The sequence below is a fragment of the Canis lupus genome, chromosome 10 (assembly GCF_011100685.1).
Source record: "Canis lupus familiaris isolate Mischka breed German Shepherd chromosome 10, alternate assembly UU_Cfam_GSD_1.0, whole genome shotgun sequence".
Lineage (NCBI taxonomy): Eukaryota > Metazoa > Chordata > Mammalia > Carnivora > Canidae > Canis > Canis lupus.
The window spans coordinates 4,376,551-4,520,729 of record NC_049231.1 but is presented as its reverse complement, the minus strand read 5'-3'; the positions used below and the strand labels follow the sequence as shown (position 1 = coordinate 4,520,729).

Below are 144,179 nucleotides of genomic sequence, written 5' to 3'. Positions count from 1 at the left end.
ATTTATTTAACACTTATAACACTTATAGTGTATCAAAAATGATATATGGTATTAAGAATTCAAAAAAATTAACCAACCATATTATCTATTTTTAAAGAACTCAGATTATAAAATGGCATTCAGGGAAAATACTATTTGCATTAGGATATGATAATTAATATGTTGTAGATGTATTCAAGGTAGTGGGGTTTAAGTACGAGCTTGATAGACCTTCCAAATATTTGATCTCCCGTCTCAATTTTCTCATCTGTAAAATGAATTGTCTGATTATGTCAAATGACTATCCCAGTTCTAAATATTATATAAATATTAATGGCTCATAAATTAGTATCATACACTTATTTAAAACAAAAACATTATTTTACAACTATTTCCATTTATCCTTTCAAAATTGTGGGAGGATGTTTGTTTTGTTCAATTTCTGTATTAATTTTGGCATAAAGCTACAGGTGGAACAGATTATCTACCATGTATTTATTTTTACCATAGGTAAAAAAATATCAATATTCACTATAGTAGAGAGATTGTATTTATGTTCTCATTTATTTTCCAGGTCAAAATATCTGCCTCTTGTGAATATTACTGCTTTGTTATGTAGGATTACAATAAGATGTCAATCTGTGAAATTTGGCAGTACATGAAATCACTGTGGGGAATCTCATAGATTAAAGAGCACCCTTTGTTTAATATCTTTGTTCCTTCAACAGAGCAGTAGGACTAATTGGCAAGCTGAGTCATTCACAAAAGCCAGGCGTTTTTTCAGTATAATAGCAGGAGGTATCAGATAAATTATAACCTATATCTCTGAAATTTTCAAATCAGTAGCCAAGAAAACTCTGACAGCTATTTAATTTTAGTGTCCATTCTCAATTACACCCCTAGCAACTGGAAAAAAAAAAAAAAGGCTTTGCCATTTTGAATCAATTTTGATCTGGTTGTAGATTTTAATTTTTTTTAAGATTTTATTTATTTATTCATGAAAGACAGAGAGAGAGGCAGAGACATAGGCAGAAGGAGTAGCAGGCTCCTTGCAGGAGCCTAATGTGGGACTCGATCCCGTAACTCCAGGATCAGGCCCTGGGCTGAAGGCAGGCGCTAAAACGCTGAGCCACCCAGATATCCCCTGGTTGTAGATTTTAAAAAGTGAAATGTTTACTAAGATATTATCATGATAATAATTTTCCATTATTTTTTTTCTTGGTAGAGTGCCCTTAAAGATAGTAAATTCAATTAATAGTTTAAACTATGACTTCTTAAGAAAGGTCATTTCACTGATTGGTTATTAGGGTATTTTGGGGTTTTTTTTTGACATGGACGACAATAATGCATATCTTTATCTCTGGTATAATCACTAAAATACGGCTAAATGCGTGTCGCTTATAAATTGGAAGTAGAAAAAAGAAAATGGTAATATTTGTATGATCTAAAAATCATCAAGACAAGGAAAAAGATGATGCAACTTGAAAAACATGAAACAAATAGAAAATGAATAGTAAGATGGTAGATCTAAAAAAAATCTATATCATTAATTATATCAAATCAAAAAGAAAAATGTATCAAGTAAAAGTTAATGATTGCCAGAATCAGATAAAAAGTTATCCCAATTTCAATAGCTTAGTCAGATACTTCTGTAAGAGTACTCAGAATAACGTAAAGCAGTATGTGTGTAAATATTAATCTAAAGAAACTGGTGTATTTATATTATACAAAGTCAATTTTAAGTAAAGAATCTTTAGTGCAAAAAAGAGGAACACTTCATAAAAAGAAAAAAGGTTAGTTATTACAACACAAAAGGATCATAAATTCTCTTGGTATATCACCCAGAGTTAGTCCAGAGTTGTGGCTGTTGATTCCCACCATGATATATAGCAGTAAAGGACAACGTATACGAATAAGGCTGGGGGCGGTGGGGGGGTGTGGGTTCAAGGCTGGAGGAACTAGTTGTAGGTCTGAGCCCACACATGCATTCAGAGTCCTGGCTTTTGGTGTGTACTCACTCCTGTGGCTGCTGCATGGACTTTCCACTGGCATGTGCCTGATGGTGGCATCTGAGATGAGCCACTGGGCATGGAGGGGGGAAGGCTAGCCCCAAGAGTGCATATGGTGGTGGGGATCTGCTGCAGGGGATCTACACTGGCACTTGGTGCTTGCACAGCACAGAGGACTCTGCTGGGTCCCGGTATTAGTCCTGGGCTCTACAGTGGGGGACGGAGAGTAAGGGAATTATGTGCAGGAGGAAGCAGGGAGGGTCTCAAGCAGTTGGGCTCTACTAATGGGGATACCTGAGAAACCCATGAAATTTGCAGAGGATCCACAGCAACTATGCTGGTCCTTGGCTTCTTCAGTGGCAAAAGTTGTTGAGGTCATCTGCAAAGCAGGTCTGGCAACCACTTTCACTCCTACTGTGTAGCTGATACTGATAATCCCTGCCTTTCTTCCTTGTTCTAAGCCATTTCAATACATCTCAGCTTTTCTGGTCTCTGGGTGAGGTAAAGCTGAACTGTCTTCCTGTGGTGCCCCAAAAGGCTGGGAAAGCTGGTAACTTACGCTTCCCTGTCATTTCTGGTGAAGGGAATTACTTCTAGCTGGAGTTTCCTGTTGGTGCTTAGCTATGCTGGTTTTGGATGATGCAGGCAAAATGAAGCTGTCCTTCCTTCCCTATGGGTGTAGTTATTATCAAGTTTGTGTTCCACTGTGCAACTGAGGTTTCTTAAGTGGACTCCAGACCTCTCCCAGAGAGCTGTTTTGTTCACAAACAGAAGTATAGTTCTTGATCTTTTGTGGGGGAAGGAGGTTGGGGCCTCCTACTCTGCCAACTGGGTGATGACACTCCTACTATTAATTCTAATTAAAGATTTTCTTAAATGGGAAGGTTACCAAATGTTCAAGAATCAAAACATACTGTCAGAAAATACTGTCATGTGATTTACTTTTCCTCTCCAATATTTCACTGCACAAAAAAAGGATTGAATTTGAAGATATAAGGGGAAAAAAGTTTGTTACCCAGCTAAACAATGAAAAGTTTACAATTTAAACTTTTCATAATATAGACCAATGATAATTTTGCACATTTTTTCTAACATGACTCAATATATAGAAGATTGTAATATAACTGATAGTATTTTATGATGGAGAGCTGCAAAACTAACATTTCTAAAGAACACTTTGCTATTGATAAATTTAGAGATGCTTTCAAATTTATACAGCACCTATCAGAATTCAAATTTAGTAATAGTGAGTTGACACGAGTTAGTGTTACTTAACACGGACACAGTTTTGAAACTGGTACAGTTTGCCTTAAAGCCAATTCAAGTAATCTAAAATATTAACTAGTTTAGGTTTTATAAAAGCAAATTTTAAAGAAAAATTATTTTTACGCTCTATTCAATTTCTGGTCAACATTTAGATATGTTTGGAAATACTTCAGTATGTGAATTTACTTTTTCAATCATAAATTACATTAAATCTAAACACAGATAATTTTTTTCTAATTTAAATATAGCTTCTGAATTGATAGGTATTCTAAGTTTCAAATACATCCAATTTCTAAGTATAAAAAGTAAAATATCTAATTGTTTTTATATTGATTATAAATTGAAATGCCCACATTTTGAATTAATTATTTTAAATAAAATATGTTATTAAAATTAATTTCACTTGTACTTTTTTTAGTTTTGTTAATTAAACTACAAAAAACTCAAATACCTATGGTTTCACTATATTTCTACTGAACACCACTGCTCTAGATTATTTTGTCTGGTTCATAAAACAATGAGGAGTGTCTCTGAAACATTCTGATCCATGTATATATTTTGAAAACATACTATATTCCCCATGATAGCCTATATCACACTGCCAACATGCTAATTCACAAGTTATTCATTTCACCAATGAAACTTCATTTCTAGCATTCATTTTGCTTATCATCAAAAGACAGGTGCTGAACGAGATCAGTATGGCTAAAATATGGGTGGGAATTATTGATAGCAACTACCTTTGTGCTAGATGCATTCATAGCACATTTCATAGGAAGACCATAGCTTCTGAATTGAAGCTTCCTATGAAGCTTCCTATGAAATGCTAGCTGACAACCCCTGGAATCAGAATTTATGACTAGCACAACTCAGGATCCTCAAGTATAGTTTGAAGTAACACACATGCGCATATATTACTGTTTCTACAGAAATATTTTAAGTAATCTATAGATATAACTACTACAGCCCCACTTAAAACCCTGGAATTTATTGTGGTAAGTACCAGCAATAAAATTATATGTGTGCTTATAACAGTTTAAACAATGTGAACCACTACCTAAATGTACCAAGGTATGGAACAGTTTAAAACAGAATTTTTAAGCCAGATGGTTTAAAACAGAATATTTCCACCACACTTCTCTCTAGAAGGGATGTCACGATACTAATAAGAATACTTAAATTCTCTTTAATTATGCCAATATAAATATGTAAATAAATTTATTTGTTGCACAGCATGCTTATATTACTTTTATGATGATATAGTACTAAAACTTCACATGCAAATATTTTAAAAGAAATTTCTAAATGGTCAAAAATACATCCATTGATTTTGGGTTTCTTAGGTTCCTCATGTTTTCTTCCCCATTTACTAAATATGTGATCTTTTACATCTCTGTTGATTTTATTTAATTTTTTAACTCATGATTCTGAGATCAAGATCTGAACTAAAATCAAGAGTCTAACACCTACCTAACTGAGCCACCCAATTACTCCTGTTGATTTTACTCTTAAAATTGATAATTAGGGCAGCCCCGATAGCCTGGCGGTTTGGTACCACCTTCAGCCCGGGGCATGATCCTGAAGACCTGGGATGGAGTCCCACATCTGGCTCCCTGCATGGAGCCTGCTTCTCCCTCTGCCTGTGTCTCTGCCTCTCTCTCTCTCTCTGTGTGTCTGTCATGAATAAATAAATAAAATCTTTAAAAAATTGATAATTAAAAAATATATATTTTGATGAACTTTTTATTTTAGAATACTTTTAGTTTTACAAAAAAAATCCAAAATTAGTACAAAGAGTTCCTATATTTCCTATATTCAGTTTTCTCTAATATTAGTATGGTACATTAATTATAATTAATGAACCAATGCTAACACATTATAATTAGCTAAAGTCTATACTTTCTTCAGATTTTATTTTTTTTAAGATTTTATTTTATTTTTAAGAAAAAACAAAGGCTTTTTCATGTAACCGAAGGCTACGATGGTTTCTTAGAATTTCCTTGTTTTTCATGACCTTAAAAGTTTTCAGAAGTACTGGCCAGATATTTTGCAGAATGCCATTCTCCTGGGATTCATCTGATGTTTCCTCATGATTAGACTGAGATTATGTGCGTTGGAGGAAGATGAGAGAAGTACAGTAGAAATCTCAATACATCACATCAAGACTATCTGCTAACAATGCAACTTTTCACTGATAATACTTACCTTTATCACATAGGAAATCCATGCCAGGTTTTTGCACTATACATTTTGCCAGGTTTCTCCACTGTAAAGTTACTTTTTTTTCTTTCTTTCCTTACTTTAACCCTTTGAAATAAATTCGCTAAAAGCAGACTACACTTAATGAATGGGGAATTATGCTCTGATACTTTAAAGAGGGTAGCACATCTACATAGTTTACTTAAATTCTTCTGTATAAAAGGTATTTTTAAGAAGAAAGTATATTTCCTCAACTAGACTGTAAGTTCCTTGAGTTCATTATATGAAGACCTTATCCTAGTGCTAGCATGGTCTATATAAAACGTTGACCAATTAATATTTATAAAATGAGAAATGAGAAAGCTACCAGCCTTTGAGGATGATAAAAGCAGACTCTTCTCTCATGATAATAGAAAAATAGTACTATATGATTCCTCCTCTATAATATCTGAATCATAAAAATCTATGGTTGTCAAGAATTAATTTCCTTCTAGACTTTCCAATGTACTATCTTCAGGCAAAGCTTTTAGAAGGGTAGACAAAAATCACGGTGGCTGGTTTTTTTCTTTTTTTTATTCTAGACACTGTTCAAAAATCTAAGAAGTATATGCTTCTTTCAACATTTTGCTAAAGAGTCAGTTTACTTGACAAAAAGACTAACATAGGGCACTGAGTGAGCATAAGACACAAAAATACACTTTCCCATGGGTTTAATAAATGTACATTTCCTCTTCTACAATAAAGGCTACAGAGAAGTGATAGACAATAAATTCTGCAATGTAGAAAGATTTCCTAATTTTTATATACTTGCCCTAGAATTAATAGACTCAAGGTTTTTTCAATAGTTTCACTTTACTTAAATAAACTTTAAGGGACGCCCGGGTGGCTCAGCGGTTTAGCACCTGCTTTCAGCCCAGGGCATGATCCTGGGGACCCGGGATCCAATCCCACATCGGGCTCCCTGCATGCAGCCTGCTTCTCCCTCTGCCTGTGTCTCTGCCTGTGTGTGTGTGTGTGTGTGTGTGTGTGTGTCTCATGAATAAATAAAATCTTTAAAAAATGAATTTTAATAGGTAATCAAAGGATGAATACTTGATAAATTATAATAATCTTTAAAGAATTTATAGTTAGATTTTCTCTTTTGAGATTTTCATTCTACCAGGTTTTCCAAAAAGACAGACACTTGGCCTAACTCTAAATCATGAGCAAGGGAGTGAGCTGACATGGAGTAACTAAAAAATAAAGTGGCCAAATTGGGATGTGCAAAGATGTTAAGTGTTGCTTTTCATAAAAACGTTTTGTTATGACTAATAAACTATTCTATAGAGCTACAGAAAAAAAAAACTCAGATACTTCATTCACTCTTCTTTACTGGTTAAATCACAAAATGTCTCCTTATTAATCATATCTTGCTTAACATTTACAAATTCTTTATTTTTTTATAATCTCTAATATATTTTAAACCATAGTAAAACTAAATTAAAACCTAGGTAAATTAGTACCATGTAACAATTAACTAGATTATTACTATTATTATAAATGACTATATCTAAAATCAGTTGCTTTGATAGGAGGGAAAAAAAGAAAATTAAAAAAAAACAGCAGCATTTTATTTAATCTTTTATTGAATACTGGTCTTTGTGGATCAGACTTTCATTTCTTTTGGCCTTGTGCAGATCTCCCCTGCATTAAAGATTCTCATTGATTTCAAAGGAACTGAACTGCAAGGTAGGGAGTAAAATGAAAAACTGAACCTGTCTAATTTTTCTGCTTTTGTCAGATATTTACTTTCTACATTTGTTCTTCTCTTTGTCAGGACATCTCCAAAGGAAACACATTATGCCAGGAGGTCCTTTCTTGCTTGACCTCTCAAATGCATGATTTTCCAAGGGGAGTAATTTGTGCTAGGAGTAACTAAAGGTAGATCTCAAGAACTTTAAGTTTCAAATAACATTTTATATTTCACACTCACCTACAGTGGTAAATGACCAGATCAGCTCGAAGAAATAAAGGAAGCATTGTCTGCATGCTCATTCCACTCAATTCTTTCAGAAATCATTTCTTCCAAGCCAGAGTTCTCATTTGTCAGATTTCTTCACTGATACACATGTGGTAAGAAAGTGTTTTTGCAGTTTTAATATACTGCATGTGTGTATCTGCCATCTTATTATTTATACTGTCTTATCTCCCTCCTTCTGTCTACAGATATTTCAAAAACAGACCTTAGCTATCCGTGCCTCAGAAGAGAAGTCCTTCAGCTGATTGGTGATTTACAAAAAAAACTTGAGAAGAATGTTTGAAAAGCAACAAACACAGCAACCTATAGGAGGAGAACTAAACATAAAAATCTCTGGAAGGTGCCTCTTTGTCTAAATCATAGTCAGTAAACTATAGTCACAGGATGAATCCAGCCTAACATCTGCTTTTGTACAGTTCATGTGCTAAGATGTAGATCTATGGATATATATAGTTATAAAACATATATATAAATATATCATATTTATATATATTAAATATATATAATATATATATTTAAATGGTTGAAAAATTGAATATTTTTGACACATAAAAATTATATTAAATTCAGGTTTCACTGTCTAAAGACAAAGTTTTATTGAAATGTAGCCATGTGTATTCCTTTATATGGTGTCTATGGTTGCTTTTGCACTTCAAGGCTGCTTATGCAATAGAGACTGTATGGCTGGCAAAGCCAAAAATATTTACTAACTGTACCTTTACAGAAAGTGAGCCTCTGGTATAAACCCTTAACATTCACTCTCTCTTTTAATTGTGCCAAATATATTCTCAATCCACTATCATGTATCATGAAAATGTGTTTGGTAGGCATTGGGGCTCTGCCCTGCCTATATACTAAAGTCAAAGTAAAACAAAATACTTATCTTCATTGTTCGTATGTTATTGTATATCTAGGAAGGAAGGCCAATGAGACAACTGGATATGGAGATATGAGAATTCTAAAACCATAAAGAGTGAGAATAAAGAAAGAAAAAAACAGAATTCTGGGAGGTGACAAAATATGTTTCTTTTACTTCACACTAAGTGCTGTTCTAAATGTTTTCTGTAACTGTTGATTCATTGAACAGTTATGACAACCTATGACATATTTACTAATACTGGCTTATTTTATAAATGGAGAAACCTAAGTAGAGAATACAGCATGTCCATATCACACAACTAAGACTTGGCAAAGGAGTCGAATTCAGGAAGTCTAGTCTTGACCATTTGTCACTTTGCCTAATTAAGGAGAAAACCTAGAATGACCATTTATAGTTGTATCATCTTTAAGAGTTAGGTATACTTTCTAAATACTATGTTTAAGACTTATATAAAGATGGGAACTTAAAAAAAATCAAAAAAAGTAATTAAAGCAAACTTGTGGAGTTGAAAGAAAATGAGGAATTTCTAAGAAGGCAATTAAAGCACATAAAGCATTTGGTCCCAGGCCATGTCAAAATCATACATACTCAATATAATTACCATTTTCTTCATAAATTTTATCAGCATCAGTGACATCATATTTTAAAGACATATATTTATGGAAATGCAAAGGAAGAGATAGTTTATAGTCTGGAGACTATAAACAGAGAGGAAAAGATCAAAGACATAGAAGAGAACCCATGTCTACTTGGTGAGAAGGATGCACAATCAATTAATTAATTATGGTAGCACATTTACAAAGTACTATGGAATAGAATAATAAAGAAGATCTTATTTTTTCCTTTAAAGAGCAGAGAACATGTCTCAAAGTTGAAACTGAAGTGTACTGAAGTCTGGATAAATGTTTGCAGTTTGGGGAAAAGATTGGAAAGAATAATCTAGGCAGAAAGAAACTCATTTCCTATTTTCCTAATTCCAAATGGAAGAGGACAATAGTATGTGTTTAAAATTGAGGAACAGTCTGATATCCGCATCATATGGCTAGTGATCAGACAACTGAAAAGAGGTGCTGAGATGATGCCTAAAATATAGGTAGGTACAGATTTTGAAGGATCAATGCCAGGCTTAGTGACTTGGAATTTATGTAGGCTTTGTGGAGGAATTACAGAAATTTTGTCAGGAGAGTGGCGCTATCAAATTTTTCATCATAAAGAACATTTTGTTGGTGATAAGGAGGATGAATTGCAGAATGCTGGTTCCATAGGGAGAGATGTCAGCAGAAATGCCATCTCAATATTATGAAGAAAGTAGTAATAAAACATCTATGGTGTAGTGTTAGAAAAAAGGAAATGGTGATATCTCAGAAGATACTTAGAATCTATTTGGACTGGACATGGTGTTCCAATCCTTCTCTCCTAGGGTAGAGCCAGGGACAGATGCCTTTTTGCCCTAAAGAACATCCAGATGGTTTGGAAAGGGCTTAGGATAAGTGAATACTGAAGAAAATATTCCTAATTTTAAGGTTAGAACTAGGGAAACAATCGGAAGTTGTACCAGAAATAGAAGCCAATAAGGAGGTAAGAGAGGGATGTAAATGTGAAATATCTGAACCAAAATGATCAACATTTCATAAAAATATATGGAAATACTTAATAAATATGAATATTTATAAAGAAAACAATTTCTGGAACAATACAAATTCCTAATCAAAATGTATTTATCTTCGTAATTTTTCTTCGATAAATACTGAGCAGGGGGTTGGAACTAGTATTACAGACACTGAATAATTAGTTACACAGTGGATTGACTATAATTAAACTAAACTCTCTTTGGACCCAGAATGAATCCAACATTTCATTTCATTATAAGCTATTCACTCATTTCATTTGCCCTATTTTAAGAGGTCATCTGCAGTAGTGATTGGTCTTCCCATTGTGAGGACTGTGGAAAGCTGGATTGAAAGGGTGTTAAGGAGCTGATCCTGATAATCATACAACCAGCCAAATGACAATTCTTCTAAAACACTATACCATAAAAAATTCTGGTCATTATTTAAGAGAGTAGGAACAAGGTTATTGGTCTTTTATACTTGCCCATTTAAACATCTTTGTTTCATGAATTCCTAACAACTATGAAGCCAAATGGCAGATACATACATACATTTCTAAACAAAATAGTTAGAATATAACTGAGTTTGACTCTATAAGCCTATACTAATTTAGTCTACTTTGAAGGGAATATTGTATGTAAGCACTCTGTGTTCATATATACCAAGATGGCAGGAAAAAAAAGATAATAATTCGGTGAATTAGTCTATAGAATCTGAACAGGGCTTGAAAGCATACAACTGGATCATATGTAGACTGAAGACCTGTAAAATATGTTTCATACTGAACTATATTTTCTCCATATATGCAATAGCTTTTTGCACTGTAATAAAAAGCACATGATGTAAAGTTAATCATTTAAAGAGTTAAATTCAGTGGCATTTAGCATATTCACTATGTTATGCAACCTTCACCACTCTCATTAAGATATTTTTTCACTCCAAAAAGAAACTTATAGCTATTAAAAAGTTACTCCTTATTCTCCTGTCCCCAGCATCCGACAACTCCTAATTTGTTTTTGCCTTATGATATTTGTCTATTTAATGTATTTCATGTAAGTTAAATTATATAATACATGAACTTTCATGACTGCCTTCTTTTGTCATGATGTTTTCAAAGTTTCTTCATGTTGTACATATATCAATAATTCATTCATTTTTGTGGTTTAATAATATTCTATAATATGGGCATGCCATCTATTGTTGATCCATTCATCAGCTGACGGAATCTGGGTTGATTCCATCTTTTGGCTACTGTAAATAGTGTTGCTATGAACATTCTTGTAAACATTTTCATTGAACACGCGTTTTCATGGATTTGGGTTTATATTTAGTAGTAGAATTGATGGGTGATATGAAAAGCGTATGTTTAACTTATAGAGGAACTGACAAACTATTTTCCAAAGGGGCTACACCATTTTAAATTCCCACCAGATACGTACAAGCGTTCCAATTTCTCTACATTCTCAGCAGCACTTGAAACTTCTCTTGGTCAAGAGGTTTTTGATCACTTATGCAATCTCAAGTTCCTCTAACAGGCATATAATTTATAAGAAATTATAATAAATAAATAAATAAATAATAAATAAATAAATAAATTTATAATAAATTACTATCATAGAAAGAGATAAATAAAAACCATTTAATAAGAAATCACTCATATGCATTGAGGATTGTTATTTTTCTTGGAGATCTCAATTCTTATTATGAATTACATTAACTATTCCATTATGAAATATACCCAGACTGTCCTCTCTAACTCCAGGAAAAATATTTCTCCAGAGTCTTATCCCTTCTGGGAAAGATATTTCTCCTATGCTAGGCCCTCTCACTTTCCAATCTCACCTAAGGAAGGGAAGAAAAAAGAAAGTTAAGAAGCATTTGCCAAGGGCATGGTGCATACAGTGAGGCCCTTGAAACAGGTGATATTTAATCAAAAGATTAGAGAACACTTCTCTCTCTACACACCTTATCACCACATCAACAGAATTCTGGTATAAAGAGTGGGCTGCAGCTAAAAGGCTTCAAGATTACATCTGCAGAGGGGTTATTAGGAAATCCCAAGGTCAAAAGGGAAGACAAAGAGACATTAGAAGAATTTCAAGCCTCCAGCAGCTACAAAAACCACAAAAAATAAACACAGCCCAAATCCTGGCCTGATTAACATAAAACCTCAAACTAAATGCCTCTTTACCTCAGTTCCTACTACCTTATACATCTTGTCCAGATTTCGAAATAATCTACTTTTTTCTCCTCTTGCCAGAGCTTGTACAAGGGGATCTTTATTGGTTTTTGCCACTGAACCTTGGTGAAATTACCATTAATTACGTGAGGGGGAAAAACACATGTGGCACAGAGTACCAGCTTGAAACCAGCATTTTGGTGAAAACTTTTAGAAATGGGTAACTCTATACTGGATATAAATATAAAAATGCTTTATTAAAAATGAAAAAAAGTAAGTAAAAATGGAAAAATCCTGAGCACTAGTCATCTCACATACAGCAGAAAAGTTTCACCATCATATTAAGAAAACTGTATTTATGATTAAGATCTTACAATATTCTTTACTTGAATTGGGAGTTGTTAATCTCAAACTGAATATCATTTACTTTGAAAATCTATTAGAAAAACGATGTTTCACTAATTTTTGAATCCTGGGACACCTGGGTGGCTCAGCGGTTGACCATCTGCCTTCGGCTCAGGGCGTGATCCTGGAGACCCGGGATCGAGTCCCACATCGGGCTCCCGGTGCATGGAGCCTGCTTCTCCCTCTGCCTTGTCTCTGCCTCTCTCTCTCTGTCTCTCATGAATAAATAAATAAGATCTTAAAAAAATAATTTGTGAAATCCTAATAACTGATACTGAACGCTTCTAACACAAACACACACCCCAAAAACATTGCATTTATAATAGAGTCTGAAAAGACCTAAAACTCATTGAATATATATGCTTAATATTCACATTTGAATATATATTATATGTAATATAATATGGAGATAGAGATATTTATAACATACACATTAGAATATATATATTCATTATTGTACAAATTCACTCTCCTCTATTTTGGAGGTGGGAAGGTGGCTAGGTGATATGAATATGAAATGGGATTACAAAAAGAGACAGAACTCTATTGTCTTCATTTTATATTCAGTAATGAGTGCTGAACAAAACCAGCAGGAACCAGCACCCTCAAACAACACAGATGGTTTTTATGTGATTTTGCTATGGTTTAGTTAGACAAGAACTTATGTGTATTATTGTGTTTTCTGTCTTCAGGGTGTTTAATGTGAACCATTTCCTCATTGTTAAATTAAATAAACAAAGTGAGAAACTGATATAGGCAAAACCATCTCAAAATTCTTTGGCAAGATAAGGTACATGATGATCTCATCATGGATTTTGCAACTCGAACAGATAGCAGTGTAAATCTGAGTGCCATTAAACCTGAATTTTAAAGAAATATCCATATTATATATCCTTTGGTGCTAATGCACTGTATAAATTCACAATCCTCCTTAATGGCTTCTGCATTTCTCATTTCCGTTACACAGTGGGGTAGTATTATTTTTGCAATTCTATTCTGAAATGGAACTTTGGATACAAGAAAAAATATACGTGTATTTATAATTTGCATTTTTGCTGTTATTTAAAATAGACATGTAATAGTTAAGCTATTTTCTTGAGGCAAAAAAAAAAAAAAAAGAATTGCTCTATTTCTATAGTTCTTCAAATGTAAGTCATGTCCAACCCAAAAGGATCAGCTGAAATTCTACTTTACTTGGTAGATACTAATTCAAATGTCCTATTTTTTTTTTTACTCCAAACTTAAAACTTACTAAACTCTTATAAGTATATAGAGAGTTGTCTTGATTTTTATCCACATTCTCATGATAATGGGTCCTACATTTCTAGCTACCACTGCAGTCTACCAAAATGAAACTGTTATTACCCAAAGTAAATCAAAAAGAAAAATTATGTGTGTGCATGTGCATGTGCGTGTGTGGCTAGAGAGCCTCTATGATTCAGTCAGTATAGATCAGTGTCCTTGGGTAAAGCCAGACAGAAAAGGATTAGGAGTAAGTTTTTAGAAGAAAACAAAGAATATCCTTCAAACAATGTTTGTTGATGTTGCCACAGTGACATACAGAGCCAACTGATCAGGCTACTGACTTCCAAGCTGCAGTCAAAAAGCTTCCTATCATGTGTGGATCAAAAAATATTTCTTTGTGCTTCTAAAATAGGAGCACTTTAAGGAAAATTTTCTTCTTATGTATTTCTATGGCCTCTGTTGGAATCTGCCATTCTCTAAATGAGAACAGCACTGGAGTGAGAGTATATTATATACAGAAACAAAAACAAAACACACTTTCCTAAAATTTTCTTCATCTGTCATGTAAATAGATCCTATGGGCTTTCTAGATAGCCCAACAATGATCTTAAATTCTTACACTGATATTCTGCTACATATAGTTTTAAGGGAAAGATTTTATTTTTTTTAAGATTTTATTTATTTATTCATGAGAGACACAGAGAGAGAGGGAGGCAGAGACACAGGCAGAGGGAGAAGCAGGCTCCATGCAGGGAGCCCAATGTGGGACTCGATCCCAGGTCTTCAGGATCAGGCCCTGGGCTGAAGGCGGCGCTAAACCACTGAGCCACCTGGGCTGCCCCTAAGGGAAAGATTTTAATTCACATAAATGTAAAGGAAGCAAACATGTCTATTACATAAGAATTTCAAATTAGTTCAGCTGTCTTCCCTAATGCACACACACACACACACAAAGTATGACATGGAAGTTTAGGTTGGGCTTGAAATCTATTTTATTTTCACATAATTTCTCAAATACTATAATATTTTTAATTGAAATCAAATGCAATGCACTATACTCTACCTTGTACTTAATATTACACATGATATCAAATGACTGTCATTCGATTTAACTGGGATGTTTGAATTTAAGCACCATGGATCCGAATAGGAATCAGCTATATTTACTTCCTCCAGTATACTAAGGAAAATATCTCTTCTTTTTGAATGACACCAGATAATTTTAATCTTTTTATCTATACTCCTTTCTGAAAGCCCTGAAAAATAAACATTCCCAAACAAATCAGTAGCAGATGTTTTCCTTCCACACTTCCAACTGGTGAGGCTGTTCAATTCTGGAAATAATATAGCTTCATACATTTTTTTTTCTTCATTGGCCAATGGTCTCTTTCTATCGTTGAACTGGAATCCATTCTTTTCTGTAGGTCCTATTCATGTCTCTAATGCCAAAGAGTGAATGGTTTATAATAAGCAAGGGCAAGGGTGTTATTCTACAGCTGTTCCAACTTATTAGAAGCACCATGCATGTAAGACAAAAATACCAACATTGGACAATACATTTGCCTTCCCACAACCCCTGATCCATTAATACCAATCAGCTATTGTGGAGATTCTACTACTGTAAGCAATCTGTTCTAATCATGGGCATTCTGTTCCCTAACAGGAATGCTATGTCCATTCCCTCCAGCAACTGGTTATATGCTACTCACTCTAGTTATTTTTTATGCTGCAATCTCCTGAAAATATTGTTTGGTTAAAATAGGAAAATGAACAGATATTTAAATTGTTGATGCTTGTTCACAGTTGCATCATGGATGAGAAATAAAATCAATACACTATTATATAGGAGCATCTAGTAAAAAGATACTAGAGGTGTGTACACAAACATGAATCAACTACCAAAAGATTACTTGAGACATGGGAAATATTGCCTCATAATTACAGGATAGTTTATGCTGAATCATGATAAATTGAAAATAAAAGAAATAAATGATATACTTTTTCAGAGGAGAGAAAATTCCATTTTTTTTAACCCCAGAAGGAGGGAGATATAGTAGGGTAAAAGGACAAAAAACAAATTGCTCACCATGTACATAAAAGTTGTTCTGACTTCGGGATTCTGGGTGGCGCAGCGGTTTGGCGCCTGCCTTTGGCCCAGGGCGCGATCCTGGAGACCCGGGATCGAATCCCACGTCGGGCTCCCAGTGCATGGAGCCTGCTTCTCCCTCTGCCTGTGTCTCTGCCGCTCTCTCTCTCTCTCTCTCTCTCTCTGTGACTATCATAAATAAATAAAAATCAAAAAAAATAAAAAAAAGTTGTTTTGACTTCAATAGCACATTTTAAAATTACGATTTCCCACAGACTCTAGAAAACATGCTGCATGATGGATTGCTTTGTATTTATGCACTGATATACAAATGTATTATTATAATTATTGTGATTACTGAAGAAGTTAAAGGGCTAGTGGAGATTCAAGGACTGGGTCAGTCTTCATAGGTCTCCTGTGTTTCTCCATGTCTCACAGCAAAATATTCTGTCTTTCATCATCTCTTTAAGAATGTTTATACATAGTGAAAGGGAATAGAAGGGAAGGGAGAAGAAATGGGTAGGAAATATCAGAAAGGGAGACAAAACATAAAGACTCCTAACCCTGGGAAACGAACTAGGGGTGGGAGGAGGGCGGGGGTGGGGGTGAATGGGTGACGGGCACTGAGGGGGGCACTTGACGGGATGAGCACTGGGTGTTATTCTATATGTTGGCAAATTGAACACCAATAAAAAATAAATTTATCATTAAAAAAAAAGAATGTTTATACAGCAAACATCATTGGGAGACAGAGATGGTGTCTCCCTCCAAACCAAGAACAGGCTACTTACCGCACAGTGTAATACAGACAATGTTTCCCCTCTAGACTAAAGCTTATTTCACATTTTAATTCCTGGGTTCCTTAAGCTTAATGTTCCTCTTCGATAAGGAAACACATTATGTATAGCACACAGGTATCACACAGGTCCTTTCTAGGTCGTGCTGTATGAAGTGGAATTTAGAGAATCAATACAAGATTTCTGATATTCTGGCTACTGTCATATCTGTAAATAATAAACTTGACTTTATCTTTGATCCAAGAGTCTTGCATCTTTCATCAGCATTTTATGAAAATGTGGCAGACTGGGCAGCTTCTAAACAGGGTAACATCTCAGAACTTCATGGTTTTTGACAGTCAAGTCCAGAAGGAGACAAGGCATACCATTAGGGTTACAAAGAGGAGGTATAGTAGTATCACATTTGGGATTTGGGGGGCATCATGGAGATATTATTAGCCTCCTCGGATGGGCAAGCTATGTCTAGTAGATATTCCAATTTCATACATGACCATGTTGAGACTCAGAAAGATTAAGGAGACATATTTAAGGCTTTGTTTATTTTTCACATGAAGGAGGCAAGGTGTGGCCTCAGTTCAGTTAGATGTCAATTACCCTGTGCTTTGCCACTATTGAACACTCCTCCCTATAAGACGAGTAAGGGTGGAGGGCAGCACTGGCTGATTCAGAAGCCTTTCTGCCAAATTCAAGGCAGCATCCCAGTGGCAAAGCAGCTGTATCCCAGCCTCACAAGTATATTCAATATCAATGTTTGCAATGTCCTGCATGTGGACATGACTCCTTCTCAAAACAAACAAACAAATAAACACCTATGTATCAAGGAGTAAAATACCCACTACAGTATTGCAGGTTAAATAATGCGGCTCATGAGCACACATAAACAACTTTCTAGAGATTCCCTAAAATACTTCTATAAGGGTCTGACCTTTCTATAATTATTGAAAAGACAAAAAGCAGAGACAGTCTCTTCAACAAATGCTGCTGATAAAATTGGACAGCCAGGGGCAGCCCCGGGGGCTCAGTGGTTTGGCGCCGCCTTCGCCTAGGGTGTGATCCTGGGAACCCCAGATCGAGTCCCACGGAGGGCTCCCTGCATGGAGCCTGTTTCTCCCTCTGCCTGTGTCTCTGCCTTGCTCTCTCTCTCTCTCTGTATCTGTCATGAATAAATAAATAAAATCTAAAAAAAAAAAAACTGGACAGCCACATACAGAAGAATGAACTGGACCACTTTCTTATATCATACACAAAAATAAATTCAAAATGGATGGAAGATCTAAATGTGAGACAGGAATCCATCAAAATCCTAGAGTAGAACACAGGCAGCAACCTCCTTGGCCTCAGCCATAGCAACTTATTAGACACATCTCCTGAGCCAAGTAAAACAAAAGCAAAAATGAACCACTGGGATTTCATCAGGATAAAATCTCTTTTGCACAACAACAACAAAAACAGTCGACAAAACTAAAAGGCAACCTATAGAATGGAAGAACAGGTTTGCAAATGACATACCAGATAAAGAGCTAGGATCCAAAATCTATAAAGAACTTATCAAACTCAAAACTCAAAAGATAAAAAATCCAGTCAACAAATGGGCAGAAGACACGAATGGACATTTTCCTAAAGAAAGGAATAGACGCATGAAAAAATGGTCAACATTACTCGGTGTCAGGGAAATACAAATGAAAACCAATGAGATACCACTTCACACCAGTCAGAATGGCTAAAGTTAACAGGTCAGGAAATGACAGATGTCGGTGAGGATGCAGAGAAAGGGGAATCCTCTTACGCTGTTGGTGGGAATGCAAACTCTGGAAATGTACTCATTCCAGAAAACAGTATGGAGGGTCCTCAAAAAGTTAAAAGTAGAACTACCTTATGACTCAACAATTGCACTACCAGGTATTTATCCAAAAGATTAAAAAAATAGCGATTTGAAGGGGCACATGAACCTCAGTGTTTATAGCAGCAATATCCACAACGGCCAAAATATGGGAAGAGCCCAGATGCCCAGCAGATAAAAGAATAAAGAAAACGTGGGATAGATAGATAGATAGATAGATAGATAGATAGATAGATAGATGGCTGAATTTATTATTCGGCCATCAAAAAAATGAAATCTTGCCATTTGCAATGATGTGGATGGAACTAGAGGGTACAATGCTAAGTGAAATAAGTCAGAGAAAGACAAATACCACATGATTTAACACGTACGAGGAATTTAAAAAACAAAACAGATGAATGTAGGGAAAGGGAAAGAAAAATAAGATAAACAGAGAGGGAGATAAGTCATGAGACTCTATAGGAAAAAAAATAAAATAAGATAAAAAGAGAGACTGAAGCAGACCATAATAGACTCTTAAATATAAGAAATAAACTGAGGGATGTCTGGGGGGAGGATGGTGAGGGTGGGGTAACCCAGTGATGGGCATCAAGAGGGTATTTATGTAATGAGCACTGGGTGTTATATGCAACTGATGACTCACTAGATTCTACCCCTGAAACTAAAAATACACTATATGTAACTAAATTGAATTTAAAGATTAAAAAAAAGAAAAGAAAAAGCAGAGACAGACTCTCACTACTCTTATTATGACTGTAGTTTTATTGTTCAGTTCTAGGGTTAGAGAAATAAGGAGTCACATATCTGGTTTTTCCTGTCTTCTCCAGTTGATTATAAGCTTTTAAGTATGAGGTCAATGTCTTTTTCATTTCTATTTTCCCAGACCTTATTTCGGTGATTGTCACAAAACAGCTGCTAAATAAATGTTTAATGAATTAATGAGTTAGTGATGAATGATACATGAAATACATTAAAATTGAAAAAGTAAAGTATGAGAGAGAATATGAGCAATGGAAAGGGATATACTGACAGTATACGTGTTAAACAGAAAATTAGAAGTAGTTGTTTTCTATAACCCCTAAGCTTAATAAGCTTACTATAACCCTAGAATTAAAGTTAAAAATCTTAATTTTAATAATATTTAATTATTGTTTAAACGATTCAGTAATAATTTTATTACTACTTGATTATCAATAAACATTGATTAATTATAATAATATTTTTTAAATATTCAACTTTTGGTTGAGAGAAAATACAAAATGATAAAAGCCAAGGCAGAAAAGAAGTATTAAGTGACTAGATTTTCTTGATTTATGAGTCACTAATCAGGTTTTGCAATGCAAGAGATATTCCTAGTAATACAATTACATTAGATACATCAAATTATTTATTCATCCATTTATTTATTTACTTATTCGATTAGCATGTCTTTCAACAAACATAGATTGGGCAGCTACTCTGTGCTACGAGCTTCTATGAAGGGGCTATGCTATGGGACTATAGAAGTCTTCAATTATCCCAAAGTTGAGTAGAAAAGACACAAAAACAAACAGTAATAATAGCATATCGAGGGCAATGAACAGGATATGGATAAAGGAGAGAAGTAGCACAAGTACATTCTGGTGGATCAGGAAAGGCTTCTGGATGAATTGATAATACTGAAGATGCACTGTCCTCACAACAGAAAAGGTCTGTCTTAAGTTGACTTGATTTGTCCATCTAAACAGGTTTTTTTTTTTACCTAAGTATCTTCAGTTCTCCACTAGGGACTCCTTTCACAAATCATTACAATCCCTTTAATGCCTCCTCATCCTCCAGTCAGAGCATGTCCAGATCTATTTTATTTTTGTAATTCTTACAAATGTGTATGTGGTAGGAGGGGACAGGATGTAGTAAGTAGTATAACTGTCATAAAAATAAAGAAAAATGCTATAAGGTTTAATTATTTGTTTAAATTTGAACATCTGCTAAACCTAAGGTATTCGTTTCTCTTAAAAATGGTGCATATAAATTCTGTATGACAGATTAGACCATTGTTCTTCAAACTAATCTTTGAACGTTTATAGACAATTATCAAATGTGTTTGAAAAGTCAAAGCTGAGAATAATGGGTGGAGAGAGCTGATAAATTCTGGCCTCCTCATCTTCTTTGACCCGAGTGCTCATCACATTTTAAGATAACTTTTTAAGATTTCATAAAAATAAATATTCAATGATATCCAAAGCTTGAAACCCACTTTAGTCTTTATAGAGGAACCTCTTTCATTATTACACATCACTGAAAATATTTCTCATCCTAACATTTTGTACCTTTGAGCAAGGAATATGGACTTTTTTTTTTTTTGGACTTTTTAATAAACTTTGTTAACTACTTTTGAGTAACTAAGTAGTGACCATAATGGGAGGATTGTGTAGATTATGAGTATGTGTGTAGATTATGAGTAATGCTTTAATAATTCCCATGTTTGTTTTGGTTGAATGCAAATTCTTCTGTAACTTGCTGACATTTTATCTTTCCACATGCTACACACCAGTTGTAACAGCAAGTAGACCCAATTTAATTCAACTCATTCAATTCAATTCTGACCAAGTGGTATAACTTGACACTTGGTTCAGAAAGAATGAAATGCACGATGACACACATTTTCTAACTTGTGAAATCTCAGAGAAATAGCAAGTCATGGTATTCAACAACTATAGGGGAAAATATTTAGTTTTCTTACCTGTAGCCAATGTTTTATTATTAATGTCCTTTTAACTTTTTATTCAATAAAATTGAATACTGAAAATATACACCACTGAATAGCAAAAGAAAACAGCAACAAAGTAAAAAGACAACTTACAGAATGGAAATAAATATTTTCAAATTATATATCTTATAAGGGTTAATACCCAAAATAGATTTTTTAAAAATCTTATACTACTAAATAGTAAAAAAACAAATAACCTAATTAAAAAATGGACAAAGGAACTGAACAGACATTTCTCCAAAGAGGATACGAGAGGCCAGTGTAGTTTACTCATTGGGAAAAGAAAACCAAAGTTATTTTTATTTTGTAAAACATTGTTTAGGTTGAAACTTTGACTTTTCCATTCTTAGTTGGTATGTGATATTATTCCAGTTTGGGAATCACAAGATTTCTTAATATAATAGAATAAATTTTCCCCCTGAAGATGAAAGGTTCTTATTGGCTAAAGGAGTATATATTGGAAAGATCAAGAAAATCTATCATTTCTAAGATGTTCTCATTGAAAATATTTTAAAAGCTCTATGCGATTTTATTTTGGAAGCAATAGTAAAACAATTTACACTTGTTCATGCACACCAGGCTTATTAGTTGTATAGTTCCTGCTTTATTACAGAAGTTGAATATTTTAAAGATCGGGTTTGTTTTTCAGAGACAGTATTACAGTAAATGTTGCTATTCTTTGAAACACAATATATAACTTTAGCACCTTAATGACTCCTCACAGAGTCAGTCCAAGAAGACTGCTCTACGCATCAACTTTCCTCCAAAACTACTGCCTTAACACCATGGAACACTGTTTAAGTAGATTTTAAAGATAAAAAAATAAAATAAAATGAGGCCTTTAACCAATCATCATTAATTCACATCATGTTAAAGATAAAAAAAATAAAATAAAATGAGGCCTTTAACCAATCATCATTAATTCACATCAAAAATTTCCAAATAATTGCTAAATCTGTAATTTTTAAACACGCTATTACATTTTACCTGAGCTAAAACTGTTTTTAAATATTAGTTTTGGATTTTTATCTGTTCAATTTTAAGATAATACTCAAAAGCTCTTCGAAGCCAATATCTTCCATTTTTTACTTCTTTCTAGGCAAATTGATCAGTGGTGTTCTGAGGATTGGCTGTGTGCCCAGTTTCCACAAATGCCAAAGACTTCTGTGCACCAAGTTAATTAAAATTGACTGCTTGTTTTAGGCAGAAGAAACAGGCCGAATGCCGGATGGTTCTAAAGAGTGATTGAAAAATTTAAGCAAACAGAATAACCTGCCTTCAAGCTAAAGAATAAAAATAGTTTATTATGTTGCCTTTGCTTAAAAAAAAAAAAAAAGGCCTTTAAAAATGCTTACTTTATTTGAATAAATGTGAAATACATACCTGAATCAAATTGAAAATGTTATACTAGTCATAAAAAAATAACGAAAAATATGCAAGCCACCACTTTTCACAAAAATTATTTTTTGTTGACCAATGTTTTAAGAGATTTGCTTAGATTACAGATATATGCTAAATTCCTTTACCACTGTCTATAAAAAAAGGTATATTTTCCAATACTGTGCACATAGATGTAATCAACTAACATCTAACTGCTGGACCTAAAGAAAACTATAGCAAAAACATTTTTTTAATACAGTGAATTGAACTGGTATTTGGAGATGGAATTACCTTTTAAATAACAATCTATCTAAACCCTCATGGAATTCCTCTACATTTTATTGCATTAAAGAAGTTATCAACTTAAATATTTAATATATAGTGTTAATGTGGCATAATGAGCTAAAACTTGACTCTTTAACCATACCATGGTAACTAAATTTTTAGGCGGGAAATGGAACGCTGTTATGTGTACTGAGAGCCTTTTAACTGGCAGAAATGCTTACCAGATACAGTATATTTAATGTATACTATTGTTTTATTTCTCATCTTAACACTATGCAATAGGTATGTATATATGTATTTTATGGATAAAGAAACAGAAACAAGAGAGGGACAGAAACTTTCTAAATGTAAGAAAACCATTAGGATTAATTAATTTGGATTAATTAATACTATTTTAACTGTTTCATTTATTCTTTTTTTAAATAATAAATTTATTTTTTATGGTGTTCTATTTGCCAACATATAGAATAACACCCAGTGTTCATCTCGTCAAATGCCCCCCTCAGTGCCCGCCACCCAGTCACCCCCACCCCCCGCCCTCCTCCCCTTCCACCACTCCTAATTCATTTCCAAGAGTTAAGAGTCTTCATGTTCTCTCTCCCTTTCTAATATTTCCTACCCATATCTTCTCCCTTCCCCTCTATTCCCTTTCACTATTATTTATATTCCCCACATGAATGAGAACATATAATGTTTGTCCTTCTCCAACTGACTTACTTCACTCAGCATAATACCCTCCAGTTCCATCCACGTTGAAGCAAATGGTGGGTATTTGTCATTTCTAATGGCTGAGTAATATTCCATTGTATACATAAACCACATCTTCTTTATCCACTCATCTTTCCATGGACACCGAGGCTCCTTCCACAGTTTGGTTATTGTGGCCATTGCTGCTAGAAACATCGGGGGGCAGGTGTCCCGGCATTTCACTGCATCTGTATCTTTGGGGTAAATCCCCAACAGTGCAATTGCTGGGTCGTAGGGCAGGTATATTTTTGACTCTTTGAGGAACCTCCACACAGTTTTCCAGAGTGGCTGCACCAGTTCACATTCCCACCAACAGTGTAAGAGGGTTCCCTTTCCTCCGCATCCTCTCCAACATTTGTGGTTTCCTGCCTTGTTAATTTTCCCCATTCTCACTGGTGTGAGGTGGTATCTCATTGTGGTTTTGATTTGTATTTCCCTGATGGCCAGTGATGCGGAGCATTGCCATGTCTATGTCTTCCTCTGTGAGATTTCTCTTCATGTCTTTTGCCCATTTCATGATTGGACTGTTTGTTTCTTCGCTGTTGAGTTTAAGAAGTTCTTTATAGATCTTGGATACTAGTCTATACAATACTTTCAAAGCTGCCACCCTCTACTTACAGTACTTTATATAAAGAAGCCTGAGACATAGATGTCATTCTAGTTGTACGCCTTGCCTTTACCCACTTCTATCACCAAGACGTTTCCATACCCCACACTAAAATAAGTATTTATTTCCTTCCCTTCCTCTGTACCCTACAATCACTGCTCATTTTAATATATCATTTCTCCCTGACATATTGCTATAGCTCTACTCATCAACATACATCCACTCTAATCACTTACAGTCCCTAATTTACACGGAACTAAGTTAAAACTAAATTTTGATCATATCATTTTTCCTGATTAAGCAGGAAAGTATTCGGTGAGTTTCCATTGATCTAGGATAAATTCTAAACTTTTTGAGGTGATATTCTATCTTTGTATATTATGGTTCTTTCCTACATTTCCAATGTAGCCTTCTGTCCCTCTCACACACCAGTAAGCGCCTTGTATTACAATAGCCTTTCCTAACAGACTTCCACCTTCCTATAACTATTATTCTCTTTCATAACTCAATGGCTTTTAACAGCGATTTTCCACTGTGTTAAATACCTTCCTCTATGTCCACCTAGAAACGTAATCCAATTATCAAACTCATTAATCACGCTCTTTGAAACATCATCTTCAGTACTACTAGGCAGTTTGTCATTTTTTGTCATGCTTCCTCTTTATCACAATTGTAATGTGATTTTTAACTGATGGCATTAGTCAAGTGACAGGTACATAGTCGGTGCTCAATAAATATTATACAGTCAATGACTAAAGAAAAAATGAATCAATGCACTTTTTAATGATAATGGATGACAACTCTATGAATATAATGTATGTATCAAACTTTTTGAGGCTTTAAAATCTCTCAGTCCATGAGCACATATAGTTCCAGTTTTAGGACTGAGAATAATCCTGCCATTGGTGTAGTCAACATTCTATCTTAATATCTCCTATTCAAAGATTATCTGCAGCATTATGTTATTGGAGGAAATATTTTACCTAGACACTGATAAAAGAATGGATATATCCTTCAAAGTCTGAGGGGTGGAAAAGAACTTAGAAAATTTCAAATTCAAACACTTTATGCTAATATGAGAATGCATAAAAATATGCTAGATCATTCTTACCTGAATTAAATTTGAGCTTACTCATATTAAAAGACTGAACTTCCCCATCCATGAAAATACAACCACCTGCACATTGATTTAAAGTATTTCTTATGAAAACTCTTCCACCAGCAACAATAAGAGTAGGAGGTTCGGACCCCCACATTATTCCCATTAACACTATCCTTCTCCCAGATGCTAAAGCACCCATGATGAGTAGGATGAGCCCATACACTATCTTCATCCCTTACTTCCACTACGAGGCTAAAAATGCTACCTTCTAAAAAGGGAGAAGTACCTCGCTGACCATTTCTGAGGTTATATTAGGAAATTGTGAATCTTCTTTTTCTGAATGGGACGTCAGATAAATTCTATCATGTCTTACATATTTTTATCTCATTCACAACCAGAAAACCAAGTCTCCCTGATACTCCATCACTTTTCTTCTTTTTAGCCTCTGCATATTGATACTCTGCTTAATCTCATGGTCATAGTGGATCTCATGAATCCTTCCCAAGATGCCTCTTGCAACTCATACACTACCAATCAGAAGCAATAGCATCTAAGCCCTTAGGCTCCTTTCTGAATATTTCCTTCTTTTCTGAATATTTCCTTCACTTCCTCATGTTTATGGAAACTGTGGCTACCCTTCAATGACACTGCACATCTTGAAACCCTCCCTGTAGTGGCTCCCACCTAGTTTGAATCACATGCCCTCATATTTTATTATTTTCTATTTTTCCTTGTTTTGGTTATCTATACATCCTTTTGGAGCATTTTTATAACTGCTTTAAAATATTTGTCTACTACTTCCACAAATTTTCTTCTGATTATGCATTATAATGTCCTGTTTGTATACGCCTGGTAGTTTTTGGTTGGAAGCATGCTGTTGTGAGTTTTACATTGGGGGTGATGCATTCCGTTCTGGCATTCAGTTAAGGTACATGGGATCTTATTTTTTTTGATAACTTATTTCCTAAGATTTGTTATGGTGAATTCAAAGCAGTGTTTAGAGCTAATTAAAACTACCGGTAAGACAGCATTGTTCTGAGTATTGTTTCCCATGTCCCATTTATTTACAATGTCTTTCTGACTCATGAGAACAGTCTATAACAAGATACCTGTGAGCCCCCAGAAGTGGTCTACTTACTACATACAGGTGAGTTTGTGTTCTTTCCCCAGCTTTGTGTAGTTTCCTCACATGCACGTGGCTATCAGTACTCAACCTAAGACTCAAGAGGAACTCCCTATACATCTCCAGAACTTGCTCTGTAGCAAACTCTTTTCTCTCAATTATAGCCATCTGTCAGCCCCAGAATACTGATCTTTGTCTACATGATTCAGCAGGACCAAATAGCTGTAATTGTGCCTACCTTTATTGTGTTAGGACCCAAAAATGGTCTCCAGGTAATAAATTGATACAGTCCTGGAACTAATTTGTTTCCTTTCCCAAAGAGATTATACTCCTATATTATATGTTATCTAATTTTAAAAGCCTTGGTTCTCTACATGTATTTTGTAGACATGGGTTTTCTAGTTGTACATCTAGTCCCTGTTACTTAGTCTTGCCTAGGAGCAGAAGTCTCCATAAGTGTGTTGGTTTTTCATTTTCATACTCTTGAGGTATTCATATTTTGGTTTTGTTATTAATTTGTATTATGTCCAGAGTATATAGAACTTTATTTTACATATCTTTCAATAATAAGACATGCTTTTAAGGGCTAATGTGGAGTCAGTTTTATTAAGTATCTCATGTGAGCTTGACATGGATAAGTACTCTTTAAATGCAGGAAGTAATATTCAGTATTTGTCTATTTTAAGTAGTTCATTAAGAGTATCTCTTAACACATTTTCAATTCTTTGGGGAAAAAAACCTTATGCCTTTGTTTGATTTATATATTGCTATGAAATGTGGTATTTCTTCACATAATATAAAATATCCCTTATTATTTCATCAGTTTCCTGATATATTATGATGCTATATGATAAAGTATTTAACAGTTGAAATTTGTAAAATGTTTTGAATCAAAAACCAATTTAAAAATCTCTGCTTTTAAAATGGTCAGCCTGCACCATTTAATACAGTAATTGATAAAGGAATATTTCTAAGATGTTATTGGCTACTTTCCATTTAAGTTTAGTTCTCTTTCTCCTTTTTTCAACTTTTAAACTATTTCTTCCTTTTTCTCTATACCTCTCGGAATTTATCAGATTTATTTTGTCTCTTTTTTTTTCAAGATTATTTATTTACTTGAGAGAGAGAGAGAGAGAGCACAAGCAGAGGGGAGGAGCAGAGGGAGAGGGACAAGAAGACTCCCCGCTGAGCAGGGGGCCAAATGAAGGGCTCTAACCCAGGACTCTGAGATCATGACGAGCTAAAGGCAGGTGCCCAACTTACTGAGCCACCTATGGACCCTTATTCTTTCATTTCTTAACTTTAATATGTTTAAATGCATACTTATAAAGTCTAAAAAAGCTAAATAAATATTTCTACCTACATCCAGAACAATGTAAATATTTTAGATTGCTTTAATTCCAATTAATCTCTGCCTATCTCATTCATTATAATTGTTCAATATTTTGTACATTTATTTTTAATTTCCACAGTAAGACAATGCTATTAATGTGTTATGAATTCAAAGTTCATTTCAATATAGCATGTTTAACAATTTATTTGCTACCATCCCCTCTTGCATGTCACTAATTCCTTCAGGGATCATATTTCTTCTTTCCCGATTATGTTTCTTCAGTTATAGGTCTATGGATGGAAAATATGTTTGTCTGAATATGGTTTCATTTTGCTTTCATGCTAGAAAGGAAACTTTTCTGATAAGATGACTCTTCACAATAAACGTTCTACTTTTTTTCAGGCTTCTATATTTGCTATTGATAAATCTGGCATTACTATATTAGATAATCTGAAATTTGCTCATTTTTCTGTCTGGATAATTCTAAACTTCCCTTGGTAACTGTTTTGTAATCTAATTGGAACACATCTAGATTTTTTTTTCTTAATTTGGTCCACATTTCGCTTAGCATCCTAAATCTTATTCAGACTTTTTTATCAATTCTGAAAAATTCTCACTTTCTACTTCTTTATTTCCTGACACCTTTTCTTTAAGCTTTTCTTTCTGGAATTCTGTTTACATGAAACCAGAACTTTTTCCATGTCCCTTCAATGGTCATTTCTTTAAACTTTTTGTCACTATATGGAAATCCAAGTAATTTTTTCAGTTCTATTAAATAGTTATTTCAGCTACAGCTAATTTGGTATTTTATTGAATATGCTATTTTATTAAAATCTATTTTATTAAATCTATTTATTGATATTTTAATTGAACTCAATATTTTCCATTTCTAGAAGTTCTCATCTATTCTTTCCAAAATATTTTATGGTATATATTTTAATTATTCATATTTTGATTAAATTATACAGACACACATACCATTTTATCATATTCATATTTTGTAATGATATTTCCATTATCTGAAGTTCTTGTACATTTATATTTTGCTGCTAGAATTTTGTTTGTTTGATCCTTCCTATCATCTTCCATGATTGCTTATTTCCTTGTGTGCTTTAAGTTATATTATTAATTCATAGTCAGCAGGGTTTAGCTGTTAGAATTTTGGTTTTAAATTGTTTTTCAAGAAGATTTAAATTGCTCTTCCTTGGGGAACTATACATACAAGAAAATATTTTGTTAATTTCCGTTTTAATTTTTAACATCCTTTTTTTGAGCTTGATTTCCTTGCATCTATAAGCAATATAAATCCAAATGAAAATATCTGAAGAAAGCAGAACTTTTCTTATAAATTCCCATAAGAATTTTTAGGAGAGGCTATCTTCCTTTGCCAATGGTCAGATTTTATATTTTATTTTTACGAAGTTGTGGCTTTTTAAGAGTTGCATTTAAAAAAAAAAAGTTGCATTTTTATGTAGGAGTCCTAGTTCTAGCTCCCCAATTGATGTAGATCCATACTTGATTTTCCAAAAAAATAAGTTGGTGCCAACCCCTCAAGTAAAATAAAGTAGAAACAGAAAAATCAGTGCTAGTGGAAGCTGAATCTATTATTGTCTTAGAGACAATTACAGATTTTTATAATCTAGGAATCTAGATTAGGTAGCATCTTCTTGTCAACTGAAACTTCAATCTTTTCTATTGGTGGGACTGCTGTTATTTTCAGTGTTTAGGCAGTTTCCAGCAATTGGTGCCCGTCTGCTCTAAGGAGACAGTCTCTCTCCAGGTTCTTAAAGCTCCTCAAAGGCAGACTGCTATTGCTGATTTCTCCATGGTATGCGCTCGTGGTGGGGAAGTGAAATATCTAGGTTCTTTCTCAGCTTCAGTTTTAAGCAGGATCTGTGCATCTGAACCTTTTAGACTCTCTTACATCCAGGGACTGACTCTTGGATAGGAGAATGTTTTCCACTCCCTCTCAATAGTAGTGCATCTTTTCCTTGCAGGATCCTGGGTTCAAGAGGATTATCTGGTTATCTTATCTTCCTGATAAACTGTATCTTCTTAGAAGATTTTTGCTTCTGTATCTTCTTAGAAGCAGTGGGTTTGAAGTGAGATTTTTTTCCTACCCCACCACTAGAGACAGAGTATTTTCTTCTGTCCTCTCTCTGGAGTGAATCTTCCCCTGGGCCTGAGAGGTAGAAATCTGTCTGCTCTTCTTCTAACAGTTTAGGGATTCTTTTTGTACATGAGAAGAATCCAGAAAACGGGGCTAAGTTTTTTCCCTCACTCGGTCATTGCAGCCATTCCCATCCACACACCTGCTCCACTATAGTAGGCTCTCTCTGGTCTCTTGTCCTGCCTCCAATTTTTCTCAGAAGTACCTAGTGCTGGCTGGTGGAAATGAAAGTGAGTAGAACCTCTACAAGAACCTGGACTGGGACACCTGGAACCACAGGCTCAGTGGTTGACCATCTGCCTTCATGCTCAGGGCTTGATCCCGGGGTCCTAGGAGAGAGTCCTGCATTGGTCTCCACATAGGGAGCCTGTTTCTCCCTCTTCCTGCATCTGCCTCTGTTTCTATATCTGCCATGAATAAATAAATAAAATCTTAAAAAAAAGAAAAAAAAAAGAACCTGGACTATATGTGGTTTTCACAGTTTGGAATAAAACCCTTTTGTATTGAACTTACTGTTTTTAAAAATGCTTATTTTTAATGGGTAATTCTAGATAGGCTTTCTTTAAACAAATACAACAAATCTGCATGTGACTCATTAGCATTTATCATTAATAAACATTACAAAATATATTTCTTTGAAAAAATTGTCCCTTTTACAATGGAGGCAAATTTAAAATTCTTTCTTGAAATCTTTTGTATCCATCTCTTTCTTCAGGATGTTCAACCAGAGATGAGCCACAAGTCCAGCTGCAAATGCATTTAAATATAAATGTTACGTTCAGAACCACAACATGCCAGACTTGAAAAGGAACTCAAATAATATCTAGTTCAGCATTTTCACTTTTATAAATTAGGAAGATATGGCCTAGATAAGGTAAATTCTCTTTATACATACAAAAAACTAATTAATAGTATAGCATAAACTGTAACTGGCATTTCCTGTTTAGAACTCTTTAGAACTCTTTCAACAACTCCATGATAACTCTTCTATTAGAATGTTAGTATGTAATAAGTGCAGATTGTGTCAAGATAGGCACTTTTTTTCCCCAGTATGGATTTAAAGCAGAACTTTACGTGGACTTTACTTAAATTCCCATTTAACTTATTGGGAAATGACTATAAAGTCATATCAACCAAATACTGTATATCAAAAAGAAAATTTTCTGATTGCTTTCCATTATCCTTTATATTTTATTCAACGTTGTTGAATTTAAGGGCTTGCATAAAAATATGATTGATTATTTCTCAAAGTCATTAAAAGTCAACATAGAAATATCATGTCAAATTTTGATTTTCACTAGTATCATAGATTCCAATAAAATCAGCCTCATAACTCCTCCAAAGGAAAAAAGAAAAGAATAGGAAATAGATGTTAAAAAGTAAAGCAAAAAAAACAAAAATTTAATAGCTTATTATAAAATATATTTTCCTATGCTTGCTGCATTGGTTCTTGGTTTGATTCTTATAATAATCCTGTCACAGAGACTAGAGGAATTGAGAGAATAATACACTAAGGATTAAGACTCACAGTATAGTAACTCATCAGCACATACATTTCTCTGGGCTATACCAGCTTTGACACAACATTAATACCATGTGGTTCTGCCTCCATGAGCTTTTTGCTGGAATCACATTTCCATTCTGCTCTGGTTCAAAGAGCCCAGAAAATTGAGACTACTCAGAACTAAATATCTTTTTTTTCTGTTTGTCAGATATCTGGCTTTCAGATTACCGGGGACTGTGAACCAATCTAGGCTTTGCTGCCCCCATTATGCTATTCCTGACCTTGGGGTAAAGCTTTCCCACTCAAAAGCTTTATCTTCCATGGGTGGGGTGAAGTGAGAGAAGCTAGTGAAGCCTGTGTCCCAGAAAACCAAGCTGCCAAGAGGGCTGTTGTTTTGACAAAATGTCCTCTGTATTCCTGCTGGAGGAATAAAATTCACTTATTCTAAATCTCTTTAACTTAGTCACATATATAAACTGAAATAAGGACACAAAACCAAAGCACTGAGAAGAGTAAAAGAGTTCTACTTAGGATGAGAATATACAGAACTAGTCTTCATATTTTCTCTAGGAATAAAATCTTTTAGTATCAGATTTTCCTCCCTCACAATGCATGAGGAGATTTGCGGATGCAAAGTCCTTTCTTCCCTTAGATTAAGACTTAACTTTATCCTGGATAGTCAGAGAAGTATGTGGAATTCAGGAAATCATTTTAGAAGGAAATATTCTTCAAGGAATGTGACACTGACTCTTTACAGTGTTTCTCACCACTGCCTTCTAGCCATGACAGCAAGAAAACTTTATTTCACCGCACATATAATATCAGAAGAAGACAGAGGAACGAATTAGGAATAACGATTATTATACCTAATTATCTTATTTCTTCATATGGCCCATTCAGAGAAGGAAAAAACTTATTATGTGCCTCAATTGTTCTGTTTTTCTTTTTGGTAAAAAAAGCTTTGAAATGCTAAGTAACGAAAGCCATGTTTTATCTAGGTGTCTTTGGTATTAGCAAGATGCCTATTATTACATTTTTATAATAATACATTTTATCACGTAATACTTCTTTTTTTTAAGCATTTGTTTTTTGTTTTTTGTTTTTAATTTTTATTTATTTATGATAGTCACAGAGAGAGCGAGAGAGAGAGAGGGGCAGAGACACAGGCAGAGGGAGAAGCAGGCTCCATGCACCGGGAGCCTGACGTGGGATTCGATCCCGGGTCTCCAGGATCGCGCCCTGGGCCAAAGGCAGGCGCCAAATCGCTGTGCCACCCAGGGATCCCACATTTTATCACGTAATACTTCTTACTCTATGCAAGCGTATAATACCTTCAGTGATATTAAGTAAAACCTTCTCCGTACCAAGATAATACAGTTTGTGTAACACAATGAAACCTAAAGAATGCTTTTAAAAGCCTCATATCAACATCTTCTTATGCACATGCAGTTGTTCATTCTGATTGCTCACTATCATCTCAGTGACTTTCCAGAACGGGTGCTCAATACATTTTTATTGGAATTATCTTCAGTAAAGCCCATCTCACATACAACTATGTCCTTCCTGCTGCTTTGCTGCTAGGAAATCATCTTCTTTGCCAAGCTCTGCCAGTCTCCCACTGGCTTTTTCTGTTTCCCATAGAATTATGAGAAGTGTCAGTTCTCAGAGGTTAGGTGGCCCAATCTCCCCCTCCCTATTCACTTACTTCTCTTTAGCAAAAATCCAAGCAGTCCTAGGCTTCTACTCATTTCCATGAGTCTGAAACTCCTTGCAGCAAAATCTCAGAGACAGGTGTCTTCATAACCATAGGCCATCATGCCTCAGAAACTAATTATCATACCTAAATTCCACTTCTGGTGTTTTATTTTTTTCCTACATTAGAATTGGAGTATGATTTAGTAACAGGGAGTCCAAAGTGATGAATATTATTTTATGTAATGCTTGTCATTCTGTATTATTTTAATATCCATTTAATGGGTTTAATTATTTAATTAGATTGAATTGTTTAATTGCTCAACATGTCTATTTTTAGACCCTATAATTTAGGCTCTAGTATCTGGATAGCAATAATTAAATTTTAGTTAGTATTAGCTTCTGTCTTTTTCTTACATGGGCTTTTATTCTTATACAATAAATCATATAAATACTTATACAATGTGGATTCTTAATTGAAAAATAACAAAAACTCTGTTTAGTCTTTATCGTTAGCCATTTAAAAACATAGAACACTCTTGTATGTTCCTATCTTATAGAAGAATAGAGAGAACCATCCAAATACTCTCCAGGGGGGAGAACTTAGGTTTATAGTTGCATAATCTCATTAATCAAGGTGTTCCCAGTGGTGAAATTAAAAATCACTCACTTGGTCTGAACATAGAAGATAAAACTTCTTTTATCTCTTGAGATTTGGAGATTTTACAAAAGAGGTGATATTTGAGCTGGATTTAAATTCCAAACAATACAAAAGGGGAACTTCTATGAACAAATATACAGTGTTTATGATATTTTGGGAGAAATCATTTAGAGGTACTATGTGGAAGTAGCCTAGTTTATAATAATAGAAGATAAGGCTGAAAAAATATTTTAGCCCCAGGTACTGAAGAATCACAAAAATAAAAAAGGAATTTTAATAGTAAAATGATAATAAATCTATATTTCACAATTTTTTTTCCTTTTTTTTCCTTTTTTTTTTTTTTTGCTATTTAGAAGAAAGAGTGAGGGAGGAGGACACAACATTTAGGGAGATTATTTAAGAGGGTACTGTATTATAATGGTACAAAAAGAAAGAAAACAATAATTGCAGAGGTAATTAAAAGAGAAGCCAATTCAGGAAAATGTGTTTCTTGTAAGTGATAGGTTTCCAAGATCTGCTAATTAATTAAAAAGACAGAATAATGGAAATGAGACATTGAAATATCTAATTTGTGTTTTTTAAAGATAGTGATATCATTAATGAAGATAATAATAGAAATAGGAGCACTAGTAGTAGAAATAGTAATTAAATACTATACCACAGAGACTAAATGATGTCACCACCATTTACTAAGTGACACTGATGTTATATAACACTGAGGTTTGATTTCTTTGTCTTTAATCAGGATAAGACTATCTGGCATATATTTCAAATGAAATAAAATATCTGCATTTTAGAAAGTGGGAAACAATTTCAAGATAAAATAGAGTTAAGTAAATATAGTACAAGTTCAAGTAAATATAGAGTCAAGGTACAATTTTTTAATTATCCTATCTACAAGTAGAAGGGAAGGGCACTGGGTGGGGAGGAATCACAGTGATAGATGAATGGAACAACAACCATGATGATGATGACCACAAAGATGAGGACAATGACGATGATAACAATAACAATTTTTGAGTGCTTGCTATGAATAAGATATTGTTCTAAGTATTTTACATGTATTAATTCCTTTATGACCATGAAGATGTAGATAAGTCATATATTTTGAGATGAAATAACCTTGAATTATAGAGGTTGTTCCTAAATGTGCGCTTATGAGAGATAGCAGAAGAGAAGGCCATGAGAAGACAAAGACAGATTCAATTGATGCAGTCACAGAAATATGGATAGCCACCAGAAGCTGGAAGAGGCAAGAAGGATTCTTTCCTAGAGACTCCAAAGGGAATAGGGCCCTTACCTTGATTTCAGAATTCTGGCCCCAGAACTATGACAGAACAATCTCTGTTGTTTCGAGCCACCCAGTTTGTGGTTATTTGTTAGGAACCCCTTCGAAACTAATATACCAATTATCAATGTATTGCTCCAACCTTCCTTATCTGTTCTGTGAAAATTGAGAGGGGCCCTTTAAATGTTTCTCCTTTGCCGTTAGCACCATATTATTCTTTGACAGTAGATGGCACTGGAGGGACACTCTAAGAAGAAGGGGATTCTCTTCCTGGTTCTGTTGTTTTATTTTAAATTATCTTGTTTCTCTCCCTTCCTTCTCCCTTCCACTTGCTCTTACTGCATGCCTACCGGTGATTTGAGTGGAGCTCTCCCACAATGAATTTCAGGTGTACCCAAGATACCTCCTAGGGTGGATTTCCCTGGCATCCTAGAGAGGTTTTTTGGTTTTTTGTTTGTTTGTTTGTTTTTCATTTGCTGGTTCCAGGTGCAGTTCTCCACTCCCTAGCTTCTGCCCAGAGAATGTGGATCGATTCTGGCCTGGGACCACCAAGAGAACTCCTTCACAGCCCATCTGCCTATAACCACACGTTTTCTAATGAGATCTGAATCACAACTTTGGGGAAAGGAGACCCTTCCCAAGTTTATTCATTCTATAGGTACTCTCCCGCAGACCTAGGGTATTCTTCAGAACTCTTTATCGTTTATAGGTAATTCCCTTGTCATAATTCATAGCTCTTTATATTAAAAGTTCCTATTTCAAATTAACATGTGGTTCCTGTCTCCTGATTGGACCCTGATACATCCATTTTAAATATGAAGAAATAGTGGCACAGAAATGCTAATTGACTTGCCTAAGTTCACACAACTAGTAATTGGCAGACAATTCTGCAATTCACTGTGGACATCAACTGGGTGTCCTATAACTCAATTCTGAACTCTTTACCTGGGGTCAGGATCAGATCTCATAGGTTAAGGCTGATTCCCACAAGACTGCTCCCTTCATCTCAGATGCCAGTTGCAAGTCCAGGTTGTTATTTGTGATTCTGACTAATTTAATGTAAATCAGGGGTTTCCTTTTCAACCTAGATAATTTAGTAGATCAGCTTACAGAACCTCAGGAAAGCAATTTACTTACTAGATTTCAGTTTATTAACAACCACATGGAAAGGATCCATAAGGCCAGGTATATGAAGGGTGCAAAGAGACCTTCCGTGTCCTTTCTTGGCTCATCACCCTCCAGCACGTCTACATGCTCACCGGCCCAGAAGCTCTCCAAACTTCATGTTAGGGATCTTTGCAGAGTCCTCATTACTTTGGCAAGATTGATTAAATCATCATCCGTTGGTGATTACTTCAACCTCTAAACCCTTACTTCTCCCCAAAGATCAGGGGTGGTACTAAAGTTCCAATTCTCTAATCAAATGGTTAAGTCCCCTAGCAGTCAGCCCAAATCCTGTGGTGGTCTAGAGTTTTTTCAAAACTCATCTCATTTACATGAACTCAGGTGTGATTGAAAGGGGCTTTTTATGTATAGCAAGAGACACTCCTTTCAACTTTATAGCTTTGAAGCTATTTCAGGAACTAAGGGCAAAAGACCAAATATCATTAAAAAAAAAAAAAAAAAAGATATCCCTGTTGCCCTGTTGCTCTTACCATTTAGGAAATTAAAAAGGATTTTAGAAGCTGTGTACCAGGAAAAGGGATGAAAACCAAATATATATTCCTTATTAAAAATCATATTATCACTCTAGATCATCTTTATATTAATCATTTGACAATTAATACTGTACAAATTAAGAGAGAAAGGGAAGAGTTATGGATCTAGATAATGCATGTATCATTCCAAAAGAGAGTTTGAAGCACTGGGTGTAAAAAAGAATGATGTCCACAAGCATGGTCCATTTGGTTTATAAAGTATTTGTCCCCCTGGTGTTTTTAAACTTCCTAACTAGTGCCCAACTTTAAAAATCTGGAGATTTCACATAATAATGCAGGAACTAAAAATCTGGATTTATTATGAATAGGAATTAGGTGATGCCAATCTTGAAAATCCTTGCCACAAGAATCTCTAAGCAGACACACCAGGAGGCCCCAATATTTCTGTTCCATTAATGGACACAATGAGAAGTCTCTCATTGTCCTTCATACAGTCTGGTGGGATACAGTTGAGCTACTCAGGCATCCCTCTCCCCCCTTTTTTTTCTGGTGGGATGTTTTAATGACAAAGTGCATTCCAGTGTAATGCTTGAGATTTGCCCTGAAAATATCAATTACCATTGCAATTTTAAACAAGAAAGGATGTTTTAAAAGGGCAAATAAACAAGCTAGAAAGAGAAGCACCTTCTAACCTGAAGAGAAACAATATTCTTTGTTTCAGTAATCTTCCTCTTAGGAATGATTGTAAAGAAATAATTAGAGGGGCGCCTGGGCGGCTCAATGATTGAGCATCTGCCTTTGGCTCAGGTCATGATCCCAGGGTCCCGGAATCAAGTCCCGAAGCAGGCTCCCTCTGGAGAATATCACAACTTCAGAGAGCCCTGCTCAAAATAGAAAAAAAAAAAAAATTAATTACTGCACACCATTTTGCTAGCTGTAGGCAACTGCTTTATTTGTTATTTATTTTGGTTTATTAAGATAAAAATTCTGTGATAATATAGCTTATATGTTCCTATTGTTCCTCAGTATCTAAAGTTATTCTGGATATATATTACCTCAATAACTTTTCTTTAATTAAAAAAAAGTAGAGGCAAAACCCAATTTGTTGTGACTTAAAAGCAAGACAGTGATGGTACTGAATATATTACTAAAAATACCCCCCAAAATCTTTTTACTTCAAATAAAAAAATAGCTAAAATTTGTATTGTATATTTATACATATATGAAATCTGATATATAAAATATTTTAGTATTTTCTTAAAGTTAATAATACACATTAACAAGTATGGAAAGGTAAGTAATGAACATATTAACTCTTAAGTTTTAATAAACATTTTGAAAGACTATCTGAGAGTAAGTAAATAGCAGATTCTGGTCATGATTATTCATATATTTGCAAAAACCTATGATAAAAAAATACATATAATCCAACAGACACTCCATTTTTGGTTGATGTTCTACTGAAATTGAATTACACACTCATACATATGCCCACACCCACCCACATACACACAATAACACCAGCAAAACACATTCTAAAGTCATTATAATTATGCCCAGGTTTAAAATTGAATTTTAGGTATTAAAACAAAGAAAAAAAATCAAATATTTTTTAGTAATAAGAAACTTTTTGAAATTTTCAATGGTTTCATTCTTGGAAAATGCTGTATGTCCGATACCCAATAATTTTCTAAGACTAAAATATATCACTCTACTTCAACTCTCATTTTAATAATCTTTTCATGCTATGGATGCTATGGATTATGTCATCCATTTTAATCTTACCATTCCTCTTCATTAAAACCTTTTTTTTTTTTTTTTTTCCCTATTCCAAAATACTGGAACTCAATGCTTTCAAATATAAGATCTTCAAAATAAAAACTTTAGTCAAATGTTTATTCTATTAAAGTGATTTTGCATGTCAAATAATGCTCTTATTTATACGGTAACATAAAAATATACTGATAAAAATACATAAGATACATAACTTGTGAAAATGAATACAGGAAACCTTATTTAAAATGGAGTCCAGAAGTTGGAAGAGGGAGTGCTCACACTCTACCACTCATTGCAGCTCTTTGCAGACCCAACAGGAAGAGAAGTACCTTGCATTCCCAACAGGTAGAGGCTTACTTTAGTACCTCAGCAGAAGAGAGATTTTCTTCTTGTCCAGCAACAGCCCACCCAACGAGACATTGTCAAAACCTAGTCAATGAAAAGCCACTACATTGTGAACTTCCACTTTCTCCAGGGGACTTTCTGTTTGCAGCCCCTCCTAACTCTCCCCTTTCTACTATAAAAGAGTATTCTTGTCCTTTGTTCTCTGGACTTGCCTACGGCTCTTTGCTATGATATGTCTGTCCTACATTGTAATTCCTCTGCTATTCCTAAATAAATCCATTTTGCTGGTAAAATAACTGGCTGTTTTATTTTAAGGTCAACGAACCTTATTCATGTAAGTAAGTAAATATGAACTTTACACTTGTTAATTGATATTCCTTATTTCTCAATTCTAATAGATGAATCCATGAGTATAGAAATTTAAATCCACGCTGAAGAGATTACTTATTGTCACTCTTCAGTTAAAGTTATCTCCTAGACAAGTAAAATCTATTTTCTTTTTTAATGTTTTAATTAGCTACTTGTTTTAACAATGCAAAATTTTAATTTAATCTCTTATGTTTTCTTATGTTTGTACTGTCCTGTCCATATTTATTTCCAATAGTTTATTCATTTTACATCTTTCACTTTACCCTCCAATCCTTCCTTAGATTTCAGGCCTACATTTACCCCTTTAAAATTGAGATTTATCCAACATCTATTTGTTTGGGAACAAATATCTTCTATGTAGTAACTATCTCAACTTTCCCACTTAATTCACCTTTTAATATGCTGCATAAAGGATGTGTTTCCCTATGTTTATGGTGATAAGGATACATGGTCATGATTAACAAATGCAAAGTCCATAACCACATATAGTTGATCAACTTAGAAATTCATTTTGAATATCTTGTGTGTTTTAATAATGGAGTTTACTATTTTAATAACAGAATCGTACTTTCAGCCTAAATCTATCATAACCATAAAGATACTAGGCATGCTTCTAGTTCTAATTCTCTTTTCTAATAGTAAAGACAGATTTAGAAATACTCAATCTCTCTCATGTCATATAGTTAAATACATAAAAGTATACACTGTTGATACTATAACTGGATATACAGAAATGTCCAATATATAATTGAATGTGTATAAATCAGTATAGCATACAGTTAAATGCCCATCAATGTATGTAGCATAGAATAATATGGACATAATTATGGAATTGTTATTAGAAACCCTCTAGAGTGGGAACTGAGTGGGAAAATTTAGAGAGGGAGACAAACTATGAGAGAGATCTAACTCTGGGAAACGAACAAAGGGTTACAGAAGGGGAGGTGGGTGGGGGGTTGGGGGTAACTGGGTGACAGGCACTGAGGAGGGCACTTGATGGGATGAGCACTGGGTGTTATACTATCTGCTGGCAAATCAAACTTGAATAAAAACAAATGGAAAAAAAATTAAAAACAACTCTTAGAGTGTTTACTTCACACCCAGTCTTGTTTTAAGTTCTTTATATATATTTGAAAACTTAATGCTAGTAAAACTCTATAAAGCAGGTATTCTTATTGGATGCAAATTGAGGTAATCTCAAGAATAGGGAGAGTAAGTAAATTGGCCAAGGTTTCTCAGTCAATAATTATGGTGCTAAGATTAAAATTCAGGCAATTTGACTCCAGCATTTTCCTCTTAAAATAAGCATTATGCTATACTATGATATAATTCAGAAAATATAATTTGATTTCATTGATCTGAGGAGGAAACATCTTAGGTATAAATAACAACTATAAAAATGCTAATATCTACACTGAGGAATTTACATAAAGTTTCAGGTTCATCATTACTAATGAACTTCAACTTAGAATGAATAAAAATAGTTGTTGAATAAAGTTGAAGTTACAATGATATCAGAGATATAATTTATATTGTATTATACTTACATGCATATTTATGTACAATTTATGTTTTATATTCATTTTTGCTAAAGATCTCAGAATAAAGTTTACTGTCATATAGAGAGTACTGGATATAATTCCAAATTTGAGGAAATTTTTCCCACTTTTAGCTTCATGAGAAAAGCCACTGCTGAGTTTTCATGAAACTTCTTTTTTGGTAAGAACACAAAGATGAATGAGACACAAGTCAATGTTACTTTCATTCATAGTTGAAAGGCTGATATCAGTTGGCCTGTTTGGTCTATCATCATAAAGCAGAGATGAGAATTGTTGTAGAACACATGTCTTGGAGAGAGGTTAATGAGACTTACTTCAAAGAAAGCTATTCTCCAGATTAGACAGCATTGTAGAATATGAAACAAGGTAATACTCAGTCTATTTCTACTCATTGTAAATATATCTTAGCCTCTTGCATTAGGTTCTGTCAGAAAGAATGGTATGGCTCTGTAGTTCAGACTGTGTGTTAGGTTATGGGAAACAAACAGGTAGAAAAGTCCTTATCAGCAAACTTTCTTTTTTTTAGTTTTACTCCATTCTTCTTTATCCTCCATAGGATATAGATTCTAAATTATTTCATCGACTCTAATTTCCTAGCCTTGATTTAGGATACATTGGATAGCTTCAAAATTCTGTTTGTAATATCAAAAGTGATGTCATAGATACTTAAGATCTCTTTAAATCACTTACAAAATCAGGGTAAGTTGGGTGCCTTTTCAGAACTTGTGTAAGAGCACACACAAGTAATTTTTTTTTTTTTTTTTTCACAGCAGACCTCTCGCCCATCCTGCCATCTTCATTTAACAGTTATATGACCTTTGGCCATGCCTTTCCTACATCTGTAGTAGTAATGGGTATTTTTAAGAAATATGCAATATAATGAAAACTCATTTATGCACCATTAACAGTATTTTTTTCTAACATAAAAGAATGTTGAATGTATTTAAAGTAAATATTTACTCAATGCTTAAGAGAAGCTGTGCTTTCAACTTGCACTGATTCATTATTTAAAAGCAAGGTAACAATCTCCTTGAGCTTGATGGAAATAAGCCTTTGCCAACTTCTGAGATTCGTCCTGTATTAGGATTTTTTTTCCCTCATAATCACCTTCCTTTATTTGAACAGTACCTATAATATGCAGTGCATCTGCATCAGAATTCCTGTTTTAACATTTATTAGTCATGATAATACTGAGAAAATTGTTTAACCTTTCCAAGAATTTATTTCCTCTTCTCTTAATAAGGCTTATACTACCTTCTTCACAGAATAGTTGTGAAAAGAAGACAAGTTAGAATACTAAAAATATTTAGTAGAGTACTTAGCGCATACTAAGTACTATAGTATAGTCTCAAATGCCTTTAATCAATAGCTAGTCCAATCAAAGGCAAAAATAAAAACAAAATCAAAACAATTCTTACTTTATTACAACCATAATTCTTTTGATTTGGCTACCTAAAGACCTGCTCAGAGACCTCCTAAGGGATAAAATGAGGAACATATTTCCTTTTCAAAATAAGACAATTAAATCATTTATAAATATACAATCATAAATAAATAAATAGCCAATGATGATGAAAGGGTGCTACTATTTGCAAAAAAAAAAAAAAAAAAAAAAAGTATATTCTAAAATACATGTCATTCACATAAGTAGTACTATATTCTTTTAACATTTAGAGTTATTACAGAATATTGGAAATATAACAGAATTAGGACACAAACTGACCTACCCACTTACATAAAATGACTAAGTATAGAACTTACCTGGAGATTCTAAAAATATAATTTCCAAATTGAAATTGAAATACTTTTTAAGTTTGGTATTATAGAGCTGTTTCTTTTTACTTATGTATTTATTAACATGTTTACTAGATAGTATCAAATATTGAACACCAAAAAAAATCCAAATTTAGTATCCTTTCATTTTGCTTAAAGAAAGCTACAGGGATCCCTGGGTGGCGCAGCGGTTTGGCGCCTGCCTTTGGCCCAGGGCGCGATCCTGGAGACCCGGGATCGAATCCCACGTCGGGCTCCCGGTGCATGGAGCCTGCTTCTCCCTCTGCCTGTGTCTCTGCCTCTCTCTCTCTCTCTCTCTCTGTGACTATCATAAATAAATAAAAATTTAAAAATATATGTTAAAAAAAAAGAAAGCTACAAACTCAGGGTGAGAATCCATTTAACACAGATATCAATTACCAGAAGGTAAAAAAAGGAAAAAAAAAAAAAAACATTAATTCTAGAGTGTCTGAAGAACTTGATTTTCAGCAGAATCCATTTATAATCCTCAAAGTGACACTGACTCCATTAGAGGCCAAGTGTAAGTAAACGATCAAGCTTAACAGAAGTGCTTAAAGAGCCATAAGTCAGGAAGAGCTTGAAAGTGAGGGGATTATTAAGGTTAACTGTTGTAAGATAAGGAGGTGAGAAACCTTGACAGAGCAACAAGATAGTTATCACTGCTTTAAGGTAAAAATCATTACTTTAGAAGGGGAATTTAATTTGTTCCTAAATAAAAGAAGATTGATTTTCGTTTTCATTTTGTAGGTTTTATTTTCCTATTGAAATTCCAAGCTGGGGATTGAGGGTGTGGGAAGGAGAGAAATACTGATGCATTGAAACAGTTTGTTAAGAGAAATTCATAAGTGTGCATCTGTTTTTGTGACCATTAAGAACTAAAAATTGCAAGTCCCCAAACAATCAGAAACCTATTTTCATTTAATTTACATCACTCTTATGTTTGTAACAACTAGAATTTTCATGAAATGAGGAAAATTAATAGAAGAGAGATAAACCCAGGGAATTGACAACCTTTTGCATACAAGATTACCTGAACTCAGTTATTTTGCTAATGTAAGTAATTACTGATAATAGCAAAATGATACTAATAAGATCTTCAGATGTGTTTTGTATCTATCTTTAAAAGAAATTAGGAGTCAATTTTCAAGGTGGGGATCAGGATTCAAATAGCTCTTTCCTAATTAAGTGGGCACAAGTCTCAATTGCTTTGGTCGACTCAAATCTTCAAAGCATCATGAAGGTAAATTGACAGAAAAACACATACGTAGAAAACTATAAATACAGTGGATAAATACTAAGTCAACAAAATCTACAGCATAGCTTCTCTCTCTCTCTCTCTCTCTCTCTTTCTCTAGCTTTTAAAGTGACTACTGTAACTTTGGGAGAGGTTCAGTTCAATTTCTATTTCTTAAGTTGTACAATAAAATAATTTCCTTCTGCACCTACTATGGACTAGGTGCTATGTTAGACACTAAAAATAGATATGAATTAAATATATTTTCTGTTTTTAAGAAATTCACTGTATACAAACATGTCAACTGCTGAATGGCTTTCAATAGAGATGGGTGTTATCATAGAGACCGAACACTGAATTATCCTTTAAATGAACATAATTAGTCAATTCCTTCTCTTCATTTCTCCATTACCACCACCTCTAGCAAATATTTAATAATATAGCAGACAGTAAGAAATTAAGCTCAATGGAAATTAGTGACTTTATGAAACTTCTGAGACTACTTCAAATTGCATATGATAGAATAAATAAATCTTTCACCTTTCAGAAATGAATTGTCATTTCATGGTAATTATACCAGAGCCTCTCCACCCCAAACATCCATCATGTAGAATATGTTGCTCGACTAAGCTTCAAATCCATTTCAAAGAATATCACAACACAACACACAGGCTCAACCATTGCTGCAGAAATGCTAGTTGTGTTAACCATCAAACATTACATGGTATTTTCATTTATATCCTGAAATGTTAGGGCTTTTGATTCACTACCAAGTTGAACCTCTTTAGAACACTCTAATGCTCCAGAGTTGCAGCTGAATCCTGACAGGGTGGAAATTCAGAGACAGATTTATAGCCTACACAGGTTACCACAAAGCCTATCCTCAGACACCAGTGGACTGATGGGATGCTAGAATTAATTTTCTTGTTAAATTTATTGCAAGTACAATGTATCTTACGTGTTTGCAATTTTTGAGCATCCTCCAATGTGACAGCCTTCAGATCATCATCATATTCCACTTTGCTTCTCTCCTCTACTCTTACTCCTATTTTTTTTCCTTGTCCTATAATTCACGCTCTCTGAAAATTCTGTTCTATGGAGAGCAATTTTCCCTAAATCCTCCAGCTCTTCATTCTTGTTTTTAGCTGAAAAATGGCTTCTTGATGAGGAAATCACTTTCCATGAAGTCTTTTCAAGTCCTACATCCACGAACACTAAATTTGTGACCTAGACTTCTGTACCTTGATGCTTTCCAAGCTGTTTAACTTATTTACTTATGAGTGGGGAGTCGCTAAATGCTGGTTTTGTGAGACTTAGTCCACTGGGCTAAAAATACTCTCTCGCCATCTTTGTCTTGAACTCTCTGTCACTTCTTCTAATACAATAAAGACTTCAGAACTTATGGTCTTTCCACATATATCACCTGCCATCCTAACTTAGCAATTCCTTTTCTAATCATCTCCAAATATCTTCTCTTCGTATCATTTTGGCCAACAATGTTCCTTCCTTCTCATTCTGGGACTTGAAATAATAATTTCAGGCCCCTAAACTTTTAATTATGCAACTCTGCTATTATCCAACTCCATTATTCCTCAATTTCTTTCCTACCTATAGGTCCTTTCTTTTCTTTCATTTACAGATCAAATTTTATATACCAGCAATTTACCCAATATTTTGTCAATATTCTTAACTCATTTTTCCAATTCCCTTCTATTATACCCACTTGGCAAAGCATCCATCTGTGAATTTGACTGCATTCTCTTTTTTTCCCCTACTGTTGCAGCCAATCAAATTGACCTCCAATGATCTATGCTTTTGGCACGCAGCCTTCTCCCACAATGGACCAAGACTGGCCAGTATGAAAAACAGAATATTGCAGAAGTGGTAGTATGCAACTCCAAGATAAAGTTATAAAAGGCACTGTTAACTTGTGATTCTGTCTCTCTCTCCTGACTTACTCATGGCTTACCACATGGTAAGCCATGTTGTGAGCAACTATATGGAGCCTCTTTTAACAGCCATCTGAGTGAGCTTGGAAGTGAGTCCTTCAGCTCTCATCAAGTCTTTGGAAACTACAGCTTGACTGTTCTTCATGAGAGATCTTGAGCAAGAACTATAGAGCTAACCTGCTCACAGATATCTGATCCATAGTAATAGCTTGTTATTTGAAGCTACTAAGTAGTAGCGTAATTCATTACATAGCAACAGATAACCAACAAGGTTGCTGAGCCTTGCTAGGAAAAAATCAGATAACTATGAAGACTGGTGGGGGCACTTAGGTGGCTCAGTTGTTAAGTGTCTGCTTTCAACAGAGGTTGTGGTCCTGAGTACTGGGATTCTGGGATCAAGTCCTGAGTCAGGCTCCCTGCTCAGTGGAGTCTGCTTCTCCCTCTCTTTCTGCCCCTACTCCTGCCCCCTCTCTCTCTAATATACAAATAAAATCTTTTAAAAAAACTTATGAAGACTGGTGTTAAATTTTTGTGTCTAGGGCAGCCCGGGTGGCTCACAGGGTTAGCGCTGCCTGTAGCCTGGGGTGTGATCCTGGAGACCCAAGATAGAGTCCCACCTCAGGCTCCCTGCATGGAGCCTGCTTCTCCCTCTGCCTGTGTCTCTGCCTCTCTCTCTCTCTCTCTGTCTCTTATGAATAAATAAATAAAATCTGAAAAAAAATTTGTGTCTAATCTCCATTCTGTGTTTTCTTATTCCATTCTCTATCCAGTGTCTCCAGTGTATTTTCCTAAATTTCTCCACTCTCATTAAACCTCCAAACTCCACCTTCTCTATTATCTTATAAATAATACCATAGACTATTCTATTATCTTATAAATTCCAATAATATGTATAAAATATATTGGATATAGCCTTTTTCAAGTTTCTACAATTGAAGATACTTCTATACATTATAGAATATGTTATAGAATATGTTCCAGTTAATTTAATTAAGTCCCCCTCCTACCCCACAGCTTCTCCTAACTCTATTTCCCCATTCTGTTAAAGCTTAGTTAATAGTTAACCTTTCAAGTTGAACTTCTGGGAAGAATTATTCATGCTTTTCTCTCATTATTTCCTCTTCTCACATTATTCCTCACCAATGGCAATTTGGTTTCTGTTCCTAGTATTCCATTAAATTTTTCTCATTGTAATCATTAGTTCATTTTTTTTTTACAGATGATAGGAATATATTCTTTGCAATCTTATTTAACTTGATTCCTTCCACTGATTTCATAATGCCATACCATATTTTTTTGGTGTTTTTTTTTCCATTTAATTTTCTGAACTTGGATTCTCTATATCCTTTGTTGATCCCATTTATAAAATAAATACTTGGTAGAAAACGTCCATTTGTTGGAGTCCTTTAAAGTATGTAATGTAAACATAATTTATAATGTATGCAATTAAAACATACTTTATAATGACCCCTTCACTAGTCCTTGAGCACTTTACAAATATATCTTTTATGGATTATTACTGAAAACATGAACTAGAAAGTCATTTACATTAGTTAGTATAAGTCAATGAATATTATTTGGGCCTAAGGAGTATTTCTAAAAAGTGTTTTGAAGCTAAGAATACTTTGAAAGCAGAAATGACACTCAGTAAAATTATCCATATCCTTAAACTTAAAAATCAGTCAAGGGAAAAGGCAAATATAGAAAAAGAGAAAAGAGTGGGTTCACAGAATATGTGAGGAAACACGATTCTCCCTTTTTCTATCACTGCCTTTTATCCTCATTATGAGAGACTGAGTCAATAAAAAACCAAGACAGAAAAGCTTCTCATAGACAACTCTGTCTTAAGAAGTTGTTCTATAAATATATTACTTTTTAAAATCCAACTTTTTTTTAAGATTTTATTTATTTCTTCATGAGAGACACAGACAGAGAAGCAGAGATACAGGCAGAGGGAGAAGCAGGCTCCACGCAGGGAGTCCCATGCAGGACTTGATCTCAGGACCCCAGGATCACGCCCCGAGCTGAAGGCAGACAGATGTTCAACCACTGAGCCACCCAGGTGTTCCTAAAATCCAAATTTTAACAAGAATTCTAGGTTATCCAGATATCTTGCCAGTATAGTAGCAGTCCCTTCCTGCTAAACACAGAACATCTGATTCTATACCCCTTCATTATTTGCTCTAATCTGGAGATTCACAAAATCTCATTTTATGGTGCCCTTAAAGTCTTAGTAATTTTTCTATGGCATGCCCTAAGTCAAAAGTAATTATGTAAAAACAACATAATAGTAGTAGTCAATGTAGTATCTGAGAGATGTTGCTGTTCTTTTCTTGAATATATAAAATATATAATGAGGTACTGACCAAGACTGTCTTAACATGCCCCTTAGGTTGACTAAACGGTAGACACGTTTCTTTCTGACTATAGAGTCTGACCTCCCTTTATTCAGCGCATTCATTTTAGACGACTTCCAATTGTAAGTTTTTCTGCCCCTTTGAGATTTAAGTCTTCTCCCAGTCTCTTGTCAGTTTTATAAGCCAGGAATGTCTTTCTTAAGTATCTGGAAGCCATCCTTTTAAAATGTAGTCACCAGAAAGATACTGCCTCTATCTCCCAGTCTCTATTTGGGGATGAGAGCCTAACTTCATTATCTGTCGGGTAGAAAACACGGATGGCCTAATCACATTGACCAACACCCCCCTTAATGTCCTTCAGACTTTTCCACTAGCTTTCCATAACACTTAAAATCTCTCCTGCATTTTGTTTCAGCAGAGTTGAGTTTAGCATCTCTCCCTGTTGCAGTGGTAATGAATGAAGTCTTCCTTAGACTTAATGGTTGCAATTTTTCTTTGACAGCATCCCTGTGTTTGCCATGGTGCCTTGAGGAACACCTCAGTACCTTGGGAAACCATCTTTCTAATTTAATCATGAACCTAAGAAGTAAGAAGAGGAAGGAAAATAAAAGTAAGAATATTGTTTATAGAATACCTCTCTCCTCATTCCCTTCCCTGTTCCTCTTCTTCCAAATTCTACTTCACCTAACCTCAGTTTTAAAACAAACTGCTAGGGATCCCTGGGTGGCGCAGTGGTTTGGCGCCTGCCTTTGGCCCAGGGTGCGATCCTGGAGACCCTGGATCGAATCCCACGTTGGGCTCCTGGTGCATGGAGCCTGCTTCTCCCTCTGCCTGTGTCTCTGCCTCTGTCTCTCTCTCCCTGTGTGACTATCATAAATAAATAAAAATTTTAAAAAATAAATAAATAAAATAAAACAAACTGCTATAGAGAAAAGCTGGGGGATATGATTGGGACTTTGGAATTCTATTCAAAACAAAGAACATTTTTTTCTTCTACTCATTTCTTAAACCGTACTATACTTCAGGATTCTCTCCTTGGCTCTTTTCTTACCCAAAAAAATCTCTCTGAACTATTTTATACATTGCCATACCTTCAAATTACTATCAGTCAGTAATTTTAAATGGGGTAGGATGATGCAACTTCCACTGGGAAGGGGAAAGCTTAAATCAAATCCTTCAAGGGACAGTTCCAAATTATATACTCCTTCCTACCACCCAATACCCAATATATTCCCCTATAGAGGATTCTTGGTCCTAATTGGGTATCATTTTTATCATAAGTTTTTGCCTTGGAAAGGGATGTTTTAGGAAGAATATTAGTAACTGTTGAATTCTCTTGACCCTCAAATATATCTTTATGCCTAAAGCTCTTTTTCTGAAATGTATTTCCAATGATATGTGGACATCTGGTATACACTTCAAAATCAACATATCACAAGTGAAATTATTTTTTTCTTACCCAAATTAAGTCTGCATCTTATATTCCTAGAACAATGAATAGCATGGGTCAACTCAATTCTATCTCCTAAAAAAAGTGCATATAATTGCGTATCTCCATGAGCAGTACTGCTACTCAAGGTCAGGTCACGGAGGGGGAGGAGCAGGATGGCTGAAGAGTAGGGTCCCCAAATCACCTGTCTCCACCAAACTACCTAGAAAACCTTCAAATTATCCTGAAAATCTATGAATTCGGCCTGAGATTTAAAGAGAGACCAGCTGGAATGCTACAGTGAGAAGAGTTCGCGCTTCTATCAAGGTAGGAAGACGGGGAAAAAGAAATAAAGGAACAAAGGCCTCCAAGGGGGAGGGGCCCCGCGAGGAGCCGGGCTGAGGCCGGGGCGAGTGTCCCCAGGACAGGAGAGCCCCGTCCCGGAGGAGCAGGAGCTGCACCGACCTTCCCGGGGGAAAGGGGCTCGCAGGGAGGTGGAGCAGGACCCAGGAGGGCGGGGATGCCCTCGGGCTCCCCTGGACAGTAACAGCAACTCCGCGCCCAGGGAGAGTGCGCCGAGCTCCCTAAGGGCTGCAGCGCGCACGGGGACCGGCGGGACCCGGAGCAGCTCGAAGGGGCTCGGGCGGCGGCTCCGCGGAGGGGGCTGCGCGGCCCCAGGGAGCAGCTCGGAGGGGCTCGGGCAGAGGAAGAGGCTCCGTGCGGAGGGGGCTGCGCGGTTCCAGGAGCAGCTCGGAGGGGCTCGGGGGCGGCTCCGCGGAGGGGGCTTGCGCGGGCCGGGAGCGCGAATCCACCAGCGCAGGCTCCGGAGCACAGGGCGCCGGGACACAGCCCAGGATCCCGCCTCCCCCGGGACAGGCAGAGGCCGGGAGGGCCCAGGACAGCAGAGGACGCTCCTGCCCCAGCTGAGCAGATCAGCGGCCCCACCCCGGAGCCTCCAGGCCCTGCAGACGGAGTTCCTGCCGGAGCTGAATCCAGGTTTCCAGAGCTGCCCCGCCACTGGGGCTGTTCCTCCTGCGGCCTCACGGGGTAAACAACCCCCACCGAGCCCTGCACCGGGCAGGGGCACAGCAGCTCCCCCAACTGCTAACACCTGAAAATCAGCACAACAGGCCCCTCCCCCAGAACACCAGCTAGACTGACAACTTCCAGGAGAAGCCAAGGGACTTAAAGTACACAGAATCAGAAGATACTCCCCTGTGGTTCTTTTTTTTTTTTTTTTTTTTTTTTTTTGGTTTTTTTTTTTTTTTGTTTTGTTTTGTTTTGTTTTGTTTTGTTTTGCTTTTTGATTTGTTTCCTTCCCCCACCCCCCCTTTTTTTTTCTGCTTTCTTTTTCTTTCTCTTTTTCTTTTTTTTTCTTTCGTTTTTTTTTTCTCTTCCCTTTTTTTTCTCTTTCTCTTTTCTTTCCTTCTTTCTCTCCTCTCTTTTTCTCTTTTTCCCAATACAACTTGCTTTTGGCCACTCTGCACTGAGCAAAATGACTAGAAGGAAAACCTCACCTCAAAAGAAAGAATCAGAAACAGTCCTCTCTCCCACAGAGTTACAAAATCTGGATTACAATTCAATGTCAGAAAGCCAATTCAGAAGCACTATTATACAGCTACTGGTGGCTCTAGAAAAAAGTATAAAGGACTCAAGAGACTTCATGACTGCAGAATTTACAGCTAATCAGGCAGAAATTAAAAATCAATTGAATGAGATGCAATCCAAACTAGAAGTCCTAACGACGAGGGTTAACGAGGTGGAAGAACGAGTGAGTGACCTAGAAGACAAGTTGATAGCAAAGAGGGAAACTGAGGAAAAAAGAGACAAACAATTAAAAGACCATGAAGATAGATTAAGGGAAATAAACGACAGCCTGAGGAAGAAAAACCTATGTTTAATTGGGGTTCCCGAGGGCGCCGAAAGGGACAGAGGGCCAGAATATGTATTTGAACAAATTCTAGCTGAAAACTTTCCTAATCTGGGAAGGGAAACAGGCATTCAGATCCAGGAAATAGAGAGATCCCCCCCTAAAATCAATAAAAACCGTTCAACACCTCGACATTTAATTGTGAAGCTTGCAAATTCCAAAGATAAAGAGAAGATCCTTAAAGCAGCAAGAGACAAGAAATCCCTGACTTTTATGGGGAGGAGTATTAGGGTAACAGCAGACCTCTCCACAGAGACCTGGCAGGCCAGAAAGGGCTGGCAGGATATATTCAGGGTCCTAAATGAGAAGAACATGCAACCAAGAATACTTTATCCAGCAAGGCTCTCATTCAAAATGGAAGGAGAGATAAAGAGCTTCCAAGACAGGCAGCAACTAAAAGAATATGTGACCTCCAAACCAGCTCTGCAAGAAATTTTAAGGGGGCCTCTTAAAATTCCCCTTTAAGAAGAAGTTCAGTGGAACAGTCCACAAAAACAAAGACTGAATAGATATCATGATGACACTAAACTCATATCTCTCAATAGTAACTCTGAATGTGAACGGGCTTAATGACCCCATCAAAAGGCGCACGCAGGGTTTCAGACTGGATAAAAAAGCAGGACCCATCTATTTGCTGTCTACAAGAGACTCATTTTAGACAGAAGGACACCTACAGCCTGAAAATAAAAGGTTGGAGAACCATTTACCATTCGAATGGTCCTCAAAAGAAAGCAGGGGTAGCCATCCTTATATCAGATAAACTAAAATTTACCCCAAAGACTGTAGTGAGAGATGAAGAGGGACACTATATCATACTTAAAGGATCTATTCAACAAGAGGACTTAACAATCCTCAATATATATGCTCCGAATGTGGGAGCTGCCAAATATATAAATCAATTATTAACCAAAGTGAAGGAATACTTAGATAATAATACACTTATACTTGGTGACTTCAATCTAGCTCTTTCTATACTCGATAGGTCTTCTAAGCAAAACATCTCCAAAGAAACGAGAGCTTTAAATGATACACTGGACCAGATGGATTTCACAGATATCTACAGAACTTTACATCCAAATTCAACTGAATACGCATTCTTCTCAAGCGCACATGGAACTTTCTCCAGAATAGACCACATATTGGGTCACAAATCGGGTCTGAACCGATACCAAAAGATTGGGATTGTCCCCTGCATATTCTCGGACCATAATGCCTTGAAATTAGAACTAAATCACAACAAGAAGTTTGGAAGGACCTCAAACACATGGAGGTTAAGGACCATCCTGCTAAAAGATAAAAGGGTCAACCAAGAAATTAAGGAAGAATTAAAAAGATTCATGGAAACTAATGAGAATGAAGATACAACCGTTCAAAATCTTTGGGATGCAGCAAAAGCAGTCCTAAGGGGGAAATACATCGCAATACAAGCATCCATTCAAAAACTGGAAAGAACTCAAATACAAAAGCTAACCTTACACATAAAGGAGCTAGAGAAAAAACAGCAAATAGATCCTACACCCAAGAGAAGAAGGGAGTTAATAAAGATTTGAGCAGAACTCAACGAAATCGAGACCAGAAGAACTGTGGAACAGATCAACAGAACCAGGAGTTGGTTCTTTGAAAGAATTAATAAGATAGATAAACCATTAGCCAGCCTTATTAAAAAGAAGAGAGAGAAGACTCAAATTAATAAAATCATGAATGAGAAAGGAGAGATCACTACCAACACCAAGGAAATACAAACGATTTTAAAAACATATTATGAACAGCTATACGCCAATAAATTAGGCAATCTAGAAGAAATGGACGCATTCCTGGAAAGCCACAAACTACCAAAACTGGAACAGGAAGAAATAGAAAACCTGAACAGGCCAATAACCAGGGAGGAAATTGAAGCAGTCATCAAAAACCTCCCAAGACACAAGAGTCCAGGGCCAGATGGCTTCCCAGGAGAATTTTATCAAACGTTTAAAGAAGAAATCATACCTATTCTCCTAAAGCTGTTTGGAAAGATAGAAAGATATGGAGTACTTCCAAATTCGTTCTATGAAGCCAGCATCACCTTAATTCCAAAGCCAGACAAAGACCCCACCAAAAAGGAGAATTACAGACCAATATCCCTGATGAACATGGATGCAAAAATTCTCAACAAGATACTGGCCAATAGGATCCAACAGTACATTAAGAAAATTATTCACCATGACCAAGTAGGATTTATCCCTGGGACACAAGGCTGGTTCAACACCCGTAAAACAATCAATGTGATTCATCATATCAGCAAGAGAAAAACCAAGAACCATATGATCCTCTCATTAGATGCAGAGAAAGCATTTGACAAAATACAGCATCCATTCCTGATCAAAACTCTTCAGAGTGTAGGGATAGAGGGAACATTCCTCGACATCTTAAAAGCCATCTATGAAAAGCCCACAGCAAATATCATTCTCAATGGGGAAGCACTGGGAGCCTTTCCCCTAAGATCAGGAACAAGACAGGGATGTCCACTCTCACCACTGCTATTCAACATAGTACTGGAAGTCCTAGCCTCAGCAATCAGACAACAAAAAGACATTAAAGGCATTCAAATTGGCAAAGAAGAAGTCAAACTCTCCCTCTTCGCCGATGACATGATACTCTACATAGAAAACCCAAAAGTCTCCACCCCAAGATTGCTAGAACTCATACAGCAATTCGGTAGCGTGGCAGGATACAAAATCAATGCCCAGAAGTCAGTGGCATTTCTATACACTAACAATGAGACTGAAGAAAGAGAAATTAAGGAGTCAATCCCATTTACAATTGCACCCAAAAGCATAAGATACCTAGGAATAAACCTCACCAAAGATGTAAAGGATCTATACCCTCAAAACTATAGAACACTTCTGAAAGAAATTGAGGAAGACACAAAGAGATGGAAAAATATTCCATGCTCATGGACTGGCAGAATTAATATTGTGAAAATGTCAATGTTACCCAGGGCAATATACACGTTTAATGCAATCCCTATCAAAATACCATGGACTTTCTTCAGAGAGTTAGAACAAATTATTTTAAGATTTGTGTGGAATCAGAAAAGACCCCGAATAGCCAGGGGAATTTTAAAAAAGAAAACCATATCTGGGGGCATCACAATGCCAGATTTCAGGTTGTATTACAAAGCTGTGGTCATCAAGACAGTGTGGTACTGGCACAAAAACAGACACATAGATCAGTGGAACAGAATAGAGAATCCAGAAGTGGACCCTGAACTTTATGGGCAACTAATATTCGATAAAGGAGGAAAGACTATCCATTGGAAGAAAGACAGTCTCTTCAATAAATGGTGCTGGGAAAATTGGACATCCACATGCAGAAGAATGAAACTAGACCACTCTCTTGCACCAGACACAAAGATAAACTCAAAATGGATGAAAGATCTAAATGTGAGACAAGATTCCATCAAAATCCTAGAGAAGAACACAGGCAACACCCTTTTTGAACTCGGCCATAGTAACTTCTTGCAAGATACATCCACGAAGGCAAAAGAAACAAAAGCAAAAATGAACTATTGGGACTTCATCAAGATAAGAAGCTTTTGCACAGCAAAGGATACAGTCAACAAAACTCAAAGACAACCTACAGAATGGGAGAAGATATTTGCAAATGACATATCAGATAAAGGGCTAGTTTCCAAGATCTATAAAGAACTTATTAAACTCAACACCAAAGAAACAAACAATCCAATCATGAAATGGGCAAAAGACATGAACAGAAATCTCACAGAGGAAGACATAGACATGGCCAACATGCATATGAGAAAATGCTCTGCATCACTTGCCATCAGGGAAATACAAATCAAAACTACAATGAGATACCACCTCACACCAGTGAGAATGGGGAAAATTAACAAGGCAGGAAACAACAAATGTTGGAGAGGATGCGGAGAAAAGGGAACCCTCTTACACTGTTGGTGGGAATGTGAACTGGTGCAGCCACTCTGGAAAACTGTGTGGAGGTTCCTCAAACAGTTAAAAATATACCTGCCCTACGACCCAGCAATTGCACTGTTGGGGATTTACCCCAAAGATACAAATGCAATGAAACGCCGGGACACCTGCACCCCGATGTTTCTAGCAGCAATGGCCACGATAGCCAAACTGTGGAAGGAGCCTCGGTGTCCAATGAAAGATGAATGGATAAAGAAGATGTGGTTTATGTATACAATGGAATATTACTCAGCTATTAGAAATGACAAATACCCACCATTTGCTTCAACGTGGATGGAACTGGAGGGTATTATGCTGAGTGAAGTAAGTCAGTCGGAGAAGGACAAACATTATATGTTCTCATTCATTTGGGGAATATAAATAATAGTGAAAGGGAAAAGAAGGGAAGGGGGAAGAAATGTGTGGGAAATATCAGAAAGGGAGACAGAACGTAAAGACTGCTAACTCTGGGAAACGAACTAGGGGTGGTAGAAGGGGAGGAGGGCGGGGGGTGGGAGTGAATGGGTGACGGGCACTGGGTGTTATTCTGTATGTTAGTAAATTGAACACCAATAAAAAATAAATAAATAAATAAATAAAATAAAAAGGTCAGGTCACACTAGGTTTCTCACTTGGATTTTTTAAATCTAATTGTTATATCAGGCCTTATTTTTTAAAAACTTTACTTATTTATTTTTGAGAGACACACAGAGAGAGGCAGAGACATAGGCAGAAGGTAGAAGCAGGTTCCCCAAAAGGAGCCCCATATGGGACTCAATCCCAGGACCCCAGGATCAAGACCTGAGCCAAAGGCAGATGCTCAACCACTGAGCCACCCAGGCACCCACCACCCCCCTTTTTATTAAGATTTATTTATTTGAGAGAGAGCAAAGTGTGATTAGGGGGAGGGGTAGAAGAAGGAGATAAGCAGGCTCCCTGCTGAATGAGAAGCCCAACACAGGGCTTGATCCCAGGACCCCGAGACCATGATCTGAGCTGAAATCAAGAGTCAGATGCTTAATCAACTGAGGCACCCAGGTGCCCCATATAAGCCTTTAAATATTAAATTATTTTAATTGTGGTAAAAAACATGTTAACATTCCATACAAAAACCTGCCCACAGAAGTTTATATCAGCTTTGTTCATAAATGCCCAAACATGGAAACAACCAAGATGTCCTTCACTATGTGAATGGATAAATTGTGGTATATCCAGACAATAGAATATTGCTCCACAATGAAAAGAAATGCAATGTCAAGCCACAGTAAAACACAGAGGAAACTTAAATCCCTATTACTAAGTGAAAAAAGTCAATCTAGAAAGGCTACATGCTAGAAGATCATAACTATATGATACTTTTTACAAGATGTTATTTATTTATTCGTTCATTAATTCATTTGAGAGAGAGCACACGTGCACACACATGAGTGGGAGCAGGGGCACAAGAGGAGGGGCAGGGAGAGGGAGAGACTCTCAAGCAGACTCTGTACTTAGCACTGAGCCTGAGGCAGGGCTTGATCTCATGACCCTGAGATCATGACCTGAACTGAAACCAAGAACCAGATGCCTAACTGACTGAGCCACCCAGGGGGCCCACTACAGGACATTCTTGTAAAGGCAAAACTATGGAGACAGTAAAACAATCAGTTGTTGCCAGGGGTTGGGGAGGGAGTAGGTACAGCACAGAGGATTTTTAGGGTAGGGAAGATATTCTATACGATATCATAACAATGGATACACGTCATTATACATCTGTCCTCCAAGTTCACAGAATGTACAACACTAAGAGTGAACCATAATGTGAAGTGTGGACTTTGGGCGATTATGATGCATCAGTGCAGGTTGATCATCTGTAACAAGTACTCTGGTGAGGTTGTTCATAACAGGGCAGGCTATGCGTGTGTGTGTGGGCAGGGGGCACATGAGAAATCTCTCTACCTCTCTCATTTTGCTATGAAAATAAAACTACTCTAAAAAATAAAGTTGTAAACCATATAACATAAACTTTTTGATCTTAACTATTTTTAAGTGTATAGTTCAATTACATTAAATATAGTCGCATTGTTTATCTTACAAAAATGAAACTACTGGGGTGCCTGGGTGGCTCAGAGGTTGAGTGTCTGCCTTTGGCTCAGGGTGTGTTCCTGGGGTTCTGGGATCGAGTCCCACATTACGCTCCCTGCAGGGAGCCTGCTTCTCCCTCTGCTTATGTCTCTCCCTCTCTGTGTGTTTCTCATGAATAAATAAATAAAATCTTAAAAAAAAACTACTGTTTACCCATTAAATAACTCTCCATTTCTCCCCCACTCAGATAGAGGATGTAAACCCTATTCTACTGTTTCTACGAATTTGACTATTGTAGATAATTCACATAAGTAGAACCATACTGTATTTGTCTTTTTGTAACTCTTATTTGACTTAGCATAATGTCCTCAAGATTCATTCATATTGTGGAATGTGGCAGGATGGCCTTTCTTTTTTAAGGTTGAATAGTATCCCATTGTATGTATACAGCCCATTTTATCTCTTTTAATTTTTCTTCAAGACAGCAGTGTGAATCAGTTTTATAAACTATAAATGGAATGATATCATTCACGTGCTTAATACCTTTAGCTGCATCCTTTGACATTTAGATAATCTTCAGTAAAATGGATATGTATTAGTTAGTAATTTCATCTGCTCTTTCTTATCCATGCTGCCTCAGTTTTTACCATTCTCCCTAACTTGCCTTCTTCTTTGCAACCCATAATTTATTTACAGAGAACTTCTTTTACTTTTTTTTTTTTTTTTTGAGATTTTCTTTTTTTTTTAAGTAAACTCTACCCCCAATACAGGGCTCAAACTTATGACCTCAACGTCAAGAGTGGCATGCTCTACTGACTGAGTCAGCCAGGTGCCCCTATGGTGAACTTCCTTTTAGATTCCCAAGCTCCTAAGGATTGTTCTCATTTCTAGACTGTGATTTATATTATCCTCCCTATCATGAACATTCTATTTTTGTTTAGCAAATTCCTAATCATCTTTCACATTGTACCTTAAATATCAAAATCTTTTGTAATTTTTTTATAACTATCTTTGAGTGAGGCGTGTGCTCGTTATACATTCTTATACCACCCAATGTGGTCTTCTTTCAGTGATTTTCACACTTTACTACAATATTCTATCCTATTTTAATAAGTCATATATGTTGGAAAGATAGCAAGAGCAACTATAATTTTCATTATCTTATTCCAAAAAACTAAAAAGAATCCCTTATTGAATGATCAATGAATAAACTGAATATTGAATAAAATCAATAATGAGTAAAGATTCATCTAGTTATTTTTTACAAGCTGTATTTTTTTAAGACTTTATTTATTCATTCATGAGAGACACAGAAAGAGGCAGAGACACAGGCAGAGAGAGAAGCAGGCTCCTTGTGGGGAACCCGATGAAGGACTCGATCCTGGGACCCCGGGATCACGACCTGGACAGACAGACGCTCAACCGCTGAGCCACCCAGGCATCTCACAAGCTGTATTTTTAAGAAAATGAAATAAATTGAAACAAATTCTACTAATTTATTAAAATATTAGATTTTAGGAATGAATTTTTATGATACAATCTAGGAAGCTATTCAGCAATGTGTTGAACAAAGGAAATGTTTGCAATTAAACAGAAACTCAAATTAGCAGAACCTCTATTCCATAAGCACTGAATTTAAGAATTCATCAGTAATGCGAGGTTGAGATGGTACATAAACAAATTACTGATGTCTCACGCCAATTTCCTGGCCCCTTAAGCTTTCAGAACAAGTACTTCCTTACTGATGAATACCAAGAGTACTGGAAACTCAGAAACAAGTACAAATTCCTTTTTCTCTGGTTCTCTCTTGATGATCTCATTCCACAATTGAATCCTTGATAGTTTTCACAAGTCCAAGTATTTATCTTCATATGCTTGCAGCTACTTTAGGTTGCTTGCAATTTTCAGTCAGGCTTACTAACCCCCTAGAAAATGAAATTCTAACCTAAATTACAGATCCATGGATGAAATGGTATCATATTTTGCCACTTTCACTTACACTGACTTCTTGCCTCTGTACTGGGATCTTTACATATTCTCTATACTTGGCAACCCATTACAGTGATATGCACGTGCCTGCCACTGCATTCATGTACATCCTTACTCCAGTTAGCTGTTCAGAGATTTATTGATTTATTTATTCAATGAGTCCTTCTTGAGTGCTTACCATGAATGAAGCACAAATGTAAAACTGCAATTGTGATAACTGAAAAGATGAAACAGCATCGATATGAAGTATAGTAAACCTCACAGACCCAAAAATCTGGAACCATATAGTTTAGGTGTGAATCCCAGATTTGGCACTTATGAGCTGTTTGCACTTGGGCACTGTGCTTAAGCATTATCCTCTGGTTCTTTGATGTGGTCAGATCACATTTGTATATGTGCCTCCAAATACCTTAGAGCGAACCAAGATACTTCCTTTAAAGTTTGTAATCATGCCTAAAGATGGATTTATCTAATTGGCAAAACTTACTTATTTCTTAAGAGCAACAGATGGGGACCCCATGGGCATCCTATGTTAGTAGTAGAGAAAAAAAAAAAAAAAAGAGCTCAGGGACCAGGGAGCTTCATGAAAAAGGAAATGAGAATAAAGTTAGCATCAAAGCATTTATGTGGTTTCTGAGCTATCTTAATTCACCTTTTCTGCTTACTAAGCTTGGTGAAGAGGCAAGGGAATCCACCCTGCCTTCCACATATATGGCATTCATAAAATTTCCAGTGTGTTCATTACAAGCATACATTCTTTTGTGTTTGCAGGCATGAAAACTCAAGAGCCTGCTAAAGGGACAGTAGCAGGGACTAGATAGAGTATAGACTGACGCCACAACAAACTTAAATTATTCTTTCATTGTTCCTTAGCCAAACATGGAACTAGTAGAGTTGATGAAAAAGAAATAAAAATCAGAGCAGCTGAGAAGGCAACAGACATTGGTCCTTCACTTAAAAATGTGCCTACCACACTCCTCTGTATAAGAATCTTGGGAAGCTTGAAAATGAGTAGAAACACATCTACAACTAGTTCAAACTCTGCCAGTGTAAGAGATTCAACAGAATTGGCTTTTGCCTCATCCCCTTTATGGCTTTAGTTCCCCAAGACTTTTGCCTGGGAAACAAGGAACATACATCTGACATCACACTAGGTCCCCAGTATGAATTAGGTATATATTTCAGGTAGAAGTGACCCTTGGACAACATTGGCATTAGGGGCATTGACCCCTAAGAAGCTAAAAATCCATACATAACTTCTTTACTCCTCAAAAACTTAATTACTAATAGCCTACTGTTGACCAGAAGCTTTACCAATTACATAAACAGTCAACACATATTTTGTATGTGTATTATATAGTGTATTCTATATATATATAGTGTATATAGTGTACACTATAGTGTATAGTGTATTCTTACAATAAAGTAAGCTAGAGAAAAATGTTTTTTAAGAAAATCATAGGAAAGAGAAAATACATTTAGAATGCTATACCAGATCTATATTATATATTATATATTATATATTATATATTATATATTATATATATAAAATCTGCGCATGAGTGGACCTACATAATCCAAACCCAAGTTATTAAAAGGTCAAGTGTATTCAACAGCACTTGCAGCTAGTGGCTACTTATTAGTAGATAAGATATATAGAGTATTTATATAACTGCAGAAAATTCTATTGAACAATATTATCTAGATATCTAGATTCCATTCACAGGCATCTGATACCTTGAAGAAACCCTCAGACATGTTTCAGAAGACAACTATAAGAATGTTTATAGCAGATGCATATATAATGGGAAAATACTAGAAACTGCCCAAATGTCCATGATGAGAATTTGCAAACTCCATGATACGAATACAGTAGGATACTATACAACACTGAAAATAAATAGTAGATATACGCATTAGTGTGGATGAATATAATATAATGCTAAATTAAATAAAAAGGTCCATAGAAGAATACATGTAATATATATGGTTCTTCTATTATATCAGTTAAATAAAACCAGACAATGTGTTGCTTAGGATAAATATTTGGTAAAATTATAGAGAAAAACAAGGGAATGAGAAACACAAAATTCAAAATATGATTCCTTGTAGGGTGGACTGTAGGAAGGTATGGTCATGAAGGTGTGCAACAGGGACATCAATATTACTGGGTATCCCAGTAATCTTCAGTCTCTAAAAAAAAAAAAGAAAAGAAAAAAATATTACTGAGTATTATTCTATTTCCTAAGCAAAGTCATGGGGATGATGATGTGGTTTTTTGTTCATGTTTTTGTTTTCACTTTTGTTTTGTCACATTTTGACAACTCTAAAGTCAGGATAGTTTTACAATCACTTAGCCATGCAGCAGTTGTGATGTAGTTGTTTTTGTCCTAGGAGTACCTTACCCAAAATGATTTCTCTAGGTTTTTCTTTTTATACATGCATAAAAATGATGCAGTCAAGAATCTGTCTAAACCTGAGGCTCTTTTAATGCCTATTTTAAACTCTAAGTTGGAAGAAAATAAAAACTAAATAGAACAAAAATAACTAAATTTTTAAAATCAACACTATCTCTTCAAAATAGGAATATTGCTATTGCGCATACAGAAAAGTACATATTTCAATTTATGAAACTGACCATTTATACTTGAATCCACTATATTGCCTAAATTTAATATGGGTGGATGAAATGAAGTGAGAATTAACACAATGGGTTAAAGTCATCTTTTATTAATCACCTATGGATTGCGAGAAAATTATTCTAAAGTGTCAAGAAAACAAAATAGAGAATTTATACTATCTTCTAGTGGGCTAAAATGTCCTAGAAGTTATCAAATAAGTACAAGACCGTTTATTCAAAGAAAGCCATATTTCTCAGGGTCTTATAAGAAGAGATCAATAACTTTCATGACTTAAAAGTTACAGGTCTCAGGTGTTCATTACAGCAGTAGCTGGTCTATCTCATGATTACATTTCTTTTTGAAGAATGCATGTTCCTAGTCTTTGTTAGAAACCCAAATAGAGAAATTTTATCTTTTCCTTGGAGGTCTGCTTCTTGCATTGTACAATACACCATTTACAAAAGCTTAAAGAGATTTCTTGGAGTAAGTAGAACTTCCCAACTCAAGCAATTGTCATGAAAGGCATTATAGAGAATATTTCTGAGAGTGGGTGACATGAGTGTTATATCAGCATAAAGAGACAGTTTTGGGACAGAGATTTTCCAACCTCATTTCCTTAGGCAAACACAGCGCACACTTGAACGTACTTTTCCAAAAACATGGGTGGGGATCATTAAATCAATTCACACGAATACATACAATTCAGCTTTAGGACTCTAGAAATCAGCATTAAAAGAGAGTTTGAATTTATTCCCTATCATCTTCATTTGAAAATAAGAACATTTAAAGGAGTGGGAGATTAATTAAAATTAAGAGTGTTTATTAATTTGTTGCAAGGACGAAAAGTAAGAGAAAGCTTGTCTTTGATTCAGCACCATGTTATCTACTAAAACCATATTTTAGGTCTTCCATAGTGTTATTATTACCTTTGTTTTTCCTAACCCATTTTGTGCAAACCTTCTAGCTTTTTTCTCATTCCTCAAAACCCTGAAGGTTGCTTTTGGTTGGCTTTCATATGCCTAAAGGTTAAAGATTCACTTACCAAGTGGTAAGACTGAGAATACCTACCCCACCCCTAAAGATAAATATCTGCATTTACAATGCTAAGATTTTTTTTTTTTTTTAAGATTGCAGACAGTTTGGAGAATCCAGCAAGATAGAAAGCTTTCATAGCATTCATTGAAGAGTCCCTTTACCAACATTTCTCATTGTAAGTAGAGCAGAAAGTGAAGATGTGTTCTAGAGTATCTGATATTCTGGTATTAACAACCTAACAGTGGAGAATAGATGGTTAAGAGCAAAAAATTCCTATATAAGATGAGGATTTCTGAATTTCCCTTGAAATTTAAAAATGTATTGGGCTGTAACCTTCCCTACTCCTCCATATCGGGCAGAAAAGTTAGCTTCAAGTAGTTAAAGGAAAGAAGCATGGTCTGAAGGTGCTGGGTTGGCCCACAAAAATGACCAGGGATAGAACTGCAAATAATTTACTAGAATTTGAGATCAGAAGCCAGTAGGATATTTGTTCTCTCAGTAGACACCAGGGGGAGGCAATCCTGAAAATCAAACCAGTAATTTAGGTCTCAGAGAACAGACTGATTTAAATCTAACCATTTCACACTCCCTCCCAACCATGTCATAGAACTGCATAAGCCAGGCACTCAGAAATAACCCCTGGGAGAGAAAGTAGAGTGGGCTGGGAAGTTTTAAACCTAAAACAATTTAAAAGAATCCTGGAATTTGATTTAGTTTTCCCGGAAATTACTAAATTAAGTTTTTGGCAGCAGGTTGAAATAGAAATGTGAGATAAATATGAAGTCCAGTGTAAATCAAAACAGACAGTTCTGATTTTTGCACATCAGAATGTGTGGCTTATGAAAATCATAACCACTGAGCCTTGCACGTGACTTGGCTAGTTTCAATAAGATGAATGTCTTTTGAACTGGAGTTATTGTATTAAGGTAGCATGAGGCATAAAGAATTTCTGATAATCTTATTGTCCTTGGCTTATAGTGAGCTTACAGTAAACTACACCCCCAAACTTTCTTCAAATGATTTTTAACACAACTTACACATGTACTCCTACATTTTTAGAAACATGATTGTGTGAGTTTAGATTCCCCTCTACCCATTAAAATGAACAAACAACCCCACATGGTAGGTCATGGAAAACACATGAGGATTAGGGGATCCCTGGGTGGCTCAGCGGTTTGGTGCCTGACTTTGGCCCAGGGCGCGATCCTGGAGTCCCGGGATCGAGTCCCGCGTCAGGCTCCCGGCATGGAGCCTGCTTCTCCCTCCTCCTGTATCTCTGCCTCTCTTTCTATGTCTATCATAAATAAATAAATAAATCTTAAAAAAAAAAAAAACACATGAGGATTAAAATTCAAAAAACCTGAGTTTGAATCCCAATTGGTTACTTACAGAAAAAAATGTATGTAAATTATCTTGAACAACTTTGTAGAAAACTAGCATTACTTTCTCCTTTCCATTCTTCATGCTATATTAAATTTGATTATTATAACCTATAAGATATTTAAATTTTTTTATTTTAGTTACTAAAATTAGTTACTAATTTCAAATATCTATAAAAGTAGTAAGTGTGGATGATCAGTGTTTTGTTTACTCACTATTAATTTCTTCAGTTTTCCCTTGAAGATAGAATACTGTTTCAAGGCAGCCCGTCTTAATACTTGTATTCACGGTCTCCCTTATAGCAAGAAATGAGCACATGACACTGGGCAGCCTTATTAGTGGTATGTGAGATTTTCAAAGAGCTTTTTACTTTTCTGATTAAGGATGGCACTGTGGTTAGTGCTGCAGGTGGCTCCCTTTCCACTTCTACTTGCTATACTGAATACAGATTTGGCATCGGAAACTGCAGTTTTTGACCATGGTGGAGGTGACAAGATTACATTTTCAGGAAATGGAATGGAAAGGTAGGTAGAGCCCATGTTCTTAGTAACCCAGCTGAACAATTAGAATAACTCTAGTGCATTTTTCACAGAAAAAGAAAAACAATCCTAAAATTTGTATGGATCTATATAAGAACCCAAATAGCCAAAGCAATCTTGAAAAAGCTTAAAGGTATCTATCACACTTCATGATTTCAAACTATATTACAAAGCTACAGTCATCAAATCAGTATGGAATTGGTAAAAACAAACAAACAAACAAACACATAGATCAATGAAACTTAATAGACAGCCCAGAAATAAATTCATGCATAAATGGTCAAATAATTTTTGACGAAGTTGCCTAAAACAGACAATGGAGAAAGGAAAGTCTCTTGAGTTCATGCTGGGAAAACTGGACAGCCAGATGCAAAAGAATGAGAGTGGATTCCATCTTATACTACACATAAAAATTAGAGATATTTGGATGGCTCAGTTGGTTAAGCATCTGACTCCTGATTTTGACTCAAGTCCTGATCTCAGGGCGGTGAGATCAAGCCCTGCATTGGGCTCTATGCTGGGAGATTTTCTCTCCCTCTCTCTCTGCCCTTTTTCCCCCTTCTCCCTCTCTAAAAAACAAATTAAAAAAATATTAAAGATTTACACATAAGACCTGAAACCATAAAACTCCTAAAGGAAATCAGAGGGGATAAATTCCTAGACAATGGTCTTAGAAATGATTTTTTGGATTTGACACCAAAAGCAAAGGCAATAATAGAAAACATAAACAAACGGAACTACACCAAGCTTAACAAACTTCTCCTCAGCAAAGGAAACCATCAACAAAATGAAGACAACCTATGGAATAGGACAAAATATTTGTAAACCACATTTCTGATATGAGATTCTTATTTGTAGTATATAAGGAATTAATATAACTCAATAGTAAATACTCAATAGTAATTCATATAACTCAATACTATCATGCTCTCCAGTTAATAGTAATGATAATAATCCAATTAAAAACTGGGCAAAAGACCTGAATAAACACTTTTCCAAAGAATACATACAAATGGCCAACAGGTATATTAAAGATACTCTACATCACTAATTATCAGGGAAATTATAAAACCTAAAAAAAAAAACCAACATAATAGGACATCACCTTAATCCTGTTAGTATGGATAGTATTAAAAAATAAGATAAAATAACAAGTGCCAGCATTGATGTGGAGAAAAGGGAACCTTTTCACATTATTTCATTTAAACTGGTGCAGACACTAGGAAAACCTAAAGAATTATAAAATAAAACTATCATACAGTCATACAATCCACTTCTAGATATATACTCAAAGGAAATGAAATAATTATCTTGAAAACATATCTATACTCCTATGTTCATAGTAGCATTATTTACAATATCCAAAATATGGAAACAACCTAAGCATCTACCAATAGATGAAAGGATAAAGAAAATGTGATATTTACATGGAATATTATTCAGCCTTAAAAAAGAAGGAAATCCTGTCATTTGCAACAGTGTGAATGAAACTGGAGGGCATTATGCTAAGTGAAATTAGCCAGAAAGAGAAAGAGAAATACCACCTGGATAACATTTATATGTGCAACCTTAAAAAATTTACCCCCCAAAAAATGTGTTACTCATAGAAAACAGAGTAGAAAATTGTTTGCCAGGGGAAAGGGGTGGAGGAAATTGAAAGAGGTTGGCAAGAGTACAAATTTTCAATTGTAAGATTGAATAAGACCTGAGTAATATATAGTTCAGTGCCTGTAATTGATAATACTGTATTGTATAATATGAATTTGCTAAGAAACTAGAGCCTAAGGTAAATACGTAAGGTGAAGAATTCATTAACTTGATGGGGGAATCCTTTTACAACATATGTATATATCAAATTATGTGGTATGCTAAATACATCACAATTTTGACAATTATACTTCAATAAAGCTGAAAAATAATCCTCTTTGCCACCAATTTAATGGCAATTAGGGTCATCATATTATTTTAAAGACTAAAATTCCAAGGTTTCTTCTAGATTTTGTGGGGAATTGGTGCCAAAAAGCATCAGGAGCATCAACATATGTATTTGCTCTGTAGCAAAGACAGCCAGAGCTGTCATTATATACTGTAATGTGGTTTCAATTATACACAGAGAAGTGGATAGGGTATAAACCTGATTTCCTATGTCTGTACCCAGAAATTAACTCTTCAATTTTAAAATGGGAATAAATAAGGCAAACTTTTGGAATGTTCAGTTGCCAATATCATCTTCTGTATGACCTGTGATTTTATATTGTATTACCTCTATGGGCTTAAATATTGGATTTTCCTTTGCATGATATAGGAATACAGATTAATAAACAGGAAAAAAAAACACTCTAGCAAATGGGTAACTCCCAAATTTCTCACAAGAAAAATAAATTCCTGTTTCCTTAAGCCACAGTGAAATGTTTTGTTATTGCAATTAAGCCAATCTAGACAGAGCAGTAATGTGTCACCTGTACTTTAATCCAAGTCAGTAATATCAATATTAAACCAGATATGAATAATAATAGAGCTCTATGGTATGGATATAAGAACATTTTTTAGATTGAGAATTTATTATTCAGCACATCCTATGTAAAAATGTTAAACAACGTATAAACATATATAACTCAAACTCACAATTGTCAGATTTTGTCATAAGGTAGTGCTATTTGAAACTATTCCTTTAAAAATTATTTTAAAATATTTAATCAAACAATAATAAAAGCATATACAATTTAAAGAGATAAATTAGGCCTTATACCCTTCAGGGTACTATTTAAAAAAAAGACAGGGGCGCCTGGGTGGCCCAGTTGGTTGACGTCAGCTGTCTGACGTCAGGGTCCTGGGAAGGAGCAGTGGCAAGCCATACCTTGAACTCCACACTCAGTGGGGAGTCTGCTTCTCCCTCTCCCTCTGACCCTCTCTCTGGCTTGTGTACACTCTCTCTGTAGATGAGATGTTTGAAGAAACTCTAGTTTATGAAAGACCTGTTCCTTCTATACTCAACTTTTCTTAGGGGGGGGAGGACTGGGTATAGATTTTTGGATAACATTTCACCTCAGAATTTTACATTAGTTTTACATTTTTGTCTAGTATACAGTATTGTTAATGAGAGATTCTTTCCAATCTGAATTCCTAATCTTTGGTCAGTGACCTACTTTCTCTATTTCTTTTACTTTGGTTTTAGTTTCTGTGACCTTCATGTTGGGTACAGATGTCTGGCAAACTTGGTTGTTCTCTCATACAGTGTTTGAAAGCAGGGTGCATGGGAAAGTCAGTCTCCTGTTATGCTTCATTGTATGGAAACCAGTTGAAGCATCAACCATATTGTTAAAGAACCCCACATCTTGGAAGCTACCATTTTTCATTTTTTGTGTTTCCTCTGAGGCTACTCAGGTTCTCCAAAGGAACTCTCTATCCTCTTCCAGAACGCAAGAGGGAGAGGGATGAAGACTTATTCTCCCATTTCCATTTATTGCTCTTCCCCAGCTTTTCACTCTGTCTTAATTCTCAAAGACTTTAGTCTTTTTTTTTTTTCCAACTTATGTACAGATTACACAATCTTTGTGGGACAAGTTCTTAGAAGATGTGTGAATGAGGGAAAGGGCCTGAGGATCTCCTTCTCATAAATGCCCTCACCTATTTCCTTTGTTTTTAGCCAATCCACTCATCTTGCCTTCATCATTGCACCTGCTGGCTCCCTGAGGCTTTCTGGGTATATGTGGTTTGAATTATCTTTCTTGCCATAAGTATCCCCCTTAGCAGGCCTTTAGTGTTTAGCTTCTTTAGCATTGCTAAGTCCTTTTATTTCTGCTACCCATTAATATTTATTCATTGCTGGCTCCTTTTTCCCCCATGAATCTCTGTTTATATAGTTTTATACATTTCCTTTTTGATGCTATCACATCAGCGAAGTTGAGAGCAGAGATATGAGTATGAGAGCAGTATGAGAGCTCATGAGTATGAGAGCAGAGGTAAACCCTTTTGTCTAATCTACCATGTAACAAGCACTCTTTACACTGTATACAGGGGCTGGTTGGGAAGAGGAGAAAAAACATATTGTGTAAACTTCAAAGTATGATAAAACCTAGTGTTATACCTATGACTATCATGCTCTCCAGTTAAAGCACTATTTTCTTTCTTTTTTTTTTTTTTTTGACAAAACCTAAAATCATTGTTGAAATCCTGAAACTACATCCACTGAATTCTCAAAACTTAAAAGCATACTTAAGCTTCTTCATTTTGGTGCCTTGGTGTGTAGCTACATATGATCCATATATTACCTTAAAACAGTAAACTAATTTCTTTTTTTTAATTTTTTAATTTTTTTTTTTAGTAAACTAATTTCTTTTTACTCCCTTGGTACCATGGATTTCATTCACTTTTAATCACATTAAATTGCATTGTCCCTTTTTAAAATGACATTCTGTATTTCCTACCTCATTCTTTTTTTTTTTTTTTTAAGATTTTATTTATTTATTTATTCATGACAGACAGAGAGAGAGAGAGGCAGAGACACAAGCAGAGGGAGAAGCAGGCTCCATGCAGGGAGCCTGATGTGGGACTCGATCCCGGGTCTCCAGAATCACATCCCGGGCTGAAGGCGGCACTAAACTGCTGGGCCACCGGGGCTGCCCTTACCTCATTCTTTTTGACTGAAAAGACCAAATTTACTTAAGAAATAGAATGTTAACTTGAAATAAATTATTTTCCATGAAAATAAAATATAAATATTTACCCCCAAAAATTTGCAGTTTTCTTCATGCATTCAATTTTAAAACTATGACAGAGCAGGAATAAAGGTCCAAAAAGGGCAGGTCACCAATTGCAGTCAATTAAATAAATGAATTAATACAATTCAGTTGTAAAATGGCTAAGGAAATTTGTTTAAAAGTGATGATGAATGCTTAATTGCCCAAGATGATTTTACCTGAATATATAATGACATGCAGTATTTTACTTTCCTAAACTCCTTATAGATTTTTATGAGAAAAGGTACTATCTTAAAGGTGAAACCCAAGTCAGATACAGTAAAAGTTTTAACCAGAAAACAAAAAAACTAATCTTTTCCATGAAGTCAATTCAATACCTACATGTTTAAGCCAACTTCTTTCAAAATTCTGTGAGAAATTTGAACAAAAATATGTACAATTTTGTTCTTTGCATATTTACATTTGACTATTAATGTGAATAGTGATGAAATAAAATTTGACTATTTAAATTGTCTATTGTCTTCCCTGCAAATATTAGTTATCTTTGTATATTCCAAATATATCTAGCTAACATTACGTATTTAGCAATTTAGTATATTAAAACTCTGCAATAAAAGTACTTAAAATATAACTAATATCCAAATTTCAATTTTGTGTACAAAAAATTTCTGCATGTATAAAAACTAGATATACTATACATTTCAGAAAAATAATATCATCTTAATATTAATTTGGTAAGAAGTAACTCTTTACAAGATCAGAAACTTGGTTTTAAAGAATATCTGAACATTTTTTTTTGAACATTTATTTTTATACATGTTTAGGTTTAGAAACATATTAAGTTGATAGAGTTTTTTGGTAAGTATCTGTCACATGGAGCTTATGAAAATAGATTTTTAAAAAATGTTTTATCTATTTATTCATGAGAGACACAGAGAGAGGCAGAGACACAGGCAGAGGGAGAAGCAGGCTCCATGCAGGGAGCCTGATGTGGCACTTGATCCGGATCCCGGGTCTCCAGGATCAAGCCCTGGGCTGAAGGCAGCACTAAACTGCTGAGCCACCTGGGCTGCCCAAAAATAGATTTTTTAAAAAGTTAATTTTACATTTATTTTAGGTAATACGTAATACCTCAAACTGCATTCCCGATGAATGAAGGCAAAGTTAATTAGGAGGAATTACTTTTATTTAGGTATATTAAAATATACCTATACATCCATATATAGGAAGATATAGTCATATGTAAATGTAGATAGGTATAAATACATTTAACAACTAAGCAGATAAATAAGAACAATTTTTCATTTTTCCCAAAGACACTTTGCTTTACGAAGAAATTCCTTTAAATGTTTTAAATTTAACTTAAAATGTTTATATTTCAAAAAAGTTAAAAATAAAATATCTATATTTTTTCATATCATGCTCTAGACTAAATATTTGTGCCCTCTACCACCCTCCCCAAATTCCAATGTTCAAATTCAGTCCTCAGTGTAACATTTTTTGGAGGTGGAGTTTTTAGGAGGTGACTGAGTGGTGAGGGTGACCTAATGAATGGGATTAGTGCCTTGTTAAAAGGGATGTCAAAGAGCCCCCTTGCCCCTTCTGCCACATGAGGACACAGGGAGAAGACAAGGTCTCATCAGACATAGAATCTGACAGTGCCTTGATCTTGGACTTCCTAGCTTCCAGAATTTTGAGTTTAAGCCACTCAGTCTATAATATTTTTGTTACCACAGCCAGAACTAAGACATACAACATTCTGAAAACACACATAACTTGGGCTAAACATGAATATGAATAAAAAATATACATTTTCCATTACAAGTAAGCAAATAGTATATTATTTTAAACCTCAGCCACTATTAAAATAAGCATAGAAGTCAGTGGTAGGCAGTCAGGACTCTTCTTAACTTTGCCATTTTTCTGTAGTTTTGGTGAAGATACCTCATCAGTTATGTTCAAGTTATTAATTTTATAATAAGGGGACTGGAATATATATATGTTTCCTCTTAAAGTCTTTATAAAACCCACTCTCCATATACGTATCATGTTTTAAAAGTTGCAGATGACTAGTGTTAGTACACATGAGGATGATAAGAGTATTAGGAATACTGGGTCTATCTAGAGATTTGCCTAAAATATCCAATCAGAATGCTTTCGATAAATGGTTAAGTGATGTGATTCAGTCCAAGAATAAATTTAGTTTCATGTGTTTTATATTCATACAACAATACTGATATCCTCCCAAAGTTCATTGCTTGAGTCTTAGTCCCTTTGGCTTCCTTATGGCTTCTTAAACCACTGTTTTCTAATGGATTCTCTTTTCCTTTCAGAGAAACTTGGACTGTATATTAAGATTACAGTAAATCTCTCACTGCTGTGCATGTGTGTTAATAACTAGAATAGTTAAGAAGCATTTCAAATGAATATACTGAAGGCAGCACTAAACAGCTGGATAAAAAGTCTTTTATTCCCTTTTTGAGAAAGTTGAGTGTTTTCTGTTTGTTTTATCAAAGAGTTTGAGGAAGCAATCTCTACCTATCATGATATTTCACTAGGTCATGAAGGGAGACTATTATTGGACCCATTAGTTCCATATATTTTAGAGAAAAGGTAGGCCATTAGCTAAATATAGAAATAAAAACAAATTTTCTACCACGCAGGAAAAAGCAATATATGCACATATCTCAATGGCTTCTTAAGTGATTGGGAAAATGTAGAGCATGACACCAACTCAAGTTTAACAGCTTTAAAAAGGATGAAGAACTGACTAGAGTTAAAAAAAAATAACTTTAGTTTTCCATTTTTTTCCCTAAAATCTTTAATGGAAACCAATATGAGGTGACAGGTCTGTTGGGGAAAAAATTAAGTGTAAGGCTCAATTTCACTAAAGTATAAGCAAGAAAACCCAAGTGAAATACAACATGATTCCTAAATTTAGCAAAGTAGGAGCTCAGAGCCAGCAGTAACTGTGAAAAATCCTAGCTGCAGGGAATGTACAACAATCTGTAAGAAGACACCGTTCTCCAGGGATTTTAAAAGATTTATTTTAAATATTAAGGGACAAAGAGATATCTGGTCATAGTGCATGACTTTTATTTGTCTTAAAACTATGTTCCAAGGTGTTTTAAGAACCGAGAACGCTTAGCTAAAACTAAATATTGATCATTAGTTCAACTGTCTTAGGCTTCCAAAGTGATACTAAAATTTACTTTGTGTGTTTCATCCTTTTTTTTTTAAATCCCAAATACTTCTTTTTGTTTAGAGTCAGATATGCTTTTAGAAACAATAAGGAAAAGACTCCGTGAAAATAATAAAGGAGCAGGGGTAAGAGAGGAGTAAGATTGCAGTTAAGGCTGGGGATAAAGCCCCTGAGCCCAAACCATCAGGTCTGAAAATATCAGTCTAGGACAGTACAGTCTTGGAACATTTGAAACTCAATTATTCCAAGTTTCAAATATTTGAGGGTCACTATGATTTTTAGTGATCAGTTCTTCCCAAAATGAAAAATCCTACCACTATTAGTAGGATTAAAAAAACTGGTTGGAGAATAACCCATTGCTTGGGGTTAGAGAAGCATTATCAATCAAATAGAGTTTGTTGGGTTTATTTTCTAAATTTGAACTTGCTTTTGCTTTTAATAATTATGGTTTATATTATATGCAACATTCTCTCAAATCTCTATTTAAATTTTGGTAACTGTTTATATTGATCCATTGATAATTTACCTATTTTACCATTGTTTTATTTAGACTAAGACTACTTCTGGCTATAGAGACATTTTGCACAGAACCATGTTCCTTAAGTGCACTGCATAAGCAAACACCAAGGAAAGGCTGTTTCCCTTTATTTTTTAGGGACAATCTCTAAGAGGTAATGTCTTAAACATCATCATCTTCGCTGAAAGGACTGCACAGTCATAACTCCTTCCTGATGGAAAAAAGAAAACCACAGCATTCCTTCATGATCCAAAGAAACCTGTGGTCCTCACTCTTATGTTTGACAGTACAAAAGGGAAGAGAGGGTTAGGGTGAAAGAGGGGAGAGAGCTGGCTCATTCACCTGTTGATATGCTTCCTCTTCTCAAGATTCCTCTGTAATGAAGCTTTCTTGATTCCTCTTAACCTTAAACTTGCATTTCCAGTTGCCTATGCTAGGAACAGTGAAAGTTCCACTCCAATATCTTACTCTGCTTTCTAAAGAAATTGTAAACTCTTTGATAGAGTATTCTTCAAATAATTAGCTGATAAGCTGATAATATTTTAAATATTGCCCACAGACAGTATGTATGCAACTCAACTGCTATCCAAATGTTCATGAAACATATGATGTAGTAAATATTACAGCATTTGGAAAATAGAACCATTTTAAAAGGTAACAATAGCCAAAACTTCTCCTAGAGAATTCTCCTCTCTTTCTTTTCCTATTTCTGTGCTAACCACCCACATTTCTACTCACATTATTCCAGGGGCACCAAGGTGGCTCAGTCGGTTGAGCATCCTACTCTTGATTTCAGCACAGGTCCTGTTCTCAGGGTTTTGAGATTGAGCCCCATGTCAGGGCTCCATGCTCAGCAGGGAGTCTGCTTGATTCTCTCACCCTCTCCTCACTTATGTGCGCTCACTCTCTTTCTCCCTCTCTCTCTAAAATTCATAAATAAATCCTTAAAAAATTAAAAATTCAAAAAAATAAACTATTTCTAATACAGGAGATGATGCTGTTTTCTACTTTTTCGACAAAGAACTGTCAAAGGACACAAAGGGAAATATATTGTCAAAGAACTATTTCTGTGAATAGAGACATATTTCAATAGCAATTATACTAGAAAGAAAGCATTAATTCACAAGAACACTTTCAAATCTGGAGATGTACAAAGAGAATACATATGCAGAAGATATAAAACTTTTATCTGCTGATATGAGCTTCCATAAGACCTAAAGTTTGTTTTTATTGGAATTTCCATGTTTCATTAGTGTGGAGGGCCCCTGCAACTTATGAAGATTAACTTTAAGATTATATAGCATATTTCCTTTAATATTATATATATTTAGGAAATTCTGATGAAAGCCTCAGATTTTGGGTTAAAATACCTTCTCTAATGAACTGGAACTAGTAAGTCAGGACCAAGTGAAATTCACCATTTTACAAGTTTAACTCAAACTTCACTGACTCCAAATATGATTCAAAAGTAACTAGTACTTTAGCTCTTTTTTGACTGTGTGTAAAGAGATACCACAAAAAGATACCATAAAGACAACTGATCCTTTTATTTAGCAATCAAAAGAATATACTTTAGACTATCCCATGAATAAAGTTATGATTTGAATATGTTTTCAAGACAAAGTCATATTAAGAGATCCTATTTATTATCTCAGAATGTCTATGGGAACTAAGCAAATCATTTAACTGCTAGATGACTTATTTTACTGCTAAGTATTCCCATTACAATAGAGCATTAGAACTGTGGTATTTGCCATAGAGGAAGATACTGCAAATATATTTTATCTCAGACATTTAATCTCAACAATTTAATTTTACATATCTATATATGTCTATGCACATGTGTATATATGTGCATATGTATACATTCATGTAAATGTCACTGTGTTTTCGTTCCTCTATTTCATTAGTGTACAGAAATGCAACAGATTTCTATATTTTAATTTTGTATCCTGTGACTTTACTGAATTTATTCAAGTATTTTTTTTAGTGGAGTCCTTAGAGTTTTCTAAGTATAGTTTCATGTTATATGTAAATAATGAAAGTTTTGCTTCTTCCTTTTTATTTCTTTTTCTTATCTGATTGCTGCACCTAGGACTTTCATACTATCTTGAATAAAAGAGGTTAAGAGTGGACATCCTTGTCCTACTCCTGAGCTTACAGGAAAAGCTCTCAGTCTTACACCTAAGAGTTATGATGTTAGCTATGGGTTTTTCATATAAGGAGGTATTTGCCCTCTAAACCTACTTTGTTGAGAGTTTTTACTATGAATGGATGTTGTACTTTGTCAAATTTTTTTTATATCTATTGAGATTATTTTTTATCCTTTCTCTTGTTAATATGATGTATCGTGTTCATTGGATTTGTGAATATTGAACTATTGTACCTCTGGAAAAAAACCCACTTGATTCTAGAGAATGATCGATTTGTTTAATGTATTGTTGGATTTGGTTTGTTAATATTTTATTGAGGATTTATGCATCTATATTTATCAGAGACATTGGCCTGTAGTTCTTTTGTAGTCTTTGTCTGGTTTTAGAATCAGTGTAATGTTGGCCTTGTAGGATGAATTTGGAAGTGCTCCTTCCTCTTCTATTTCTTGGAACAGTTTGAGGAAAATAGGTTTTAACTTATTTTTAAATGTTTGGTAGAATTCACTCGTGAAGCCATCTGGTCCTAAACTTTGGTTTGTTAGAAGTTTTTTTTTTATCATTGCTGGTAATTGGTCTGTTCAAATTTTCTATTTGTTCCTGATTCAGTATGGAAAGGTTGTATGTTTCAAGGAATTTATCCATTTCTTTATTAACATATAAAATTAGCATAGTTTTTCATAATAGTCTCTTATAATCCTTTGTATTTTTATAGTGTCAGTTCTCATTTCCCTCCTTCATTTTTAATTTCATTCATTTATCTTTTTTTCTTGATGAGTCTGGCTAGAGGTTTATCAATTGTGTTGATCTTTTTGAAGAACTGGCTCCTGGTTTCACTGACTTGTTCTATAGTGTTTTGCATCTCTATTTCATTTATTTCTGCTCTCATCTCTATTATTTCCTTCCTTCTACTGGCTCTGGGCTTTGTTCTTCTTTTTGAAGCTCCTTTAGGTAAAAAGGTTAGGTTGTTTATTTGAGATTTTTCTTACTTCTTGAAGTAGGCCTGTTTGGCTATAATCTTCTCCCTTAGGATAGCTTTTGCTGCATCCCATTGATTTGGGAACATTATGTTTTCATTTGTTTCTATGGATATTTTTATCTCCTCTGATTTTTCGGCTGACTTATCCATTGTTTAGTTGCATGTTATTTAACCTCCATGTATTTTTTTTCCAGATTTTTTTCTTTTGATTGATTTCTAGTTTGTTTTTAAAAGATTTTATTTATTTTTTATTTATTTATTTATTTATTTATTTATGAAAGAGAGAAAGAGAAAGCACAGAGGGAGAAGTGAAAGGGAGATGCAGAGATTCCGTGTTAAGTGGAGAGCCCAATGCACTGCTCAATTCCAGGACCCTAAGCTCAATACTTGAGTGGAAGGCAGGTGCTTAACCACCTGAGCCACCCAGGTGCCTCTCATTTCTAGTTTTATGCCATTGTGTTCAGAAAGGATGCATGATATAATCAGTGATACACACACACACACATTTATAGGTCATTTGATTTCTGTAGCAACTATTCAACTCTGCCATTGTAGCAAGAAAGCAGTCACAGACAGTATATAAAATATAAACGAATGAACTGGCTGCACTACAATAAAACATTATTTATAAATAACAGGTGGTTAGGCTGCATTTGGCTCTGTATTAGTTTCCTAGAGCCACCATAACAAATCACTACAGATTTGGTGGCTAAAAACAATAGGTTATGCTCTCATAGTTCTGCAGCCTATAGGTCTGACATCAAAGTGTCAGCAAGGTTGATCCCTTCTGGGCACTCTGTAGGACAATCACTTCTCTGCCTCTCTCCTAGCTTCTGGTAGTTGTTGGCAACCTCTGGCATGTCTTTGCTTCTTGATGTATCTCTCCAATCTCTCTTTCCATTGTCACATGGTGTTCTATTGTGTCTCTTCTCCTCTTCTAATAGATACCACTCACACTGAATTAGGGCTCCAACTAATCCCGTATGTACTCATCCAAACTCGATACCCTAATTCTAAATAAGGTTATATTCACAGGTACTGTGGGGTCAGGACTCCAACATACTTTTGGGAGACATGATTCAACCCATAACAATTTTGTGGACTATAGTTTCTTGACTCCTGGCTTAAATAATACAGAGTTTAGAGTGAATGCCAAGAGATAGAAAATAGAAGGGGAAGATAAATATATAAAACGATCTTCTAAAATACTTTTTCTGTGAAAATATTTCACTGTCCCTTTTTTAAGGCAGAGCTATGACTTCAAGACTTGTTTGGCTATCTCTTCATATATAACAAATCGGCCCCAAAATACAGAAGCATAAATAATAACCAGTAATTTCTTCTTATGATCTTCTGCAGATCTTAATGAGTTCTGCAGGCAGTTCTTAATCTTTACCTGGTTTCAGTTGGATATCTGGAGGTTTGAAAATGGATACACTCATATAGTTGGCAGTTGGTGCTAGCTGTCCAATGGGTCTCAACTGAGACAGCCAGAAGCTTCTGTCCTCTAACATGTCAGCCCCTTTGAGTGACTGTAGTCTCCAAGAAGGAACATTCCAGGATGCAAAGGCAGAAACAGTGGTTCTCTTAAAATCCAGTCTTAGAAAGTCACACAATGTCACTTCCACAGTACACTGGCAAAATCGGTCAAAAGGTCAGCTTATATACAAGGAGAAACATCTCCTTCGTTTGATGGGCTAGTTACATTTCAAAATAGAATGTGGGGAGAAAAATATTCTGACCAATCTGTGACAGACATCCCTCATATTTAGCATTCATATGTTGTATGTAAATATAACTATTATATTATATTATATTATACCAGTAATGAAAGCATCTAGTACTCAGAAGTGGTTTAATTATTTTCGGTAGAATAAATATAGAGAGAGAGCTTTTTGCACATTACTTACATATGTGTATAAAATAATTTAGATGCATAAGCAAAAAGGTATATTCTTCTGTTATTTCCCACTGCCTACCAATCTCTGTCTTCCAGATGTACTCTTCTCCACATATATTACAGTGGTTAGACTGTTTAATATTACATCATAAAAGGGGTGCTTTCATAAAAAACAGACCAAATTGATTAAGTTTCAAAAGCCTTTGTCCTGAAAGTGAACTCAGGACTGTGGAGTCTGAGAAAATAAAACAATTATCTTGAATTTGTAGATAATACACATCTATAAAATCATCACCCCAATGCATGCCATCAACATATCCACCATCTCTAAAATTTCTTCCTGTCTTCTTTATTATTATTTTTTATCCAATAAGAACCATTCGGCATAAGACCTACAGGCTTAGCAATTTTTTAAAGTATATCTTGCAGTATTATTAACCATAGGCCTTATGTTGTACAGTAGAGTTCTAGGACTTATTCTTGCATTAATCAAAACTTTGTACCATTTGACTAATACCTTCCTATTTCTCCTGCCCTATCACCTCCAGCCTCAAGCAACCACCATTGTACTTTCTGCTTTTACTTTGACTTTTTTAGATTCCTCACATAAGTGGTAGCAAGTAATATTTGTCATTCTGTTCCTGGTTTATTTCACTTAGCATAATGTTTTCTAGTTTCATCCATGTTGTTGCAAATGGCAGAGTTTCTTTCTTTTTTAAGGCTGAATAATATTTTATTATGTTTTATGTGTATTTCCTATTTCATTATTTACTAGGAACATTCTTTGGTAAAACTGGCAATTTTTCCTTTGAACTTTCAGTGTGGGCCTGACTTGAAAAATACAATGACTACGAGTAGTTGGATGCCATCTTTAAATCAGTTGTTTTTAATTGAAGAGCAATAAATGCCTTTTAATATAATTATTCGACAATATTTCTCTCAACATTTTGTACTTTGAAATATACAGATTCAGAAGACATTTTTCCTAAAATTATTCCTAGTTTATGGTTTCTAACAATATTTAGTAGGTATTTATCTGAAATTTCCTTTTTTTACATATATAGCCATTTAATCTAAAATTTTGATATTAAAAATTTGTTTTCTAAATTTTATGTTTTTTATTTACTTTTATCACCTTATTACAGTATCTGGGACCTAATACATTGCTGTAAAAAATGATGGCATCAGGTATATTTATCTAATAAGCCAAATTAATACATGTGCTCTAGGTTTTTGCTATATTTGAAAATCACTAAGAAAGCTGCCTTTTATTCTAATTTTTCAAATTTAATTTTTTTTACTTCTAATTTTTTAACTACAAATGAGTGTTAAAAATTTTTTAAAGTTTTTTACTGGCTTCAAGATAACAACCTAAATTTTCACCTTTTTTCCCAAGTTAATGTGATAAATACATTAGATATGATTTTTGAACACTGCTCAATTTGCAAATAAATCTTGTTCAGAGACCTGTTGTTTTATATTTCTAATTTGTTTTGATGTTATTTTCATCAGAATTTTTACAACTATATTCATAAATAAATGGATGTTTAATAATCTCTGTGATAAAAATCATTTCCAGATATTTAATTATAGTTGCTTCATATAACTAGTTAAGTGTTTACTTTCTTTTTTCTAAAATAGTTTATGTAAAACTATAAAAAAAATCTTTATAAAATTGTTTAATATAAAAAAATTCTTAATTAAAATTTAAAATTTTCTTAATTACTTAAATGAATTCACCACTGATGCCCTACAGGCCGTATATGGTTAATTCTGGTAAATCTTTATGTGTAATTAAAGATTTTTTTCCCCTAGAATATAATGTCCTTTGTATTTTCATTAGGCCTTTTTAGTTAAGTGGTTTTCAAATCTTTTATCCTTTACTAATGTATCATCTACTTGTTTTAGTAACAATTGAGAGATGTTAAAGCTTCCTAATCTATTTATAGATTTCTTTATTTCTCCTTTTAGTTGTGCCAATTTTGCTATATATGTATTTTTCCAGCATCACTGAGGTAAAATTTACATACAAACGACTGTACCAATTTAAAGGGTACAATTTGACAACTTGACATATAAATACCTCTGCAAAACCATCACTAAATCACAAACATGTAGCTCCCCCCAAGTTTCTCCATACCCTTTTCAAATTTCTCCGTTGCACCTCTCAACTCCCTCCAGTTCTGCAAGTAATCACTCACCCTCTACAACTATAGACTTCTTTGCATTACTAGGGATTTACATAAAATTCTCATACAGTGCTATAAACAGTTAATAATTCACTAATCAAACAATCTTAAAATTATGCCATTTTCATTGTAGTTATTTGCTAGGATACTCTTTTACTGATATTTTATAAACATATTTTAAACATCTTTATTTTATAACTCCAAAATTAATTTAATTTGCCATAAATTGTCCTGCTAAAAGCTCAAAGAACTCTTTTAAATATAGTGCATGTATACTTTATATAAAGTATTCTATTTTTGTGTGATATTCTTAGGAAACTGTTGTATTTTTTTAAAGATTTTATTTATTTGTTCATGAGAGATATATAGAGAGAGAAGCAGAGACACAGGCAGAGGGAGAAGCAGGCTCCATGCAGGGAGTCTGACGCAAGACTCGATCCCGGGACTCCAGGATCATGCCCCGGGCCAAAGGCAGGTGCCAAACCGCTGAGCCACCCAGCGGTCCCAAAATTGTTGGTATAGGTATAATGGTCTTATCACTTACAACAGAGTTAAAAGACAGATTAAAACTGAAATGTGGAAAACAAACAAACAAACATAATGGAACATTTTTCTTTAGCTTTAAGAACTTTTCCAAAGAACTTTTCTAAAGAATGATTTATTCTGGAGAAGGAAAATTTTTCTAAGTTTTTATTTATTTATTTATTTATTTATTTATTTATTTATTTATTTATTTATTTATTTATTTAGATGTATTTTTTTTTTAGAGAGAAGGGGGTGGGAGGGGCAAAGGGAGAGGGAGAGAAAGTCTGAAGGAGACTCTGTGTTCGGCTTAGAGCTTGACACAAGGCCCAATAGTATGACCTTGAAATCTAAGACCAAACTATGACCTTGAAATCTAAGACCAAACTAAGAATCCAACACTTAACCAACTGTGCTGCCCAGGCATCCTCTTTTTTTAAGTTTTTAATTCTTTGCGAATTCTCTATAAAGAAAACTAAAAGAAATTTGGAAATGGGTGATGATAGCACTGGGGATATAAATCTCTGCACTCAATTTTCAGTATAGATTAGACTGTAATTCTATTATTGTATTTGAGATTATACCTTTTATAATTGGGGAACTGGAGGGCATTTTATCTTTCAGACAGGTGCGCAATAAAAATTTTGCTTTTTTTCCCCAAAATTTCTTACATGGAAAATATTTTATGCCATGTCTGTCCTCTGAAATTTTGATACCAAAGGTTAAATTGAATAGTTTTGTAAAAATGTTGGTTTAGAAGGTGAAGCTGAACCCATTTTACTAAACAATAAAGGCAAAGAACATAGAGGATAAAAACTAGTTTGGGGAACTTCAGATTTCTTAAAAAAATAGTTTTTTCATAAAAAAATAGGTACCTTTCCATTTTAATATGAAGTTACAGATATACTTAAGAATGACTCACCTTACTCCAAGCATAATTCCAAAATAAATGTCATAAGATGAATTGATTCAAGATATGAAAACAAGAGTAAAACCATTTATCAATAAGGAAAAAAATATAAACTAATACAAAACACAAATAGTATTTGAAAGCAGAATTTAAGGTAATGTTTACTCAAATAATATGTTTTTTAAATGGGTCAACCAAATACTATTGCAAATTGTAAAGAAAGTTTCTGAAGTTTCACAGGGGATATCAGTTTATTGACAGTCACTAAATTAATTTGTCTACTTTATGCTTGGACTTGAATTGTTCAATTAAGTAATTTGAATGAATGAGCCAGCATCTGGTCAATAATGAGGTATTGAAGGTTAGACGTGATGTTCAGAGGAGTGGCTTTCCTTGACATCATTTCCAATATCCACTGAAAATGTAGCTTTGTTTAAGTACCAGAAGCTGTTCCCTGAAATCAATGGACTAAGTGATGAAACTGTCAGAGATTTAAGGGATTCATAATCATATCAGAACTAATTATTCTATTCTAATGCCTTTTTCCAATTAATTTCTCCCCCTGGTTAGTGCATTGTAGGGTCATGGAGGAAAAAAATAAGTTCACATATGCATATTTTGCATTGGTTAATTTAGTTTATATTACATGAGGAAGAAAGTGAAGAAGAGACACCATTATTCTTTGGACATGTAGGCAATACAGAGTAATGAGAATAGATGCAATACCAGTGCTGAGACAAAACAAAACAAACAATCTAAAGGGTCTAAATAAAAATGCATTCTTTGAAAATACCAATATTCTGGCATATAAAACTCTACAGAAATTGTTTAACAAACAGTTTCTTATGTAATTTAACTCAGTTACCTCCCTCCAATGGGCATTTGCATTTTAAGTACTCTGCAATTATGTAAGAATATATTTGCATCCTATAATCATCAAGGCGGGTATATTGTTGACTCCCTGAAATAGAATTATGTAGAAACATAGCTTAAAGAGTTGGAAGAGTTTCCTAATAGAAATTTGAGTAACATAAATTGCCTGTAATAGGAGTGAAGGGGACTTCCATGACTCATTTATTCTTATAAGATCCCATGTGTAAGTAAAAAAAAGTAAAATCCCCATGCTGCTTTAAATATCCACTATCGTGAAACAAAAAGTTTTTTGTTAAATATAAATTATATAATGACATCTCCAATCCTCCATTCTATTTGAGAAATCCAACAGAGATGTAGGTATTATTATTAAAGATTTATTTACTTTAGAGAAAGAGGGAGAGAGAATGTGGGAGCATGCAAGTGGGGGGAGTGGCAGAGGCAGAAGGAAAGAGAAAATCCTGCAGCTGACTCCCCACTAAGCATGAGGTCCCACATGAGGCTCAATCCCAAGACCCTGAGATCATGACCTGAGATGAAATCAAGAGTTAGATGCTTAACAGACTGAGCCACCCAGGCATCCTGTAGTACCATTTCAAACAGTTTTAAATTCAGTAAGAGGATCACAGAAGAATAAGGGGTAGAGAACTGTAGAGGAAGGAGCATGCTATTTTAGTGGTGTTATAAACTGAATATTTGCATCCCTCTCAAATCTGTATGTTGAAGCCTGAACCTCCAGTGTGGCTATATTTGGAGATGGGGCCTTCTAGGAAATAATTATGATTAATTGTAGTCATAAGTGTAGAGCCTTGCTACAACAATTAGTGAATGTCCTTATAAAGAGAGATAACAGAGTTTGCTCTCACCTTCCCTGTGCCAGGGCATTAAGGAAAGACCATAAGAGGACACAGCAAGAAGGCAGTTATCTATAAGCCATGAAAAAATTTATCACCAGGAACCAAATCTGCCAGCAGCATGTTGAATTTGGACTTCTCATCATCTAGAACTGTGAGAAAAGGCATTTTGTTGATCAACCCATCCAGTCTATGCAGTTATAGCACTCCAAGAAATTGGGTAAAGACCACTCTCTCTTGAACAACATTATATATGCTTCTTACATGAGCAAAGATAAAAGTAATATGAGAAATGGGCAAGTGAGGAGATGGAGAAGTTAGGCAAAATTTCATGTAAAAGAAACAAGAAATAGTAAGGTTATAAAGCACAAATCAGCAGGGCATGTTTGGCAAAGATTCAAAAGTAGCACAAAGAACTCTGGCAAAGATTTCAGATGTAATGCATCTGAAATACATGCTTAGGAATTAGAAAAGTTGGCAGAGATCAGATCATATAAGATCTACCATATTAAACCATTACAAGGATTTTGGATTTTATTCCAAGATGATGTGAAGCTTCTTGGAATGTTTTGAGCAAGGTAGAGACATGATGTGATTAATATTTTTAGAAGAACACGATTAGTCCTAATTATGAATAGGCAATAGGTAGATTCAATGAAAATAACAGAAATTCTGAAAAACCTTGCATACCACCTTAAATAAATATTTCATTATGCCAAGTGGCAAAGGAGACAATAGAATCCCACTTGAGCAGAATGTTGAGGTTTTTGTGTTTTAAGATTTTATTTATTTATTCATGAGAGACAATGAGAGAGAGAAAGAGAGTGAAGGAGGCAGAGGGAGAAGCAGGCTCCATGCAGGGAGCCCAATGTGGGACTCGATCCCGGGTCTCCAGGATCATGCCCTGAGCTGAAGGCAGGCACTAAACCGCTGACCACCAGGGCTGCCCAGAATGTTGAGTTTTATGGTAGAGCGCAGTGGTGCCTTAAGCTAATAAGAAACTTTTCCAGGGCATTTTAAAAATAAAAACAATATAGCAACTTTAATCAATAATTTGTTCTGAATTCAGTGATAGGCCCAGTGTTAGAGCAGAAAGCAAGATATGTAAATTTAATGTATATCTATATATCTTTATCTACAAATATATATAGATATAAACAATTTTTATACCAAACATATATATATATATGTGGAGAGAGAGGAATAATCCACATAGTTAATGTATTCAGCACATGGATATGTCCATAAAAATGATATTATGACTTGAACGTGACTCTAGGAGACATAAGATAAGATCTTAGATTACTGTGGTATAATGATAAGTTTATACTATAAAAATAGGAGAGAGAGAGAGAGCAAGAGAGCGATGCTCAATTCTAAGCTTTTTAGAAATAGCCACAGGACATTAAAAGTTATTAGCAGCTGGAAAGAAGACAGGATGAAAACTTTGAGTAATGAAAAGTTAAAATAAATTATATTCTTTAATAACATGATTTTTTAAAAGTATCAGCTTATTGATGAAAGGAAAAGGATAACCACCAGCTTTCTGAAATTCATTTGAGCATGATGAGATCACTATAGACCCAGGATAAGAAGATCTATATTTATTTTCAAGCAGATAAGTAAGAGGAAATAGGTAATGACACAGTTAAACAATGAAAAATATCATGTGTAATTGAATATAGATTTAATTTTTCAATGGAAAAGGAAGACAGATGGCACTATTAAAACAATTTCAATAATAAGTAGATTTCCAAAGATGAGGATATATTTTAGGCTCAGAAATCAAAATCGAAAGTCCTTCACAAAAGGAGGCTGGATAAACTTGTTCAGACACTACAAGCAGGCATGCATCACAGAAACTCCTTTTTTTTTTTTTTTTAAATTTTTATTTTTATTTTATGATAGTCACAGAGAGAGAGAGAGAGAGGCAGAGACACAGGCAGAGGGAAAAGCAGGCTCCATGCACCGGGAGCCCGACGTGGGATTCGATCCCGGGTCTCCAGGATCGCGCCCTGGGCCAAAGGCAGGCGCCAAACCGCTGTGCCACCCAGGGATCCCCAGAAACTCCTTATGTCTTATAAAATCTTTATCAGCTTAGGAGGAAGACTGCTTGTACCAATAACCTTTCTTTCATACTCATTGAAGAGTAGATGACAATTTGTCTTTGAAATATTCATATTTTTCAGAAGAGGCTAGGAAATGCTGCAGTCACAAATTCACCCTCTCATCTCAGTAGTTTACAGAACAAACAATTGCACTCACGGTACGTGCTCACTGCAAGGACTTTCCATCAGCACCCAGGGATCCAGACTCCTAGTGACTCCACACACAAGTGTAGCTGCAACATCTGAAACAAATTCAAAGTGTTATCCACTCACAGTTTATTTTAATATTAAATAAGTAGGGATTTATAGATATTCATAGGAATGACTAATTGCGTGAGGGATTAAAATTTTTTTCCAAGTATCTGATGTTCTTAGACTGTTCCTGTACAATTCACTGCAGGCCTGGTCACACACCTGTGAGACTGATCGAAGTGCAAACCTGATCCTGTCTTCTTTAAGCTGATAAAATAACTGGCTGGTAAATTCATTTTCAGTTTTTTAAAAGGCATTGTTGGTACATTGGTCTTTTGATAAAAGTCGATATCGATTTTACTGATTCGAAGAATAAACAAGAATGGCTTTTGTCAAAATAGTTATAAATTGTTATGAAGACTAGAGTTTTTCTCTCTCACCGTAAACTGCGTATTGTGGTAACTCTGCCCTAGTAACACGAAGTAAAGGTAGAACAATTCACCGAACGGTAATGGGGTCATTAGGCCCTGAACCTGGATATGACAGTTTATAAGTGAATCAATTATAATATCCTATTACGTCAACCCCATATCGCTTGCAGGATTGTTCTGAGAAATGACATTTTGCAAAACAAGGGATGTGATGTTTGCTGACCTTGGAGGAGTTTAAAAAGAGCAACAGTATCTCTATGCTTAAGTCAATTCACTCTCAGCTCTATACCTGGGTTTCAGGTGACTCTATTCAGGAGATATAATTTATTTATTCAAAGGAGTTTAAATATGTTTATTTCTTGGGTTGTTGGCAGGCATAACTATGATTTAGGGGAAATAGCCCAACTATATTTTTTCTAATACATGTGTGTATGTTAGGTAAATATATTTAAAAGAAGAACAAACATGCATGCACACACACACAAAGAAACCCAGTATGAACAATTATAATTTCCTTCTCAGGTTAAATACAATTGCACAATAGCACCATTGAAGTAATGTCATGAAAATACAAATTCTTAATTTGAAATGGAAATCTCACACAAATATTTGAGTTGCACACTACTTGAAATATATGTGCTCTATGTTATTAATGTTATGCATTCCTCAGAATCCTTTGTAATTCTTATCCCTTTGTGCATGTGAATACGAACTTATTTCCTAGAAGTCATCCCTCTGTGATCCGTTATCAGTTGTACCTTATCTGAAAAAAGTGAGGGTTCTTTCAACATACTTGGAAATGCCTAAATTCAAAACAATAATTCCCATCAGCCAAACTTATGTAAGATTGATAAATTATCCAGAATATCAACTTCCTATACTTAAATGAGAAACAGAACTATCAAAAAGACCCAGATATTCACAATTTTCCCAAACGTTGAGGTAGTAATGGCATATTTTGTTTTTTAGTACTTCCTAGGAATAGGACATGATAATATGTTCGCATTGTAAACTATATAACTGGCCACTCACATATTTTCCTAAATTCTAGTTGATAAAATATATTGGAGATTTTAATGTCAATTTGGAGATACAATATCATTTTTATTATTCATCAGATTTTTTAAGCACAAAGTAAGCTGAAGGATGTCCATTAATAACGAATGCTAAGGGTGCCTGCATGGCTCAGTCAGTTAAGTGCCTGACTCTTACTTTCAGCTCAAGTCATGATTTCAGGGTCTTGGGATCGAGCCCCGAATGGGGGTCCCTACTGAGCAGGAAGTCTGTTCCCTCTCCCTGTGCCCCTCCCCCCACTCATGCCTGTCCTCTAAAAAATAAATAAATCTTTTTAAAAAAGATTTTATGTATTTATTCATGAGAGACACACACAGAGAGAGGCAGAGACACAGTAGAGGGAGAAGCAGGATGCAGGACTTGATCTCGAGTCTCTAGGATCACGTCCTGAGCCAAAGGCAGACACTCAACCACTTAGCCACCCACTGCCCAAAATCATAAAAAAAAAGAGGGGCACCTGGGTGGCTCAGTCACTGAAGTGTCTACCTTTAGCTTAGGTCATGATCTCAGGGTCCAGGGATGGAGCCCCTCATAGGGCTCCCTCCTCAGTTAAGGGGTCTGCTTCTTCATCTCCCCCTGCCACATCCTCTGCTTGTGTTCACTGTCAAACAAATAAAATCTTAAAAAAAAAAAAAAGAAATTCTACTGTATCCTTCACTTAATATCTAGTGAGCAACTACTAGGTATTGGGCATAATTACTGGCATGGGTTACAACTTTGAATAAAACTGTCTCTACTTTCGAGCAGTTTACATTCTACTGGAGAAGACAGACAATAAACTATAAAATAACTTGATGTGTAATGTTAAGTTCCATTTTCTATATAAAAAAATAAAGTGCGATAAGGACACTAGAAAAAGCCTGATGACTGTAAAAAGAGTGATACTTTTCACACAGGGAGTGATCAAGAAAGGTCTTTCTATTAATGTGATCTTTGGTGGAGACAAGAATGAAGTAAGAAAGTGAGACATGCAACTACCTAGAGGAAAGGCATAAAGAGAATAGTAATGAATGGTCTTCAATGACAGAAGCAGCACAGCCCTATGAATGTATAAGACATTATCTGACAGTTTGTTACATAAAAATATGGGTATTTAACATGCTTCTATTCTCTCAATAAAGAAGAATGTTACAATGATCATCTTTGAAAAACTCATCTATGATTACTTCCTCAAACTAGATTTTGAGAAGTCGATTATGAAAAGTACATGTTACCCCATCAATGGAGAAAATCAAAATTAAAAACTAAAGGTTGGTTTTTCTTAACACTTATTTTTAGAGAGAGAGCATGCATGCACATGCACGAGCAGGAGATGAAGGCAGGGGGAGAGCATCCCAGTCAGAGTCCTCACGGAGAATGGAGCCTGATCTGGGCTCAATCTCACAACTCTGAGACCATGACCTGAATGAAAATTAAGAGTCTGACTCTTAACCAACTGCGCCACCCAAGCACCCCTCACAAAAAAAAAAAAAAAAGGTTTTGAAGAAAACTGAAACAACTTACACTTTCACTACCATTACTTGGCTCTTCATTTCACTGAATTTTATTCAGTTTTGATCATTACTGAATACTATTTTTTTTTGGCTTCAAAGGTTGCTAATATGAAAGGCAGAAAACGGAAAATTCTACATTTTTCTCATTACTGATTCAATTAGCTCTCTTACATTTTTATAATCAAGGATTCATTTTTTTCTTTGGCATAATACATTATATATTTGAGTTTCCTTCCTCATGTATCATTTTGATGCAATTTTTCTACCTTGAATTTATTCTAAGAAAATCTTTCTATATTCCTATGAATAATTATTTCCTGTTTTTTGCTCTTATTTTAATATATATTCATTTAGACTAGAATATTCATAATTTTTCTCAGTGACAATTAGGGTGTTTCTTATTTTCTTCTATTTAAACATATCCTCTCTTCCTAACACCTCTTGTTGAATTTTCCATTCTTTCCTCATTGTTGTATTTTGCTTTTTGTTTCATATCCTAATTTCCTACATTTACAACAAAATTCTTTCCTTGACCAAACTCTAGCTAGGCTCCTCTGAGACCTTTCTTGAACAGGCCTGAACTTGGGCCTATAAAGATTAAACAAACAAACAAACAAACAAACAAACAAAACACTAACAGGTTCTAACAGCTCAGGGCTGCATCTCTAGCATCCCAAATTCTTCTAGCTCTTGGCTGCCTTATGCGTAGAGTGGGGACCAGGGAGTCAAGGGTGAAAGTGAGAGCAACTTCCTTTGTGTCTGAGAGTCCCAGGGTTTCTATAATGTCATTCTAGCCAGTACTTGGCTGTTAGCCAATTCATCACATTTTTAGCTCACACATTTTTTTTTTCTTTCATGTATTTCAAATATGCTTCTATATTGTCTTTTGACAGAAGAATTCCTGTGTATATTTCTCCTAAGGCAAGGGTAACCACAAAAATGAACTATAGGGACTACACCAAAATAAAAAGCTTTTGCACATCAAATGAAACCATTAACAAAACAAAAAGGCAACCTACTGAATGGGAGAAGATATTTGCAAATGATATATCTGATAATGGGTTAACATGCAAAATACATAAAGAGCTTCTATAACTCAACAACAAAAAACAATGGGATTTTTAAAAAATGAGCAGAGGACTTGAATAGACATTTTTCCAAAGAAGTTGCATAGATGGCCAAAAGGTACATTAGAAGATGCTCAATATCACTAATCTTTGGGGAAATGCAAATCAAACCACAACAAGATATCATCTTACACCTGTCACAAAGGCTAAAATTAAAAAGACAAGAAATGAGAGGTGTTGGCGAGGATGTAGAGAAAAAGGAATCCTCGGGTACTGTTGGTGGGAATGTAAATTGGTGCAGCCATTGTGGAAAACAGTATGGAGGTGCCTCAAAAAAAATTAAAATGGAAATACTATATAATTCTATTACTTGGTATTTACCCCCAAAAGCTAAAAATATTAATTCAAAAATATATATGTACCCCTTCGTTTATTCCAGCATTATTTATAATAGCCAAGATACAAAAGTAATCTAAGTGTCCATCAATAGACAAATGCATAAAGAAGAGATATGGTATGTGTTTGTGTGTGGGTGTTATATTGCTCAGTTGTAAAAAAGATGAGATCTCACCATATCTGACAAAATGGATGGACTAGATGGTATTATGCTAAGTGAAGTAAGACTAAGAAAGACAAATACTATATGATTTTACTTTTATGTGAAATCTAAGAAATAATACATATGAATAAACAAGCAAAAAGCAGAATCAGAGGCATACATACAGAAAAAACTAGTGGTTGCCAGACAGAAGGAAGGTAGATGGGATCAAAAAATGGGTGCAGGGAAGAGGGAGATACAGGCTTCCAGTGATGGAGTGAATAAGTCATGGGAATAAAAGACACACCATAGGGAATTTTATAATTATCTGCTTACACTTTTAGTAAGACATTGTACTGATTCATATTTTTTATGTGATACATTGATACTGTAAAAACATTCTATGGTAACAGAAGGTAGCTACTTTTATGGTGAATATAGTACAACCTTGAATCACTTTGTTGTACACCTTAAACTAATGTAGTATTGTGTAAATATTTATTTATTTGAGAGAGAGAGAGTGGGGGAGAGAGAGAATCCTAAGCAGACTTCCCACCGAGTGCAGGGCCTGACATGAGGCTCCATCCCGTGACCCTGAGATCATGACCCCTGCTGAAATCAAGAGTTGGACACATAATTGTATGCTTACATTTTTGGTAAGTCTTTATGCTGAATCATATTTTTTAATGTGATTCAGGTATGATTCTTTAATTTATTTTTCTGTGAAATTAACTTTTCTGAACCTTGAGTGGTAAGGGTAAATCAGAATTGCTTTTATAGCTTTCTGACTCTAATGCTTCTTTTTCTGATGTCCTAACAAAGTGATAAAAATAACATACTTTCTGAGATGGTGTTTTCCACTGCTATTACCCTAATTTTATCTAGATCTTTGTTTTGCTTTACTCTTATTTTTGCTGTCCTGTTCAATGAGTATTTCTAGACATTTAGAATGATAGTTATCAGAAAAATACTATGATTTGTTAATTCTGAGTTTACAGGGATGAATCTGATTCAGTTACTGGAGACTTCTTTAGACCATTTGCACTTGTATGTGCAATGTGTTTTGCAAAAACATCTTCTAGTTTCCACTGCTGTTTGCAAATTGGCCCGTGGTCCTTTCCAGTAAACTTTTATTGGAAAATTTAGTATTCTGTTTTCAAGTCTATCAGATGCCTGTTTCTCAGTTCCATTTCCTACTTTCGTCATGTAATTTTCTCCTAGATAACTGTGCATGCTTGGCTTTGCTGTTGGAAAACAAATCAAATTACTGATATACCAAAAAATAAAAAGATCAAATTGCATAATGTAATAGATCAATCCAGAAAGTCCAATATTTAACAGATGCCTTTTAAAAACAAGAAACATAAACTGTTCAAAACTCCCAAAATGTTCTTGCATACTAATGAAAATAAACTGGAGCATGTTGTCATGAAAGAATAAACTTCCAAAGATATGGAGTTCAGTATCTAATCTGGTATCTAATTTCTCTGCATCACTACCATATGCTAGAAAACTGAGTGAACAATACCCAGCCAATATCAATCAAGGGTGAGGGTCCAATACATTTATCTTCAGACATACAAAACCTCAAAATATATCTAAGTTCTTTCAAAGAGTATCAAAGAAAATAATTGAGAAATGCACTTCAACAAAATTAAGGTGTAGGCCAAAGATTTTGGAAAGTTAATCCAACTCAGAAAGTCCTTGGACAAGAGCTATGCCACAGGCTTTAATAAATTAGTTCAGTTTGAGATATAAAATAGAAGAGACCATAAGGCAACTACTGGGGGGAAATATCATACTTGACTATATGGAAATAAATGGTCATAATTTTAAGTATATAAAAAATAGGGAATTATTAACTCATGTAACACCAATGGTCTCAGAAATGACAAAATATTTCTGTAATTATTAAATGAAACACTCACCACTGATTTATCCAAATATTATGCAATAAATCTAGGGAATGAGGGAATGAAGGAGGAAAGGTAATAGTAGTAGTATAGTTAATTTATTACCTATTATAATAAGAATGCAAGAAATGCCTCCAAATCGCAGTGGTAGATGAGGTACATAAGCACATTTTTAGAACCATGTGATGAATTCTAAAGCAAATATCTAATGGGATTGACAATTGCTACTTCTCAGACAAGGATTATGGGTGAGAATGGAAAATACAAGGAATCATTCATTCCTTTTACTGTATGCCTTTTAACACCATTTAACTTTTACATGCATAACCTTTATTTAATTAAAAATAAAAAGAAAGTAATACAAAAATAAAGAATTTATAAGTAAAGAATAGACATAAAGTAGACTCAAGAAAAAAGTGATACATCACAACATGGAAGAAGACTAGGTGATTCTCTGATTATCGACTTATATCATGATGGTGATGATCTGAATTACATTATTATTTCGAAAATGACTTCTATCTGTCCGTTCTAGTCAAGCTTGTGTGGAGCTAAACTTTAGACTTAATACTTAGCAAAAATATTACCTAGGTAAGGAGATTAATTTTAGTCTCCTAGGAACAAGAACAATAACAATAATAATAATATCAACTGATAGATGTGTTAACAGGTTAGTGGGAATGAAATAGTTTTCAAATGATCAATACATGTATTGATGTATATTGATTCATAACATCATCTACCTTGGGTGATAATAGACACAGCACCCTCTGAGATGTTCATATCTTCCATTTTCTTTTGGTAGCAACTTTAGTGTTTTCTTTTACCAATAAATTTCCATATCTTAACTCAGATTGTGTTTTTCCATTCAAAGAGTTTTAGAACTTGATTTACCTTGTATCCTCTATTAAATCATACCTGGAGGTACTATCAAAAGTTACCTCCGCACTTCTCAAACTGTGTTGAATGCTTTCTGGTTTCCTAGGCATTAGGTTTAATACGATTATTTCAGTTTGATTAGAACACTGTTTGCCTTAGGAATCATCCATATCTTTTTGCTGCTCACAATAATTAAAATTAATCAGATCCTTCCTTTTCATGGTCTTGAGATTTAATATAAAATATGCTGCAGGCTTGGGATTCTCCGGAAGGGAAACTCATTATTATATTATTTCTCCCCTTGAGAGAATGAAATATATTTTTAGGAACAGCGCAAACTTTTCAATTAATATAAAGTACAATAGTAAACCATATATGATTTGGGTGTCAATCTTGGCTTAAGTTCTGGGATTCCCAAGGAACTATTACAGAAAAAAATTTCCTTACGTGCTTATAATTTATATATCAATGTAACACATATTAAAATTTACTATTTAAAATGTAATTTCTTATTTATTCACATTAGACTACTTCAATGCATTTTTGGAATTGGACACCTTTGTTAGTTAATATACAATTTAGGATACTGAAACATTTTAAAACTGTGCTAAACTTTTAATGTAACTGAAGAGATTTTGTTCTTATGAACATAATAGAATATTTATTTTAGAAAAATTAAGCCCAGGGCAGCCCAGGTGGCACAGCGGTTTAGCGCTGCCTTCAGCCCAGGGTGTGATCCTGGAGATCCGGGATCAAGTCCCACATCAGGCTTCCTGCATGGAGCCTGCTTCTCCCTCTGCCTACATTTCTGCCTCTCTCTCTCTCTCTGCATGTCTCTCATGAATAAATAAATAAAATCTTAAAAAAAAAGAAAAAGAAAATTAAGCCTATGTTACTAAATGCATAATAGATTTACTAACCATAGAATTTTTATATATTATTATGTAAAGCAATATAGTAAACCATGCAGAACTCACTTTGGTGTGTCTCTGGCTAGTCATTCCTTATCCCTAGAATACTGAAGAAACCCATACAAATTGGAGACTAAGTCTGTCTTCTATCCCAATCCCCATTACAGATTCTTTTTATCTTGTTTTAAAACTAAAATTCTTTACTCTCAAACCCAACTTCTCCCATTTTTGCTATTTAGCTTCGTTCCACAGCTGCCTGTAGCATATGAGAAACATTAACAAATCTAGAGAATTAATTTGTTCAACATTTGCCAATGAGAGTAACACTAAAATCTTTCTGAAGTTATTATATTTCTTTTTTTTTGAAGTTATTATATTTCTAATTGTTCAAATTGAAGATCATTAGAAAGGGCTTGAATGTGAGAACTTAAAATAGCACTAATAAACTTTATCTCATGGTGAATAAATCTTTTCCTTTTCACAATGTCTGCTACATGGACTGATGAACTCATTTGAGAAATCTTAACAAGGCTAAAAATAATAACTGATATTTACTGAAAGCTTTCCACGTGCTGACCAATGGCACTAGCTTTTCCACTTCTCACCCTCAACTTCTGACTTAGGTGTTATTTGTGTGTGTGTGTGTGTGTGTGTGTGTGTGTGTGTGTGTGTGTTTTAAGATTAATTGACTGATTGATTGCTTTTAGAGAGATAGAAAGAGCATGCACAAGCAGGAGGGGCAGAAGAGAATCTCCAGCAGACTCCTTGCTCAGCACGTATCCTCATGCAAGGCTCAACCTGAGATCAAGACCTGAGCCGAAATCAAGAGTCTGATGCTTAACCGACTGAGCCACCCAGACCCTCCAGAGTTACATGTGATTTTTTAACTCAATTTTACACATAAAAAAAAAAAAATCAGATACAGAGAGATTAAGTGGCTAACCCATATCCCTTAGACTTACGTCATTTATATTGCAGCCTGCCCACGTGGTCATTATACCATGATGGTACCTCTAAATAAAACCTTTCAATTAAGGATGGGAACTGTGAATCAGACTTCCCTCATTGTTTTGGTAGTCACATTTGAAAATTTCATCTCAGTACCCTGACCTCTCCTGCTCCATGGATCCCGACCTCCACTATGCTTCAATATGCATATACTAGAACTGTTTTTACCCATAACTCCACCATCTTCATTGCAACCATCCCACTCTCCAACCAGTACTTCTTAATGTTACAGCTTTGAGTATCCTGTCTCCAAAATTTATGTGACCTTCTAGAACAAAAAAATACATTTTTATACCAAAATTTCACTACTGCTTCACTGTTCCATTTAACAACTTCCTTTCCTTGTGAGTTGAAATCCCATTGTCTAATTTACCCCCTTCATTATATCCTAAACTCCTTTATCACTGTGTATCTGCATGCCATCTGCCTGGCCAAACCTCAAAACAACTTAAATCCTAACCTCTTCCTGCAAAGCATCTGCACATGTATCACATTGAATAATGTGCCCACACTGAGGTAACAAAATCAAAACCCAACACTACCGAAAATTGTACTCACAAACATGCCCACTCTCCTCATTGTAGATTTATAAACACTTCCAGTTTTCCTAAGTGCTGCCATAGTAATTATTCTGTATTTTCCCAACCTACTAATTCACATGCTTCACCTCTCCTCTATTCGAACTTCAAGGTTCTTTTCACATTCGCCTGTCAACCTTGCACTCCACACAGTACCACCTCTGCTCTCCCATTGCATCAATGACAGTATTTTATTTCTCCTCTCCTGTTACTGCTCCAAAAAGTATGTGCACTTTTGCAATAAACACCAGCCTTTTCCGTTACCGAAGAATCTCTCCAGCCAGTGTGCATATGTGTGATCTCTCTCATCCTAATTCTTTTCTTTGAACCCAACACTCATCTAACTACTCCATCACTCTTTCTGCACCCCTTCCCATTCCTCTCTTCCTGCTCTCACACCAACTATTTGAATCAGATTCTTACTCCACAACTTCACTGAAATCATTCTTGTCAAGGTTACCAGTGATCTCAACATTGTTATATCTAATTGTCTATTCTCAGTCTTCATCTTACTTGGTCAGCAGCAATTAACACAATTGATTACCTGATTTTTTTTTTATTTGGCTAAGAGACATTCTACTCTGATTTTATTCCAGCTTCATTAATCACTCTTCTCAGTGCCTTTCACTAGTTCCTTCTTTTCTCCTTGATCTTTAAAGGTTGGAATACCCTGAGGTTCAAGTTTTAGACCTCTTAGCTTCTCTGACTTCACTCAATTCAGTCTTTAGTAATAATATCTAGTCTTATGGCTTTAAAAATAATTAATACACAGATGACTCCCAAATGTAGGTTTCCAGCGATACTTCTCCCGTATATTTCAAGTGCATGATCCAAAGCTTTGAATATCTCCATTTGTACGTTGAATTGGCCTCTTACACCTAACATACCAAAATCCAAACTCTTTTTTATCCAAACCTACTCTTCTAGTCTTCTTTTTTGGTCAATTGCAACTCTTTCAAAAGAGAATTCTTCACTTGCAGAAAGTTCTGAACTCTTTCTTGCCTCTTTCTGTCTCTCACAGTCTATTCCAAGCTTTCAGAATAAATCTCCTTTCAAAATAAGCCTATCATAGGGATCCCTGGGTGGCGCATTGGTTTGGCGCCTGCCTTTGGCCCAGGGCGCGATCCTGGAGACCCGGGATCGAATCCCACGTCAGGCTCCCGGTGCATGGAGCCTGCTTCTCCCTCTGCCTGTGTCTCTGCCTCATTCTCTCTCTCTCTCTCTGTGACTATCACAAATAAAAAAAATAAAATAAAAAAATAAACTTTCAAAATAAGCCTATCATAAAACAACATACTACCTCCATCACTTCTACCCATGTGTTCCAGCTATCATCATATCCCCAGTACCTATCTTCAATGCTAAAGTCATATTATTTCTTTTAAAATATAAGGATAAGCCTGTTAAACTGCTCAATATTCTCAAGAGTTTTCATAAAATACTAAAAATACAGTTAGATATAATGTCCTATGTAAACAGAAGAGTAGCTGTCAGATATTAACTACTACCACTCTCTCCCTGGCACATTCTGTCTTATCCAAACTTCCTCAAAATAGTAATATAGTGAAGATGTTCTCACCCAGGGTCTTTGCACTTACAATTCTCTCATACTTAAATGTTCTTTCTTCTTGTAACCATGACCCATTCACTGCCTTACTTTCTAGATTTCTTCTTACCTGCCAGTATATTAGTGAAGTCTTTAGTGCTACTTATATGCTTCCTTATTTATTTGTTTCTTCACAGGATTCATCACCATGTAACATAATGTACATTTTACTTTTCATCAGTTTACTATCTATCTTCCTCACAAGGATGTGCACTGTGAAGACAGGATATTTTTAAAGATTTTCACTGTTATATATCCTAGAAAAATGCTGCCAAAGCAGAAAGGCTCAATACAAATTTGTTGAACTAATTAATTAAAAACAAAACGGACAGGCGTCTCAAGTATCCAGATGGAGCAATGCAGTATGGCAAATCTAGAGAATCATCAGTAAACCAAACCATACTGAACACACAAAAAGACAATAAGTTCTGGGAAATCCACATAGATGAAGTGAAATGAAAAAAAAATAAAAAGGCTAGTTTGCAGATACCCATCACATCCTCTCCCCTCCACCCACCACACACACTGCTTTCAAAGCTACTTAGGAAAAAAACAAAATTTAAACAAAACAGGTATGTTCTGGACAGCACTGTAGACTCAAACGCCTCACTGAGATCCATGGTTCATTACTACGATAAATAGATACGCAATCATCAGTGTGCACTAACCTGTAGTACAAGTAGCATGATGGAAGGAAAACAAATTCATATCCACTTATAACTCTATATTTCTCTATCTCTGTTTCTACCACCATACCTAGCCTATTCTGAATGATATAAGAGAAAGCCAAGAAGACAGCCATATCTCTTAATTCAGATGTATTTGTGCTTTTAAAAAAAATACAGAATACAGTAGATGGGAAAAGCAGCAGAGGTCAGTGTATCTGTATCATAGATACTTCAATTCCATTTATTTTTTGATAACCATTCAAAGCATATTTTGAAATCAACCAAAATTTCTATTGTATCTGTTATATATTGTTGCATAACAAACTCTCCAAAATTTACAATTTAGAGCCACAAAAATGTATTATCTTAAAGTGTCTATGGTCTGGGAATTCAGGAGTAGATAAATTGTCCTCTGTCTCTGGGCTGTGATCAAGGGCTGAGGTCATCTCAAGATTTGACTTGGGGAAGATCTACCTCTATGATAAATCATGTGGCTGTTTGTAGGCCTCAGGCCCTTGCTGACTGTTGGCAAGAATCATCTGTTCCTTCCCTCATGGGCCCCTCAGTAGGGCAGCTTGCAACACGGCAGCTGCCTTTCCTTCAGAGCAAGCAAAAAAGACAATGAGAGGTAAGACAAAAGTCACTCTCTGTAAACTAATCTCAGATGTGACATTTTGTTGTATTTTATTTATTAGATATCAATGGTTAGGTCTAGTCCGCACTTAAGAGGAGATTAATCAAAGGGATAAAGACCAGCAAGTAGATATCACTGGGGGCTATTTCAGAGTCTGCCTACCATACCATTACCCTCTGACCCACTTTTGGCCAACTGGTGCTTAACTGGTTTTAAGCAGGTGCCTTAAAGTATAATACATTATTTATCATCTGTTTTTTTTAAACTAAGTCCAATATTCAAAACTTAAAAGAAAATGTTCTCTCTTGATCTTAAGAAATTTAAAGGATAATGTAAGCTGCATATATCCTGAACATCCCTGATCTATAAGAATTTGCATGGTAGATGGTATTCTTTTTTTTTTTTTTTTTTTTTTTTTTTTTTTTTTTTTTTTTTTTTTTTTTTTAGATGGTATTCTTTAGAGACCAATAGCTGCCTGTAATTGCTTATTTTCTTCCTCAAATCAAGTTCTCTAACTCAGAAAAGTCAAAGCACTTGTCATGGATCCATTGTTATGACCCATGTGAACATTACTTTTGTTAAGCTCTGTTTCTCCATCATAATGTATGAAGTCCCTCCGTGTAAACTGTAATTATTTTGGGAAAACTGAGAAAATTATAAAACCTATACACAGGGACACAGGACGGACAGTGCAGAGAGACTGCTTTATGGCAATTAGAACACTTAGATGTATGGTAATTTTTTAAAAATTGAAAGGATGAATACACAGATACCTAGAGCAACTCTACTGATAAATTTAAAATAAAAATCCATGCCTAATGCAATTGAGAGGTATTTTAACTTCTTGTACTACTCCTTGGGCACCACTCATTGTTCTCAGGACCCCAGATAATATTATCTCTGGCTAAGTTATCCCTTCTGAGCACTTGTCCTCATATCCAACTTCCTATTAAAATCATTACATGGAAAATTCACAGATGTTTCAAAGTCTAAGCATAAAAAAAATTTAAATCCTTTAAAAGTTTTAAAATTATAAGAAGACACAAGTCCTTAACCCTGACCATGGCCTAGAAGGCTCTCCCAATCTCTTCATGCACATTTTGTTCCACTACTCTCCCTATTTCTTTCTATGATACAGATATTCTGATGTTCACTTCCTTCCCCCATAGTCACTTAGGTATTCTCACAAGAGAAATTATAATTTTTGTGAGAAGAGAGAAAATAACTTCTACTGTACATATCCACATGACAGATGGGACTGCCTCATGCTAATGAAACTCAGCCATAGAGTATATACTTCAAAATTAAAAGGTTACAAATACATGCATACACATGTATACATACACACACACACATACACACAGAGAGGATACAAGGAATCCTCTTTACCTGGTTAAGATTTTTATCAACCTCATGCACATATACATACATATACACATACACATTGGGGGGGGGGGGATATTAATAATGCAAGCTCAATCAGAGAAAGAAGCATTCTTGTATCCTAAACATATAAACCTGTATTTGAACTGAATAGAAAAGTATTTTTCATTTTTTGGAGGTAAGTATATATAGCAAATCTTCTTGGTAATTATAAGATATATTACAATTGTTCTATTATGAAAGTTTTATCTGCTAATTGGCATTGGATATTTCATAAGCCAGCTGTCACCTAATTACAAAACCTGAAAATATCTTAGGAGGTTTTAGTCGAAATTGAAAACTCCACGTAAGAATAAGTTAAATTATTATTTTTTAAATCCTAAAGTCTGCAGTTTCGTTTCTTACTTAGTTTCATATACAACAGGGTCTAAATAAAAAGAAAATATGGTGTAAGTGACAAATGAAAATGGGAGAAAAATCAAATCTTTGGGGGGAAAGAAAGAACCCTGAAGATTTGAATGAGTTAACAATGCTCTTAATGTTACTTTCCCACATAATGCTCACTAGTTTCATGTAACCATGTGTAACTCTTGAAGCTGGCAAAGGAAACAAAATGCTCTAGTTTACCTGAATAGAAAATGAAGCACCTATATTTGTTTCTAAATCAGGTATCTCTCAAATAATTTAAGGATATGTCATTAAATTATCAGAGCTTTGTAATTTAATAAAAGTAGATACAGATTTTCCTCCATAATAAAACACAGAAATATTAAGTTACACAAAAACAACATGCACATTGTGCCAAAAGTTAGCTGTGTGCAGTGTTTACAAATGCAAGCCATCATATATAAAAAAGCCATTATACGCCTAAAAATTTAACCTTATAATACTAAGAACTTTAATTTAATATCAGAAAATTTCAATATCCATAAAGCTATCAGAGAGCAAAACATTATTTTAGGGGATCGCTGGGTGGCTCAGTGGTTTAGTGCTGCCTTCAGCCCAGGGTGTGATCCTGGAGTCCTGGTATCGAACCCACATCAGGCTCCCTGCATGGAGCCTGCTTCTCCCTCTGCCTGTGTCTCTGCCTCTCTCTCCCTCTGTGTCTCTCATGAATAAATAAATAAAATCTTTAAAAAAATTATTTTTAGTGTTGATACACTAAGTGGAATGGCATTGATTTGTTATAACAGAATTAAAAAAAAAACTACAGCCTAATATAGATAAATAGCTCTCAAGTATGACTCCAATATTAGCCATATTTTTGTGTCTAGATTTGGCTAAAAATTTAAGGGAATGGAAGGTGGTTCTTTACAGCACCATGGAGCAAATAACTTAACCACCTCTGCTTCTATGCTTCTTTTATCTACTCATACCCTTGCGAATCTCACCCCAGTACTTCTCTGTAGACCTTCTTTATCCTCAACTGTCATTTTACAGAATCACCCATGTTTTTCTCTCTCTCAAGCTCACCAGGTTTTTTGTTACATACCAAATTCTGTTCTTTTCATATACAGAACATTTTAGTCTTCTCTTTGTTTCACTGCTCTTTTGAAAGCTATGCCCTATGAGCTTCAGATTTTATAGTCAAACACAATTACCAAGGTATTTTCAAAATCAAATGCCATTTATACTCAAGATAAAGTGTGTGACGAGCACAGGGTGATGTAAGGAATTGTACTGCTACATTGTATACCTGAAACTAATATAATACTGTATATTAACTAGAATTAAAATTAAAACTCAAAAAGAAGTGATCATTTCCAACAAAATTATATAACAAATCTCCCTATATTTGTATATTTTTATAATACATTTTATATTCTAGCACATTTTTAGATTTAAAGAGAGAGAATTCCACATATGCACCTCCTACCTCCATATATTTTTCTCTATTTTCAGCATCTTGCATTAGTGTGGTGTACTTGTTACAACTAAAGAATATTCAAACTTTATTATTAAGTGCAATACGTTGTTTATACAGTTTAATCCCTTTGTGTTGTATAGTTCTATGAGTTTTGACAAATGTGTATTGCCATTTAACCACCAGTGCAGTTTCATGCAGAATGGTTTCACCACCCTAAAAATCCCTGTGCTTCACCTATCCATCCCTTCTGAAGAGGAGTAAAATATACCACCCAAAACTATGCCTCTTTGGCATACTGATTATCTTCAGCTGGTTATTTTTAAGAAATAGTAGATACAGGAGAAGCTCTGAAAACGGACTAGAAAATACCCTTTTGTAAGAGACATTTACAAGGGAAATCTCCATTTGTAAGGGTGCCTACCTGTCTGTATCAGAAGAGAATGATTGTGAATCTCTAGAAACTCTTATCAATGGAGAAGACAGACTCAGATCTGCGTAACACCCTGACCCTTGTTCACCCTGCTTTTTCTAGCAACCTCCCACAACTGGCTGGAGATGGTATGTAAGGTAATGGCTTAGGCCTCTTAGGGAGTTACTTGGTTTCCCTGGGTATCTCCCATGTATACAGGAGGTATACGTGCTGTTAAACTTCTGCCTTTTTTTTTCCTGTTAATCTGTCTTATTATTGGGGGAGGAGGGGAGGTCTCAACAAGAACCTAGAGAGGGAGAGGGAATATTATTTTTCCTCCTCTACATTTCTTTCCAGAGAACATCTGGCAATCACTCATCTTTTTACTGTCTCTGTGGTTTTGCCTTTTCCATAATGTTATATGGTTGGACTCATACATTACATAGCTTTATCAGACTGACTTCTTTCACTTAGCAATATGTGTTTAACATTCCCCCGTGTCTTTTCATGGCTTGATAGCTCTCTCCTTTTTACTGATGGATGATATCTCATTATGAATATACCATAGTTTACCCTTTTGGCTATTTAAAGACATCTTGTTTCCAGTTGTAGCTACAGATTAGGCGGTTATAAACATTCATGCGCAGAGCACTGTGTGGAATACAAGTTTTCATCTCAATTGAGTAAATATCTTAGGAGGCCTGTTAATGTGGTAGCAAAGTGTAGTTAGTGTGTGGGAGAGGGAGCATTCTCTACTTCTGGGCTTAAGTTTTAGTCTTATAGTGGACCTGGGTTATGACTTCACAAGAACTTCTCAGCATTTTTCCTCCCTTGGTTGAGGCAGGAAGTCTAGAAGGGAATGGAATTAGGTCATTTCCTCTCCTGCAAGTCAGACTTTAGTGCAGTCTTTTCTTTTGTCTGGTAGACATTCATTGTAGCAGTTTCTAGAGGCTTTTTTCACAATACATTTCCTCTAGGTATATGTCAAAATGGTACCTTTTTCCTTCCTCTTGGCCAAGCACAAGAGACTTTTCTCTGGTCTCCATGAGAACCTGGTGGGGTTCCTGGAGGTAAAGCCCACAAAATGGGGGGTAGGGGCCCCCAGCAGTTTTTAACTCACAATCTGGATCGACATTCAGCTTCCAACAGTTACTGAAGTTCTTCTGTAAGTATTCTTTACTGGCTCCAGCAACTTGTGCTTCAGCTAAACTGATCTATATTCTCTGTATTCACCTTCTCTCCAGGTTCCAGGGTAGTGGTTTATACTGTGACCCCAATTCTCTCACGGATCTAAGAAATGTTGTTGATTTTCAGTTTGTTCAGCTTTTTTCCTGTTGTGAAGGTTGAAGTAATAACTTACAAGTTCTTTACATGTTCGAGTGGGATTCGGAAATCTTTCAGATGTAGTTTTAATAACAATTTTTTTCCTTCTCTCTGCTCAGAAAAGCGAGCATGTGGTGATGGGATATACAGATCAATACTGTCTGCAAAATTCATGTTTGGAATATAGGTCTAGTATACTATTAGAAACTTTAGGAAAAAAAAATTTAAACTAGTGACTAATATGTCTTAACATTCCTCTCACCTTAACCAAACTTCTGACAGGCTACTTTCAGACTCTCGTCCCCTGATCTTTCTTTTTTTGTTGTTGTTAAGGGGGTTTGTTTTAGTTCATTACAAAATTTTCCTCTTCCTTTAGATACGTAAATCATTTTTAAAAAACCTGTTGCTAGTTATATAACCCAGAAATGTCTTTCTTAAGGAGCTGGGAGTGTCCTTTTGAAATGTAATCTCCAAGGGAGATAGTATCCAGACTCCCAGAGATGTGGGAGGGTAGGAGCCATCCTCCAGTAGTGCTTTGTTCCAAGTTGTAAACTACCTTCTTTCACAAAAAGAAATTTGACTTTTCCTTTGTATAAATCCAATCAGCAAACCAAAATGGCCTCTGTTTTCTCTCTCACTTCACTGCTTAAAAGTCTTCCCACCCTTTGTTTCAGCTGAGTCAAGGTCAACTGAAGTCTGGTCTCTCTTTGCTAATGCAATTTTGCATGAATGCATAAGAGTGTGTGTGTGTGTGTGTGTGTGTGTGTGTGTGTATGTGTGTGTCCCCCCGCATATGCAAGAGAATGACAGGGATGAGGAGATGGAGAAAGAGAGGATGAACAATTGACCATAAAACTTGAGAACATAATATAATTTCCATGATCCTCAGTTCATATTAAAGGGAGTTAGCAGGACTGTAAACAGATCATATACTATAGATAAAAGCACAGTGAAACTCTACATATCTTTACAGACTCAATTTTTCTGCAAGAATGATTCAACATCTAAAAATCTAAATGAATATTAATCTATCATGAATAAATCATGAAATCACCCCATTTGTTTCATTGTCTAACATAAAAGCCTTAGGTCTTTACTAAATTCGAGACTGCCTCAATTTCCTTTATTAATTATATTGAACCATAAGAAATTTCCTTTTATGTAAGAAAAAAATTGTTTAATATTGTTGATTTCATTTGGGTCAATCTAAATATAATTAAAATAGCAATCTTTCTTAAAGAGTACTTTTGATAAGCTCTTTATGATCTAATATTTTATATAAAATATAATACTTATCAATTCATTATTAATTGGGTTCCAATTATATTAGTGTCACAGTTTTGTAAAAGATAATCACCTTAAAAATAATTTCTACTTTTAATCCTCCCCCAAACTATCCTCGTAAGTGAAGAGAGGAAATCATCCCAATTAGCGTCTAATATTCCAGAAGTAAACAAAACAGGTGCATGTTCTGCTGAACACAGCACATAAATATGCATTTATGCATTTCAATCACTTGTATCTTACCTACTTTTGCAATTGTAAATTAGGGTCTTTTAAAATTAGAGTACACAACAGATGTGAAGAGTTAAAGTAATGTTTCCTTTAATATAAACTCCTGTGCCAAGTGATCTCACACTACCCCAGTTTATTCATTCACTATACCAGTATATTTACTGCATTAAAATATGTTGGATTAAATGGCCACTTCAGCCACAGTCGTCATTATCATGAGTCTGACTTTTTTTTTTTCATGAATCTGACTTTAAACAGACATCACAGTAGTGTACTCAGCCTATCTAAAAGAAGAAAGAATAATGGAAGCTGCAAGCCCAGTAAGAAATCACACTGTGTAAAATGACAAGATTCAGTATAAGATGGGTATGTCATTATGTTTGTAAATTATACACAGACACACACACACACACAATTATGTATATTCAATGATTTTTGACCAATTGGTGACAATAGATTTAACAAATCATTCAAACTTATACATACATATATGTGAAATATATATACACATAGTATTTTGTTTGTGCAACAATATACATTTCCCAATTCAAAATAATCTGATTATAAAATTACACTAAGAACAAACTCAATACAATCTCCCCACTTTAAAAATGTTTCAAGTCCAAGACACCTGGGTGGCTCAGTGGTTGAGCATCCGCCTTTGGCTCACATTGTGATCCTGGGGTCCTGGGATTGAGTTCCGCACTGGGCCTCCCACAGGGAGCCTGCTTCTCCCTCTGCCTATATCTCTGCCTCCCTTTCTGTGTCTCTCATGAATAAATAATAAAATCTTAAAAAAAATAAATTAAATAAATAAATAAAATTTTAAAAATAAAAAATTTTCAAGTCCATTGATTATGCAAATATATGAGGTATCCAAAATATTTTGACTTGGGATGGTAGTCTTTTTGTGATTATTAGCATAATGAAATCAATTTTATTGGAAAAGAATTAAAACATGTTACAACAGCCATAGTAATTTGATCCTTTTATATTTTCATAGATCTACATTTCTACTACATTAAGGTACTGAGGCTAAAAATGTCCTATGTATGCAACTGGGAAGATAATTTAAGTTCCTAGTACTAGTCATATAAGTATAACCATCCCGGATTATTTTCCAAACTATGAAATCTGTCTCAGGTCAATGGAGGTGTGAGGGAGACCACAGAAAGCATCTTACAGAACTATCACTGCAGATATACTTATTTCCATCTGAAAATATTTCTGTGAGTCCTTCAGATCAAGATCTAGTATAATCTTTCTGAGTGGGCTGAATTCAGAGTACGTACAGAAAACAACTACATAAATTGGAACAAGAACATTTTTACCGAGTGGCTCTATTTTTCCATAGTCACATGCGGCCTGGTCTCAGGCTCTCTCTTAGGTCATGTGTGGGTCATTAGTTGGCCCTGGAGGATGACTGTCTGAAAAGTCCAGCTTTCAGACTCTGTGATACACTTCCTGGCTAAACTCTTTCAACCTCCTCGGCCCTTGTCTGTCCCCACCCAATTACACAATCTGCAACCTCTTACTGGTGCAGTTACTCTGTTCCAAGATACCACCTCATCTGGGTCTCCCATCAAGATAACCAATACCCAGCTCCTGTTCTGGGTACATACATTACCTATCAGACAATCATGCTTTCTCGACATAATAAATGCAGGTGATACAAAATTCTCTAATGTCTGTCTTTACTCCAGCCACCATAGGAAGATAGGATGTTTCAGTTTGCCACTACCCTCAAAATTTTCCAGAATTTTTTTTTTTTTTTTTACATAAGACATCCAATTTCAGAGAACAGATGGTGACTTCAAAAAAAAATCACTCACTGATTCTTCTCTCTCTCTGTCACACCAAAGTGCTTATACAACCTTCTACTGCTCATTCAGCAAAGATCTAGCCAGGCAGGAAGACACTAGTTTTCTCTTTGTGAAGGTACCTTCTTTTCCTAGCCAACTTTATTCAAAGTAGGGGAGAAATAGCTCCTGGAGAGAAAAGAAGGGTTATACAGTCATGCCCACTGGGTCAACACATCACAGATTCTAGACTTGTCTTTTTCTATTTTCTTTTAGGTAGACTAGACATGGATAATCAGAAAAACAGTATCAGGAACTTTTGTGGTCCATCGTTCCTGAATAGGTCTAGCACTTCTCTTAAGAAAATGGAGAGATTTATCTTCTTAAGAAAATGGAGAGATTTATCATTCCAAGATAACAAAGACAAAATTTAAAACCACCAACTTGTTGCATAGATTTTTGTTGTTAACATTTTGGTTGCTTAGTTTTGCTTTTTCTCTCCAAATATTCAGAATGTGTGAATTTTGAATATATTCTTAGGTTAATTTTTAATATAACCAAAATGTGTTAAAAACACTTGATTGATAAAGATTATTTTGTAATTTCTAAAATGTACTTGGCAGAGAAACGTTTTTGGAACTTGAGACAGTAAATCTTTTAAGTTAATTATTCCAAATCTGAAAGATTAAGCATTTATCTTTTAAATGTTGTTCTAATTGATAATGCCAAGACTCTGCCAAAGGGAACCCATTAAGTAGATCACTTTTTTTTTTTTATTTGAATGGAATTTCTGGTAAATGTAGTTCATAACTATTAGGCCATAAGGCATATCTCACACATTAGCATTTAAATTTACCTTCTTAAGACAGATATCATATGATTTTACTCATATGTGGAAATGAAAAAGAAAAACAAATGAATAAAGAAAAAGCAGAATTAAGCTTGTAAATACAGAACAAACGGATGGATCTCAGAGGGGAGAAGGGTAGGGTGATGGGCAAAATGGGCGAAGAGGAGTAGGAAATACATACAATAGGAAGTGGAGTTATGGGTGAATAAGTCACAGAGATGAAAGGTACAGCATAAGAAATAGAGTCAATGACACTGTAACAGTGTTAGCTGGTGACAGGTGGGTAGTTACACTTGTGGGGAGTATAGATAGCATCATGTATAAACTTGTCAAATCACTATGTTGTACACCTAAAACTAATGTGACATTATTTGTCAACTCTACTCAATAAATAAATAAACAAACAAACCTGGGGTGCCTGGTGGCACAGTCAGTTAAACAACCAACTCTTGGTTTCACTCAGATCATGATCCCAGGATGGTGAGATCAAACCCAGAGTTGGGCTCCACACTCAACAAGTAATCTCAAGACTCTCTCTCCCTCTCCCAATACACCACCCCCCATCCTCTGTCTCTCAAATAAATAAATAAAAATATCAATAAAATAAAGCTTTTTTAAAAAGATTTTATTTGAGAGAAAGAGAGAGAGGTGACTGCACACAAATCGGGGAGGGAGGAGAAGGAGAGGGAGAAGCACACTCCTTGCTCAGCAGAGAGCCCGACAGGAGGCTTGATCCCATGAGCCAAGATCATGATCTGAGCAGAAGGCAGATGCCTAATGACTGAGCCACCCAGGTACCACATAAACAAAACTTAAAAGTCATGTTTTTTTTCTTTTAATGAAGTAAAAAAAAAATTAAGTCATAGTAGAATGTTATGCTTATCATTTTTCCCCACGGAGTTATTTTTAAAGAAAATATATAGTGGAATACTTTGTGTTTTTTAAAAATCATTTGGAAGAGGCTTACATTATTTCTATGACCTAGAAATTCTACGTTCAGGCTACTATAACAAAAGATTGGGTGGCTTAAAAGCAATACTTATTTCTCACAGTTCTGAAGGTGGGAAGTCCAAGACCAAGAAACCAACAAATTCGGTGTCAGGTGAGAACCTGCTTCCTGGTTCATAGCCAACCATCTTTTACACTGTGACCTCATATATTGCAAAGAGTGAGGGATTTCTCTGGGGTCTCTTTCGTTAAGAGAACTAAACCCATTCTTAAGGATTTCATCACCTTCATGACCTAAGCACCTATTAAGGGCTCTATCACCTTGATAGGTAGGATTTCAGCATGAAATGTGTGGGGACACAATTTGGTCTAGAATTATATTGTTGTTTCACCCCTCTGGTTTACTCTAAGTTTCTTAGTTTCCCTTAGAAAAAATAAATCAACATGAGATATTTGACATGCATATATTCATCAAGGTTTGTGATTTGTGTGAATTAATATATAATATATATGCAATTGGAGATGTTTGTGTGTATGTGAAAAAATCATTTGCAAAGGGATTATTATGTGTATACTGGCTAGAAATTATTGAATATTATGCATTATTTCACCTGTTGATACTGACTGCCACTGAAGTTTATGACTCCAATGCACAAATCATAGTTTGAAAAGTGTCTTGTTTACAGACCTCTTCAAGATCACATTATGTATGATAAAAAGTTCCCACCTACCAATGCAATCAAAACAAAGTAGAAAGTTCCAAATTTAGAGTACTTTATCCTAATAAGAATAGACTTTAAATATGTTTAGTTCCCCACAGCCAATTTAAGAAACAAATTTTGAAACAACAAAATACTTTCTAAAAAAGAAAAAAAGGTTGAATTGAAATGCAAATTTCATAAAAATCATATCTGCAACACAGCAAATTTCGTTAGTATTGTATTAGTAGAAAATGTTTATCATACATTATTAATCAATATTCATTTATGAACAATTTTCAGGCTGACCATTTGTAATTTGCATTTGAAAATATTCTCACAATGCATACAATTTTCCTTCTAATAAAAAAATGCTAGTTTTAATAATTACTCTGAGTGTTGATTTATATCATGGGGTATATAACATAATAGATAATCTAACATACTTAATCATATAAGAGTTGACCAAATTTTACTCAGTAGTTAACACTTTAGCAAAAGTTGACATTTTTAAAGGTATATCACTTTCAAAGCCAAGAATAAAGAAGTGATAACGAAGAAAAACACTAATCTCTAACACAAAAAAAGTAGCATTTCTGGTATTATTATTATAGGGATCCTTGGGTGGCTCAGCGGGTTAGCGCCTGCCTTTGGCCCAGGGTGTGATCCTGGAGTCCTGGGATCGAGTCCCGCATAAGGCTCCCTGCATGGAGCCTGCTTCTCCCTCTGTCTGTGCCTCTGCCCCTCTCTGTGTCTCTCATGAATAAATAAAATCTTTAAAATAAGAAGATGGTAAATGTCAAGTTAAGTTTTTACCACAATATAATTTTTTTAAAACTACCATTATCACACATAGGAAATTTCACATTAATTCTCAAATAGTACCTACTATCAATCCATATTCGAATTGCTCCAATTTTCCTCACAAGTCATTTGTGGCTATTTTCTTTTCAGGACCAAGTGCCTGATTACAGATTGCCTTTTGTTATCCTGTTTCTTTAATCTCCTTTAACTGAGAAGAGTCCCCGGACACTTTTGTCTTTTAAGGAATTGACATTGTTCAAGATCCTAAACCAGTTTTCTTATGGATTGTGCATAACCCCAATTTACCTGATCGTTTTTTTTTTTCATGATTAGAGTCAGTTTAAAACTATTCTTAACAAAACTATATGGGTGGTATTACTTACTTCCTATTGCATCATACTGACAAATACCTAGTATCACTTTGACCCAGTTAAGGTGGTGCCTACCTACTGCAAAATGTTATTTTCTTTAAAAGTTTTTTTTTTTTTTTTCTGCAAGTATACATGCACTAGCAACTACACGGCTGTTTGAAATTGAGACTCTACCCTCAATTTGTCTCATTAACAGATATCTGCCCAGAGATATGGCTTTTTTTTTTTCATCCTTGGTTCAGAATGGTTTCTCACACTATTTTGTGGTAACATGTGTGGTCCAAGAAAGTTCACAATACCAACCTGTGAATACTCCTAATTGACTCAGATAAATAAATATTAGCTCTTTTCCTCAGAGAACAAAATTCCACTTTAGAGAACTACAGTTTACTATCAGTTTTTTTATAGGTGAATTGATCTGAATCACCCCATTTTGGGACACCTGGGTGGCTCAGCAGTTGGGCATCTGCTTTTGGCTCAGGGCCTGATCCAGGGTCCCGGGATCGAGTCCTGCCATTGGGCTCCCTGCGCAGAGCCTGCTTCTCCCTCTGCCTGTGTCTCTGCATTTCTGTATCTCCCATGAATAAAGAAATAAAATCTGTAAAGAAAATTATTTTTAAAAAATCACCCCCATTTGAGCTTGACTGCATTTCGTAGTTTTCCCTCAGAGATTTTAATTTACAGATATCTACTAATTTTTTTTCTACTAATTTTTTAAAACCTATGCTTCTATTCTTTAATCTGGGGGAAGAGTTCCAAAAGGAAAAAGCAGAAATCACTCTACTTTAAAATCAGAAATGATTTTACAGGGACCTGGCTCCTGTAACTGACAGTCTCACTCCCTACATATTTAGACCCTATGTAGCTGTACCCGCAGGCACTGCTTGCAGTACGTGCTTACTCTTTATGAGCCCTCCTAGATCCTCTCATGGCTCTCTGTCTGATAGCAAAATGTCACTTCTGCTCAGATAGACCCTTTTGCTATCATCCTGTTCCCTACATGGTGCTAGCTTACCTCTATTGTGTACAGTGTTCCCAGAAATGTCCTAAGCACCAAACATCCTCATACCACCACATGCCACTTTAATTATCTTCACCTATATATGATCAACTTACAGTACAATGAGGTTTGTTCTAGATCAATGTCACAATTGAGAATTCAAATCAAGGCTTTCTCTTTATTAAGCATTTTCCTTTCATCTCAAGTGGCTAGTGTCTCATGATGTACATCCAGGCTCTATCAAGACTTGAATAAGCAACTCTCTCTTAAATCAAAGCAGAATTAATATGCTTCCCTGAACATAATGATTTGAGCTGAACTGAACTTTTCCCGACTGGTTGTTGCAAACAAAAGCAAAACCACTAATCTGAGTCTAAATGACTTTTTTTTTTTTAAGATTTAACAACAATAAAAAATAAAAGTATATCACAAAAATTCTTTATTAGTTTAGCTAAGCTGCTGGTTATAATTTATTCACAGCTGGGCATTTGACTGCATTGGCTAACTTGAGCAATTATGTTTCCATCACTGTTACAGGAATACCTCCCACTTGCACCTGACTTCTGGAACTCGGAACTCTTAAGCGTGCAAGCAGGAAAGGAATCAGTCTTATGCTTAGAGTCAGAATTCAGATGTCAATCCTAACACTACCACAGAACACCTGATTCTTTTCTCTTGTTCCTGTTTTTTCCCCCTTTACCAGGAAAAAAAAATAATTAAACAAATTCTGGTGAACTGAGGATTATTTTTCTAAATTGTCATTGTTCATCACATACTTGCTGCACTGACTCCCTAATTACTGACAAATAGAAAGGACTAGGGTGCGGGTGTGTGAACATTTGTTAAAGAGGTAAAGTAGACTTTTTCAAGACCATCACAATAGATAGATATAGTGACAGCTGCAACGGGATTTGGCAGTGGCGGAAAGAGATTGGCTCAACCCCACATACGGCCTGGATAAGTAGAAATTTATAGCCATGGAGCAAGGTAGAGGTCATTGGATGGGAACTTACTAAGAGGTAACAAGAGTAAGGGGAGATTTTGGCTAACCCCACCTAATGTGATCAGACGTGGCCTGAGGGAAGGGGGAAGACGAGGAACTTGATTAGATATTAAGGATGATCAGACATTGAGAATGGAGGGTTTTTGCTAAACTGACTTAGCAGGATTCTTGCTAGAACTGGAATTTACAAGAAAGTATAGAGATGAGCTGAGAAGGTTCAGGAATCTGACTAAAAGTGTGACCGAGCAAAGAATTTTTGTCCCCAGTGAAGCCAGGACTGGAAATAGTTGTGATTAGCTGTTTCTACATTTTTGGCAATGGAAACCGCATTAATGAAGCAATCTTGCTTTAAATCCAAGTAAGCAAAGAAAGTGCTGCAAAACAAGACTAGGTAATAGATGTTATTTATTTATCTAAATAAAAATCTTTTTAAAAACTTTCCATATCCATAATACAAGAAATATAAATTAATTTCCCTAAAATCAAAATAATAATCAAATGTGTTTTTCTGTGGGAAGAAAGACAGCAAATTTATTTGGTCTGCCATCTGTTTGTCTCATTTTACTGAATATTCTTCCTAGAAAGAAAGTAGATGGCCTGGTCTAATTTCTTTGTAAATATGTTGATAGCTTACTTCCTGATAAAAAGACTAATGACATTTGCTAGAAGACTCCCTATCTGTGAAATACTCTTAGCAAAATGTCTATAGTTTAATACTAATTTTGCTAAGAAGGAAGGGAGGGAGGGAGGGAGGGAAGGAGAGAGAGGGAAAAGAAATAGAAAAAAGAAAAAAGAAAAAGGAAATCCTAGATTAAATTGAATTTGATGCATGGCTTCCCCCAAAGTGTCTTGTTTGCTGTATGTAGAATATACAATAAAAATTCCTTTTTATGTCTAGAATGTGAAAAAGATTTTTTATCATTTATAAATGTTGAAATTTATTAAATGTTTTTATGGAGATGATTACTTTTTCTGTTAATTTAAATAATGCCATTAAATGTTAAACTAAATTTGCATTTGGTATGTAAATTTCCTTTATTCAGGGTGCGTTGTCCTTTTGACTTATTTTTGAATTTTATTTGTTCATCTTATTTGGTAATATTGAGAATTTTATTTATTAAAGAAATTGACCTTTATTTTTTTAATATTTTTATTTTGTTTTGGCTTCAGAAACATTTGATGCCTTCATAAGATGAGTTAGGAAGAGGTTCTTTGTAAGTTTATTTTGACTAAGAGATTCATTTAAAATTGATGCTATTTATTAAATATTTCAAATAATTTATCACTGAATAGACTTTTCTTTGTAGGAAAGGTTTTATTTATATTTCATATTTCTTTAATACCTACAGGACACAGAGAGTTTTATTCCTTTTTGTTTTTATCATATTTTTAATAAATATGTCCATTAAATTTTTAATTTTAAGTTGTGCATATTATTTTTATATTTTAAAATACTGAAGTAGCAATATTTTTTTCATTCCCAGTATTGACAATTCTTATTCTTCTCTTTTATTTATTTATTAACAAATCCTTTTTTTTTTTTTAAGATTTTATTTATTCATGAGAGACAGAGAGAGAGAGAGAGAGAGAGGCAGAGACACAGGCAGAGGGAGAAGCAGGCTCCATGCTGGGAGGCAGAACAGGGGACTCTATCCTGGGTCTCCAAGATCACACCCTAGGCTGAAGGTGGGGCTAAACCACTGAGCCACCTGGGCTGCCCTTCTTTTTTATTTTTAATAAGACCTCCTATCAGCCTAGCAATTTAATTTTCAAAAAACATAAGTTTTGGTTTGCTGAACTTCTCTTTGTACATCTTCTCTTATGATTTCTGATTTTCTCTTTATTTCCTTTCTTTTACTTAGGATTATACTTAATGTCCCTTTTCTCTGTTTTTTTTCCTGCTTATATTTATTTTATTTAATATCCTTTTTCTAGATTATCAAGAAAAGCTCTATTAGTTGTTTTTTTTTCTTTAGCTTTTCTTCTTTTCTAATGTAAAGAATTAGGCTATAAATTACCCTCTGCAATTGTGAGGCTTTAGCTCCCTCACAATTGTTGTCCTATTTCCATTTTCCAGTTTGAAATATTCAAATTTCTTGTTTTATTTCTCATTTAACCTATGGGTTATTCAGAAATACATTGTTTGCTTGCATAATGGATTTTCCACTTACCTATTATTCAATTTTAGCTTAATCCCACTGTTGTTAACATAATTTTTTTTGGATATGACTTTGTATTTTGAAATTTGTGTCAGCTTGCTCTTATTGAGCAGTACATGATCCATTTTGGCAAGTGCTCCAAATGCATTTGAAAATACTTTCCATTGTGGAGGTATTAGAGGATGTGCTTGTTTGTTTTTCATGCTGTTCATATTTGAATATATATAGTCAACGTGGCCTATCATTTACTGAGAGGTTTCTTTAAAGTTTCCAAATATGACTGTGAATTTATTCATTTCTTCTTTATTTCTGTCAATTTTGCATCATACATTTTATTTATTTATTTTTTTATATTTCATAGATATTTTATTTATTTATTTATTTTTAAACACTTTTTTTTTTTCAATTTACTAACATACAGAATAATACCCAGTGCCCGTCACCCATTCACTCCCACCCCCCGCCCTCCTCCCCTTCTACCACCCCTAGTTCGTTTCCCAGAGTTAGCAGTCTTTACGTTCTGTCTCCCTTTCTGATATTTCCCACCCATTTCTTCTCCCTTCCCTTATTTTCCCTTTCACTATTATTTATATTCCCCAAATGAATGAGAACATATAATGTTTGTCCTTCTCCGACTGACTTACTTCACTCAGCATAATACCCTCCAGTTCCATCCACGTTGAAGCAAATGGTGGGTATTTGTCATTTCTAATAGCTGAGTAATATTCCATTGTATACATAAACCACATCTTCTTTATCCATTCATCTTTCGTTGGACACCGAGGCTCCTTCCACAGTTTGGCTATAGTGGCCATTGCTGCTAGAAACATCGGGGTGCAGGTGTCCTGGCGTTTCATTGCATTTGTATCTTTGGGGTAAATCCCCAACAGTGCAATTGCTGGGTCGTAGGGCAGGTCTATTTTTAACTCTTTGAGGAACCCCCACACAGTTTTCCAGAGTGGCTGCACCAGTTCACATTCCCACCAACAGTGTAAGAGGGTTCCCTTTTCTCCGCATCCTCTCCAACATTTGTTGTTTCCTGCCTTGTTAATTTTCCCCATTCTCACTGGTGTGAGGTGGTATCTCATTGTAGTTTTGATTTGTATTTCCCTGATGGCAAGTGATGCGGAGCATTTTTTCATGTGCGTGTTGACCATGTCTATGTCTTCCTCTGTGAGATTTCTGTTCATGTCTTTTGCCCATTTCATGATTGGATTGTTTGTTTCTTTGGTGTTGAGTTTAATAAGTTCTTTATAGATCTTGGAAACCAGCCCTTTATCTGATATGTCATTTGCAAATATCTTCTCCCATTCTGTAGGTTGTCTTTGAGTTTTGTTGACTGTATCCTTTGCTGTGCAAAAGCTTCTTATCTTGATGAAGTCCCAATAGTTCATTTTTGCTTTTGTTTCTTTTGCCTTCGTGGATGTATCTTGCAAGAAGTTACTATGGCCGAGTTCAAAAAGGGTGTTGCCTGTGTTCTTCTCTAGGATTTTGATGGAATCTTGTCTCACATTTAGATCTTTCATCCATTTTGAGTTTATCTTTGTGTATGGTGAAAGAGAGTGGTCTAGTTTCATTCTTCTGCATGTGGATGTCCAATTTTCCCAGCACCATTTATTGAAGAGACTGTCTTTCTTCCAATGGATAGTCTTTCCTCCTTTATCGAATATTAGTTGCCCATAAAGTTCAGGGTCCACTTCTGGATTCTCTATTCTGTTCCACTGATCTATGTGTCTGTTTTTGTGCCAGTACCACACTGTCTTGATGACCACAGCTTTGTAGTACAACCTGAAATCTGGCATTGTGATGCCCCCAGATATGGTTTTCTTTTTTAAAATTCCCCTGGCTATTCGGGGTCTTTTCTGATTCCACACAAATCTTAAAATAATTTGTTCTAACTCTCTGAAGAAAGTCCATGGTATTTTGATAGGGATTGCATTAAACGTGTATATTGCCCTGGGTAACACTGACATTTTCACAATATTAATTCTGCCAATCCATGAGCATGGAATATTTTTCCATCTCTTTGTGTCTTCCTCAATTTCTTTCAGAAGTGTTCTATAGTTTTGAGGGTATAGATCCTTTACATCTTTGGTGAGGTTTATTCTTAGGTATCTTATGCTTTTGGGTGCAATTGTAAATGGGATTGACTCCTTAATTTCTCTTTCTTCAGTCTCATTGTTAGTGTATAGAAATGCCACTGACTTCTGGGCATTGATTTTGTATCCTGCCACGCTACCGAATTGCTGTATGAGTTCTAGCAATCTTGGAGTGGAGACTTTTGGGTTTTCTATGTAGAGTATCATGTCATCGGCGAAGAGAGAGAGTTTGACTTCTTCTTTGCCAATTTGAATGCCTTTAATGTCTTTTTGTTGTCTGATTGCTGAGGCTAGGACTTCCAGTACTATGTTGAATAGCAGTGGTGAGAGTGGACATCCCTGTCTTGTTCCTGATCTTAGGGGAAAGGCTCCCAGTGCTTCCCCATTGAGAATGATATTTGCTGTGGGCTTTTCATAGATGGCTTTTAAGATGTCGAGGAATGTTCCCTCTATCCCTACACTCTGAAGAGTTTTAATCAGGAATGGATGCTGTATTTTGTCAAATGCTTTCTCTGCATCCAATGAGAGGATCATATGGTTCTTGGTTTTTCTCTTGCTGATATGATGAATCACATTGATTGTTTTACGGGTGTTGAACCAGCCTTGTGTCCCAGGGATAAATCCTACTTGGTCATGGTGAATAATTTTCTTAATGTACTGTTGGATCCTATTGGCCAGTATCTTGTTGAGAATTTTTGCATCCATGTTCATCAGGGATATTGGTCTGTAATTCTCCTTTTTGGCGGGGTCTTTGGCTTTGGAATTAAGGTGATGCTGGCTTCATAGAACGAATTTGGAAGTACTCCATCTCTTTCTATCTTTCCAAACAGCTTTAGGAGAATAGGTATGATTTCTTCTTTAAACGTTTGATAAAATTCTCCTGGGAAGCCATCTGGCCCTGGACTCTTGTGTCTTGGGAGGTTTTTGATGACTGCTTCAATTTCCTCCCTGGTTATTGGCCTGTTCAGGTTTTCTATTTCTTCCTGTTCCAGTTTTGGTAGTTTGTGGCTTTCCAGGAATGCGTCCATTTCTTCTAGATTGCCTAATTTATTGGCGTATAGCTGTTCATAATATGTTTTTAAAATCGTTTGTATTTCCTTGGTGTTGGTAGTGATCTCTCCTTTCTCATTCATGATTTTATTAATTTGAGTCTTCTCTCTCTTCTTTTTAATAAGGCTGGCTAATGGTTTATCTATCTTATTAATTCTTTCAAAGAACCAACTCCTGGTTCTGTTGATCTGTTCCACAGTTCTTCTGGTCTCGATTTCGTTGAGTTCTGCTCGAATCTTTATTAACTCCCTTCTTCTCTTGGGTGTAGGATCTATTTGCTGTTTTTTCTCTAGCTCCTTTATGTGTAAGGTTAGCTTTTGTATTTGAGTTCTTTCCAGTTTTTGAATGGATGCTTGTATTGCGATGTATTTCCCCCTCAGGACTGCTTTTGCTGCATCCCAAAGATTTTGAACGGTTGTATCTTCATTCTCATTAGTTTCCATGAATCTTTTTAATTCTTCCTTAATTTCCTGGTTGACCCTTTTATCTTTTAGCAGGATGGTCCTTAACCTCCATGTGTTTGAGGTCCTTCCAAACTTCTTGTTGTGATTTAGTTCTAATTTCAAGGCATTATGGTCCAAGAATATGCAGGGGACAATCCCAATCTTTTGGTATCGGTTCAGACCCGATTTGTGACCCAACATGTGGTCTATTCTGGAGAAAGTTCCATGTGCGCTTGAGAAGAATGTGTATTCAGTTGAGTTTGGATGTAAAGTTCTGTAGATATCTGTGAAATCCATCTGGTCCAGTGTATCATTTAAAGCTCTCGTTTCGTTGGAGATGTTTTGCTTAGAAGACCTATCGAGTATAGAAAGAGCTAGATTGAAGTCACCAAGTATAAGTGTATTATTATCTAAGTATTTCTTCACTTTGGTTAATAATTGATTTATATATTTGGCAGCTCCCACATTCGGAGCATATATATTGAGGATTGTTAAGTCCTCTTGTTGAATAGATCCTTTAAGTATGATATAGTGTCCCTCTTCATCTCTCACTACAGTCTTTGGGGTAAATTTTAGTTTATCTGATATAAGGATGGCTACCCCTGCTTTCTTTTGAGGACCATTCGAATGGTAAATGGTTCTCCAACCTTTTATTTTCAGGCTGTAGGTGTCCTTCTGTCTAAAATGAGTCTCTTGTAGACAGCAAATAGATGGGTCCTGCTTTTTTATCCAGTCTGAAACCCTGCGCCTTTTGATGGGGTCATTAAGCCCGTTCACATTCAGAGTTACTATTGAGAGATATGAGTTTAGTGTCATCATGATATCTATTCAGTCCTTGTTTTTGTGGACTGTTCCACTGAACTTCTTCTTAAAGGGGAATTTTAAGAGGCCCCCTTAAAATTTCTTGCAGAGCTGGTTTGGAGGTCACATATTCTTTTAGTTGCTGCCTGTCTTGGAAGCTCTTTATCTCTCCTTCCATTTTGAATGAGAGCCTTGCTGGATAAAGTATTCTTGGTTGCATGTTCTTCTCATTTAGGACCCTGAATATATCCTGCCAGCCCTTTCTGGCCTGCCAGGTCTCTGTGGAGAGGTCTGCTGTTACCCTAATACTCCTCCCCATAAAAGTCAGGGATTTCTTGTCTCTTGCTGCTTTAAGGATCTTCTCCTTATCTTTGGAATTTGCAAGCTTCACAATTAAATGTCGAGGTGTTGAACGGTTTTTATTGATTTTAGGGGGGGATCTCTCTATTTCCTGGATCTGAATGCCTGTTTCCCTTCCCAGATTAGGAAAGTTTTCAGCTAGAATTTGTTCAAATACATATTCTGGCCCTCTGTCCCTTTCGGCGCCCTCGGGAACCCCAATTAAACGTAGGTTTTTCTTCCTCAGGCTGTCGTTTATTTCCCTTAATCTATCTTCATGGTCTTTTAATTGTTTGTCTCTTTTTTCCTCAGTTTCCCTCTTTGCTATCAACTTGTCTTCTAGGTCACTCACTCGTTCTTCCACCTCGTTAACCCTCGTCGTTAGGACTTCTAGTTTGGATTGCATCTCATTCAATTGATTTTTAATTTCTGCCTGATTAGCTCTAAATTCTGCAGTCATGAAGTCTCTTGAGTCCTTTATACTTTTTTCTAGAGCCACCAGTAGCTGTATAATAGTGCTTCTGAATTGGCTTTCTGACATTGAATTGTAATCCAGATTTTGTAACTCTGTGGGAGAGAGGACTGTTTCTGATTCTTTCTTTTGAGGTGAGGTTTTCCTTCTAGTCATTTTGCTCAGTGCAGAGTGGCCAAAAGCAAGTTGTATTGGGAAAAAGAGAAAAAGAGAGGAGAGAAAGAAGGAAAGAAAAGAGAAAGAGAAAAAAAAAAGGGAAGAAAAAGAAAAAAAAAAAGAAGAAAAAGAGAAAGAAAAAGAAAGGAGAAAAAAAGGGGGTGGGGGAAGGAAACAAATCAAAAAGCAAAACAAAACAAAAACAAAAACAAAAACAAAAACAAACAAACAAAAAAAGAACCACCGGGGAGTATCTTCTGATTCTGTGTACTTTAAGTCCCTTGGCTTCTCCTGGAGGTTGTCAGTCTAGCTGCTGTTCTGGGGGAGGGGCCTGCTGTGCTGATTTTCAGGTGTTAGCAGTTGGGGGAGCTGCTGTGCCCCTGCCTGGTGCAGGGCCCAGTGGGGGTTGTTTACCCCGTGAGGCCGCAGGAGGAACAGCCCCAGTGGCGGGGCAGCTCTGGACACCTGGATTCAGCTCCGGCAGGAACTCCGTCTGCAGGGCCTGGAGGCTCCGGGGCGGGGCCGCTGATCTGCTCAGCTGGGGCAGGAGCGTCCTCGCTGTCCTGGGCCCTCCCGGCCTCTGCCTGTCCCGGGGGAGGCGGGATCCTGGGCTGTGTCCCGGCGCCCTGTGCTCCGGAGCCTGCGCTGGTGGATTCGCGCTCCCGGGCCGCGCAGCCCCCTCCGCACGGAGCCTCTTCCTCTGCCCGAGCCCCTCCGAGCTGCTCCCGCCCCGCAGCCCCCTCCGCGGAGCCGCCGCCCGAGCCCCCCGAGCTGCTCCGGGTCCCGCCGTGCGCTGCAGCCCTTAGGGAGCTCGGCGCACTCTCCTGGGCGCGCAGGTGCCTGTTACTGTCCCGGGGAGCCCGAGGGCATCCCCGCCCTCCTGGGTCCTGCTCCCACTCCCCACGAGCCCCTTTCCGCCGGGAAGGTCGGTGCAGCTCCTGCGTCTCCGGGACGGGGCTCTCCTGTCCTGGGGACACTCGCCCCGGCCTCAGCCCGGCTCCTCGCGGGCCCCTCCCCCTTGGAGGCCTTTGTTTCTTTACTTCTTTTTCCCCGTCTTCCTACCTTGATAGAAGCGCGAACTCTTCTCACTGTTGCATTCCAGCTGGTCTCTCTTTAAATCTCAGGCCGAATTCATAGATTTTCAGGATAATTTGAAGGTTTTCTAGGTAGTTTGGTGGAGACAGGTGATTTGGGGACCCTACTCTTCCGCTGTCTTGCTCCTCCCCCCGCCTCATACATTTTAAACCTTGTTATTACATGTATACAAACTTAGTGTTACTGTATAGATGGATGTTTAACTTAACATTTTACTACCATGAGACGTCGTATGAGATGATTTTCTTTTTAAGATCAGCAGTGATTTTTGCCTGAAATTCTTACATGACGTTGACGTTACTAAATTGGCTTTATTATTTCTACTATGTGGATTATCTTTTCCTATTCTTTTATTTTTAACATTTCTGTTTCTAATAGTGAAGGCAGAGCCTGGATGGAATGTGACTTTTTCCCTTTGCATGTGTTCCCTAATTCTCAATCTTCTACATGTATATTTGTCTCGTGGTAAATAATACGGAAACATAACATTTACTTCATAATGTATTTGTAGAAGAAGGCAAAGAAATATTATTGACTGTATAACTATAAGAATTTACGGATATCACAGATCACTGCTCAAACTTAAAATTTCATAATATTGTCAGAAATTTAAGCACCCTTTCAAATAACACAAAGCTTAAGCTACACACTTTGCCATTCAGAGAATTTAAAATAGATAAAATGGTTTTTTAAGTCATGCTTGAGAAGGATTGCAAAGATGAACCGAGAAAAAAACATATGATTGAAGTAATATAAATTTGACAGTTCGATAGAGAAGTAGTGTAATTGAGCAGTTCAGAGAATATAAAAAGCTTTAAGATGGAATGTTTATAATTTAGATAACTTGAATATGAATGAAGTTGACAAGCACAACCTTTTACGAGTATCTCCTTTGATGCTAAGCACAGAACACTTTGCAGAAGCATGTACTAATTGACCTCACTACCTACAATATTATAATGCAATATTTTATTTGAAAAGCTGAAACGAGTCAGAAGGAGTGGTTTACTTTGTGAAAAAGAGTATGAAGAATGTGCCCTTCAACCTTTTTATCAATAAAGTAAAAAGTCTTTTTTGTCATCTCATTATGTCTCCAAATGACTTGACATTTAGCAGCTTAAAACGCAACTGGCACTAAACATTAAGCATTCATCAAAGAAAATTCAGATCAAATATTTATATTTCACACTCTAAAGAAAAAATTGTTAATAGCACTAAACCAGTGATCTCAATTACCAAAGGAAATACCGGATTGTTGGATATGGAATGTTGACAGGTCTACCTTTACAATCTTGTCCAGAATCCTTTCCCTCATCTGCTCTGTGCCCAGATGAGTTTTTGTTCTCCACGATGGAATTCTGACTGCATCTGACTCTTTGTTACTCAACTTCTCACACATGTGGGAAAAGAGACACAAACGTACACCAGAGAAATACTGCTCTGTTCCAAATACAGTTTTAAAAATATTTTTGTGTTCTTGGTTTTATGATAAACTGATTAAGATTTTGAACTTGTGAGCCTACTAGACCTGAATGAAAATCTTAGCTCAGCCATATAGAAGTTGAGTGAAATTGGAGATCTTATTAAAAATCAATGATTTTCTGTTTTCCCATGGGTAAATGGGAAAGATAATAGCTAATTTATGAATTGCTATACTGTGATGGTTACTTTTAAGTGTCAATTTGGTTATGTTATAGTCCAATAAATATTATCAAACAATAATCTAGGGGTTGCGGTGGAGGTATTTTGCAGATGTGGTTAACATTTACAATCAGGTGACTTTAAATAAAGTAGACTATCCTTAATGATGTTGGTGGACCTCATCTAATCAGTCAAAAAGATTTAAAAGCAAAAACTGAGCTTTCCCAGTGAAGAAGAAATTCTGCCGAAGGCTGTAACAGAAATTCCTGCATGAGTTTCCACCCTGCCATCCTCTCTGCAGGTTTTGTATTCGCCAGACTTCACAACTGGGTAAGACCTTTAAATAAATTTCACAATATATTATATTTTCCTAGTGGATAGGATATATTCCTCCATTTATATGGCTTTGCTCTTGGGATCCCTGGGTGGTACAGCTGTTTGGCACCTGCCTTTGGCCCAGGGTGCGATCCTGGAGACCCGGGATCGAATCCCACATTGGGCTCCCGGTGCATGGAGCCTGCTTCTCCTTATGCCTATGTCTCTGCCTCTCTCTCTCTCTCTGTGACTATCATAAATTAATTAATTAATTAATTAAAAAATATATATGGCTTTGCTCTTGACAGTATTTTATATTTTGTTTTAAAGAGCTATTAATAATTTGTATGAAGTCTATTCTTAAATATTTGTTACTTTGAGTAATTTTAATAGTTGTTCATATATTGGTTTCTTGCTTCTGGTCAGTTTATTTTCATATTTTGGACCTTCATCTACCAAGCTTATAATCTTTTATTGAATCCTGTATTTATTTAGCTATTCTAGATAAAAATAACAAATTTTGGTTAGAATGAAAGTTTTACTTCATTTCTAATATTTTCATTTTTGTTCATTTTTCTTATTGTGCTGTCTAGTACCCCCAGTACAATAATAAAAGTGACTGTGAGACTACTGTCTAGTTTCTGATCACAAGAAGAAAACTTTCAACATCTCATTTCATCATCTACTATGATTTTGAATATAGTTTGTTATATAAAATATAATATCTTAACGTAATTTTCTTCTATTTTTAATTTGCTGAGAAATTTTAACAAAAATTGAGTTTGCATTTTAACTATCCTTGTTGTATCTTTATTGCCGTAATTGTGTATATTTCCTCATTCTGCTAATCTGGTGAGTTATGCTGATTGGTATCTAAGTGTGAAAACAAAATCACATTCCTAGAACAAAACCAACCTTGATGCAACGGTAATCCTTTTCAATTAGTCTTTAATTTGGTTTGTTAATATTTAAAATTTTTAATTCTATGTTCATCAGTTAGCCCGGGTTTCTTTTTAATATGTTTGTCTTTTCATTGTTAAAATTAGGCTGGTCTCATAGAGTTTTACCCTAAAAAAAGTATATGAAAAGGTTTATGTAGGATTGGCCTTCATTTTTTTCCTTATATGCTTAGTAGAATTCATTAATGACATTTCCTAGGCCTAAATCTTACTTAGTGGGATTGAAAATATATATATTATATATTTAATCCCTTTATTGTTTATAGAACTATCTAGATTTTTTAGTCTTTATATTTAATATTATATAATTGCAATTTCCTCAAACTTATCTATTTAATCCATAAATTTATTTACATCCTTTTAAAATGACATTTAATAATGTTCCTTTTCCATTTCTGGTATTAGTTGTTCTCTTACTTCCTTGACGCAATAATTCACCAGAGATTTATCAGTTTTACTAGAATTTCCCCAAAAAACTCTTATAATTTGACTTTTATTATATTTTCTTCATGAATTTCTATTTCTTCTCTTACCTCTTCCTCCTTTATTTGCATTGAATTTGCTTCTCTTCTATATTCTCTAGATACAGTCTGTCCCATATGAGTACTTTCTCCCTTCCTCTTTCTTTCTCTCTTTTCATGGTCATTTTCTCCTCCGTTGTAGGAAATAGGCCATTAAATCCATCCATTGAGTTTTTAAGTTTGGTTATTATATATTTCAGCTGTGAAGTTCTTGGTTTCTGCCACCAGTTTTTAAAAACATATTTCTAAAATACTATAGTTATTTTATATATGAGTCTTTTGACTCATTATCTAGAACTACTATAAATCTATTTTTATATTCTGTAACTTGCTTTTGTTCATGTTGTTCCTTTCCCCTTCTGGGTGGTTATTTTTTTAACAGAGCACCAAATGTCTGTGAAAATTGAAGCAGTAACTTGAGGTACAATACATCATATTAATCTGTGAGGCATTTTGTCTTTGCTTTCACCATGTACTGGGGGGCACATTCAGCCTGCAATCACTTAACCCAATTTCAGGAATTGAGATTTGAGCAAATGGGTTCACCAGGGTTCCCTCTTATGTTCTCAACACCAATTTCTAGTGCCTTAGCCAAACAACCAAGTTAAAACTTTAACTCAGCTTCTTAATCTACTTACTTTCCTGAAAAATCATGACTTCAAAACAGGTCAAAGGGGCATGAATTGCTAGTCTCATCTCGCTGGACTTCCATCCTGTCCAGATCTGGCCTTTATTTATTTCTCCACTCTCTTATTAGGTATCTGGTATCTTCAAGCTTATGTGTCATACACTTTTTTTAGTCAATGGTTGACTCTTATTGGTCTACCAGTATCCAAAGACCATATACTCCCTTTGACTCCCTGAAGAGATCTTTAATTACCTGAGAACATGACTTTTGGATAAAAATGGGTGCATAATTTGGTATTCCATTTAACTATGAATCAGTCTTTGAAACATGTTCTTCACATGGCTATCAGACCATTTAGTTTCTCCCCTGATTATCTACCTATGGCAATGCCTTTTCCTCTGTCTTTGATAGATTCTATTTCCTTAACATTTCAATTCCCCAGACCTCTGCCTCTTAACTTCTCTTTTTTTTTTTTTTACCTTTACTGACCACTTACTTGATGAGCTCATTCATATGCCTTTATGTGCTATTTTTATGTATATTTTTGCACATTTCAAATTTATACCTTCAGTCAGAACTCCCTTCTGATTGTTCTGCTCAGAATTACCTACTAGGTATTTCCAAATTTATTCAATTTCCTGACAGAAACTCAACATGCCCTAACTAAACTATTGCTCTTCTCCATATTTCAATCTGCTTTTTCAACAACTCTTCCCTTCTCAGCTATAACAAAACCCTACCAACATGCTCAAATCCAATCTTCTCTTACAGCTACACATACTGTTTCAGTACATTCTTCTGCCTCTGTTTTAGAAAAATAAAACGTCCAGTCCTTTTCTCACCATTTCTACCACTATTTGTCTGTTGTAAACCACCATCATTCTTAATCTGGATTAATGAATTAGAAGGTTTCAATGCTCAGAGCAACAGTGTAATCCTGTCAAAACATAAATCAGATCACATAACTTCTTAAAATACTCCAAAGAACTTCCTCTGGCACTTTAGGGTCAATGTGAAAGTCTTTTCAATCATTTAACTCCCTGATATATTTCACATGCTACTTTTCTTCTTTTTCCAAAGTCCAAAGTTCCCTTTAGTGCATCAAATATTTAAATAATTGCTCACTGAAAAACAATAATAAATGAATGAAATTCATAAAGATTAGATAAAATGATGCCTACTAAACATGATAAAATTCCTAGCATGCAATGGATAATCAATTGTTTTAGTCTTGTTACCTATTTTTTTTAAAGATTTTTTAAAAGTTTTTATTTATTTGAAATAGTGAGCAATAGAAAGCATGAGCTGGGGAGGGAAAGGCAGAGGGAGGAGACACAGACTCCCCATAGAGCAGGAAGCCCAACTCAGGGCTTTATCCCAGGACCCTGAGATCATGACCTGAGCCCAAGGCAGACACTTAACCGACTGAGCCACCTAGGTACCCCTTTTTAAGATTTTTAAGTAAACTCTACACTCAATGTGGGGCTTAAACTCACAACCCTAAGATCAAGAGTCACATGCTCCAATGACTGAGCCAGCCAGGCGCTCCTGTTATTAACCTATTTTTAATTATATTTTTAATAGCATATTTAGGCCATGTAAGTACACTCTATTTTAAGAATATATGTCTCCATATCCTTGAATCTGCCTTACCAAGTGCCTTATCTTGAGTGACTCTACACAATATTGATTAACTTTCTAAAACTGTAAGATTTTTATAGTCTTTTTTACCTTAGTTTCCAGCAAAGAAAATACTTCCTTGTGATTTATAAAATAACCGCTTAAAATTGTTAAGATTCTTCAGTGAGTCTATTCTGTCCTATTTCAACATCCCTATTAAAAACTAGTAGAGAGACTGTTATTGTAGAATTTGTGATTTCTATTTAACCACCATTTTGTATCCATCTGTAAATATTAAAAGACAGTTATTCATTGATTTGTCCTTATACAAAGTCCATTACCTGATCATGTTTTGACCCTTAAAGAGGTTTTCTCCAAAGATGAACACGAGATGCCCATTACAATTATCTCAGCAATATAACAAATTACTACCTCTGTGAACTTTCAGTCATTGACAACGAATGGCCTTCCAGGTTTTACTGCCCTTACAAGATTTTACAAGATTATCTTGGACACGTGTGTCGAAAGAAATGACTAAAGAGATTTCAGGTTATATTTTATCAAATGTTAGATTATTGTGTCATTGGTAATATAAAAACAGATAAAGTACTTTTTTTAAGGTTTATTTATTTATTTTAGAAAGAGAGAGTGTGTGTGAAACAGAGAGTCAGAGGGAGAGGGAGTGAAAGTCCCAAATGGACTATGCACAAGACAGAGATCCTGAGATCAGCACCCTGATATCGGGACCTGAGCCAAAACCAAGAGAATCTATTTCTCTTGTAACTTTGGAAACTTTCAGAGCTTTTCCCAGTTCTGAGCCTTTTAACAAGACAACATTGAGTTATTCTGTATTTTCCCTAATCTCTCTTAGAATATATAGACATGGATGCTACTATTTGTACTGCTTCCAGTTTTTTGACACAAAAGTATCGTATTCTTGAAGATAAGGTGAAAATTGAACCTGACTATATTTCTACTTTTCTTCAAATTGGCATATTCCACAGGAGGGGGTATGAAAGAATCGTAGCCTACCATTTTTTATGTGTTTAATATTTCTTCGCCCATTCATTTAACCAACCTTTTTAAGGAGCCACTAGATCCTGTAGACTCCAGGGTAAATCACATTGTTCTTGTCTTTAATGCCCCCTGCAGTCTAATGGAGCAACTGCCACTGCTATTCTATGACTGCTTCTTCCAGGAGTTATTCCAGACACAGTTCTAAATTCCTCACATATATAATTGAATGTTTTATTTCATGACATTTATTTGTAACAACAATTATGCTAGTTACGGAGACTGTCCTATAACAGGTGAAATACAATAAAGTATAGTAAGTGCTACTCTCAATTGCTGTTTTTCTATTGTTTCCAACATAAAGGAATCACAATGCATTGATAAAATGGATAATCCTACATAAAAATGCCCTATTGCATATATTTTAGGAATCATTTGGTAAAGGAGAAAAGTGAAAAACAAAATATTAGTGTTTTAAAATAATTTATTTCCTACACTAAAGAAAGATGCAAAAAAGCAACTTAGTTCCAAGGGAAATAATACAAGAGCAGCAGAAATTATTTTTGTTTTTTTTCTATTTATTTATCTCCAGTAAAGTTAAACAGCAACCCATCCCTCTACTCACCTCACCTAACACTTATTTTATCTATTGATTTCTATAAATCTTTTGTGATTATTATTATTTCAAAAAGTGACAAACGAAAATAAAGTTTTGAGAGGTTGTGTGTCTCATCTAATGTTATTTAGTAAGTAACTGAATAAGAACATATATTTAGAAAGTCTAGCTCAAGATCCTGTGTGCTTAACATTAGACTATCTTAGACTCAAATCATCAGATTCATCAATTTTATCTACATGTAGACTTTGGTTAGAAAATTCAGAGAAACAGGTTTTTCTATCCTGAATGATCAGAACAGGTAAACAATACCTGAGACTATTAGACACATGTAATCACATCAACAGTGAAAAAACTACTGTGCTATATGGTACCTACAAGATCCCAAAAAAGGAAAGGTCAGGCAGTAAAAATAGACAGTGGCCTTTGGAACTAAACAACCTGGCCTTTGAATTCTCTCTGCTATTTGCAAACTGTGTGACCTTAGCCAAACCATTCGACCTCTCTGTGCATGTTTATCTTTAAAACATAGGCAATAATAGTATAAGTACCTCATGATATGATTGGCTCAGGTAATGATCTTGGGGTCCAGGGATCGAGCCCCACATCGGCTCCCTGTTTAGTGGGGAGTCTATTTCTCCCTCTGTGCCTCCCTCTGCTAGTGCACACACACGCTCACTCTCTCCCTCTCAAATAAAATCTTTTAAAAAATGGAAAAACAATATAAGCTTCACACAATATACTTTAAATTTAGTCATTTATTTGTTATTAAAAAATGCTTGGGTTGTGGTCCCTAAGTTGCACTGTGTCCTTAATAAGAGAGCCCAGATAGATTCTATTTGGTCATAGTAACAAAAATGGTTGTGCTTCTCATTAATATCTTAATCTGTTTTTAAAAAAATAATGTTTTTAAATGGTATGGATATTGATAAACGTGTGATAATAGTGGGTGATTACTTTTTAGTGTCAACTGCGAGGAAACTCAGAGCCAAAGTTTCTACTCCTTTCTCAGAGGTTACTTTTTTTCTTAGGGTAACACTACCTGCTACAATATTTCATTTCTAATTTTCATGTCCCTACTCATTATTTCTATCTTTTTTCAATTTTAAATAGTGTTGTATTGCTGTTTCCAAGTTTTGCAGATAATAAATGTTATGCATTACAAAAAGCATCAGCTAACAGTTACAGATAACTTTCTCTGAAACAGACACAATGATAAATGCCATATGTATATTAACATATTCAAATACATCAATTAATCACCGTAACCTTTGAATTACATTGTATTATTATTAAGATAAAACAAGAGACATGCTCTTTTGGGAGTTTAAAACTGTCAAATGATGCCTTTTTTTTTTTTTTTTATAGATGTAGTGTTTAGAAAATCAGGTTGCCAGCAAATAAAATTTTTTTTAATCCTTCCTTTCCAATATGTATTTTTTCCTTTCTTTCTTTCCTTTTCTTTTTTTCCTTTTTTTTTTAACGTATCACACTAAAACCTTCAGTAAAATGTTGAATAGAAATGGTTAAACATCCATCCATGCCTCATCCTCCCTTTTTTATCTTAAGATTTTTTTTTTTAATTCATGAGAGACACACAGAGAGAGGCAGAATCATAGGCAGAGGGAGAAGCAGGGTCCCAGAGGGGAGCCCCATGTAGGACTGGATCATGCCCTGAGCCAAAGGCAGACGCTCAACCGCTGAGCCACCCAGGCATCCCCATGCTTCATTCTCAATGTCAAGAAGAAGACATGCAGTCTTTTACCATTGAGTCTGATGTTTAGCTGTGGGTTTTACAGATATCCTTTATCAGGTTGAGAGTTTTTATCCTGAAAAAAGGTTAAGTTTTGCCAAATGCTGCTTATCTTTCTACTAAGGCAATTACAATGTTTTTCTTCTTTAGTCTGTAGCTACAGTGAATTACACTGATTTTTAATATTGAATTGATTATTGTATTACAGGATAATCCCCACTTGTCATGATGTATTAATCTTTAAATATATTACTGGATTTGATACGCTTTTGGTTAAGAACTTTTGTGTTTAGGTCTAGGAGATTTTATCCTTACACAGTCTGCCTTGTAATGTCTTCATTTAGTTAGGGTTTCAGAGTAATACTAGTCTCATAAAATGCATTGCAGAGTATTCCTTCCTCCTCAGTTTTCTAAAAGTATCCATGTAATATTGTTATTATTTAACAATTACTTGGTATAATCATTCATGAAACCATCTAAGGGTAAAGTTCTTTTTATAGAAAGTTTTATTTTTGCTGTGAAAGCAATTTCTTCAATACATACATGGCTACTCCTCTATCTCATTTTTTCTTGAGCTTTGATAATTTCTGTCCTTAAAGGAATTTTCCCACTGACTACTCAGTTTATATCTTGATTATAGCAATGGTTTCTTACTTATATACATATTTAGAAAAAATCATCAAATTGTACCTTTTATATGCATGTAGTTTATTGTAAATCACCTATACCGCAATAAAGCTATAAAAGAAGAGCCTTGGGCAGCCCGGGTGGCTCAGAGATTTAGCGCCGCCTTTGGCCCAGGGCCTGATCCTGGAGACCTGGGATCGAGTCCTACTCGGGCTCCCTGCATGGAGCCTGCTTCTCCCTCTGCCTGTGTCTCTCCCTTTCTCTGTGTTTCTCATAAATAAATAAAATCTTTAAAAAATAAAAGAATAGCCAACCATAATAATTTCATGCTATTCGACCTATTATCATCTCCATTTCACAGAAAAAGAAACAAAAATACTGGAATATAAAACAATTTCTCTAAAGTCAAAAAGCTAGTAAGTTATAGGGATAGGATTTGACTGTATAGAATGTCTGCAGAGCCTGAACGCTTATGTACTATTTTATATGGCCTCTTTATGTATTTGTTTTTTAAATTACATTCCCCAGCCACCCTTCTCCCTTTATGTTTTTTTATTTTACTTGCTATCATTCAAGATAAACATATTTATATTTAATCAATTATTCAATTTTACTTTCTACTAATGGGTCCTATTGAAACTATACCACATTATTTTCATCTACCGAAGGTACATTATAGATCAAATTAATTTTTTAGTTTACTTAAGGACATAAATTCCTAAATAAGCTCACAAATCAACATATGTACCTATGTAGCAAAATTTGATTGTTATTTACAGGTAATGTATCTGAGAGGAAATTGTCCTCAGATTGGGAAGTACCTATTACCACATACATTTTCTCATATATATTGTTTATATATCATAATAGGAGAGAATCCTCAGTCCTCTCATGTACTTCTCTAAGGGTTAAGGCCTATTCCCAGCGTAATAATTATCCCACTTTAATATAATTAGTGATGTATTGGACAATTTCTTTTACTGATTAGACAAAAAGTCCTTTAAAAAAAGGGTTGTTATATTGACACTTGTTTAACCAGAGCAAGAACATTAAAAAGGTTCGGTAACAATCTGTACAATTAATTAGCGTAAAGATGCATGTTTTGGAGAGAAGCCTTATGGACCAAGAGCAAATGTTACTAAGTCAAGTCAATATCCTGATCCACTTGGATAACAAGAACTATGAAAAACTGAGCTGAACTTGAGTAGATGAAAAGACCAGGTTAGGTAGCATGATGCAGCTACATACTGGAAAAACATCTGTCCAGTCTCTCAAGTGCAAAAAAAAAAAAAAAAATTCATTTCAAAGAACAATTTTGTGCTGAGTTCACTGTGCCAAACATATATACATTTTACACAGTGCTCCTAGAAAATGTAACCTTAAAGTACACAAGATTTTGTATTGAAGCAATAATTTGAAGGTTCCCACATATATTAAGAGCACAACTTTTACATAAAAATGTCATATTGCATACACGACATTTCAATTTTTTCCTTAATATAAAACAATTGATTAGAGAAATGATTAGGGTTTTCTACTTCGAAATTCCTCAGACGAATAGAGGCCCATATATCATAAGGTTTACAAATCTTAAATGATAGCATCACATGAAAAGAATTAAAAATCTTAAAAATTTACTTAGTTTTATTCAAAGCAAAAGTATTATTCCTTGAGGTATAGGAATTCCTGTTATTATTAATAATCTGCAACTATTATCACCATCTTACTTAATTATCCTTTCCTTTAAATCAACTTAATCTTATTTTCCTTTCGTTTTGTCTTTTTTCTTAATTAATATCCAAATACCTACTGGGATACAAATAGCCCCAAAATACTCTGCTTGTGAAACTCCCAAATTATTAAATGTAATTTTAATTATGATTAACTAGCATGGGTAAAATATTCATCACAATGGGAATATAATAATCCAATTACACCTAAAAAACTGTTTGACTCAGGTATTTGCCTGTCACATGCATTTATTTCTAAAGCATCAAATATTCCTAAGTAATTCTAGCAATTTTCTGTGAACCTGACAGAAATAAGAAACTCCAAGTACCATGTCTCTAATCTGCTACTTGTCTTCTATCTCTGGGTGAGTTTTAATCATTTGCAATTAATGTAATTGTGCGTTTACTATAAGTGTGCATAAAGAACCATGAACACAATGTTCTATTTGAAGGTGAGAGGAAAAAAAATCACCTCCTGGAAATTTTCAAAGAAACTATTTAAGGACTATTTCCACAATTATTAGACTCCTAAGTCTGATGCAGATAGAAAATGGGCTGACTGGGGAGAAAGTTTTATTGATAAGAACTCTTTGGTAAGAGCTCTTCCAATCTGTGAGCATTACAGAGAGTAGTAGAGTCTGATGCCTCTTCACTTCAAACTCAGAGGGATGGTTGAAATGATGCATTTTTGGCATTCATCAGGACACGGCTTAGGCCAGCATTTCATCTAAACCACATTCAGCCGCACAACAGTGTGTGTATAGCCCAGAGGTTCTCACCACCCAATTCCCCAGGTTTGGCTAATTTGCAGAGCGACTCACAGAACTCAGAGAAAACATTTTGCTTACTAGATCACCAATTTATTATAAAAGAATATACCTCCGGAATACCCGGATGGAAGAGATTCATAGGACAATGTATGCGATAAGGGGCATAGAGCCTCCCTGCCCTCTGGGAGCACCATCCCCCAAGCATCTCCAGGTGTTTACCAATCCAGCGATCTAAACCTCATCATTTCGGATTTTTTTTATAGAGGCCTTGTTACTTAGACATGATCAACCACTGACCACCATCAACTGAATCAAACTCCAGGCCCTCTACCCCTCAGGGACTGAAAGTTCCAACCCTCTAATCACATGGCTGGCAATCTTAGGGTTCCCCTTTAGTATTAACTCAGCAACATAAACTCAGATGTGGTTGAAAGAGGTTATGAATATTAAGACAGTTTTATTGCTCTTAGCACTTAAGAAATCCCTATGGCTTTAGGAGCCGTATGCTAAAAATGGGAACAAAGACCAAATATATATTTCTTACCATGTAAGTCACATTATTCCGATGTGTGTCTATTAAAGGATGGAGAAATTCCAGCAGTAAAGGAACTGACTGGGATGAAGGCAGATATCTAAAGATTGGGATAAACTGCACTCGCATAGGTCAAAGAAATTGTAGACAAAGGAGTATACAGGGAATCTTTGAGTGTCTGGAGGAAAGACTACTTAATACAGTCAGCTTTAAGTATCATCATGTCCAGGGAGTGAGAACTAGCTTCCAGGGGGATATTTTTTCCTGCTTTTTTCCTAATTCTCTCCACAAAAACTGGGTAATAAGATTAGACATGGGGGGGGGGGGGGCGGGGCACCTGGGGGGCTCAGTTGGTCACGAGTCTGCCTTTAGGTTAGGTTATGATCTCAGGGTCCTGGGACCCAGCACTGGGCTCCCTGCTCAACGTGGAGCCTGCTTCTCCCTCTTCCTCTGCCCCTTCCCCCACTTGTACACTCTTGCTCTCTCTAATACATTCTTTAAAATATTTAAAAATTAAAAAAAAGAGAGAGAGAGAGAACAGAAGGAGGAAAAGGAGACGCACAGTGGGGAGAAAAAGACGATGGAGCCTTGGCCCTCATTCCAAGTAAGGCTTCTATTGACAACAGGCTTGAGCAAGTTGAGAGGAGGTTAAACCCATTAAGATGGGTTCGAGTTCGCACTGATAATTTGTGCTCCAAGTGCCCATTTTTTTTTTAAGATTTATTTATTCATGATAGACATAGAGAGAGAGAGAGAGAGGCAGAGACACAGGAGGAGGGAGAAGCAGGCCCATGCCGGGAGCCTGACGTGGGACTCGATCCCGGGACTCCAGGACCGCGCCCTGGGCCAAAGGCAGACGCGAAACCGCTGAGCCACCCAGGGATCCCCCCAAGTGCCCATTTCTTAACTGAGATGATAGTTGTTAAGTTTTAGGAGAGGCATTGTTTGGGTACTCAAGGAAACAGACGCCAAAATTTTATCTATTGGGGCAAACTTTTTATGAAGAAAAAGCATTAGAGCCAGAGAGGGCTCGGGGAGCCTCCAGACTTGGCAGCAAGGCCACAACCGGGGGGGGGGGGGGGGGAGGAGGGGGGGTCCCAGCCTGCAGCACATCTCTAGGAGGGCGTTCTCCAGGCAGATGGAAAAATCTCTGAGCCCAAGTTGCTCATATGGGGCGTTAGGATAGGATCCCTGCTGGGAGCAGCCCGTGGGGGTCAGCGATGGATTCAAGGGGCCACAGCTGGCGGCTGCCAGAGAATTGAGCCCTTGGCCACAGTCAGAGATCTCAGGGACGCAGATTCACAGCCACCGAAGTCCTGCGCTGGTCTGAATTTTCACAGGAGCAACGGGCGGTGACTGCGACCGAGCAGGTGTTAAAGGAGCCGAGGGAGGCAGAGAGGGGTTTAGCGGCATCAGGGGCACCCGCCCTGCACGCACCTGCAGCCCCGCCCCCGCCCCCGCCGGCAGCATCTCTTTTAGCAGGAGACCCCGCCACGGGGCACCACGTGGCGCCCATCTACCCCCCCCCCCCCCAGCAGGAGGGCCGGTCCCTCGGTTCACCTGCGAACACCACCGGCCGCGCACGTGCTCCCGGACCCCGGGCCGCAGGGCGCAGTGACCCGGGCTCGGCTCCGGACTGAGTCGCTGCTTGGTGCGTCCCTGCAGCCGCGGCCACGCCCAGGGCTCCTGAGGCGCGGGGCGGGGCACACGGTCCAGCCCCCCCGCCCCCGGGACAGCGGGCCCGACCCCCCGACCCCCCCCACGACCCCCAACCCCCGGGACAGCGGGCCCCGCCCATCCCCCCTCCTCCCCATCCCCCTCCTCCCCATCCTCTCCCTCCTCCTCCACTGACCTGATGTCGCGCCTCGAGCTTCCAGCCTCCTTGTGATTCCGAGTCGGAAAGAACCTTTGAACGACGAAAACCGAAAAGGCTTTTTAATTCTAACTCCTGTTTCCAGACTTTTGTTTTGTTTAAGTCACGAATGCCACTTTCTCGCATTTGAATGGATCTTCTGAGCCTAAAGCCGGGGCCGGGGCCGTGGAGGGAGCGCAAGGCCCCCAGGAGGGCGGCGCGGGGGGAGCCCGGGGGGGAGGGTGCGAGGGGGGAGCCGGGGGGGGGAGCCGGGGGGGAGGGGGGGCAGAGGAAGCCGGGTGGTGAGGTCAGGGGGGCGGGGGAGAGGTCACGGGGCCGGGAGAAGGGCAGGCGACGAGGGAGAGATCACGGGCAGGGGAGGTCAGGGGCCGGGGGGCCGGGGGCGGGCAGGGGCTTCCGAGGCACCGACCTGGGGGCGCAAGGTGACAGGTGCGCGTGCAAAGCTGCAGCGGCCCCTGCGCCGCCCCAGCTGCCGTCCGCGGAGCCGGGGCCCCCAGCAGCTGCGAAGGGTCTAGAATGCGCCCCCTAGGGCCGCTAGAGCCTGTTCCTGGAGCCTTTTCCTGGAGGCGCAGCTGCAGGGCCTCTTCCGCTTGGGGCCCAGCGCCGCAGCAGCCCGCAGCAGGGCGGGGTGGTTCCTCCGCCTTTTTCGTTTTTGCTGCCTTCAAGACGTCGTAGGCCGCGCTCGGTGCTGGGGCTGGGGGGCCGCGGCCTGCACTGGCTCTGATCCTCCCCCTTCCCCGCGCAGGACAAAGCAGAGCCCTTCTCCGCAGCAGGGGATGCCGGTGGGAGGCGGGGGCCCGGCTGCGGGGGCGGCCTCGGGCCTGCACGTGCCCCCTGGGAAGGGAGATTGGCGTCGCGTGATGAAGGATTGGAGTCCGCGGGCAGCTTTCCTCCACCCTGAAAGGGGCAGGGAGGCGTCAGAGGGGCCGCCCCCGCCGCTCCTGGCTGCGGAGCCTGGGGGCAGAGGCCGAGAGGAGCGCGGTCGCCACTGGGCCCCCCGGGTCCTTTGAGGCGGCCGCGCTGGGGCGAGGGATGGGACGGAGCCCGCGGCCGGGTCGCAGCTGAGGTGGGAGTGGGCTACTGCGGGGTGCTGGAAGTTGCAGTGTTTCTGTTTTAAGGGTTTTCTTTCTTTGTGCAGTTGGGGTTGGGGAAAGGTGGGTGGGGGCAGCCTGGCTTCCCAGCATCACATGGTATCAAAGTCGTGACTCTAGAGGAAGTTGGCAGCCAAGTTCCAACACCCCCCCAAGCCCCGCCCCCCCCCCGCCCCCTCGCAGAAAGTCCTGGATCACCAGGTTCTCTGAGAGGCCCAGGGCCTTCAACCTCCTTATAAATTCTTTCTACTGTGGCTTCGCCTAGACGTAGTTTATGTGCAGCGCCTCCTTCCCCGTCCACCTACCCCACCCTCCACATTTGACATGTCTGCTGGCTCCCCAGGGGTCCCATTCAGCATCTGGATGAGCTGCTCCGGTTGTTGGCTAATTTGCTGCAAAAGCTGAGAGTTTTTGTGGCCCACACTTGAAAGAAGAGATGGGCACGGATTTTAATTTTTTTAATTTTTTATTTATGATAGTCACAGAGAGAGAGAGAGGCAGAGACACAGGCCGAGGGAGAAGCAGGCTCCATGCACCGGGAGCCTGATGTGGGATTCGATCCCTGGTCTCCAGGATCGCGCCCTGGGCCAAAGGCAGGCGCCAAACCGCTGCGCCACCCAGGGATCCCTGGGCACGGATTTTAACTCCCTACCGACATTCCACATCAAAACCAACTTCATGGAGTGAGAGGGTATAAATGAGCAATGAGCATTTCCCAGGCAAGTATTTTGTTTGTTTGCTCACTTACGCTGGCAGGTACAGGATGACCTTTAATGGGTGATATTTTATTCATACATTGTTACCTATATTCTAACCAAACTTTTATGTGGGAGGCATGGATCTGACCACAGGGGAGGCCGCAGTGAACAAACAAAAACAAACACTCCTGTCTTCCTCTTATGCTTACATATGATTTGGGAAAAAGAAACAAATTTAAATTATGGAAGGACTACTTTCATTTTTATGTATGAATTATATAATTTATACAAAAAATTATATAATTTATACATATACATATATACACATACATTAACACATGTTAAATACACTTTGGACTTTAGGAAACAGGCTTTAATGTCATTGGTTAGATCGATATTAAAAAAAATACACGGGCAGCCAGGGTGGCTCAGCAGTTTAGCACCCCCTTCTGCCCAGGGCTGATCCTGGAGACCCAGGATCGAGTCCCACGCCGGGCTCCCTGCATGGAGCCTGCTTCTCCCTCTGCCTGTGTCTCTGCCTCTCTCTCTCTCTCTCTGTCTCATAAATAAAATCTTTTAAAAAATACACATTTACACAATAATTAACTAGGAAACTAGGTTTTACTATAACACAAGATAAGGCCATTTTAAAACTTTTGTTTGAAAACACTGCATGCTTTTCTGCCATGGAAAAAGCTTATTAAAGCAAAACTAATTATTAGTAACAACATATTGTTTGAAATAAAATACAGGGGCTCCTTAAGGTTGTTGAACAAGGACACAAGCAGTAGTCCGAGTTAAGGTCAGAGGATCTCTTGATTAATGAATTTAATGAATATTATGTAAGTGAGTTTATAGGTTAAGTTTTTAGTGCACAGAAGGCTCATCACTCTATTTTTTAAATTAAGTCCCTTTCAATTCAGTTCTCAGAAACTGAGGGTAGATAAAGAACTGACTTCTTCATGGGTCAGGGATAATGCCTAGTGTATAACTTGCACATTTTATTTGTAATCTTCATCAGTTCTTAATTTGCAACTATAAATATTGACCCTTTACTCAACAGAAAATTGTGTTCAAATATATCTTAGGGCATGAAATAATGTTTCTAATATAAATATGAGATGAATTTTAGTCATCTTTCCTCTTTTTTTTTTTTTTTTTGCCTTCTCTTTAAGTGTGTTCAAATTTAAATTAGGATACCTCAGGATTAAGTGAATAACAAGGTTAAAAAAATACAGTTTTCCTTTTTTTTCAGACCCTCAAAGGGTCTCAGTGGCTGCCCACACACCACAGAAGGACTTTGATTATCCACAGACCTTTGCCAAATAAGGCCAGTATCCAAGGCGCTAGCTCCTCCTCTCACTGGGGCATGTACTAAAGATATAAAATCTCGTACAGATTCCCGACTCTTTTTTTTTTTTTTAATTTTTTTTTTAAATTTTTTTATTTATTTATGATAGTCACACAGAGAGAGAGAGAGAGGCAGAGACACAGGCAGAGGGAGAAGCAGGCTCCATGCACCGGGAGCCTGACGTGGGATTCGATCCTGGGTCTCCAGGATCGCGCCCTGGGCCAAAGGCAGGCGCTAAACCTCTGCGCCACCCAGGGATCCCCAGATTCCCGACTCTTAATGCTTCAGAGCATATACCTCTTATGCCATGCTTTAGCCATATTATGGGCCTAAGGGAAAAACAGCCATTATTGAACAGAGCTGTGGTCCCAAAATAACAAAACATGGTGTGACTGTGGCAAAATCCATTGACTTAAAGGATGAATACAAAATTATTGGTGCTGAACTTGTTCGAGATGTTGCCAATAACACAGATGAAGAATCTGAGGATGGGACCACGACTGCTACTATTGTTGGCACACTCTATTGCCAACGAAAGATTTGGGAAGATTAGCAAAGATGCCAATCCGGTGGAAATCAGAAGAGGTGTGATGTTATCTCTTGATGTTGTAATTGCTGAACTTAAGAAGCAGTCTAAACCTGTGAGAACCCCTGAAGAAACTGCTCAGGTTGCAATGATTCCTGCAAATGGAGACAAAGGAATTGGCAACATCCGTTCTGTTGCAATGAAGAAGGCCAGAACAAAGGGTGTTATCGGAGCAAAGGATATAAAAATACTAAATGAGGAGTTAGAGATTATTGAAGACATGAAGTTTGATTTATATTTCTCCATACTTTATTAATACATCAGAAGGTTAGAAATGTGATTTGGGGGCACCTGGGTGGCTCAGTTAGTTAAGCGTCGGCCTTCAGCCCACATTGGGCTCCCTGCTCTGTAGGGAACCTGCTTCTCACTCCCCCTCTGCCTCCTGCTCCCCCTGCTTGGGCTCTCTTTCTGTCAAATAAATAAAATCTTAAAAAAAAAAAAAAGTATGAATTCCAAGACACCTATTTTCTATTGAATGAAAAGAAATTTCTAGTGGCGAGTACATTGCATCTGCTTCTGAAATTGTCAATGCTTACCTTAAGCCTTTGGTCATAATCACTGAAGATATTGTGGGGAAGGTCTAAGTACATTAGTTTTGAATAGGTTAAAAGATGGTCTTTAGGTTGTAGTGGTCAAAGCGCTTGGTTTTGGTGACAATAGAACCAGATTAAAGACATGGCTATTGCTACTAGTAGTACCATGTCTGGAGAAGAAAGATTAAATCTTGAAGATGTTCAGCCTCATGACTGAGAAAAAAATGGAGAAGTCATTTTGACCAAAGATGATGCTATGCTCTTGAAAAGGTGAGAAGGCTCAAGTTGAAAACTGTATTCAATAAATCATCACTGTGCTCGCTTCGGCAGCACATATATCAATAAATCATCACTTAGATATCACAACTATTAAATATGAAAAAAAACTAAAGGATCAACTGGAAAAACTCTCAGAAGGAGTAGCTATGCCTAATTTGGTGGGACAAATGGTGTTGAAATGATTAAAAAGAAAGAGATGTTCTCAATGCTATGAGCTGCTCTTGAAGAAAGCATACTTCTGGGATGACTTTGTGCTCTGCACCAGTGCATTCATTGCAGCCTTGGACTTAATAACCCGCACTAATGAAGATCAAAAATCTACATAGAAATTATTAAAAGATCACTCGAAATCCCTGAAATACCCATTCCTAAGAATGTAGGTACTGAAGGATCATTGATAATTGAGAAAGTTATGCAAAATTCCTCAGAAATTAGTTATGACACTCTATTTGGAGATTATGTGAATATGATGGAAAAAGGAATCATGGATCCAACTACGGTTGGAAGAACTATTTTATTGGATGCTGTTGGAGTGGCCACTCTATAGCAGGAACTGCAGTCACAGAAATTCTCAAAAAAGAGAAAGACCCTGGAATAGGTGCAATAGGTGGAACAGCAGATGGCGTGTTCTAATTCCTAGAATAGTACTTTACCATTATTAATGAACTATGAAGGGAAGCTCAAGGCCGTGTTCCTCATCAATAACTTCAGAGAGGTTAATTGAAGGAAATGACTAAAGAAAAGACTGGCTGATGTTTAAGAAAATCACTATAATGTTAAATTACTGGTTTCAATTGACAGTAAATAATGATTTGCTGCTGTCATTGTCCATGCTGACAAATTATTTTACATTTTTTATTTATTTTTTTATTTTACATTTTTTAATAAAAAAAATCTGTACATTCCTATTAACTAAGTACAAGAGCCATGTTCCAATGTACTGCTTTCAACTTAAATCACTGAGTCATTTTTACTACTTTTAACTATTCTGTTAGAATCAGGATTTTAATACCTGCCATCACCAGATGAGAAGTTAAGAAATGGCCTTTCTGTGAAGACTACCAATAATTGTGTACAAAGCAGAGAAATATTCAATTATGTGACAAGACTCTGGTAATAAAAATTTGTTTCGAGTTTAAATAAATTTCATTTGATTTGTAAAGAAATCGTATTCAATTTTTGGCATAACCATAAATATTTCCACAATAAATGTGAATTTTATTAGTAAATGGAATAATATTTCTGCTGATTAAAATGTGGATAGCGTGGAAATGCAATATATTTTGGTAGGTTAAAAAACTGGGAAACTACTTCTGTGTATGGTAACTGATTCTAGCAATTAATATGCCTCTCAGATTGATTACTAATGTAAAAAGATTAAAACCTTTTCATTATATTTAGAAAAAAAATTTCATGCAGAAATAGAGAAGGCATATATGTACAACCCTCAATACAATCAACCTGCATATACTAAAAATGTTAGACTCTAAAATTTTAATACTTTTAACACTTTAAGGCTGTTTAATTTCTATTATGCCAGTGGAAAAATTAAAACATAGCATATCAGTGTTAGAAGAATTCAACTATTGAAGCATCAGAAGTCCTGCCACAATTCTTTTTATTCATTTTCATTCATTTTTACTATATTAACAATTTTTCTACCATAACTATTTAGAAAGCATAATATCAAGGAAAACAGTGCTCCAGAACTGAAGAAGACATAATTCTTACCTTCCAGTTTGAAAATGTAGAAAAGGCAAACAAAAAAAGTTTAATAATAGTTTCCTAAATGTCATATCTGAGAATATAAGGAAGGGAAAGATTGAACCTTACTGAAGGTGAGGACATAGATTACTCTGGTCCCTTTTGGTGAAAGTGTCAGAAGTCCAACTCAAATAATTTTAAGAAAAAAAAAAAAAAGAACTTTTGGCTCATATAACTGCAAAGATAAAATATCAGACTAAATAGATTTTAGATAAGGATGGATCTAGAAACATAAAAGAAACAAGACTATCTCAGATCAGATTCCTTCTCTTTGTTTTCTTGTCAAACAGCCTATTGCAATGTAATTGAAAATGTGAATTTTGAGGCTTGCTATCTCAAAAAAAAAATAGATACAATTGAAAAATCTGCATTATAAAGCATATATATATATACGTATATATTTGGAGAATACTTGAGCAGTAGTTGCATAGTAAAGAATTGGTATGTAGATAGTCATATGGGCAGTATGACAGTGCTTTAATTGAATTCTATAGTTAGAAGATGCTGGTTTAAATTTTACACTTGTGTTCCTAGCTGGATGATCTAGGGTGAATCACTTAGCTGGTCAAAACTGGATTCTCCATGTGTCCAAATCGTGGTAGCAGTTCTTAACAAGGTGCAAGTCCTGCCAAGTAGTAAGGCTAGAATACTGGATATAAATGTTGTTGTCATTTTTACTTATTATAGAGACATTGCTTGGGAAAATCTGAAGTGTTGTAGAGATGGAGATTAGAAGTCAGGAGGAAATTATTGTATTCTTATATGGATATTCTATGATCTAAAATATTTCCATAAAATTTCTTTTGATATTCACCATCACATCCATTTATTACCAGCCTTTGAATCTCATACATGTCAACTAGATCATTTCACTTAGCATATAAACATGAAGTTATTTCTCCAATCTAAAAAATATTTTGAATAAACTCTTTTTTTGCAAATCAAAAGATTTGTTCACACTCAATATTTCCATGTAATCTACTTCCACTATGTTTTAATCCCATTCTGATATTACTGTTATATCTTCCTATATTCATATATAAACTATAATATTGTAAGCTCTTGGTAGTGGAACTGTGAGAGTATAAGCATATTCAATTGATTAAATATTGCCAAATAGTTATTCAAGTGGTTATAACAATTTGCATTTCTAATGTTAGTGGATAAGGGATTCTGATATTCCATATTCGTGCTAGAACTTGATACTGCTAAGGTTTTTGTTTTGTTTGTTTGTACATGTTTACTTTTGATAATAATATTATAATTCATAATTTTAAGCTTCTGCTGATTACTAGTATAATTGGAATTAATTTTATATAATTACTTCTGTGTATTAATGTTTAACATATATTCATTGATTTACTGAATACCTTCATATATTTTGGATATTAATTGCTTGCATACATTCAAAATGTTTTCTTTTTGAGTGGCATGCTTTTTTCTGTCATATTTTGATACAAAGAAGGCTTTAATATAAATAAATCAAATTTATTAGTTTTTCATGATTGCTTATGCTTTTCATCTTGTTTCAGAAAACCTCCCTCCCCTAAGATCATAAAGTTATTCTTATATGAATGCTGTTGAAACTTTAGAAGTTTTTCCTTTCACATTAAAAAATTTAAATTCCCTTTGTCTAATTTTTGTATTTGTAC

The 144,179-nt window shown here is 35.9% G+C and overlaps 1 protein-coding gene and 1 pseudogene across 1 annotated transcript; one reads left to right on the top strand and one right to left on the bottom strand.

Moving 5' to 3' along the window:
• Nucleotides 1-30,611: 30,611 nt before the first annotated feature.
• Nucleotides 30,612-137,409, bottom strand: LOC119873559 (translation initiation factor IF-2-like). Its single transcript, XM_038549562.1, has 5 exons — nucleotides 137,180-137,409; nucleotides 136,635-137,122; nucleotides 136,205-136,258; nucleotides 86,208-86,292; nucleotides 30,612-30,755 (listed from the first exon to the last, which is right to left on the bottom strand). The coding sequence occupies exons 1-5, from the start codon at nucleotides 137,407-137,409 to the stop codon at nucleotides 30,662-30,664; spliced, it is 951 nt and encodes a 316-aa protein (XP_038405490.1). The 3' UTR covers nucleotides 30,612-30,661.
• Nucleotides 137,410-138,020: 611 nt separating this feature from the next.
• Nucleotides 138,021-141,396, top strand: LOC100856731 (annotated as a pseudogene).
• The last annotated feature ends 2,783 nt before the right edge of the window (nucleotides 141,397-144,179 follow it).

Coding starts and splice junctions, on each gene's coding strand:
- LOC119873559 (XM_038549562.1), bottom strand. CDS start 137,409: ATGCTGGGAAGCCAGGCTGCCCCCACCCACCTTTCCCCAACCCCAACT. Junction 137,123..137,179: donor CTCTCGGCCTCTGCCCCCAG/GCTCCGCAGCCA, acceptor TGCCCCTTTCAG/GGTGGAGGAAAGCTGCCCGC. Junction 30,756..86,207: donor CCTTGCAGTGAGCACGTACC/GTGAGTGCAATT, acceptor ATGCATTTGCAG/CTGGACTTGTGGCTCATCTC.